We start from the raw sequence: 124,498 nt of genomic DNA, 5'->3' as shown, positions 1-124,498 counted from the left end.
CTCCTGGCTGTTCCTGTGCCTGGAAATGAGTCCCTTGGCTGCCGGGGCTGGTGGGGTTCCCCGTGCAGGTTTAGAGGTTCTCTGGGCCCATGGCACGACCTTAACCAGAGCAGCGCTTACTCCTGATGGGAGCAACTCATGTTGCTGCCCAGGCTGTCACAGAAGGAACCAAAGCCATTGATGTGCCCCACAGCGCTGCCAGGTGCCCGTGAAGCATGGCACTGTGGCTGGGATTTCAGGTCCATTGTGGCTTCTACAATTGAGAATTCCTCAGTGGGAATCCAGGCCAGCCACGGGGAGGGCAGTTTCCAGAGGGAGTCTTGGTGTTTGACCTTCCTCCCTGCCCACTGCCAGTCCGTGGAGCGAGCTGCAGGCTGGCTGGGGGTAGGGAGGTGATGGGCACCCCGGGTGGGTCATGTGCCCACCTGACTCTGAAGCACTCTTCTGCGGCGGGCCTTCTGCTGGGCTCACGTGCGCCTGCCCATGCTCAGCCTCCAGGTACAGCCCAAACGCCTGCTCGTCCTCCTCTTCCTCGAACTCCCCCGACCCCTGTCTGCCATTTGTTCATTCCAAGTCCCTCATGTTTGGCCAGATGGCCAGGCGCTGCCCAGGACTCTGTGTAGGCCTTGGCCTTGAACATGGAGACGTCTGCTGGGTGTGCTGCACCTTGGGCGGGCTGCCTGCAGGGTGGGGCTGTGAGGGTGCGGCCATCCACTCGGGGCGGGGCTGGCATCCTAGAGCGATGTCTGTACACTGAGGCTGCTGCCTCCTCCATCAGCAGGTGGTGGGCTTTGCAGAGGCCATGGCTTTGAGGCGAGGGGGTGTCAGTGTAGCAGGACTGGGCTCCAGCAACTTCCTGGGCCTTCAGGGCCTGCATAGTCTCTTTCTGCCCCATGATGGCTGGCTGGGTGCAGCTGCTTTCAGCCAGGTGGGCTGGGAAGACCCACTTTATGTTGGACAGCTAGGTTTCAAGGTCAACCACCACTGTGTAGGCGGGCTGCCAGATTTAATAAAATACAGAAGTGGGGTGCGGGGCTCACACCTGTAATCCCAAGACTTTGGGAGGCCGAACAGGGAGTTCGAGGCAAGCCTGGGCAATATAGCTAGACACCCCCGAACTCTACAAAAACTATAAATTAAGAAATTAGCCGGGCTGGCGGCACGTTCCTGTAATCCCAACTACTTGGGAGGCTGAGGTGGGAGGACAGCTTGCGCCCAGAAGTGGAGGCTGCAGTGAGTTGAGATCCCACCACTGCACCCCAGCCTGGGCAACAGAGCGAGAGCCTCATGTCACCAAATAAATAAATAAAACAGAGGACGTCAGGTTAAGTTTCAGATAAAGAATGAATGGTTCTTAGTGTTTAAGTACACGCCCGATACTGCATGGAGCATGCTTTTGTGACAAATGCCTTGTTCTTCACCAACAACGTGAGTGACACCGCGGGCTCTGCAATCCCATTCTGGACTCCGAGGTTCGGCCACGGTCAGAGCCCAGCTCCGGGAGAAGAGAACGTGGCGCGTCCACCGCAGGAGGCCACGAGAGCCACGAGCCCACCGGGTCCGGGTGGTGGGTCCTGATGGGAATCTGCTTAGGTCACGTGCCCGGCCTACAGCCAATCACGGTGGCAAAGGAAGCAGAGCTGCTGTGATTGGCCTGTCCTGGGTCATGTGACTGGAGAGGGGCATGGCCGCCCTAGGGCCACGTGCGTGCAGGGCGCGTCTCTGCCCGGGAGGAGGCTCTTCCCACAGCTTCCGGGACCTGGACAGTGGCCTCGGACACCGTGTGAGGGCTTTGGCTTTTCGGAGTCCCGCATGTGTGGGGACAGCGCGGTTTGCCTGCCGATCCTTCACAATCCTCCGCTGCCCCACAGAGCTTGCAGCCCTGAGCAGAGGCTGCCTGGGCTCTGGCTGCGCAAACCTGCCTTATCAGTGGGCGTTCGTCCCCTTCCTGTCCGGGCCCCCGCGACATCACCTCTGGCCCTCTGCACCCTCGCTCTAGATTGGTTTTCCAACCCTGCCCCCCAAAAAGGCGCACCATAGTGGGGGCTTCTGAGAGCACCAGGCCAGGAGTGCTTCGCCTAGGACCAGAGTGGGGACTAACGGGTCCAGGGGTGACAAATATAATTAGCCTGTCAGTGTGGAGTCTCCCCTCACTGGTCTGACCGCCGGCCCCTGGGCCAGCGTGTTTCTTATAAGTGAAAACAGATTTCCTGACAAGGGGCAAGATCATAAACTTGTTCAAAGGCTCCCAAATAAGAAGGGTGGTTTTAACTTTCCCCTCTCAGCAAACCAGATTGCGAGGAGGCCTCTAGACCATTCCACCACTGCAGGAAGGGTTTGAGAGCCTGAGGTTCCTCGCTGCTGGAAACCTTCAGTCAGAGGGGCTATGGGAGGCCTCTGGCTTAGCCCACCCCACTGCCATCTGGAACACTTTTTCTCAGTGAAGCCCCAGCCCCCCAGCCCGAGGCTCGGTGAGACCAGCATTCCCACTGGCCTAGCCGGTCTGCCCCAGGCTGAGGGCCCAGGCCTAGAGGCTGTTCTCCAAGTTGCTGTTTTCTGAGGTGATGCCCATGGAAGACAATTCCTACCTAGGCAAGGCCCTTCTCCTGCCTTTCTCTGCAGGCTGCCTTAGCTCAACTTTTGTCTTCAGATTCAATTAAAGGAAGCAACTCAGATGCCCCCGGAAGTGCATTCTGCTAGGGGCTGAGCTTCCTGGAAGGGCAACAAGACTGCTCCCCTCCCTGGGGGCCTGGAGCTGGATTCCTTGGCTGCTCCATACTGGGGAAGGGACCCCGTCCTGTGCCCTTCGATGTAGCTTCTCCCTCGGAGGTGCCAGGGCTTCGGTACTGTCCTTCTTTCCTCCTGGGCTCTGAGTTTCTGGGGGGTGGGGTCTTTGTGTCATCTTCTCAACACTGCATCGTGGTGCCTGGCACAGGACCTGGCACACAGGAGGTCTTGAGTTTATATCAAACGTTGACATGACAGACAGATATGGATGGGCAGATGGACAGAAGAGTGGATGACTAGAAGGAAAAAGCTGTGGCCATGCCAAGAACAGATCACATCGTCAGGGCTGAGAACCAACATGCACTGAGTCTGCTCTGATGGGACAGGGACATCACAGGCCTCTGCTGGCAGGATGGCAGACTCTAGGATACCTGGGATAGGGTGGACGTGTTGAGTTTCCCCACCAGCCCTGGGTATCATGAGGGACGCTGCTGTCCTCTGTCCAGGGAGACAGGCCTGATTTCCCCTGGGTAGTAGGTGTTGGCCCAGGAGGCCTAGGGTGCCCTGTCTACCCCTTGCCTTTTCTTTCTGCAAATGGGTGTAGTCGGCCTTGGGAGCCTCCAAAAAACAGACAGGAGATACCCATCGGAGTGGCCCCAGTGACTTAAAACACAGGATACAGCCTGCCTGAAACTCAATCTAAACAAAGGAAAGGGGCAAAAGACGCCAGGGGGACGTGGGATGTAAGAAAACGCTTTTCCCAGTGCTGCGGCGACATCGGGCCAAGACCACGGGTCGTGCTCACGGAAGACCTTGCTCTGAGCCCCACATGGCTACTGTCGGTGTCTGCTCTTGGTCTGCCGCTTCTTCCTGCTTTGGGGAGGCCTCTGCCCAGGCCCTCAGGAGTCCTGAGGACTGAATGGAAGCGGAAGCGTGTCTGGCCTTTGCAAGTGAGGCAAGCGTTGCCAGAGCCGTGAGCGCGGCGCTGATCCCTGTGGCAGGCGCGGACACCCGGGAGGTCTGGAGGCGGGCCCTGCTCCTCTTTCTGCCCAAACTGGCCTCTCAAGCCTCCCTTGGGTGTGCGTGGGGACACAGGCCTGGGGGCTGAGCCTGTGAGCCAAGGGAAAGGGACCCCCATGCCGACGGGGCCCTGCCCATGTATCCATCCAGAAATCCCTTGGGCTGCCTGTGAGCCCATCCTGGTCTCATGGGTGGGGGAGAGACTCAAGGTCTGTATTTCACAGAGAAGGACCCTGGGGTCCAGGCTGTTGGAAAGGCAGGCTGCCCCTGCAGGCCTGGCCCCAGGCTGCACTCCTACCCCACCCACCAGGGCCTGGCCCAGCTCCCCAACTGAGGCAGGGGCAGGCCTGGGGCCTGGGTCACTCAGGCTCCTGGTCCCCCTGGCCAGCTGTGCTGTGGTCCCAGGCTGGCACTGAGTGGGGGCCGGGCCTTGAGCAACCCACCCACCTGTTCTCAGGAATCTCGCTCTCCTAGATGTGTCCTCATTCCCGTCACGACCCCAGGTGGCCTGAGGTGGGTTACAAAGGCTCTGGTGTTAGGGAGGGTCCTCTGGCTTAGAGGAGGGAGGTGCTGGCTTCTCACTGGGACTCCTAGGGAGCGGGACAGGGTGGCTGTGGGGGGAGAGTGGAGGCTGAGGGGCCCAGGTTCCTGGTAGGGGCTTGGCAGGAGGCAGGGATCTATTCAGAGTCATTGCCCTGGGGTTCTGCCTCTGCTTGTTTGCTTAGCTGGCACCCAGGGGCCTCCTCATCCTGCCTGCTATAGACTCAGGAGACTGTATCAGAGGCCACAGGCATGGGCGTCTGGCCAGCTCCAGTGCCCGGTGACCCATCGATGGCTGAGCTATGCGGCTGCCTCTCCCCTAGTCCCCGCCAACCCCCAGCAACCTCGCCAGGCCGGGGACGGACAATTAAAGCCCCCTGGTCCCCAGTTGGTTTGTGGTATTAAAAACGAATTGCGATCAGCCGGGTTGTCATTTCTCCCTGATAAAACATCACTTTTATTGATCTCGCTCACCCAGTGCCAGCATTTATCTTGCTCCAGCATTTCACATAATGGCTCGTTTGTCTTGATCAAAGTGTAGTCTTGCATGTTTAACCCTTGGGGCTCCGCAGCTGTGCACGCCCGGCCCCCCGCCATCCTTCCCACGACGCCCCACCCTTTGCCGAAGCCCTGTTCTGGGGGCAGGACGTGCTGGAAGGCAGGGATGGCCCTATCTGAGCTAAGGGGGGAGGACGCTGGGGGGAGGAGAGACGGTGGAACCAAGGGCAGGACCGTGGGGTCTGGGGCCAGGCCCAGGCGCAAGTCCGGCCCTGGGACTCACCAGTGCGCCCTGCAGGGCTCCTGGGAAGGTCAGACCCTCAAGGTCGGGGGCTCACCTAAGCCTGCTGTAGACCCTACTCGCTGCGCCCAAGGCACCTGCCTACTGGGCTCACCCCAACCATTCCTGGGCTCACTGGCGTCACCCCCTTCAGCAGGCTGCCTCCCCTCTGGCCATTTCTGGCCCTCAGCCCCACCTGGACTCTAGCCTGGCCCTGTGCCACCCAGGCCCTTTAAGTCTATCTCTTGGTGCCAGCCCCTCCCCCCAGGTACCTGTGCTGGCCTCGGCCCTCTAACCTTGACTCCCAGGCGCCTGGCTGGGCTGGCCCCGCTAACCCTGAACCCTTTCTAACTCTGACTCCCAGGCACCTGTACCAGCCTGGCCCCTCTAACCCTGACCCCTCTCTAACCAACCCTGGCTGCAGAGCGAATGCCCCAATTTGACTGCAGACTCTGCTTAGAGCCTGTGGAGCAGCCATTGTCCAGGAGAGAACAGGCTCAACTGCTCTCAGGGGCTTGAGATCCGGCCTCTGCCACCCTCTAGCTCCAGCAGCCCCCACTCCCCAATGACCACCTCCTGACCACCCAGCTCTTGACTGTCTTCTGCCAGCCCTGCCCTGGCTCTTCTAAGACAGCCCAAGCATGACTTCCTCCATTGAGCCCACCCGGCTGCCCCGGGGACTCAGTGGTCTGCTTTGCTGTATGAGGATGTCTCCGATGCCACATGCGGCGGGGGCAGGGAGCCACAGCGCAGCCCCACCAGGCCTGGCTCAGCCCTGAAACCTCACTTTTGGCTGAGACAGGGGTGGCCGACCTTGGGGTTCCATGTGTGGCCCCGTGGGTGGCTGCTGGACCCCACTGCTCTATTCTCTCCCATCTGCCTGTCGTGAAGGTGAACCCATGGGCCACTCACTCCCCACTGTGGCTCACTGCCTGGCACACTGCTGGCACCAGGCAGTGCTGGGTGAATGGAGGATTTGAACCCGAGACCTGCTGGCAGAGGAGGTGCCTTGTGGGGTTCCCAGGCAGATGTGACCCCACCAGCCTGGGCTGCACCCGCTCTCTTGCCCCAGAGTCCCTGTCGGCCACCCTTCAGCCTCTCTGTGTGACTGCTCCGTCGGGCAAGCTCGTGGGGTGGGCAGGAGGCGGCAGTGCCCACACAAGCCCTGGTTCAGGGGTCCGGGAGCCGGGGCAGCGGCCACAGCCCTTCCTCCCCGCTCTGGCCTCGATTCTGCCCCAAAAAAGGAACTGAAATTACGGAAGTCAGGGTCTCCTGAGCCCATAGGGAGTGTCTGGCCCCACCCCAGTCCTTCCTTTCTGACCACAGAGGACCCCTGACCCGGAAACCTGGTCCAGCAAGCCCTCCCTCCTCAGCGCTTGGCCGGCCAAGGCCCCCATCTGCCCCTGCCCTCGAGGCAGCCCGGGCACCTCCCTCTGCACTCTGGGGCGGGGGCTGGGACGGCGCTGCTGACTCAGGAGTCATCCTCCTGGACCGTGTTTCCTGGCCTTGGGCACAGCTGCAACCAGACACTCAGGGCCACGGGGGCGGATGTGCCCTGACCTCACGAAGCTTTTCCAGAGACCCCGGAGGTGGAGGGGGCAAGGCCTGTCCTCCGCCCCTCACCAGCATGAGGCTTCCTCGGGGTCTGCAGCCTCCTGAGCAGGGCTCTCTCCAGCGGGGCTGCACTGCTCCGTCCGCGCACCTGGGCCTGGCGGTCCCTCACACCTGAGGCCCTGCCCAACGTGGCGGCTCAGGGACTGCTCTGACCCCTTGTGCCCTCCAGCGGAACCTACTCTGTCTCCAGACTGGTCAGGCTAGACAGGGACTGACCAGCAGTCTGTGAGACCAACCAGGGAAGAGGCCTCCTCCTGGAGGGGCCCCACACCTGAGCCCACCCTGACCGGCTCCAGTCACATGTCCCATTCCTGGCTGAGGCTCAGTGCCCTGAGGGGCTTCACTTCGGCCACAGCGGGGGTGGAGGGGAGGCCTGGGCCCGAAGCCCCAGCTCTGGGAATGGGAGGCTTCTGCTGGGCCCTGGAGCCCTGGGGACCCAGGAGTAGCCGTGGGACACAGGACCCGGGACCACCGAGAACCTGTCCAATAGTCCATATATTTATTCTTAAGCAAGTTATCAATAAAAAATTTAATACTAAAATGCCTTTACATAGAGTCTGCTGTTCATAAAACCTTTGTGTGTTTTTTGTCTGTTTTTAGTGTTTACATTGAAAAAAAAAAATCCAACCATCCCCTTAGTTTACACATTTACAGGAATCGTGCCTTCGCCACGGTCACCACGGAGGGGGCAGGGGTCACACCATTCACGCACACACAGAAAGGAAAAGACAGAAAAACCGGGGACAAATCGCAGCCCAGCAGAAGCAGGACAGGAACGCAGCGGCGGAGCCAAGGGTCGGACCTCCGTGGTCGCGCTCTGCTCGGGTACAGAACGCCTGCCCTCCAGCTCCCGCGGCTCAGTGTGTCCCCGGCCGCACGCGCTTCCTCACGGGACGCTGTTCTGATCCCCGAGCCTCAAGCAGGACCTCATCTAACCACCTCCCCAGACGACCGCCGGGAATGAAATATTGCACTCGTGTGAGACAAAGGGTAGGCTCGTGGGTGGGAGTGGGGATCCCCAACCACAACATGACCCCCCAGCCTTCAGCTTCCTAGGGAGCCTCCAGAAATGGCCCTTCAAGGAGGCCAGCCAGCAGGTGAGAAACAGTCCCTAACAGACCCAAGAAAAAACAGGGGGGTCAAGGGGACCGGGGATTTGGGGGTAGGGCACCCGCCAGCACCCCTGCTTCTGAGGCCCATGGTGTGGGTGACAGAGCTGGTCCTAGAGCATCAGCTAACTTGGGGGGCTTTCCTGAAGCTCCTGTGGGGTCAGGGGAGCCTTGGGGTGGAAGGACACGGTGAGTGTGTGCCCCTACCAGGTGTTTGTGAGGTGGAGGGCTGTCGGGCTCAGTTCCAGGCAGCCCTGTCTGTCCTTGGCTGTGGGAGAAGGAGGGGTGTGAGTTCTCCTGGGTTACTGGGGCAGAGCCCCCGAAAGGTGCTCCTTGCACCTGGGGCCAGGATGTGGGCTCAGGTGGTCAGGGGGACCCTTATTCTATGCCCCAAGCATTAGCCCATCAGGCCCTCTGATCTACCAAGTGTCCACAGAAAAGGCCCAGAAACCCTCTTAAGGGGTAGGGGCAGGCAGAGGGGTCTGAGGGCCAGGCAGATGTGGCTGGTGGAAAAGGGGGCCCATGAAGGGGCCTTCCCCTGCGTGTGGTGGGCCGAGGGGGCAGAGCCTGCCCTGGCCGCAGCGCTTCTGGCCCAGCCCCACCACCATCCGTGTCTTGAGCAGGCCGGCAAGCTTGGCCAGGGCTTTGGGGGCAGCGATAAAGGTGTCTGGGGGAGGAAAAGGGACGTCGCTTCCATGCACTCTGCTCTGGGGTGAGGAGAGAACCCGCCCTCGTGGGCCCTGAGCCCTGCCCAGTTCAGGGCCCTGGCCAAGCTGCCCCTCCACGAAGCATCTGCTCCTTTCAGGAAAGTTAGGGCCCTGGGGGTGAGGAGGGGCTCAGAGCTGGGCCCTGCTTCCCGAGTGTGCCAGGGGGGTGAGGGGCCAGCTCCTCCCTGCTCTGGGTGGAGGCCAGACTCCGTGGCCTTAAACCCACTGGCCATGGAAACGGAAATCAGATACAAGTTGGAATATGTATTTGGGAAATACGATCAAAGTATCACTTTTTCTTATCAGTACTTTAAAATATTTGTTCGTCTTTGTGTTGTTTTGAGCAGAGGTGAGAGGCACACGTCCACTGTCGCACTCCCTGGTCTGGGCTTTGCCTCTTGAATCCCTTTTCCCCCATGGCCCCTCATCACCACCCCCGGCTGCAACACGTCTTTTCTAGGAGACGTACTGAAAAGAAATAAACCGGACTGGCTTTCATCTTGCCCGAGCATCCCCCCCGCGAGAGATGAGAGGGTGCCGCCAAGGCTCCCACCTGCCCCTCCCGTGGCCTCTGCCTCCTGCCCCTGCCCAGAGCTGCCTCTGTCATCCCAGATGCCCTGCTGAAACCCAGCCGGGCTGAGAACATTGCATTTCCAAAGGAAACCCCAGGACGAAAATCGTTACCCACACGCACACACACACACACACCTCGACACGCAAATAGGGAAAAATCCTTTTCCACATTTTTCCGTAAAACTTCCCCACAGAAATACAATATTTACATAGAGAAATAAATAGACAACACACCTGATTTCTGCTTTCCCTGGTGGGAGACAGTCGGAGGTACTAGGGAATATGGCTTGGATTAGAATCTCCCGTGAACTGCCGGTGCAGGAAACGGAGGGCGCCGTGGGCGGGGCGGGCCGGGGACCCATCGGGGCCACCGCCCGACCCTCCGCAGCGGACGGGACGGGACGGGACTGGGTTCCAACGCCTAGAGCGCTCTTTCCAGGGAAACCGGAGGAAAGCCTGGGCTGCCCATGGGCTTGCATATTTGCTCAGACTCGCCCCTGGGAGGCCGGGGCCGTCTCCCACCCGGCGGCTCGGCCCACGCCAGGCTGCGCGCACAGGGTCCCCGGCGAGGGTGGGAGGCATCTGCGGTGGGCGGCTCAGCACAGGATGGGCACGCCGTCGGCTGTCACCAGGCGCCCGGTGGTGGGGTCGTAGGTGCCCGCCAGGTAGTAGAGGTCCTGCCGGTCCTGGCACTTGCGGCTGCGGGCCATCTGCTCGTACTGCTCGCGTGCCACCACCTGGCACTTGTGGGAGATGGTCTGCACGTCGTTCTCATCCTCGTGGCAGGACTGGTACAGCGCGTTCTGGGGACAAGGAGTGCGGGGTGTCGGTGGCCGGCCTCAGCCTCAAAGACCCCCCAACCCCAGCGCTGTCAGGGTCCCTGGAGGGACCTCTAACTGTGGCTGGAGGACGGCAACCAGTCCAGAGGCCGAGGAGCCTGCCGGGGACCCTCTGTGGGCTGCCAGAGAAATGCTCATTTCCCCAGAGATGGATGCGTCACGTGGCCTGGGAAGGGGCTTCTTCTCAAGGAGGAGCAGAGGACGTGTGGACGGCAATTTCTGTCTCTGGCTGGCATCGGTGGCAGGGAGGGCCCACAGGGTGGGGGCTGCCACACGTCCCAGGAGTGAACTGGGCCGGACACTGAGCACTGCTGTGGCCACACCCCCCCACCAGGTGACACTGTCAAAGTAGGGAGGGACCCGGGGGCCCCGCTCCAGAACACGCCCACGGGCCATGGCACCTGCTGATCAGGGCTGTGATGGGGCCGGGTGCTCTGTGTTGGGGCACAGCACTGCTGCTGTCCTACCCCTCCCCGGGTCCTCCCTGGGGACCTCACCCTGCTGTCAGCCCCTGAACTTGCCCGACCGCATGGACCTCACGGGCCTCACCTTGCCGTCAGCCCCGCACCAGCCCGGCCCCACGGGCCTCACCTTGCCGTCACACTGTCTCTTGCCCAGCTTGGTCTCCTCGGGGTGGTAGAACCACTTGACCTTGACCACCATGTTGCTGCCCCACGACTCCCACATGCTTTCGATGCGGCCGATGTACGGCAGGTTGGGGCGCCCGGCCGACAGGAAGACGGCACAGTCCCCGACACGCAGCGTCTCCTTGCCCCGCACGATGGCCTTGTAGAACAGCTTCCGCGCCTTCCCCTTCATGCCGCGCCGCTGTGGGGGACACGGGCGGGCACTCTGAGAGGCTGGGTCGTGGCGTGAGGCGGCGGCCAGGAGGCTTGGAGGGTGTGGGCATGGGTAACGGTGGGGGTGAGTGTGGGTGTATGAGTGAAGGTTTGAGTGTGGGTGTGAGTGGGTGTGTGTGGCTGCGGGTGAAGGTTTGAGTGGGGGTGTGTGGGTGAGGGTGTGAGGGAGTGTGTCGGTGTGTGGGTGAGGGTGTATGGGTGTGCGGAGTGGGTGTGAGCGTGCGGGTGTGGCATCCGTGTGTGTGTGAGGATGAGTGTTGGTGAGGGTGTATGGGTGGGTGTGCGTGTGAATGGGTGTGTCTGTGAGGGTGTTGGTGAGGGGGTGTGAGGATGTAAGTGGGTGTGTCGGTGTGTGTGAGGGGGTGTTGGTGTTGGTGAGGGTGTGTGTGGGGTGTGCATGTCTGAGTGTGCGTGTGTGTGTGGGTGTGAGTGGTGGGGGGCCTACAACAGCAGGAATGGCAGCGCCGTGGCTGGAGGCCCTGGGACCATGATCGGAGCAGGGGGTGTGCCTCCACAGACAGTCGTGGCATCCGGACTAACTCTAAAGGGACAATGACCTGGGATGTGTGAACGGGATGGTCACTACGGCAGTGTTATTCACAAGGGCAAAAGACCCATGAGCGGCCCCACAAGCACCCCCAGAACCGTGCCCTGCTGAGGACAGAGGCGGCGTCCGAGCACCGGGGATGGGACCCTCCACCTCTGGCCGAGCCACTTATCGATGTGGGAAGGTGATACCCCGACGTGTGAGCAGCTCAGCTGGCCCCGACACGAAGCCATTTCCACTGTCGCATGAGCCGTGGGCTCCAGCGCCGTGGCCAGCAGCAGTGGCTGTCGGCCTTACTGGGCCGTGGGCGGGTTTTTGTTTTTCCCTGTTTTCCAATTTCGTAACTTGAAATCAAGTAGGAAGATGAAAACAGGAGGGAGGGAGGGAAGGGCAGAGGGGGCACGGCACGCCCACGTGGGCTTCCCTGGGAGCTGGGAGTTTGGAGCCCTACCTGTGTGGGGTTCCCCGACCACTTCCAGAGCTGCCGGGCGGGCAGGAAGGCGGAGATCTTTGGCCGGTTTTCCACGGAGGGCAGCCGCTGCCTCCGGGAGAGCTCTTTGGCTTTGGAGAAGCTCAGAGCCTCTTTGCGCTTGAGCCTGGCTTTGCTGCTGCTGGGGCCAGAGCCTACGCCGGTGCCGGCCACGGAGGCCCTGGCCAGGAAGCAGCGCTGGGCGTGTGCGTGGGGGCTGCCGCCCTTGGAGCGCAGGGCCTCGGGCTGGGCCAGGAGGGTGGGCACAGGGTGGGTGAGGCAGGTCTGCAGCAGCAGGGCCGGGTCCTCGTCGTCGGAGCTATAGGACGAGTCCTCGTTGTCCGAGGAGCAGAGGCTGGAGGTGGACACGGAGCCCGAGGAGGAGGAGGTGGATGAGCCGGAGGAGGAGGAGGAGACGGACAGGCGGGCCAGGAAGCGGGATGGTACCCCGGCCGCCAGCCCCGGCCCGTCCTCGTCCTCGTCCGAGTAGGAGCTGTGGCAGTCGCTGTCACAGGGCAGCGGGAACTCGGCCTGGCCCGCGTATTTGCGTAGCGCCAGCCCCATGGGCAGCGGGGGTATGGGCGCCCGACCCTTCTTGTCCTTGCCCACGAGGGCCGGGTGCGCGTAGCTGGGGCTGGGCAGGGGCCGTGCCAGCTTGGGGCCGAAGTCCTTGTCCCCCATGAGCAGCGCCTTGCAGGTCTTGTTCTTGGGAGAGGTCACGCCCTCGTGGTCCAGCTTGACCAGGAACTCGCCGCCCGCCCGCCGCCGCCCGCCCTTCTCGGCCTCCACCCTCTCGGCCTTCTTGGCCCGCAGCAGCTTGTGGGATCCCCCAGGCAGGCCTGGCCCGGCCCCGCCGACGAAGGGCGCGTAGGAGCTGGCCAGGCTGCTGAAGGAGTCGGCGCGGAAGCCGTTGCCGAACACGGGCGCGGCCACGCTGTGCATGGGGAACAGCGCCTCGCGGGCGCGCAGCTTCCTGCTGCTGCCGTTGAGCTGGAAGAGGTTCTGCAGCACCGCCGGGCCCTTCCCGGACGCGGCCGCCGCCTTCCGCTTGGTCTGCGCCACTGCGGACCAGCTCAGCAAGGGGCTGCCCCGGCGGCCCAGGAAATGGTCGGAGGCCCCCGTGGGGGATTTGGCACCTGAGGTTAGCAGTTCGGCTTTACCTGAGGACAAAGACCCAGCAGAGTCAGCCTGGGTCCATGCAGCGGCCTCCACCTGCTCCTCCCCGGACCCTGCCTGCCCCAAGGGCCTCCCGGTGCCCCCAGTCCCCAGAGGGTGCCTGCCGTGATCCGGGTTCTGGGAAGTCCAGCAAAATACCAGCTCTGTCTTTGCTGATGGATTTCTTCCCGGGTGTCTTCAAAGCTTCGGGGCCATCCTGCGCTTTGGGGGACAGGCTGGGGGTGGCGGCCTCACTGGGTAGGGGGGCCTCACTGGACACTTTTTTGCTCCTCCGGCAGCTGCTAGACACTAGCAGGGCTGGAGAGGGCTCTGTGCCTGCAGAGAGCATGGGCCAAGGGCTTCAGTGCCATGGCCGTGGGGTGACTGCCACCCCAACCCTTTCTTGGGAGCCTTTGGACTCAGGACAGCCCAGGCAGGGCCCCGCCCCACCCAGGGCCCCGCCCCCACAGCCCCACCCCACCCAGGGCCCTGCCACGCAGGGTCCCGGGGCTCACACTGGATCTTGAAGTCTGGGGGCAGCAGCCTAACGTTGGAGACGGCAATGTGACCGGTGTCCCCATCGTCGAATTCCACCACTACTGAGTCCAGGCCCTCATCTTCATCACCAGAGGCCCCTGTGGACAGCACGCCTAAGCCCGCATCTCCTGGAACACGCCTCAGGCACCCGAGACTGGGAGGCGGGCTGCCGAGGCCGGTGGGGAGGGCGAGGGGGGGGCTCCTGGTTCTGCTTCCTGACCACACAGACCATGAAGCTGCCCTGCGGCCCGGGAGCCAGAGCTTCCTCTCCACCTCCTGCAGCGTCTCCCGTGAGATGTCATTGTCACCCCCACCCAGCCCGGGCCCAGACCTCCCCGCACATGCTGATGGTCACGCGGCCACCTCTGAGCCGAGTCCTGCCTGGAGGCACCTCCTGCCCACCTGGCCACTTGCCTATGGGACCCCTGAGCCTTCTGCCCCGGGGACCTATATGCCCTGCCTGTGGTCAGGAGGTTTTGCCCAGGGGAGCTGGTACCCCCATTGTACTCTGTGACCCCCCAGCAGCAGGGCTCTGGGTCTCTTCCTGCTGGACCCCTCTGCTTGGCTGGAGGGAAGAGCCCCCCCATCCCCCCCCATCCCTCCCCACACACCCACTGCGTTTTCATGGCGTCTGGGGAACTGACTCCACTATTACGCTCTGTCTGAGAGAGCTGGTTCTGCCCTCACCAGCCTCGGAAGCAGGGGGCCTGGGGGCAGATGGAGCCTGTGGGCCTCAGAGGGGCCTGCCCCAGCCCCTGCCTGCACTGTGGCTCACCCCGGACCACGTTGCCTGGGTACAGACATCGAGACTTCTGGCTCCAGTAGGCGCAGACGCGCGTGCCGGGTGGGAGGTACCGGCTGGATTGTGGCCGCACGTCCAGAACCTGCAGGAGCGTGGGCAGCGGCTCATGAGCAGGCAGCCCGGCCCAGGGCTGCCCGAGAGCCCGGTCCCTGGGCCTGGTGGTGGCTGCAGGCTGGGCCAAGGCCCTCCTGTGTCCTGGGGCAAGCCAGCCAGGCCCCTCCCCAGGACAGGCCGGCCGGTCCTCACCGCCTCCTGCAGCAGCTGCTCCAGCGAGTAGATCCTCTGCCGGTTGCCCCTCTCCCCCTCGATGACGATGCTATAGCTGGGGGCATTGGGGAGTGTGAGGGGCCTTGGGTCTCGGCTGCCCGCCCGGCCCCCACCCTGCCCCACCGTGCCCTGGCCTCACATGTCGGGTGGCTGCAGGGTCCTGACGCTGCCCGCGTACAGCAGGCTGTCCTCCTTGGGAATCAGCACAGGCAGCCCGTCCCGAAGGTCCTCTTTGTGGATGGCACACGAGCGTGCTGTGGGCACAGGGCGTCAGCGGCTGGCACGGGCCACCCACCGCTCCTCCCCAGGCGGCCGGTGCCCTTCCTGGCCCTGCTCACCCAGGGCAGCGCTCTGCTCCGCGCTCAGGGGGCCGCTGGCCTCCTCCTCTTCCTCCTCCTCCTCCTCCTCTTCCGAGAAGCTGCTGTTGTCGTCGAACTCAAAGTCATCCTCCACCGCAAAGCTCTCCAGCAGGCGGCTCACTGCCCGGCCCTTGCCCTAGGGGCCAGAGGGGTCAGGCTTGGCCGGGGCTTGGGCGGGGCGTGGGTGCCAGGCAGGCTCCCGGGGTGGGGCCGCTACCTGCTTGCTGGCCTTGCGCTTCGCCTTGCTCAGCTTCCGGCCTTTCCCCAGGATGGCCTTGGCGTTGCGTGCGGCCAGTGTGATGGACAGGGCCCCGTTCTTCCGCTGTGTGTGGGTGGGCGAAGGGGCGAAGCTGAGGGTGGGACAGCCTCGGGCTGACCCAGGGCTCAGGGGCCAGCGTACGTGGAGGGTGGGGAAGGCCTTTTCCAAGGGCATCCACCCGCTAGGCCCGACGCCCGGAGTCCAGCCTCACCCGCAGCACAGGCTGCAGCACTGTGCTCTTGCGCGTGGCTCTCTTGAGGCGCTCGCTGGCCAGCTGGCTGCCCTCCTCACGGCAGGCGAAGGCCCGGGAGGGGTTAAAGAGGACGTCCCTGCTGGGGGGAGGCCCTGGCTCTGCCCGCAGTCCACCCTTGGCCTTGCCCTTAGCTTTCTTCTTGCCCGGCGCACCTGGCCTCTGCCCTGGGGACCGCTCCAGGGTGCTGCCCACCTTGGCCTTCACTGACCGCCTCTTGATCTTCACCTCGCTCTCGGGGCTGGACAGGCGGCAGGCCCCTGGAGGAGGGAGGCAAGGCTGTCTCGGGGGTCCCCGTTCTGGAGAACCTGCTGGTTGCGCTGACCCCGCCTGCCCTCCCTCCTGGTTACCTAGCAAGCCCTGCCTCTCCTTCTTCTGCTTGGCCTTCTGGTTGGCTTCCATCTTGACCACAGAGGAGGGCGAGGGCCCCAGCACAGCCACGCTGGCCCCGGCATGCAGCACCAGCCCCGCCTCCCTGGGTGGCGCCTCTGTCCCCAAGAGACCCTCGCAGTCCTCACTGTCATAGCCGCTGCCTGGGAGAGAGGCAGAGGGGTCCGGATGACTTGATGTTAAGCTATGCCACTGTGGGTGGGGGAGGTGGCCATCTGGACATGCAGTTACGTTGGGCTGTGAGTGGGGCCACTGTACCCTCTGGGCTGCTTTGTGGGGGTGCTTTTGGGAGCAGGCACCTGGGGTCCTGGCCTCCAGCCTGAGGGATTTATATGGGTGTGGGGACAGGCGTTTTTCCCTCCCATACCCTGGGCAATGGGGCACCACTGGCGTAGCTGGGGACCCTCCCCAGGAAGTCCCTTCCCCTCCTTCTGCTGTCCCCAGACGGCCCCTGCCCCTCCCACCGCCCTTTGTCGTTTCTCAGGCGTCTGAAGGGGAAGGAGCTGCCGGGAGAAAGGAAGCATCTTATTTTTCTAGGCTCCTGTCTCTGGACATGTGTGTCTGCTGGGGGGGCCAGATAATGCCTCGGGGTCAGCCCAGCCAGATGCTACAGGAGCAGGGGCGGGGGCCATCGGGAGGGCTATTTTTAAACTGGCTTTCCTGGATGGTTCCAGAGGCGTCCTTCCTTCCCCTTCGCGCCGACACGGGGGTGAGGCATGCCAAGGGCCGCTGAGCTTTCGCAGGGACGGGGGTCTCCTTCCGTGAGACCCCCTCCTGCTCCCCCAGCCTGCCTTGTGAGGAGGTCTCCTTGGACCCGTCACACTCCACGAGCCCTGACCCAGCCCCTCCCACCCCCCCAGTGACCATGATCCGGGTTCCTGGCAGTGGTCACTCACACCAGCAACTTGCCTGCCTCCCGGGATGCAGCCACCGAGGGCTGGGATGGGCACCTGGCTGTCTCCCGGCTGCCGTGGCCCTTGGGCTGTGGGTGCCGCGTGGCCCTGGATGCCTTGGCGCTCTTGGCTCGGGACAGCTTCTCCCGGATGCGTCCCCCGGGGGTGGCCTCCTTCCGCTGGAAAGAGCTGAGGCCTGTGGGTAGGCCTCTGCTCTTGAGCTTGGGTTTCAGCTGGGCCACCCTGTGGGCCACGGAGGGCGCCAGCCCGCCCTGACAGCTGCTCTTCTTACACTGCACCTTCTCCTGTAACAGGGAGGGGCAGCTGCACACTCAGGGTGCCCTGTGCAAACCACGGCCCCTGGGCCGCAGGTGCCCCTGTTGATGCCTGGCTCAGAACTGGCACCTCCCAGGCCTCTGCTCTCAAGACACAGGGCCCACCCCAGAGCCCATGCTTGGCTTTTCCACCCACTCCACTGCCCACCAACTGCCCACCCCACGTGGGGGGCACAGAGGAGAGCGAGGACCCAGCAGCTGTGGGGCTGTGGGGCCAGGACATGAGCTTTTCTAAAGGGAGGGATCTGGGCAGAAGGATCAGCCCCCTGAGCTGGGGGGCAGACAGGTGCAGTGTGCTGGGCCCACCTCTCATCGGCACCCCCAGGCCACGGGGAGGGAAGGGGCCCACCTCTCATCGGCACCCCCAGGCCACAGGGAGGGAAGGGGCAGGAGGCATCTGCTGTACCAAGAAGGAAGGGGTGTGGGCACCGAGGAGCCCCCGCCACACCAAGTGTGTCCCAGGCACTATGGGCAGAGCCACCTGCAGAAAGGCAGGGCTTCGCTCCAGGGAGCCTCCGTTAGCAGAGTGCAGTGCGTTCCCACTGGAGTGAGACAGGAGGGTGGAGTGACGCAGGGCGAGTGGCTGCTGGGCCACCGGTCAGACCTGACCCCACGACACCGACGGTCGGCCCAGCCTCCTTCCTCATCGGCACTCAGAGCTCCGCGTCCTGGTGTGCTCATCTGAGCAGTCGGTGTTGGCATGGGGCTGGGGAGGCTGCTACCTGCTACCTGCCCAGGACGGGGCCGCAGGGCCCTGAGGCAAGGCGGGGCCTCGACACTCACCATGGTGGCGGTCTGCAGGCCCGCGTAGACGCTCCTCTCCAGCTTGTTCCGCTTCTTGGCAGGCTCACTCCCGACACCTCCTCGAAGCTCCGTGCACAGCAGACCCAGGCTTGTCTGCACTGCCCTGGAAGCAGTGGGGTCAGGTGGGTGCGGGGCAGATACAGGCCTGGCCACTCCAACCTCATCTCCCCACTGTCCCTGTGGCAGGTCACCCTGTGGGTCACACCCTTCTGAGGGCCCTACATCTTGGGCAGACAGAGCCAGGGGCACGGGGCTGGGGGCTCAGCCAGCTCTGAGCTCTCCCGTGCACCTGCCTCTAGCTAGCCCCATTGCCTGCCAACCACCGGCCCTCAGCGGTCCCTACGTCCCCAAATCTGCCCCATCCCCCACTTTGCTATACTGGAAGTGGGTACGCTTCTATTAAACAAACCCCATCCTTCCAGCCTGCTAGGAAGGGACGCCCTGGGTGCTGTCTGGTCCTAGCCACGGTGACCCAGAGGCTAGGAGGCTGGGGTCAGTCGGGGGCTGGGGTCAGTCGGGGCTTTGAGGGGCCACCCAGTGCTCAGGTGCCAGGGCTCTGCTGCCACCAGGGCCCAAGTGGGGCTGCAGCCTCAGCCTTGGCACCCTGAATGTGGGACAGCCGCACACGTGCCCGCCTGTGAGTCTATGGTGGGGATTATGCAGGCTGGGCCTGGCCCCTGGCAGGTGTTTGGGTCCTGATGCCACCACCACTAGGGACAGAGCGGGCACCAGGCAGGTTCATGAGAACTGTCCGCTGCCAGCGCTTCTTCCACAGCTGGAAGCAGACTCGCAAAGCGGAGCCCCACCGGGACAGGGCGGGGCGGGGGTGCCGTCCAGAGAAGCCTGGGATCTTCCCCAAGTCCCCAACTGCCGGCTCAGACCCTCTCGAGAGTCCGTCTTGCCCTCCACGAAGGTCATGAGAAGGGAATCCTGCAACCCCTGCCCCTCCCAGACGAAGCCCTGGAAACTGCTGGAGCCGAGGCTCGGTGTCCCCAAGACCCGTGGCTGTGCTGCCCCCCAGGCTGGGGCTGGGGCGGAGTCAACTCCAGCCTCCAAGGGCCCAGCCGCGCCTCCAGATGCCCCAAAAAGGGTCCCTCCTGATCCCCCCACCTCCTGGGCGGGTGACCCGCCCTCCCCAGAACCTCCCATTGCCCCATTTCACATGGGGAAACTGAGGCTTAGGGAGTCTCTCAGCCTGTTCTTGGGTAAACAGGGGCTGTGGACTTGGCCCCTCACCTTTCAACACCCTCCACAGGTGCAAAGGGAGCCCTGGCTGCTGACAAAAATGAATCACAGATGGAGACAAAGAACCCTGCCCCGCCCTGGCGTGGTGCGGCCGGATGTCCCTTTCCACCTCCCTGCTCACAGACGAGGCTGGGCCTCTGAGGGCCGAGCCTTGCTGCTGCTCCTTCCTTGCCGCTGGGCAGGAAGCCCTAGGCCAGGAGATACCCATGAGCCCCTGGCTCCCCGACTTCTGCCAAGGTGAGAGGCCAGCCCTGAGGCGACTGCCTCTGGGTGAGTGGCGACGAGGGGGTGGAAGGGTGAGGTGGGGTCCTGACCTCAGGGACAGGAGTCCTGGACTCAGTTTCCCTCCCTGTCCTGAGGCTGCGTTCTTCTAGCCAGACCCTGGCTTCCAGGGACCCTGTCCTGCCCGGCAGCCCTCACAGTGCTGGCTGGTTCTCCACAGGAGACCCCCACCAGGAGACCTGGGTAGGGCAGGGCAGGGGGCAGCTCTGGGGGGGCAGCCATACAGTGACCCCTCCACTGCCCACGACCACACAGCCCCTCCCTCTTACCTCCTCTGCATTTGCTAATGTTTTGTGACATAAAGCCCTGAGATTAATTTTTTGCCTCTGTCTTAATTGAAGGAACCATTTAGTGCCGATTTAACTATTATTACCAAATCATCAGGATTGATGCAGTGCGCACACACGTGCGCCAATCGTGTTTGGAGGAGCTCGGAGGATTTATGCAAATGGGCCTGCCGGGAGAGGCAATTTGTAGCCGAGAAGGACAATTATACCAGGCCCGGGAGTGCGCCGATGACGGCGCCGGGCGGGTAATGGGTAATAGCATCGCGCTGCCGCCGTGAGCAGCGCGCAGCGTGACCAACGACTTTATACAGTGCAGATAAAGAGGCTTGCATGCAACGCCGCCTCAGATGAGGGGGGGCCGGGCGCGGACCAGGCCACAGCCAGGTGTGCGGAGCTGGTGTGGCTGGGTCTTGCCCTCCGGCGGGGGCCTGGGCCGAGGTGGTGCCGGGAGCTGCCGGCTGGGCAAAGTAAAGCCTGTCTGGAGCAGGGCTCTGTCCGCTGGTCACTCTTGACGGTCTAGGAGGGGCAGGGCCAGGCCTTTGGAGCAGGTGTGAAGGGGCCCCCCAGCAGCCCCGGGAGACTCCGAGGAGCCCAGACCCCACTGCCCCAGCCTCAAGGGCCCCAGGCTGGCCAGACACACGCAGCCTGCGACACCAAAGCGCGGGACTCACTTGACTTTCTTGCTATCGCTTCTGGGGAGCGGCCCCGTGAGACGTGGGGTGGGCAGCGAGCTGGAGTGTTTGCGCTTCCTCGGCCGGCCAGGTCCCCGCCGTGCAGGGCTCCGCGAGCTCTCGTCTCTCCTGGGGGCCGCAAGGGGGATGGTCAGAGGTTCATGCCCAACCCAGCTCCCTGACAAGTTCCCGCCGAGGGCACTGCCCTTAGAGGGTTACTGCGTGCGGCGAAAGGTGCGTCCCAGACCTGGCCTGGGGAGCCTGACCCTGCAAGCGGAGGGCAAGGCCAGCCAGGGCCCCTGCCCACTGGTTGGGGGTGCCTCTCCCCCAACTTCTGCCCTGGCCCCAGCCCTCCCTACTCCCTCACCCGCCACCCTGTGGTTGGCCTCCTGCTGTGCCAGCCTCTGCCGAGAGGCTCTTCCACCAACCCCGGCCCCTGCCACTTGGTCTCGCTGCTGGCCGCGTGCCTCACACTCCTCAGGTCCCCCTGCCTGTGGGGGGGGGTCTCCCCGACAGGCCCCAGCGCCTGCCCGCAGGCAGGGGGCAGAGCCCAGTCCGGGCCTGTTCCCACGTCGGCCCTAGCATGGCAGGTGTTCCCAGGAGTGGGCACTGCGACTCTCCCAGGCCCCCATCGCCGCCGGGCTGCGCGTACTCATGGTCGTGTCTGCGCTGCAGACGGGCCAGCTCCCGTTGCTTCTCCTTGTAGCGTCGCTGCAGCTCCGCCAGCCGCACGCGCATCCCCACCTCCTGCGTGTCCAGCCGGTCGATGGCAGCCTTCAGGGGGCATACCTGGGAGGCAGGGGCACAGGGGCCTGTGAGCTGGGCCAGGGCCCAGGCAGGGGCTGTGTGGACAGCCCGGGCACTTGGGGCTCCCAGCCATGCCACGTGCTGGGTGACGTGGGCAGTGGGACCCCCACTCACAGGCTTGGTCTTGGGGGTCCAGGTGTCCTTGCGCCGCAGGATCTGCATGCGGGGGGTGAGCCTGGGGCTGCTGCAGGGGGCGGCTGTCGGGGGCTGTGCTGGGGCGGGGGAGCTGTCCAGGCCGGCAGCCTCTACCAGGGACCAGGCTGTGGCCAGCGTGGCCAGGTGCTGCAGGTTGAAGGCCAGCACGTCCTCTTCCTCCTCTGTGGGGCATGGGAAGGTCAGCATGGGAGTGGCTGGGCACACACTGCCCCTCACAGTCTCCTGATGTCATCAGCCCTGCCTCTGGAAGCCATCCGGCCGTGAGAACCAGGATGAGGGTCAGGCGGCCGGGAAGAGTGAGGCAGGCACCAGGGCTGGCACCCGGCACCCCTGTTTGGCTCCAGGCTGGGGAGACACTCCCTTGGTGGTAGGGCAGCGCCTGCTGGGAGGGCCCATGGGACGGGGTCCTCTGCGTCACAGGGCAAGACAGGGCCCAAACCATGGAAGTATAAAGCAAGCTACTTGTTACAGCTTCTAACGGAAACACCTGTGCACCCCCCACCAGGGAGGCCCCACTTCAAACAGCTGCTGTGGGACCCTCAGAGACACCGGCAGGGCTGTGAGGCCATGTAGCTTCCACCCTGGAAACTGCTCAAGTTCAACCACACTGCATTCAGCTGCTCAAGCCCGTGGTTCCAACAGCTGTCTGTCAACCAGTTCAAAGTCACGTGGACAGATGGCTTTGGACCGTGGGCTTCAGCAACCGAGCATCACTTAATCCAGGTGGTGGAGGCTGGTGCCCCCCCGCAGCGAAGGCCTGCCGCTGCCTGTCCCTCTGCCCATCGGTCCTTCTGACTACTTGCCTGTGTGGACCCCCAAGAAGCCTCGATGGCTGCAGGGAGCCCAGTGGTCACTGCACAGGGAGGGACAAGTCCCCTCCACACCTTTAGGTTCTAGACAGGGTCTTGCTCTGTTGCCCAGGCTGGAGTGCAGTGGTGCTATCATGGCTCACTGCAACCTCGGACTCCTGGGCTCAAGCACCCTCCCACCGCAGCCTCCTGAGTAGCTGGGACCCCAGGTGGACACCACGCCAGGCCCTGGATTCCTTGTGAGGAGGACAGCGCTCGGGTTTCTGGATGTAGCCTTACGCACTGTGGCCCTTCTCAGAGGGGCAGCCGCCATTCCGCCATCTCCCACAGAGCAGTGAACTGCTGCCCCTACTTCTCTGCACAGCGCTGGGCTCTGCCAGGCCCTTTGAGCACACCCTAGCCCTGGGGCAGGCAGAAGGGCCATGACCGAGCACAGGTCAGGAGGGGGTGCCGGCAGGGCGGCATCCTCTGGGAGCGGGGATGGGGGAGCTGCCCTCGCAGCGACCACAGAGAGCAACAGCGCAGCAGCCCAGGCAGTGGCCCAGGGGAGGCACAGCCCATCTTGGAGTCAGAGCTTGAGCCAGCAGAGAGGCTGGTCTCTACGCAGGGGAGGGCCCGGGGTGAGGACTCAGGGCCCAAGTGGGGGAGCCAACCCTGGGGCTGCACAGCAACAAGGAGTGGGGCCCACGTGGCCTGATCCCACAAGGGCTGACCCCACAAGGGCATCCATCAGGAGACGGCCAGACACCGTGCGTGGGGGAGGGTGGGTATAGCTAGGAAGGCAGGCGAGCTGGGGACTCCTGTGGGGTCAGAGTAGAGGTGCTGGCACCCCCTGGGAGCACCTAGGAATAATGATAACCTCACAGCAACGAGCATCCCAAACCTGGTCTCTGCCTCTGAACCCCATGCTCCATTTAACTGGGGCTCCCCAGAGACACGGCTGTTCTCAGCTAGAGGTGGGAGTTCAGGATGACCAGAGTGAACCCATCCATCATGTGGCAACTCAGCGCCTGACAGCCACGGGGATGCACCCGACATGCCACAGGCACTCCATGGCACGTGGCTGGTTCCCTCCTCAGGGACAGGGGAGGGCCAGAAGGCCACAAGCCCGGACTAAGGGTTGATCCATCCCTCAAGGTCACTACTAAGAAGCTGGGAGGTGCCCAGAGGGCAGATGCTGGGGTGCAAAGCTCTGAACCGAAGTTCTGAGTTGAGACCACAGATCCCCACCATGGGGACGCTCAGGCTTCGGGTCGAGGGTCCCCAGAGAACACGAGGAGAGAGATGACCAAGAGGGGCAGGCTGAGCAGCTGCTGCCATGGGCAGCCGGGATGTGCTTCCGCCGGCCCTTTCTGCCGAAGGCCCCAGGTCTCCTGGTCTCCTGGAGTCGCTGCCGTTGGCCAGAAGCTGCTCTGGGCCTCCCTTGACCTTGCAGGCTACGGACATGTGGCCCCCACTTGGCCTCACCCAGACAGCTCTGCCAGGCCTAGAGGCTCTCCACCGGCCCGGCCCTGATCCCGGGGACTTCTTCCCCTTTCCCCCTCTGCAGTCCTGCTGTCGGGCACAGGACAAAACCAACCTCCTGATTAATTTCAGCTGGAGTGGCTGCCACACTTGCAGGGATCAGCTCTGCGCCCCAAAGCCGCACAGTCCTACCCACTAGCTGGGACGAGGGGACGGCAGGGTCCAGGAGGGGTCGTGCGGCGGGGACACGGAGGGCAGAGCTGGCTCCAACTCCACCTCTGCATACCCCGTGCACCCTGGGGGCTGGGACACTGGGCCTGGCTGGAGGGTGGCCACGTCCGTGCAGGGTCACGGCGCACAGCCCCCAACCCTGTGTACATCTTCATGCCGCGAATGGCTTCTGTCCAGCAGGCACTGCTGTGGCAGACGGGCCACCCTGGCCGGACACACAGCACCTGGCATCTGCTGATGCCTTCTCACGCTGCTGGGTGACGGTCCCTGTGACCCATCCATGGTGGGTCCCCGGCAGCTCAGGCCCTGTCCCAAGGCGCCCGTACCTCGATGTCTACCTTCTCATACGTAGCCTGTTAGAAGCCCAAGTGAGGGCCTGTGGGGGGTCCAGCTGGAGCCCACGGGGCAGGGTCTCAGAGCTTCCTCCCTCTGCACAGCGTCACCCAGAAGCAGGGCCTCTGGGCCAGATACCCGGGAGGGCAGGCGGCCCCCAGCACTGTGGAACCACCCCTGCGGGTGTAGACCAGCAGCCTTGTCCAGCAGAGAGTGACCAGAGGCCCCTGGGGAAAAGCACTGTTCTGGCTGCGGTGACTTTATGCATCCAGAAAGCGGTGGCCGAGCCCCGAGGACTGTCAGGTTTGTGCCTTGAATGACCAGGGCACCGTGCCCAGCTGGGGGATGCCCTTGACCCTGGGGCTTTCACAGAGAAGATGGCAGGAAGTGGGGCTTTCACAGGAGCACTGGGCCGCAGGGGGTGCCCAGGCCAAGGGCCAGGGCGGGCTAAGCAGACCTGACTCTTGGGTGTCCCAGGGGCTCCAGACCTGCCCATTGTCCTTGTGGCCCTGGGTGGGTAGGAGAGCCCAGGAGCTCCAGGTCCCACAGGCCTCCCTGGAGAAGGAGCCCCAACCTCCTGCCCCCTCCCCTGGGCCTGCCTGGGCAGCCACCAGTTCCTGAACTGGACCCCCCAGGGCCGCAGCCACAGAGCCTGAAGAGGTGTAGGCCTGGCAGAGCAGGGGGCAGGCTCTCCTCTCCCCCCGCCAGAACCCAGGTCTCTCTTTAGCAACTTCACCCCTGTGGGCTGGGACATGCCCATGTGTGAGACGGGGGTGGGGACAGCCCCTGAGCCTCCATCGTTCACAGTGACAGCAGGTGCTACCCAAGAGGCCCTTCCTCTGAAACCACCATGGAGGCGAGTCCCGGTCCCAGGGACCTACGTGGGACAGGTTGATTTGGAGATGGCACACCTGCCTCGGACTCCACGAACGAGGGCCAGCAAGGGGAGGTGGACACTCTCCAGGGGACCCACCACACTTCAGGGACAACGTAGCAGAGCCCAAGGTTGCTATCTGGCCAGCTGACCCCGAGCCAAGCCCGCAGGACCCACGGCTGGGGCTCCGGGGGGTGGCGGCAGTCACCGGGCTTACCTGGCATGGCCCTCTCACTCCTCTGCCGCTGGATTGCCAGGTCAGCCAGCTCGCTGAGCAGAGCGATCCCATGATTCCCTGAGCTATGGGGCAGCGGGGCTGTGCGGGGACATGCAGAGGCCGCCGGGGGCTGAGGGTCCAGTGGGCTGCCGCTGGGCAGGTCTCCCAGGTCGATGGTGGCGGCCACCAAGGCATCCAGGCCTGGCAGTGCCCTGGGTGGGTGGCTGCTGTCGGGGGCTGCCCCGCAGTCCTCCTCTGAGTCCTCCACGCTCTGCTCCCCTAGCTCATCTTCCTCCAGCTCGTCCTCCTCAGGGGCTTGCCGCTCCCCCTCGTCCTCAAGGGCACTGGGGCTCCCTGCTTGCTGCTCCAGGCCTTGGGGAGAGGCCCCCGACGGAGGCCCCTGCTCCCCCTCCTCCCTGCTCCTCTCTTCTCTCGCCCCTCCCTGAGTAGAATGAGCCTGGCCGGAGCCCTCGGAGCCTCCTGCCTCGAGGAGGGCCCCACATTGCAGTTCTTGTAGCCCCTCAAGTGGGCTGACGTCCGCTGCCTTCCCCTGGGGTCCCCGCTCGGCAGGGTTGGGGCTGGCAGCAAGGTCCTGGGTGGCCTCCCTGGGCCCTGAGAGCAGCCCGGGCTCCTCCAGGCTCCTGGGGCTGCAGGGAGGCGGCTCCCCAGGCAGGAATGTCCTTGTGGGCTCCGGCTGGGCCCCTGGGGCGGCGGTTTGCATAGTTTCAGGGTCCTCGAGGTCAGAAGAGTGCACGTCTGAGGGGAGGGAGAAGCCCATGCTGGCCACGGGGCGCAGGTATCCGGGAGGCAGGTCTGCAAAGGAGGGGACAGGTGAGCAGGGAGCCAGGAGCGGTGGGGAGGGAGTGTCCTAGAATGGGACGAGGAACGGTGGCCTCGAACCCTCAGACCCAAGCCCATGCGGGAGAGTCCGGGGCCAGCTGCAGGCCTGCAAGGCTGATGGAAAGTGTTAGTGTTAGGTTAATCAAGGCGGGGACCTGGCGGGGTGCGTGGCTCATGCCCACAATCCCAATACTTTCGGAGGCTGAGGGAGGAGAATCATTTAAGGCCAGGAGTTCAAGACCAGCCTGGGCAACAGAGTGAGCACCCCCACTATAGAAACATTAAAAAACGATGAGCTGGGCATGGCGGGGAGCGCCTGTGGTCCCGGCGACACGGGAGGCGGTGGTGGGCGGATGGCGTGAGCCCAGGAAGACAGGCTGCAGTGACGCACGTTTGTGCCACTGCACTTCAGCCTGGGCGACAAAGGGAGACCCTGTCTCAAAAAAAAAAAAAGTGTGAGCAGCTTGAGGCCACGCCCTCCTTCCCCACCAGAGTGGCCTTAAAGCTCCCCCAACAACCCTGGCCACCTGGGGGAGCTATGTCTGGGACCCTGTGGTGTGGGCAGCCGGAACGGGGGCATTTGTACAGCATGATGCTTGGGTCAGGGTTTTCCCTGAGCCGGCAGCATGTCAGAGGCATCACGTCCCATTAGCTGCAAAGAAAAAAAAAAAAAAAAAAACCTAAGGGGAAAAAACTAAAAAACCCTCTGTGGGCTCCGTCTCCTGACTGTGAAACTGGGACGAGTTTTATGTTGGCCCACGGTTTCCAATGTGAACTCTCAGCCTCATTCAGAGAGAATCAAACAGGCTGGCAGGGGTGGGCAGGCGGGCAGCAGGGACCGAGACCACCCCCGCCCCACCCCCGGCAACCCTCCTTGCTGCCCCTCCCTCACCCAGCTTTACTGAGACCCTGACCTGCAGCCTGGTCAGGTCCCATGGCTGGTGCCCCCAGGGCGCCAGCACCACCACCAGCCGGCCCCGCCTGCATCACTGGGGAAGGTCCCCAACATGGCCGGCGGGGCTTCACGGTGCCTTTGTCAGCCCAGGGCCAGGAAGGAGGCGGCTAGGGCACGGTGTGGTTGTCGGCGGACTGGGAGGAGGGAAGAGGACGGAAGGGAAAAGCCAGGATGCCCTAGGCCTGGGCAGGCACAGGAGGGCTGGGCACACAGCACGGGGATCAGTCTGGGCCAGGCGGCTGCTCTCACCTGGTTTGGGTGTGACGATGTCGGCCTCTGGCTGCTGGCCCTCCCCATTCTTTTGCTCGGCACTGGGCACCCTGGAGCCAGGCCCGGGGCTGCCGGCAGGGCAGACATTTAAAGTGCACGGGGCGCTGGGCCGAGGTGGTGGGGTGGGGCAGCTGGGCAGGGGCTTCGGGGCGGGTGGGTGGCAGCAGGGTGGCAGCTTGGTGGGGCCTGCAGCGGGTGAGGGGGCGCCCGGGACCGTGGGGGTTAAGGCAACTGGCTTGTGGGTGGACTTCGGGGCAGGCTCTTCCAGCTCCAGGTGCTGGTCTTCAGGCTTCCGCTGTCAGGGAAGGGGAGAGGCTCAACCAGGGCCCCTGCTAGGGTTCATCCTGCTGCAGGGCAGGCGTGCAGGGGGCTCCTGGCGCCAGGGCCGGCCGGGCAGGGTGGGGGCTGGGGGAAGGCGGGGGCGTGCGGCCCAGGTGGGTTAGGTACCTGGAACTGGGCGGCCCTCTGCTGCTGCTGCTGCAAGGCATAGAGCTCCGGCTGGCGGAGGAGCTGCGGCCGCGCGTACACGGGGAGCTGGCCCGGGCGCTGCATGTGGGGGGCGGGGCCGCGGCCCCCATACACGGGGGGCCACAGCGAGGCCTGGTCCATGACATCTGCTGCGGGCAGGGCCGGGAGGGTCAGCCCAGCCTGGGAGGGGGCAGCTCTGGGCCGCTTCCCTGTATCCCCACCACCCTTTCCTCAGCCCAGGACGCCCGCTGCTCCCTCCAGAGCCCTGCCGAGCCCACTTTCACTGCCCCTCCTTAACGCCGGGCAGCGGCCTGGGCCAGGGGTCCTTACCAAGAGTGTGGGGGGCGCTGTGGGGTGTGGGCTCCGAGGGCAGGATGACCAGCTGCGTGGGGGCATCCTGGGGGAGGGGGAAGACCGAGGGCACAGGGCCGGCCACGGAGGCAGGGAAGCCGGGGGGCAGGTTCTGGTGCAGGGCAGGGTGCCCCAGGCCTGGAAAGCAGAGGCCGCAGTGGTGAGGCCTGCCTCCCTCGGGGGCCAGGAGAGAGCCCGTCAGCCCCAGGCCAGCCCCCGCCCCACCCTCGGAGCACTGACCGTAGGAGTGCCCCCCCATCCACAGGGAGGGGCTTCGGGTGCGGGGCAGCCAAGGTGCATGGGGGTGAGTGTGGGGGGCCGGGTCCCCCCCCAGCTGGCCACTCTGCATCATGAGGTGGGGGGCCAGGTCCCCAGGGCAGCTGCTTGGAGGGTGGATCCGGGTGAACTCTACGCGGTCTTTGCTGTCCCTGTAAGACGTGGAGCTCAGCCTGCCACCAGCAGCCAATGCCCGGCTCCCCATCCCACCCCCGCCACCAACCTGGGAGGGAGAACGGGGCCTGGAGGCTCGGGGAAAACCCCAGGCTCCAGCCTCAGCACTCTGCAGGGCTGACTGGGGGCCCTCTCCTGGCCCGGGTGGCTGACCTTACTGCTGCGGCGGGTTAGCCGAGATCCTCAACCCAGGGTGAGACCCCAGAAAGGCTCTAGGGGTGGGAACCACCTCACCCACGGCGGACCACACAGTCTGCTGCCCCAGTCACGACCACCCTTCTCTTTCTCCCTGTGGCTCTGAGCGGGGACCTCCACGCCCAGGCCCGGCCCTACTCCCCAGGGCCACAGGCCCGGCTCTCACTGCAGCAGCAGCTCACGGCTGGCCAGTCCCAGGCGGTCATCACACAGCCGGGTCCTCTCCTCCTCGGCCTCCAGGTCCAGCGCGTGTGTGGAACGGGGCACACCGCCGGCTGCACAGGGTGGAGATGGCAGAAGGCGGAGGGCTGGGGTGGCTGGGGGGCCCGAGGCCCTGAGGAGGGTCCCCTGGTCCTGGGGCCTTGGAGGGTCGGCCGAGGGCAGGGGTGGGAGCTGTGGGGAGGGGGGTGGGGCACGGGGCAGGGCCCGCTGGGCACCCTCGATGGGCCCGGTCTCCTCTCCGCAGGGCCCGTACCTTTGAAGGCGGGGGCGGCCCGGCCCTGCCGCACGCCGTTGGTGCCGTAGGCCGCCTCGGTGCGGCTCGCCGTGTCCTTCTGCCGGGCCAGGGCCACCGCGATGCCCACGGGGGGCTGCCGCACCTCCCCGTCACCGTGCGCAGCGTCGTGCTCCCGGCTGCGGGCACAGTCCGGCCTTTCTGCCTGGCCCGGGCCCTTGGAGGACGCGAACTTCGCTTCCTGCTGGACGCAGCTGGCCTTGAGGCCGCCCAGGCCCACCAAGGGCGCCTTCTGGCCCACCACCAGGGCCTGACGGCTGTACTTCAGCAGGTTCTTCATGGCGGAGACCTCATCTGGCGGCGCGGGCAGCTCCTGGGGCAGGAGGGGCGCCTGCTGCAGGCCGCCGCCGAAGGGGTCCAGGTAGGCGCCGGCCTTACGTTCCTCACCGACGGCCATGGTGGTGCCCTGGCCGGCCTGGACACCCCACGGAGGCAGGTGGGGCCCGCTGTAGCCCAGGGATGCCAGCTCCAGGGACTTGCGCTTGGCCTCGGCCCCAACGCCCCCCGTATCCACCTCGGGCGCCACCAAGTGCTGCTGATGCCGGATCCTTGCCACCTTCTGCGCCCCAGGGGGGCCGGCTGGGGCTTCCTTGCCAGCTGTCTTCTCTAAAGTGCAGCAGGCCTGGGGGGCCTTCCCGCCCAGCGGGTCCTGGTGACCAGGCCGGGCGCAGTCTTGGGAAGGGGTGGGTAACTCGAAGTAGCCGCTTTTGTCCAGACTGCCCTTAGGGAGTGCGGGGAAGGGGGCCTCAGGGCCCGCGCTGCCGAGATAGTCCAGACCCTTCAGCCGGGGGTTGAGGGCCGCCTCGAAGCCCCCCGGCCGCCGCTCGGCCTTGCCCTCCGCCTTCAGGTGGGCATAGGAGATTCCGTAGGGTGCGGCGTGCTCAGGGGCCATGGCTCCCTCTGGGTGCCGCTCCTTGCCCTCGCCCGCTATGGCGCAGGCCTCAGCGGCCTGGAACGGGCGGCTCTTGTCGGCCAGGTGTCCCACAGAAGGCACGAAGGTGGGCCCGCTGGCCTTTAGGTCCCGGGGGACTTTGTCCTGCAGTGGGCAGAGCCCGTCGGGGCCCCCATGCAGCTGCAGGCAGGGGAAGGAGCCGGCGGCCGTGCTGAGGGGTGGGGGCGGCCCGGCGGGCAGGCCGGACTGGACGGGGTAGGACGCGGCGTGGTGCAGCATCTGCCGCCGCTCCAGGCACTCGCTGAAGGCTGGCCCAGGCTCTGAGGGGCCCGCTGCCTCCTTGGCACAGCGCCCAGCGGTCGCCACCCCGGCACCAGGCCGCCCCAGCACGCCCCCTGCACAGCTGGCTAGCGAGGCCCTGCCCATGTCACCGTTGAGCACCTTGGTGTTGAGGAGGCAGGAGGGGAGGTGCTTAGGGCGGCCCTCGCAGGCTCCTCGGGCGGCGGGGCCCCCCTCCCTGCAGTGCCCGTCTGCTGGCACAGGTAGCACCAGCTTGTGCCGCTCCTTGCCACTGTCCTCCTCTGCTGCCGGCCGCTCCTTGCCCTCAGCCGCCTTGCCCACCTTCTCTCTGCCCAGCTCTTTGCCCATGAGGAAGCGGTCAAAGTCCTTGGGGCCTTTCTGCAGGGAGCCAGCCTCACCCCGGTCTCGATCCCGGCTACAGGAGCCCATGGGGTGGGTGGGAGCGGCCCGGGCCACGCTAGGGAAGTTGTGGTTGGCTGGCAGCAGCGTGGGCTGGGGCGGCAGGTTGCGCAGGTAGAAGTTATCTGCAGGGAAAGAGCCAAGGTTGACGGGAGGCCTTGAGGGTGAGGCTGGAGAGACTCCCTGAGACAGTGCTCCCAGAGCCTCCCGGACACCAGCTGGCACCGACCCCAGGTTACAGCCTGGGGAAGGGTTTTGCTTTTTTTTTTTTTTTTTTTTTTTAAATAAAATTGTGTGAAATATGGGCAGCATAAAATTTCCCATTTTGGTGCACCATTCAGGGGCGCTCGTCACATCCCCCCGGCCATGTCGCCGTCACCACCATCCATGGCTGGAGTCTCTCACCCTCCCAAACGGCAGCTCTGTCCCTAAGACATACTCACCGTCTGCCCCAGAGCTAACTTCCACCCAGCCCCCACACCTCAGAGACGGGAGACGTAAACCTGAGGCCAGTGTCCCCTGCCTGGCCAGTGCCTGTGGGGATTTTGGGGGGCAGCGGGGCAGGCCGGCAGTGTCACGGAGCGGCCCAGCAGGGTCTTTACCAGCAGGCGCCGGGACCTCAGGGACAGGTGGCAAGCGAGCTCCCGGCACCCCCAGAGGAGGGGCGTGGAAGGACAGGTGGGCGAGGAGGATGGGCTCACCAACCTCCTGGACACCCTGGGATCTCCCAGCCCCGACACCCCCAGCCTCTCATCTGGATGCCTCAGGCTGGTGGGTTGAAATGGAGAAAGGCCAGTGGCTTCGGGAGCAGAGAACGGGAGCTGTGCTCACCCAGAGGAAGTCTGGGGACTCCCTCTGCAGTCCCTGGAATGGCTGCCCAGCCTGGGCCGCGGCCTGGGCCCACCCTTCCTGGCTAGGGTCTGCCCCAAGCTCTCCACACTCCAGCTGCTCTGGGGGTACCCATCTCCCCACAGAGGGGGCCAGGTCACCGCCTCTGGGGACCCCAGGGAACCTGCCCCTCCCCATGCCCAGCTGGGTGGGTGGGCAGCAGGGTGGTGCCAAACTCGGAGGGAGCAGACAAGGGGGGAAACAAAAGAAACATTTGGAACTTGTAAAATTGTCCTCAGGCATGTAAATTCCTTGTCAATTTCCTGCTAATTAGAAACAAGGAGGAAGGGGAGCGGGAAGGGGCTAGCCCCAGCGAAACCTAATTAGCTCCATTTCCAAAACCAAATACTGTTCTTGGACGCAGCTCCACCACAATATTGTGAAAGCCGAGAGGCCTGGCCGGCCCACTGCCCAGAGGGAGTCCCCTGCGCTGGTGGAGGGGTTGGGTTTCGGGGGCTGGGACCAGCCACCTGCCCGACCCTGACAAACGCTGTCAAAAGAGCTGCGTGCGTGCTGGGCTGACGGGGGGTCTGGGGGAACGTGGCCCGCTGGGCTATCCTTGGACTGCAGAGCCCCTCAGCCTCCAGGTGCAGGAGCTGGGGTGTGGGGTGAGGAGACGAGGTGCCTGTCCTGGGTCGGACCTGAGTCTGCTGGGTGGGGCTGGTGGTGAGTTCCTGGCCCCCATGCCCACGGCCCTGCAGCTGGCCGGCCTGGGCAAGGCCAGGCCCTCCTGAGTCTCAGCTATCTTGGGCTCCTGCAGGCCAGCAGGTGCAGGCCACAGGAAGGTCTTGGAGTGTGAGTGTGGGGTGCGGAGGGGGGGCTGAGGGCCTCAGGTCCCCACCCCCCAGCTCACATTCAGAATTGGGGGTCATCATGGCCACTCGTGGGCACAGGCTCACTGGGGTCCCTCCCTCCATTCCCTGCAGGGTGTCCAGTCCACCTCCCAGCCCCTTCGGGGGGCTTTTTGGGCCTCTCCTCTGCCCCCACCCTGAGCTCCAGCCCTAAACGCCAGGGCTCCCGTGCTCCCAGGGGCTGTGCGGAAGGAAGCCATCTGTCCCAGCCTCCCTCCTCACCCGCCGCAGCCTGGGCATCCCCCTCCACAGTTAGGACAACCTCCCGGTCCACCCTCCATACCACTACCCCGTGTGTCCAAACACCTCTCAGATCCTCTTGGGGAGATGCCCAAGCCTCTTTGCACTGGAGTGGAACTCACCCCTCCCTCCAACTGCTCCTCCCAGGTGTGCCCTCCCATAGCCCAGGCCAGACACTGGGGGTCACCTAGACCCCTCTGTCCCTCCCTGCTCCCAATCCCCCTCCTAGCTCTCACCGAGGCCGGCCCCTGTGGAACCCCACACCGATACTGCTTTTCATCGGAGCACCGTAACCAACCTGGTAAGTGACAGACAGCTTCCTGCTCCAGCCTCCTGGTGCCACCCCAAGGAGGACTTTTAAAAATGCAAATGAGGCCAGGTGCGGTGGCTCACGCCTGTAATCCCAGCACTTTGGGAGGCTGAAGTGGGCAGATCATGAGGTCAAGAGATCGAGACCATGGTGAAACCCTGTCTCTACTAAAAAATACAAAAATTAGCTGGGCGTGGTGGCGCGCGCCTGTTGTCCCAGCTGCTTGAGTCTGAGGAAGGAGAATTGCTTGAACCCGGGAGGCGGAGGTTGCAGTGAGCTGAGATCGTGCCACTGCACTCCAGCCTGGTGCCGGACAACAGAGCAAGACTCTGTCTCAAAAATTAAAAAAAAAAAAAAAAAAAGCAAATGAAATGTCACCCCACCAGAAGAAACCCACCTTGGAGATAAGGACCCATACCTGTCCACCTCCAGCCAGGCCCTCTCGGGGACTTGCTGGCACCAGGACTTGGCCAGTGTGGTCCTGCGATTCCCCTTCCCCAAGGCCCCGCTGGCTCTGCCTTCTCAGCCAAGACTCAGAAACTCTGTGTCCCTTTTTCGGGGATGCCTGCGGCCAGTGCGGTGAGCAACACCTCTGTCCACTAGGGCACCGGGAGGCGGGAGCTGAGGGGCTGGGCCCAGGCCAGCAACTGTGTGAGCCAGGAAGCGCAGGCTTCTGTGGGATGCCTCCTCCTCCGAAGCCACCCCAGGATCCCCGGGCTGCCAGGGGCTGCAGGCAAGGCCAGATCCCGCGGAAGCTGGTGGGGCTAGGGTGATGAGGAAGCCGGGCACCAGCTCAGCTGCTCCCGCCTGAGCACTGAGAGGTCGTGAGACAGTGTGGCTAGAGCTAGACCTGGGAACTGAACCTGCGTCTGGCGGCAGTCCTGGGTCCCTAGGTTTAAATCCCAAGGGGCATGCCCACCCTCTCCTCCAGCCCCTACCCTGGCTTCAGTGACACCCGGTGGGCGGGCTCACCAAGGAGGCCTTGACGCTCCTGTGCCCCCTCCCCGCCTCCCGCACGCCCTGCTCCCCGAGCTGGCCCGTGCCACACTTGCCTTTTTGGGTTCCATAGAAACGGTGCTGCCCGTAGAGAACGTTGCTGTTTCCATGGTGATCCAAGTGGCTCACGGGTAGGAAGGTGGATGCCAGACTCCCCGAAAATCTGGGGTACCCAGGAGCTAGAGGAGCAAGGAGACCCGGTTGCAGAGGCACCTCCCAGCCTCCCGGCCGCCATCGCCCTGACCGCAGAGAGGCGAGAAGCCGTCGGTCGGCCCAGGAGCGGTGCCCCTCGGAGCCCAGCACACAGCCGCCGGGGGAAATCAGCCCGTCAATACATCATATTAACTCTGACTCGACTAATGCCATCCCTCCGGTGCAGCACAAATTGAATTGCTGATGGGATGGGGCGGGGGGGGGGACGGACGAGGGGCCTCGGTTCCCTCCCAGCGGCGCTCAGCATCGCGGAAGCTCCCAGGCCGGGCCACAAAAGGGATTCTGGGAAGGCTGCGCGGGAAGAGGGGCACCGTGGACAGATGCTGCTGCACCAAGGGCCACAGGCAGGAGAGCGGGGCCCGGGCGTGGCCTCCCCGACAGGCCCCAGGGCCCAGTGGACAGCCATGCCAGGGGCCAGTGCGCGGCCGCCCGCCCCCTGCTGGGGGCACAGGTGTGCATCTGAGGCCAAGTTCCCACCATGGCAGGGCCTCTTCTAGCGCTGAGATCTGCACAGGGTGGAGGGGCCCCCAAAGAGTTCCCTGCACAGGCCCCAGCCCCAAAATCCCAAGCGGGAACTCCAAGTCATGCCAGCCAGGCCACTCTCTGGACAAAGGGGTCTGTCCCTCAAGTCAGCCAAATTTCTGAGCAGCCTGCCCCTGCCCAGCACAGGAAAGCCAGCCACACTCAGCCACCCTCTTGCTGGCCCTGGGCCTTGGGACAGCTCTGGCTGTGTGGGGGCACGCCTGACCCCACCCCAGGGATGAAGGCCCAGCCAGTGGGTTGGGACAGGGCCGAGCATGGCCTGGGAGGCTTGTGGGCACCTGCTCCCGGTCCAGGCACTGCAGGGGGCAGTTCTGCTGGACCAGGGACACCAGCCACAAGGAGTGTGACTTCTGGTTCCCCAGCAGGCCCTGGGCCCCAGGCAGAGCACTCAGACAGACCCACCCAGTCCCAGCCCACCACGGTGCTGCCTGAAGGTGAGGGCCGAGGGGCTGGCTGTGGCTGGGGGTCCGGCAGCCCTCTGTAGGCCTGAGAAGATGTTTGAAGGAGCAATCCAGAGCTTCAAGCTGCCAGAATGAACCAGAACGAATGCAGCTGGGCTGGGGCACCCACTAAAACTCCTGCTCTGAATCTTCCCTGGAAATTCGGCCCCCAAGTCCAAAAGGGGCACCCCAGACCCCAATCCCAGCAGGTCCCCAGCAGCAGCAGGCACAACCAGCCATCAATCTTCTCTGGCTCCTGGATCCCAGAGCCAGAGATCCAGAAGTGGGAAATCTGTGGCGCTGGGGCCCCAGGAGATGCTCCAGGAAACCTGAGCTCTGTTGCCGGCTCCAAGGATGCACCCCACACCCGCCCCATTTGGAGTCTCTCGCAGGGCATGAGCACAGGGAGGGCTGAGAAGTCCTGCGATGTGGAGCCTGGCAGGACCCAGTCCCGTCTCCCTGTGAGGCAGCACGGCCCAAGCCAAGTCTGGGGACCTGGGGAAGGCACCCTGGCCCCGCCACAGCCCTGCAGCTGCCCTCCAGCTGAGGACACGCGGCTGAGGCTCGAGCCTGGTCTGCGTGGGAGCTGCATCTGGAGCAGATGTTTACCAGATTAAACTCTGCTCCTGGAAGACTCCACAAAGGCTGAGAGCGATGGGGTGGGAGTGACCTGGGACGGGGGAGTCGGGGAGCAGCAGGCAGGGGGCAGGGCCCGGGGGGCACTGGTTAAACCTCCCAAGCTGTCCCCTTTTAATTGGCTGCTGTTTAACGTTTTAGAGGCCTCGTTTTGGTAAACAGAAGTCTGTAAATTCCTCCTTCCCAGACACTGTTTCCCGGGCATTGAGCCCCTGTTCCCTCTCCAGAGACCCGGGCCTCCAGCACACCCACTCTCTGGGGGAGCAGGCGCTCAGCTGCCTGAGGAGTGGGCTCCTTCTTGCTGGTCCCCTCTGGGGCCAGCTGAAGGTGGGCGGCTGTGTGTGTCCCTCCACTGCTGGGCCTTGGCTGGTGGCCCCTGGGCTGGGGAGCAGGGCGGCATCCACCAGGGCCCTGAGACCAAAGCCCTGGCTGGCGCCTCGTCCCGTCCTTGCCTGCTTGACTCCCCACCACTGAGGCCCCAGAGGGGAAATTAGGGAGCCGGGGGAGGAGGAGGAGGGAGTAGGGAGATGGGGTGCAGGGGCAGGGAGCAGAGAGGAAGGGGCTGGGGTGCCAGGGAGGCCCAGCCAGCAGGATGGGGTCATCTTTGGGCAGGGGGCAGAGAGAGGAAGGGAAGAAGAGGCCCCACAAGAGGCAGAAAGCCCCTTTCTTTTTCCCAAGCCTGTAGTCTCTGAATTGAAAAAGGAAATAAAAAAATGATTTTTATGAATCAGAACAGCTGTTCTGAGACCAGAAGGCAGAAGGCAGAAGGCAGGGCTGCTGTGGCCGGGCCAGGGACACGCAGGCGTCCTGGAAGGGGCTGCCACTGAGGAGTGGGGTGGTGGTTCTGGGTACGGCTCCAGGGGGATAGTGGAGACCGCAGATGGCAGGAAGGGGACACTCAGGGGCCAGAGACCAAGAGGGCCCAGCCAGCAGGGCCTGGGAGCACACGGATCCACAAGCCAAAGCTCCCGCTAGAATGTAGGGACCGCGGAACCTCCCCTTCCCAGACCCCTGTGAGACAGGAACTTTTATGATCACCCCAACAAACAAGGACAAGCCTGGGCTAAGCAAACCGCCCAGAGAGGTGAGCAGGACTCAAGCCTGCTGACGTCTGGGCTCCTGGTGCCCTCGGAGCCTGGTGGACTATGGGAAAGAGCCCTGGGGGCAGTGGGGTCACACCGAGGTCCCCACATCCTGCCCCTGTGGCTGTGGTAGGCAGGAGACTCCAAACTCAGTCCTACGATGGGGCAGACCACAGGGGCCAGAGGCTCAAGGCACAAGCACCTGATGGGTGAATAAAGCCAGGAGGCCACATGTGGGCTGGAAGCCGGGGGATGCAATGACCACACACCCAGACCCCTCCCAGCCGACCCCAGGCCTGAGCTCACCGTATCTGGAGGGGTCACAGGTTGAAGGTGGGAGGATGCCTGTGGTGTGGGCAGGAGGAGGGGAGACAGTGGGCCCCAGTGGGAGTGGGGGCTGCCCATGGGCAGGGTTAAAGGACAGAAAGGTGCAAGGGCCTCGGTGGACTGTGACGCCTGCCCTGGGCACAGGAGGGGCCTCAGCGGTGGCCTCGGCTACAGACACTTCCCATTCCTGCTCTAGGACCTGAAGGGAATCACCTTGCAGCGGTCCCTTCCCTTGTCCTACCTGCTCTCTGCTGAACACCCCTGCTGCCCCCGCAGGCCGCTCACCCAGGTGGGCAGAACCCTGGGTGTCCAGGCTGTTTTAAAGTGCTGCTTCCAGGACACAAGTGGTTGGTGGGGGGATGGCAGATTCCTTCTCGGGGCTGGAGTGCCCAATCCCCGGGGCCTCCTGAGGCTTCCCCATCCACAGGCCTGCGGGGCACTGGCCTCAGGTGCAGGTCTGGCCAGCTCTGTCTGCTCCCAGGCTGAGCAAGGTGGCAAAGAGCGGGGGCAGGGGCCAGGTTCCCAGGGGAGCCTCTAGAATGCATGCAGTGGGCAGCCTGCCCATGATCCAGGAGCCAATCCCACAGGGAGGAGTGCGGCCTCCCTCGGGATGGGGGTGGGGGTGGGTCCAGGGCTGGGGCCCATCCTCAAGCCAGGGGAGAAAACAGCCAATCCTCAGAGCATGGAGCTAGAAGCCACCGCATGACCTGAAAGCCTTCGCTGGCACCCTGGACAGCAGCTCTGGCTGCCAGGGAACTCCCTCCTGCCTGCCCACCAGAAGCCTCCTCACGTTCTGCAGGCAGCATCCTTGACACGCCTGTCATTGCACCTGGGGCCACGGGCACACAACCAGCCCGCCCCACACACAGGCATGCAGGAGACGGTGTCCCTGCCAGGACAGCTGCACCCCCTCCAGTCAGGTGCAGGGATGTCAGCCCAGGAAGGCCGAATCCCAGCCCTGCTGACCAAGGCCTCTGGTCCCAGCACTGGACAACCACCGCAGGACACAGCGGGGAGAAGGTGCTTTCTGTGCCTGTATCCCATGGCATCTGAACAGCTATTCTCACTGGTGTGGCTGGCAGATGGGGAAACTGAGGCTGGGCATGTGACATCGAGGCTAAGGCAACTCTGGGTCTGTGAAGACCTCTCCCCTGCCCGCTGCTCTGTCCCGCCCTGTTCTGCAGCGCCTGGGTGTGGGCAAGGGCTCAGGTGCAGCCTCCTGGATCCCAGAGCAGCCTCTACCCCAAGCCCCTGGCTGAGTCCCTGGCTCTGGGAGAGCAAAGGGGACGCCACTCCAAAGCCCGGCAGCCCAGAGCGCAGGGAGGGGATGAGGGGACAGGCTCTCAGTCACACCCAGTCCTCAGCCTCAGCTTCCTCCCCTGTAAAATGGGAGCAAGTGCCACTGTGCAGTGCAACGTTGCCAGGAGGAGGCAGGGGCAGTCCCCGGGCAGGTCATGACACAAGGGCCGTCATCCTGCCCCACCTGGAGCCAGGGCTGGCCCTGGGAGCCCTGCAGGTGCAGGAACCTGGCTGGCCCTTTACCCAAACCAGGGCTGGGCATCTCCCCAGCCTCCCCGGGGCTCAGGTTCTGCCACCTGGGATGCCCCTACCCCCAGCCACCCTGTGCAGCCCTCTGCCAAGTGTGGACCTGGATGCTGGCCACCACCCTGCCCTCAACAGTGATGGGCAGCACTTAGCCAGGCTGTCAACACTGGGCTCTTAGTCTTGGCGGGCTGGGGGTTGGGAACTTCCGAGGGCTCAAGGGCAGACTCCAGTGGGGATAGGAGGCTGGGACCCTGGCAGGGCGGGCCATGGTGAGGTGCGGAAGGGCTGGCTCTGGAAAGCCACAGGACGCCTCTGGAAGGGTCACAGGCCTGGATGGAGCAGCCTCCCTCTGGCTCCGAGAAGCTGGCGGGAGATGGCCTGCCTGGTAGGGCCCCTCCATCCCCACGTGGGACCACCACGCTGGGATGCCCACGCTGTCCCTCACATCCCAGGGAGTCAGCTTGTCCCCACTGGCTCAGCTCTCCGTCGTACATGGAAGGGGATGGCAGGTCTGGACAGGGCAAGGGAACCGCCACCTGGATGTGAGACCAGGTAGAAATGTCAGTGCTGGGGTGGTCAGTGGGCCTGTGGGGAACAGATCAAGAGGCCGTTTTGGCCACCAAGGAAACCGTGGCCAGGAGAGGAAGGATTTGCCAACAGTCTGGGAGGAAGTGGCAGGTCCCGGGCTGGCATCACGAGAAGGACAGAGCTGGGGCCCCAGCACCTGAGGGCACTCGGGGCGGGTGGACCTGTGCCCTCAGAGGTGTGTCCCTCAAACAGATGTGGTCCTGGCTCCTGCTCACCCCCAGAAGCCCCCAAGAGTCCTGAGACCTCAGAGGTGATGGCGAGGACAGGGAGTGGCTGGCAGGACGCAGGAAGCTGTGGGGCTCCGACAGCAGGGCACACTCAGCGTGTGCAGCCCAGCCCCCCAGCCCCCCAAGCTGGCCGGGCCCGGGGAGAAGTGCCTCTGCCGGAGCTGGCCAGGTCCAGTGAGAAGCGCCCCCCGACCCCCACCAAAGCTGGCCAGGCCCGGTGAGAAGTGAACCCCCCCGAGCTGGCTAGGCCTGGTAAAAAGTGGCCTCCCTGGAAGTGGCCATACCCTGTGAGAAGTGGCTGCTGAGGGGGGCGTGGTTCTGAATAAGAGCTGGCCAGGTGGATAGCCAGTGCCTGTGTGTGTGCCCACCACTGCCAAGGCCCCTCCAGGTGGCACAAGAGACCATGAGTAGCCCCAGCAGGCAGCTCAGCAGCCCCCACCCCCACCCCTTCCCAGCTGAGCCCCCCAAGAACAGAATCCCCTTTCACTGGTCCTGTGGGTGGTCCCCGCCAGGCAGCTGGGGGGCGCGGTGGGGAGGGAGGGGGCCGGACCTGCCGACAATAGGACCAGCTGTGCCTGTCCCCACCCCCACTCTCACCCACCCAGGAGTGGCTGGCCAGCAGGAGCTTACCTCTGCCCTGGCCAGTTCCGTTGCCCGCCCCCAGCCCAAGCCCCAGGGAGGCCCACTGCTGGCGGGAACCCGAGCCTTGGGTGAGCCTGCGGGCCAGGAGGCGCAGAGCTGAACAGACGGGCTCTGCCCGGGCCAGATGTTCTGGGGCGGCTCCTCCAGCTCCAGGCTGCCTCTGCAGCACCCCCGGCTTCCCCCCCAGGGCCCTGCAGATGGGGAGAGAGGAGGCCCCGCCTGGTGTGGGGGGTTCCTGGGGCTACCCCAACCTGGGTTCCTACTGGCCTGCCCCTTCTGGCCTCCCTGGGCTGGGCACCTGCCTCCCGCCCATCCTGGGCCACTGGAAGGAAACGTGGGCGAAGCAGACCGCCCAGGCAGCCCGCTGTGCCTGCCCGGGGTGGGGGGGGCCACGCTCCGGCCGAGCCGCGTGCCCCCCGCCCACCTCACTCCCCTTCCCCTGAACACACATGGCAGAGAAACAGGCCCGGTGTATGGGGAGCCAGCTGGCACCCCGTCAAACTAGCAGCCAGGCACGCTGCCCGGGCAGCCAGCCAGCATCTCACCCCGGCCCGCCCGCCCTGGCCTCTGCCGCTCAACTCACAGTGCCGCAGCTCCATGCGGCCTGTCCGCCTGTCAGGGAGCATGGCTGAGTGGCGGGGAACCCCCGAGGGGAGGGGATCCCAGGGGGCGGGGCCGCAGAACTGAAGGCGGTACAGGCGCAGGGAGCGGAGGCACGGCCTCACAGGTGTGTGGCCTTGGAGGCTCTGCCACCCTCAGGGCACTCTCCTACCCACGCCCCTTCTCAGCCCTGGCGGGGACCTGCATTCTGGGGCCCAGGCGGCTCAGAGGCCATGCCCCAGTCCCCTTGTCCTGCCTCCATCTGTGCTTGTCCACCTGGTCCCTGCCCCGCATTCGTGCCCACCCCACCTGACAAGGACGGGGGGAGATGCAGCTCGCTCAGCTGGGCGCCAGGTGCCCAGCCTGGTGGACAGATTAACCTCCTTGGCGTGGCACAGCCGGGGCACTGCAGGCACTGTCCTCTGCTCAGGCCACCCCTGCCCGGAGGAGCTGCTTCCCTGGGACGCAGACGGAAGAGGCTCAGAAGCCCCGATGCCAGGCGCTCCTGCTGACGCTTGTGGCTGGACACTGGCCTCCCACTCAGCCGGGGAACTCAGGGCTCAGGGGCAGATGGAACCGGCTGATGCCGGGTGGTGTGAGGGGCTGAGGGTTGGTAGGGGTCCCGGGGTGGGATGTGGCAAGTCCGCCCAGGCAGCCGTTGGCGAGAAGGGAAGTGAGTGTCTGGAGGCCGTTATGGGTGCTGCCTGCCCGCGGGCCGCCGCACACTCACCCTCGGAGCAGCTCCCAGAAGGGCAGCCGGGGGCGCCAAGGCAGGTGGCGCTACCCACAAACGGCCCTCCTTGCTGGTGGGGTCCCCCGGGGTGGGCAGAGGGGGCGGGGTAGGGACTCTCTTCTGGCGCCGAGTGTGGGAGATGGGCTAGTGCCACTCTGGCCCTGACTAGGGGCCACCACTGCCAGGAGGGAAAGCAAGTCCGCCGGGCGGGTGGGTCTGGGCACCTGCAGCTGGGCCGTTGCGTCGGTTGCAGGGTGTTTGCTGCGGCTGCCGCAGGTCTCCCGTTCCTGCTCCCCACTTGCCAGGCCACCCTCCCCCGTCCTGCAGACATCCTGGGACACAGATGCCACGGCTGGCCTGGGCGTTCGCCCACAGACACAAAAGGCTGAGGCGGGGTGGGGGGGGGTAGGAGCCGGGAAGGCGGGTTCCCCACGGCTGGCCCAGGAGCCACGGCCAGCCTGGTCTCCCTCCAGGAGACCACTAGGAGCACAGTGGCGGGAGGAAGGGGCAGGGGAGCCTGGGCCCAGGACCCCATGCTGCCCACCTCGTCCCGAGGCAGGGGCGTCCCCTGCACCCGGGAAGAGGCTGTGCCTCACTGCCTGCCCAACGTGTGCGCCCTGCGCCGAGAGCCCAGATTATTTCAGCAACTGTCCCTCACTCGTCACCTGTTCTGTTTGGAAAACAGCCCCTTTCCTGTTGCACAAAGAGAGGTTTCTCTGCTTCCAGCAGTGCCGGGTGCTAATCTCCCTGCCTGGAACAGGGCGGCGGCGCGGTGTGTGGGTCCGCGGCGCTCTGTAAACACGGCGCCCGCCGCTCAGCAGTCATTGAGTTACGGCGGTGCCGGGTGCCAGGAGCGGAGAGTCCTGTGTGCCTGCTGCCAACTGCAATTACCTCTCTGCGTGCCAGCCGCGGGGGGCTTAACCCTTCCCACGCCACGGGGTTGGGGTGGCCTAGGGAATACCAGCAACTGTGGGGCCAGGGGCATGGGGGCCAGGGCCGCTGCCTACGCCGCAGGACAAGGGGTCTGAGCAACACGGGGAGCCAAGCAGGGGTGCCCTGCCAGGGAAAGGCCATGGGGGCTTCTAGGGGCCTCCTGCCGGCCAGGCAGTCTGAGAATAGCCAGGATTGGTGAGGTGCCTACTTCGTGCCTTCATGCCCAGGGCTGTGTCCCATGGGGAGGCAGGTGGCCTAGGAGGAACTCTTTGTCCTGGGCCAGGCCCTAGGGTGGCAGCCTATGCGTTGACAGCTCTCCCTGCCTGGCCCCCTCCCCCGCCGCTGGCACATCTGGAACCCTCCTCCCAGAGTCTGGGGAGGTGGGGCGCGGCCACGGTGAGGAGGCGGCCAGCCCAGCTGGGCTCCACATTTTCTCAGTCCCCCAGAGCCCCTCCTGGCCCCCACTTTCCCCCTCGTTGCCCATATGGAGCACACATCTGGCCAGGACCCCGGCCCAACAGGCCGCCCCTGTTTCCAACCGATCGCTGCCTCCTCAAGGGCTTCCTCAGCAGGGAGGGGGCTCAGCAGAGAGTGCTTGGCAACGCCCACCGGCCAGGCTCCCACTGTCCTGGGGGGAGCCCCTCACCTGCCCCTGGCCTGGGCACCAGGGTCAGTCTCTTGGCCACTAGGGCACCACTGGGAGCCCAGTCCACCAACTTACCTTCATGGGAGTGGGAGAACCAGATGTGGGAGGTGGCGGGGTGGGAGCCGCGGTAGGCCTGCTCAGGCGGGGACGAGCCGGGGCCGCTGGGGTGTGTGGACGCTGCCGAGCCCAGGCTGCTGGTGAGGAGGCTGCCCATGAAAGAGGAGGCCGGAGAACTTCCCATCAGGCGGCTGCTGGCTGTGGACACAGGGCAAGAGTGAGTCTGGGGGCAGCTCCGAGGGTGTGCTCAAGGCAGGGGCAACACCTCAGCCCTTCTCCAGGGGGGACTCTCAGCCCCAAACTCCCCCCGAGCCTTTGTCTTTAAACATTCAAGAAGCTGATGGTGGGAAAGGCTACCCACATACTCCTTTGACAGCCACACTCAGGTGGCTCAGGTGCTCTGGTACTGACACCCTCCTGCTGTTGCAAAACCCAAGAATGCCATCTTTGTCACAACGTCACCACCAACCACCACCACCACCACATCATCCACCATTATCACCACCAACTACATCACCCATTACCAACCACATCACCTACCACTATCACCACCAACCACATCACTCCCATTACCACCACCACCACCAGCCACATCACCACCAGTTCCACAAACCACCATCATAATCAACCACATCACCACCCTCAGCACCAACCACCATTTCACCAATCCTCAATAACCACAATACCCAACACCATCACCACCACCATCGCCACCACCACCACCACCATCACCACCATCAGCGCAATCACCAGCACCATTACCATTACCACCGTCACCATCGTTATCAACACAATCGCCAGGACCAGCACCATCACCATCATCACACCACCGCCACCATCACCACCAACTAGGTGCTGGGTACTCTGCCAAACCCACTTTCAGGGTCTTGGGGAACACACTGCCCTGTGTATGGGCCTCCTCTTCACAGGGGGAGCACCCTGACTCTCTCAGCCCACAGTGGTGGGCAGCTCCATGGCCTCTTAGACACTGGCAAACGGCCAGCATGCTTGCCAAGAAGGCCGAGGTGACACGCCGCACCAGGGTGGGCAGGGCCCCAGCCACAGGCCCCAGGTCAGCTCCACGCAGTCTCGGCTCCTCCAGGCAGCACTGAGAGGAGCCGTCCTTTCTCCCGAGTGGGGTCTTCATCCCTCTCCCCAGGCCTGACGTGTCAGACAGGAGTGCCCCAGTCCCAGCCGAGGGAGAAACAGAACCGGGGGAAGGCTGAGGACAGCAGACAGAGGAAGGAGGGGTGGCGCTGAGGACCGATCTACTCCTAAAATCTCTTCAGAGTCCTTGGGGCTGGGCCCCGACCGGGCAAGATGGCGCTCACAGAGCGTTCACCTCTGGGTCAGGTAGGGGCGGCGAGAGGCTCCTTCCTGGGCATGGCCGGGACACCCAGCACTTTTCCTGGCACCTGAGTGCGGGAAATGGCCAGGCCAAAGGGCCCCTTCCAGCCCGGCTCTCCCGGCTCACTGGCCCGCCTGTAACCTCGCTCGTGGCCCATCAGCTGTGCCTCCACTCTGCCGAAGTCCAGCAGCCAAGGCCAGGCTGAGGGAGCTTCCCTGGGTTGCCATGGCTACCAACTCCTGCACACGGAAGACACAGCACACGGAGACTTCTGCACTGGCAGCCCCGCTGCTCCGTGGGTGGTCTGGGGCTGCCACGGATCGGCCCCCACCCTGCCAGGCGCCCTGGGACCTTGTCAGCTACATCCCATGGGCAGCAAGCCTGGCCTGGGACCATGCCAGGGACCAGGGGAGCCACTGCTGCCTCAGGTCACAGGGACGTGAGGCTGAGCCCGGGACTGGTGGGGGTCTGCAGGGGCCCAGCCCGAGGTGAGTCAGGACAACCATTCCCTGGCCCAGGAGGCAGGGGGAATTTGTGAATTTCTGATGCCTCATCCAGCCTGGCTTGGCCCTGGGAACTTCCCAGACATGAGGTGACTCAGCAGAGGCGGTGGGGCCTGGGGGGCTGGGGGGGGCTACCCTGCAGGGCTCTGACGAGGTCCTGCTGTGCTGTGCCAGTTCCCAGGCCCCTTCCCCTCCTGTGTGTGAACCTGGCCGTGGGGACTCAAGGGGCCCCTCCCAGTCACAGCAGCAGAGTGCCGGTGGGGGCGTGGGCTGAGCTGGTCTCTGTGGCGGGTGGGCGGGTGGAGAGGAAAAGCCGGCTAAGGAACCCAGGCTCAGGGCAGGGGGTGAGGGTGCCCCGGAGCCAGGGGCTTCCCGGACCACAGGACTGGGACTGCCATGGGACGGGGCCAGACCACAGGCCCGGCGGCCAGGGAGGGGACTCTGGGTTGGGAAGGGAAGCGTTGGCTTCCCCTGCTTGGGGACCCTGGGGCATGCCTGTGGGGTGAGTGTCGGCTCCCCTCGGAGCTGGAAGCTAGCCGCTGCCTCCGCCCGGGCCGCCTCAAGTCCCTCAGGCCTTCCCGCCCCCACACCGTCCCGGGGAAGTCCCTCCCACGGCTCCCTCCCAGGGACGGTGGGAAGCAACTGAGTCCAAAAGCTGGGTCTGGAGAAGGGATTTCTCCAAGATCCCGGCCTGAGAACCCCGTCCGTGAGCTCTCCCACGCCACGTCAGGCAGGGGCAGGACACACCCTCCTGTCCCACAGGGCCCTCAGTGGGCCACCAGCCTGTCTCTGGACTCGGGGGCCCCTGCCGTGGTGCCCTATCTGAGCCCCCATTAAGGAAGGGTCCGTGGCCCCAGAGTCTGGGAAGTTAAGAGAGAACGGGATGGGGCTCCCAGGCCAGCTCCTCCCTGATGCCTGACCAGCCCTGTCCAAGCTGGGCGCCCCAAAGTGCTGTCTGTGCCCAGTCAGCCAGGGCCGCTGACACAATGGGGGTCTTTTTCACTCCTTTTCCCCCTTTCATTCTGAGAATGGGCCATTGGATTGCTGTCTCCCTGGCATACAAACGCCACAGCTTTGCATTTTCACCATAATAAGCTCAGGTAATACAGCACAAGAGAGGCCAGACACGGTGGCTCACATCTGTAATCCCAGCACTTTGAGAGGCCAAGGTGGTGGATCACGAGGTCAGGAGTTCAAGACCAGCCTGGCCAACATGGTAAAACCCTGTCTCCGCAAAAAATACAGAACTTATCCAGGCGTGGCGGTGCACACCTATGATCCCAGCTATTCAGGATGCTGAGGTGGGAGAATCGCTTGAACCCAGCAGGCGGGGGTTGCAGTGAGCCGAGATCGTTCCACTGTACTCTAGCCTTGGTGACAGTGAGACTCCAGCCCCAAAAAGAAACAGCACAAGAGAGGAAGTGAGACCCCCTCTGAGACCCCCAAGAGCATCGAACGAGCGTCCTGGGATCCCTTCTGGGCGCAGGTGCACAGACGCTTCTCGTGTCACAGGGCACGCTGTACTCAACTCCATGCAGGTGTCCTGGGCACAGAGCCTACCATGAGACCCTACCAACCCCCACAAGGGGACTGGGGTGGCCTCTGGCAACCCTGGCTCAGGGCGGCAGCTGCGGCCAGGGCTTCTGACTCGCCACTGAGCAGGCCAGCACCTTGGAGGTAGAACCAGGTAGGCACGAGTGTCTCTGCCCTACACCCCTGTCCAGGCCGGGCCTGCAAATGGCTGGGGCCTCTCAGAGGCTGAAAGGGGTGAATTTCTCCCCTGATGTCCTGGCCTTACCTTGAAACTCAAAAGCAGATTCTGCAGACCCTGGCAGGTGGTCACTACTGTGGGGACCCCTGCCAGTGACGGGGAGGGGACTGCTGGCCACCTGAGGCCTTCCCTACCCCATCAAGAGCTCCTCAGGAGCCCAGGAAACCCCAGGACAGAGCCTCACGCCTCTACTGCCACCTCTGCGAGTTTGGGGATGGCAATGTCACTGGCCAGCAGAGCCATGGGCAGACCTGGCTGCTACCTCCCCAGCCCCCGCCTGCCGACCAGCACTCAGCCCCAGACAGAGCTTGTGCCTCGGCTGTCTGGGCTCTGACCAGGGCCAGACCACGTAGCCAAGGCCAGCCGGGAACCGGGCTGAGGGCTCTTTCCTGTTGGCAAAGTCCCTGTTTACCAAGTGCTGTGGTTACCAGCCCAGACGGAGGCAGCTGGGGGTCCAGAGAGTGGGTCTTGGCCTGGGCCTCCTCAAGCCAAGCGTCCCATCCTGGCACTGCCTGCAGTGGCACCTCTCCTGCCTGGGGCTTCAGACTCACGTGACCTAGTGCCACCATGCTCCAGGGTCACAGGCCCGCCACGGGGCTGGTACGAGAGGGGGCATGACGAAGGTCGCTGGTCCAGGCCCGCAGCCCCAAGTGCTTTGCTGGGGCTGAACAAGGCCTGTCCCTACCAAGGCTGTCCCATCCCTGCCCGTGAGCATGGTCAGGGCACCCTGGCCCGGCACAAAGCCTTCCTGGGGCCACTCTGCCAGGCTTCCATCAGCCCTCATCACAGGGAGGGAGGCAGCACGGGTTTAGGATTTTCCTGGGGAAAGGACCACTAAGCTGCATGTGGTATCAGTGGGGTCCACGGGGCACTGCACACTGGCCTCTGGCCGGCGCCCTTCCCCCAACTCCAGATCCATGGCAGGCTCGGGGCCCCAGCCCTAGGGCCACCCCAGCTCTACCCAGACGCCGCAGAGGCCTGGCTCGGGCGCCCGGCTAGCTGAGGAGACCGCCTCGGGAGACGGAAATGCCAGGAGGGCTGTGGCCACCCCCCAGGTGGCTCAGGGCCTCGGGCATGGCCCCATCCCTGGGGGGCCAGTGTGACCCGGCGCCCAAGATCCAGCCAACTAGACCAGGCGGCAGCTGCTGTCCCAGGGCGGCCCAGCAGCGGGAGGGCTGGGGAACAGCTGCACGACAGCTGGGCTGGGATCCTGATGCCCACTGAGCCCGGCCCGGGGCTGCTGGGTGGGGAGGCTGGCACACAGCCATTGGGAGCAGGCCACATGGGCTGCGGCTCAGGTGGCCCTAAGTGGCCAGGACGGCCGATGGGAGCTGGCCTCCTGCCAACCTGCCTGCCAGGCCCCCGGCCGTGGCCGAGAAGGTCAACACGTGCTGGGCAGCTTGGGGTACAGAGCACGCTGGAGCCCAGGGCCCCGAGGAGAGCTGCTGCCCCCACACGGGTCTGTGCCACCCGCCGTTCCGTCGGCCCCCCCTGGGGTCCTCAGGACACACACACCCGAAGCTGGGCCTGGGCGACCAGGGGGCCAGGTGCCCATGGTTCCCCACCCCACTCTCCTGCCAGACTGACCCTGCGCCCGCCCGGTGGGGCCAGCCTGAAGGCAGAGGGGACAAGAGGCTGGCAGGGCCTGGGAGCCGGGAGAAGCGGGCGCAGAGCCGACAGAGCGAGCATTTGTTTTGAGTTAAGTGAGCTGCCGAGACGGCATCCTCCTTTTCTGGAAACTGTGAAATGGGTTGTAAAAAAAAAAAAAAAAAAAAAAAAAGCCTCGCTGAGATGGCGGCCGCTCCAGAGAAACAGCGAGGCCCTTCCCAGGCTCCCGGCTCCCGCTGCTTCCGGAAGCCCAGCTGCCGGGCTGCTGGCATGGGTCTCCCCTCCGAGGCTGGCGGCTGCGCCCGCCGCCCGAGCCAGCTCCCACCCCCACCCACGCCCGCTCAGGCGCCCCTCTTCCCTCGGCAGGGCTTCCGCTCCACGCCTTCCCCGCCCCCCACAGGGCCCGCCCAGCCGGGGGACACCAGGCTCCCCTGGGGCTGTCCCTTGGTCTCCCCCAACACACTGGGAGTGGCTGGGAACGGAGCGCTGGGCGGTCGCAAGCACCCTTCCCACGAGCCAGGCCCCCAAGGGAGCAGCGCAGGAGCAGGAGGAAGGAGCCGCCCCGCTGGCCCTGCCCCGCATTCCTCATTCCGGGAACTGGGGGGAGGACGCCGCCCTCACAGGTTCCCGCCTGGATCAGGAAGGAGGGCCGGCCTGCGTGGGGGCAGGGGTGCGGCAACTGACCGTCTGACTGCAGGCAAAAGAGCGAGCAGCCGGGTAGGGGGCCCGGGTCCTGCGGTGAGAGGCCGCTCTGGGACCACCGCCCCCAGCAGCAGAGCTGCCCCACCCCCCAGGTGTGCAGACGCTGGTGTGCAGGTGACTGCAGGCTCAACCCCCCCGAGAACCCAGCGACACTTCCCCCGCCCCAGCCACAGTCACTAGCGGCCCAGGCTCAGGACGATGCGGGGTGCGACTCACACTTGCGTGCACTCACACGAACGCACATTCGCACACACATTCACACTCACTCGCGCACACTCACTCGCTCGTGCACACACACTAGCCCACGCTCACACTTGCGCGCACACACGTGTGTGCAGGCAGAGGCGGGGAGGGGGAGGGGCTGCGTGTGAGACTTGTGGGTCGTGTCTTGAGTGTGCCCACAGAGCTGACTGCGCTCGCGTGTCCTGCCCTGAGAGGCCGCACACACGCACACGTCTGGGTGTGCACCCCGGCAGACTCCGTTGTCGGGCACGGCAGCCACACAGCTGGGCACGTGCTAAAGATGCTGCTTCCCAGGGCTCAGGCCTCCACCAGGCTTACCCCCTTACTGGCTTGAACCCTGGCAAAGGCTCCTGGTCTCTGCTATGCCCAAGGTGGCATGGAAGGGGCACCGGGACGAATAGCTGCCCTGGGTCAGGTCACGCCCGGGCCCATTCGTGGTGGAGGGGAACCTGAGCCTCTGGCCTCGGCTCCAGCACCCCCAGCCCCCTGCTGCCTGGGAACCAGTCCCCCACCCCGCACGGCTGCTCAGTTCTGACCTGCCTCTCCCGGGGCAGTAAGATCCTAGACCTGAAAGCGGCCCTGGGGGCAGCCAGCAGGCCACGTGGCGGGGCCCAGCTCCCCTCTACTGAGGAGGAGCAGGCGCCGGCGTCCCTCAGGCTGCCCTGCAGCCTTCTCCAGGACCCGCAAACCGTCCAGATCTGGGACGGCCCCCCCCGACCGCACACCTGCTGCCAGCAGAGGCCCGTCTGTCCAGCACGCTCCCTCCACCTCTGGCGGGACGTGGGGTCTGAGCCCTGGGAAGCAGCCTAGCCTCGCCTCTTCTGCCCCCACAGCCTGGAAGCGTTGGAGCGCCTGGGCCTCACAGGGCCACCAAGCCACCCCACCCTCTACAGCTCCATGAAGGAGGCTGGACAGGAAGCAGAGGCTGAGGCAGGCACAGCAGAGAGGAGCCACAGAGAAGAAACGGCGCGAAAGGACAGAACCAGGGGGCGGCGAGGGAGGGGCTGGAGGAAGGCCAAGATCACACGCCCAGGCCGGGCCGGGCCGGGGCAGCCTGCGGGGGGAGGCGGACAGCCGCCCAGGAAAGCAGCATGCCACCCGGGAAGCCCCTTGGCTGGCTCAGGAGAACCTTCCAGAAGCCTGCGCTGGCCCAGAGGCAGCACCGCTCAGGCCTTAATAGGAAAACTCTGTGGTCGCCGTGTCCCGGCCCAGCCAGTGTGGAAATGGCTGGGAGGTGACGATGGCAGGGGATGGGCTCAGCCACCGACAGTCCAGAACTAATAAAAGAAAAGGAAAATCGGATGTACGTCTGGTTCTTATTAAAAGGGTAAATTTAGCCCTTTGGCTAGGGCAGGGGGCGGGGAGGCCAACGCTCCCCACGGGCTGCCCTCGGTCTCCCTCCGCAGAGAGCTCTGTGCTTGGTGACTCAGAGAGGCCACGGCGGGGGCCGTGGGCGGTACACGCTGGCTCCTCTCTGCTTCTCTGGTTCTTCACACCTTCTCCCATGCCTCTCACCGGCTCTCCTGGGCGGGCAGGTAGCCAGGACCTCCCCTTGCCCCCAAGACACTCCTGAGGGCCATGGGGCGGTCGGCCAGGGGCGTGGGAAGGCGACCGGGGTGGTCAGAGCCACTCCCCTGGCGCCGCCGCAACCTCCAGCTGCATGAGTCTCCTCCGACAAACCGAACGCTTCCCATGCCGCTCTCAGGAGAGCCAGCTGCCGGGAGACTGAGCCCCTTGAAAGTGTCAGGGGCACACGCATGCCCACGCCAGCCCAGGCATCCACCACGGCCCACGGGTCGCCAGAGGGCAGAGGACACCACGTGGACACCCTCCCTCCCCTCCTGTACTCTATCCTCTAGACTGGGGCCCCGCCCCTGCCCTGACCCTGGGCATGTCCGGTCTCAGCTGTGAACAGGGAGGGGACACCGCAGGGCCCGCCTGAGGACACCGGCCACGGGATGAGCCCCAGCTGAGCTGGCTATGGGGAGACTCCAGTGTTCTGGGCAGCCCTGTGTCCCAATCCATGTGGTCCTGCTGAGCGGCCCCAGCGTCCTCCAAGTGGACCAGCCACAGTGCTGGCTACGAGCCTCTCCTCCTCCTGCCACCTGGCCCACACAGGCAGCATCAATGACGCCGCCTCCACGCCAGAGCGGCTGGACAAGGGCGGGCAGAGGCAGGTGCAGGCGTGGGGTGGCCAGGGGGCAGGTTCTGACCCTCCTGTGTGCTCCCCCAGCCTTGTGGACATGCACACACACAGACACACGCACACACCGCTCCTCGTGGACACACACATACCTCCCCAGCATAAACACACACACACATCCCCCAGCCTCATGGACACACACACACAAACCCCCGTTGCACACACTTCCGCTTTTTACACACACACTCTCTCCGTTTCCCAGCCTGGCCTGCCTGGAGGTGTGAGGCCTGCCATCTCCTTGGCACGGTGGGGTGCTCTGCCCACAGCCAGCCTGGGCCATCCATGATGCTTCTGTGGGCAGTCGCAGCCCCTATAACTGGGGTCCCTGCTCCCAGGGAAGAGAGACGCTGGTCTGTGTGGGCTTCAGCGGGGCTGGGGGCAGGTCAGGGAGCAGAAGCAGCCGCACACACCGTGGCCACCATGCCCAGTGTGGTGGCTACTGTGTTGGCCAGGAGAGCTCCACCCGCCACCCAGAGGGTTCAGATCACTCCCACCCCAGTGCGAAGGGCCTGACTTCCAAAATGAGATTGGCCCAAGCTGCGACATCCCAGGAAGAGCTGGGTGGGGCCTGGGGCTAGCACAGGTCCCTGCAGGCTGAAAGGGCACGGGCCAGCCCCACCAACGTGGCACTTTGTTACTTCCCAGCCTACTGCTGTTGGCACAGCTGGCTCCAGCCTCTCGGGGCCTCATATCCCTGCCCCCCTCCAGGGGGATGGCTGGCCCTGGCCAAGCTGTTTCTCAGGGCTTGCCTCACACAGCCACCTCCGGAAAGCACAGCCTGGTGTCCTTCGCACCAACGTCTCCCACCACCGCTGCACCCCCGAGGGGCTGAGCACACCTGTCCCTGCTGTGTGGCACAGAGCTGGGCATGGGCTCCTGGTGCGCCCAGGGTCCAATGAGATGGGTGGAGAGAAAGGAACCAGGTAGCTGCCACTGGACACGTCTTAGAGGGCGGGGTCACCCGGCTGGGCACCCTCCCCCAGCCCCCTTGCCCTGGCCAGTCACCAGCCCCCTGCGTAGCATTGGGGTGGTTCTGGAAGCGGGCCTAGGACGGGAAGGGCTCTGATGGGAATCCAGAGCAAACGCGCAGAGCACAGTGCCGCTGCTGAGGACGGGGCGCCGCGGTGGGTGACGGCTGGCCGGGTGGGAATGCGACAGGTCAGGGCGGGGAGATGAGGCCACCCCGGGATGCAGGGGATGCAGGGGACGCAGGGGCGGCGGCATATCACTGCGTGGCAGCAACAGGAGCTAGCAGGGCGGAGCCCGGGTGCCTCCCCCCAACCCCCTGGCCTGAGAGGGGCGGCGGCAGCCACACCACGACCTCCAGACGGCCCCGCGTCCTCACGACACACATGGTCATCTTGTGAGTCTTCACCTCACCCCAAGAGGTGAAAACTTGGTGTTTCCAGGAATTCTGAGGTGAGCGGGTTGCTCGGGCAGGGATCCCGCACCGGCCAGCCTAGCAGAGGGCTCCAGGACTGGGGGCACAGGGCTGGCCAAGGGGCATTGGGGCCCGGGCAGGAGGCCCAAGGGAGAGAAGGCCCCAGTGAGGTCCGGCAACTCCCGGCACCCTCGACACACAGCCCTGCAGCCTGAGCTCTGCCTCTGTGGGGTCTGGGCTGCAGTGCTGGCCACCTGCAGGCCCCCGCTGGCCTCACGGACCACTGGGAGAACCAGCCCCTTCTGAGCCTCTGCCACCTGGATGGGACTTGCCCCAGGGTCAGGGCGCCAGGCACTGGCCTTCACCAAAGGTGGTGCCCCCACATCGTTGCCCCTGCCCACAATAGGTCCTGCCTCAGGAGGAGCAGCTCTGCCACCAAGGGGGGCTGTGAGGGGGCCATGGCTGGTCCTGGGCAGGTAGCCTGGGGTGCTATGCTGGGGCTCCCCAGAGTGGGTCAAGGCCCAAAGAGTACCCACAGCTTCAGAGGAGAGTCTGGAGACCTACTCCAACCATGCGGGTTCAGCCGGCCAGGGCCATGGCCTGCTCCCCACCCCAAGGGCACCCCGGTGGGCTGGGGGAGTGCCTGGTGAGCCTGATGCCCTCGCTGATCCCACCCAGGCAGGCAGCTGGCACAGAAACAGAAGGAGAAAGTGCTGCCCAGACCAGAGGGCACACCCCAGCACCCCACAGCAAGCCCTGCACCCATGCAGATGACACCCTCACCCACTTGTTCATGAACACTGCTGAGTGCCCACAACATGTCAGGGTCGCCCACTGTCACCCTGAGCCCAGCCTGGAGCCCAGGGAAGCCAGGTGGTCCCAGCAGCCCACCCCCTGCAGGGCCTGGGGTCCTCGCTGCAGCGCTCTGAGGCCTCGTGGCTGCTGTAGGATCAGCCCGTCCCGCCGGTGGGCAGGACGTCTGGGAATGGACCTCCCACGTGCTGAGACGACACTGCGCCTGCAAGGACCGCACTGCCCTGGCCTGGGGTGGGGACGACCCATGGGCGTGCAGAGGCCTCTGCGGCGGACAGGACAGCTCAGAGGGGACACAGCGGTGCCGTGAGGCAGAACGGAGGATGAGGAAAGGGGCCGAGGGATGAACAAGGCCAGCCTCACCTCGGATGTCCGGGGCCAGACTGGACAGGGGGGTAACAGACTGACAGGGAGAGGCTTCCAGCGAGCCCGGGGCTGGCACTGGCCAAGTCACAGGGAAGGAGGCCGCGGGCACGGGGCACAGGAAAGGCACAGACCCCCGAGGGCAGGCCTCCCCCTCGAGCCGCCAGAGCAGGGAAGGCTCGGTTCCCACAGGGGAGGCAGCTGCGGCCATGGGCAGGTCCTGACGGTCCACGCGGCGGTAGGGGAGGCCGTGACTGCTGGGGGTGGCCTCAGGAAAGGCCCCAAGGACCCTGTATCCTGTTGTGCACCTTTACGTAACCGCCCAGGGCTGTGGGGGGGCCTGGGCTCGTTTCTAGGAATAGGATGTGGTGGAAGTGACAGCCACCCACTGCCCCTCGAAGGTGAGGCTGCACCCGCTGAGCTGAGCTTCCGTCCCGTCCTCCTCCTCGTCGGCAGAACGGGGGGCTCGGAAGGGGGCCTCCACAGTTGGGTCTGGAGATGTCCGAGCCCCAGCTAACTCCTGGCCATGAGTCAGACTCCTGGCTCACAGAGGCCGTGAATTGGTCAATGTTTGCTGTTTTTTTTTTTTTGAGACGGAGTTTTCACTCTTGTTACCCAGGCTGGAGTGCAATGGTGCGATCTCGGCTCACCGCAACCTCCGCCTCCTGGGTTCAGGCAATTCTCCTGCCTCGGCCTCCTGAGTAGCTGGGATTACAGGCACGCACCACCATGCCCAGCTAATGTTTTGTGTTTTTAGTAGAGATGGGGTTTCACCATGTTGACCAGGATGGTCTCGATCTCTTGACCTCGTGATCCGCCCACCTCGGCCTCCCAAAGTGCTGGGATTACAGGCGTGAGCCACCGCGCCCGGCCCAATGTTTGCTGTTTTAAGCTGCTGAGTTTTGAGACAATGTGAGACAGGGCACCACTACTCAAACACTGAGAAGAGACAGAGCCACAGGTGGGGTGGGGGCCAGGACGGAGAAGAAGCCCTCCTCGCAAAAGGCCGGGAAGGGCCGGGAGGGAGAGTCGCTAACTCTGGACAGGCCTGCCCCGTGGGCAAGTCAGCAACGCAGGCTGCAGAGGGGCAGGCTGAGGTTGGTGGCTGCTCCCTGCCCTGGCCGGCGGCCCCACGGGTCTCTGACCGAGGTGTGGGCAGGCCCCGAGGCCTCTGTGGCCACAGGTCTCCCTCTGGCATTCAGCATTTCCGGGGGTGTTCCCCCAGCCACCTCCCAGCTGAGGTCCTCCAGACTTAGGCACTTTGGATTTCTGTTAAGAAGTTACCCCCTCACTCAGCGAGTTAAGAGGGCTGGATGGCCTCACGTGGGGTTTCCAGCTCTGATGATATCTGCATTTACACACACTGAGAGCTTCTCAAGGGTTTGCCCCAAAAGGCATTCCCATTTAATTTATTTTGGTATTAAAATAAATTAAAACTTTACTTTAGAATACCCAAAGGGATGCGAAAACTCTCAAAGAGGGGACTGGCCTCCAGGAAAACTGTCCACAGCGTGACCTGCTGGCCGGGGGAGACCAGGGCCCATGGCTGGGCTGGCTGGACGGGGCAGCTGTCCGACCGTGAGACCCAGTGTGTCCAGGGGACCACAGAGCTGGGCTCCTTCCAGCCACCCCAGCGCCAGCTCACCAGCCGGGGATGGCGGCTCTGCCACCAGGCCTCCTGAGGTCACCAGGTGCAGCCAGCAACCACGCGGCCTGGGGCCTGGTCCTGCCCTCATCGTGCCCACACTCGGGCCCGTGTCACACGGAGCGCAAATGCCCCCTGTGGCCGGGCTCCCCTTGCAGGCAGGGACACGGCGACGAGCGCAGAGCTGGAGGGAGAGTGACCAGGGTGTGGAGGGGCAGGGGCCGGGGGCAAGGGGCTTGTCCAGAAGGACCTGGCTGAGGGGTGCAGGTTGTGGGTAGAGGCAAAGGCCCGGAGACCAGGGAGGCGGGCATGGGGCTCCAGAGCTCGGGGACGGCGGACAGGGGATCACACGCCCCGAACGTACACCCTGGGACACCCCACACCCTCTCCGGGTGGCCAGCAGCCCACCCATCTTCGTGGGTGCTGGGTGGAGAGGCCTCTCGAAGGAGGGAAGGGAAGGAGGGAGGGAGGGAGGGAGGGAGGGAGGGAAGGCGGGTGAAGCTGGCTGCCAGCCTCAAGGAGCCGGCTCCCCCCGACTCCTCCCACTGGGAGTGTGGCGGCCGATGGAGCCAGCCACCCTGCCACCCACGGGCACCGGTGCCTCCTGTCTCCCCAGCCTGACTCTCAGGGCCTCGACTGAGGCAGGTCCAGCTCCTGCTGCCTGTCTGGGCTCAGGGTTTGGAGGCTGCCAAATGGGGAGCAGGCCAGGTGCCGGCGGGGGGCTGCCCAACGGCAGGGTGGGGGGAGGTGGCGAGTCCTCCAGGGGCCCCGCTGGGCACCCCCAGGTGATGCAGACCCTCGGCCTCTGCCCGGGGCAGACACGGGACATGGGCATCTTCGGGCACGCAATGAATGGGGTCACGCAGAGGAGGGCTGCAGGGCTGAGGAGGAGAGAGTGTGACCCCAGAGAGCGGGGCAGCCGCTCGGGCCTGCGGGGAGGGGCAGGGGAGCCCCAGGCCTTCACACGGACAAGGGAGAGCAGGGCCCCAGGCATGGCACCACAGCCCTCCTGCCCTGGGAGCAACCCAGAGGGCTCCGAGGCCCGCCCCGGGGGCAGAATGCGTGATGAGAGGCCACTCCCGCCATGTGGGGGGAGCACAGCCTGCTTTACGGTCCTCCCCATAGGCAGAGAGCCCCTGCCCCCACCCCCTGCTCACTGGCACACCCGACCTGACCAGCACCACGGACATGAGTGGCCTGGTGACACAAGTCCCGGTGCCGCGGCGCCCCCCTCACTGGCACAGCCCAGGCTGCTGGGGAGGTGCTCACAGGGCCAGCCTGTGGACAGAGAGGCCGCAGACAGTCCGGCCTTCTCCCCGGACCCTGACTTCCCTCTGGGGGTGGGAAGGGGAGCAGGCCCACGGGCGGCCCTCCCCAGGTGTCCGTCCTCACCCACTGCCCTGTGACCCAGACAAAGCCACTGCTGTTGCTCCCAATCCCAGATGCACCCCCGCGACCCCACGTAGACAATCAAGCAGTCGCCTCAGCCCCAGCCCGGGCCACGAGATGAACGGGACCTGGCCCCCAGCCTGTGCCTGTGCCTGGCCCTCCAGGACCCTCCTCCTCCGCTCACACACACGTCTCAGGCCACTCAGACGGGACCGCTCCAACCAGCCTTCCACCAGCCTTGGGGGACAGGAGCCCCACCCCGACTCCTGTCTCCCACCGTGTCTCGTGGCGCTAATCAGGACAGGACAGCTCCATCTGCCAATCCCCTGGGCTCTGACGCCCTTTATGGTGTGGCCCACGCAGCCTCAGGAGCTGCCATGGCAGCTGAAGATACTCCAGGAGGCCAGGGATGCTGCCACGGTCCCCAGGCAGGTGGCCACGCAGCCAGTGTCCCCACGCCATGGGCCAGTCCGGAGGGACATCTTGATCTTTAATAAAGAGACCAGAGACCCTGGCTGGGTGTCTCGCCACCGCCACCTCCTTAGTTTTCCCAGAGTCGACTGTTCATCTTTCCCAGGGCACAGGTGAAATCCTAGGGAAAAGACCACAGCTCTTCACACCACCCATGAGTGCCTGTACGCCACCCGAGCATGGACGGGCACTATGCAGCACGGCAGGAGAGGGAGGCCAGCATGGCTCAGCCCAGCTCCAGGGATAGGAAGGGACAGAAGGACACGACCCTCAGACTCAGGACCCTCCAGCCCCCTAGAAGGTGTCTGCTGTCTGGAGAAAGACGCTGGCCCTGAGCAAGCCAGCCAGGGGGTTGGGCAGGGGCTTCCCCAGGCTTTGTGGGACAGACCCCAGCGCGTGGTCAGGGCTGGGAGGTCACAGAAGGGGACGACAAGGGCTACAGGCCCAGGGGTGCTGCTGCCAAGGACAGCTCAGCTGGCATGGAGGAGGGGAGAGGTGGCCAAGGAGCAGTCAGGGACCCCGCTCCACCTAGGTGCACAGCAGGGCCACATGGGGGCTCTGAGAGGACGGGATGCTGGCATCAGACCTCCAGGGTGGCAGGGGCAGGGACTGGGGATTGTAGAAGCTGCCCAAGCAAAGGGCTGGGCAGGGGTAGGCCCCAGGAGGGCAGGGCACAGTGGGCAGACATGGTAATGGGGCAGCTGAGAGATGGGGGTGTAGGGCGGGGACCCAGAGGTGGCAGGCTCTGGGAACCTCTAGGACCCCAGGCGCAGAGGGCTGGGGTGGAGGTGGCCGCAAGGCCCAGGAAGCAGCGCTCCTACAGGCAGTGGCTTCCAGAGTGACCAGACAGGCTCAGGGCAGGCCCCAGGCCAGGGCTGGGGAAGCAGACTCGGCCCCGGGGCACTCGCCATGCGGAATTGATCTTGACAGGAACACCCTCGTGCCAAGCATGAGCTCAGGAAAGGGCAAGGCCAAGTTCAGCTGGAGCCCGAAGAAGGCTCCGGGTCCACGCAGGGGTACAGCAGCAAGAAGTGAGCCGAGGAAGGCGCTGAGCCACAGACAGTCAAGTGGATCTGGGGCTCTGCTCCCTCCCGCAGGTGGCCAGGAGCCAGGAGCCAGGAGCCGGGAGACGGAGGATGGAGCTGGTGGGAAGGACGGAGACGGGGACAGATGCCTGTGCTGGTTCCCAGGGGCCACTGGAGCGTGCATCCTCGAGGCCCACCTGTGAACAGTGTGAGTGCGTGTGAGCATGAGTGTATGAGCTTGAGTGTGCGTGTGTACGAGCATGTGTATGAACGTGTGTGTGTGCATGCATGAGTGCGTGCGCTTGAGTGTGCATATGAGCATGTGTGAGTGCATGAGCATGTATGAACATGAGTGCGTGAATGTGCATGTGCGTGCACGCGTGTGCCAGTGCATGAGCGTGTATGAGCATGCGTGTGTGAGTGCATGAGCGTGTGTATGAACACGTGTGAGTGTGCATGTGTGTGTGTGAGTTTGCATGAGTGTACATGGCCACACCTGTGTGAGCAGCTGTGCGTTTGATCAGTGCACCCAGGACCGGACTCCACTGGGATAGCCTTACTGGGATCTGCAGAGTATGCCTCGCCCAAGATGGGGTGGGAACTCAACCATCCGCAGGGCCAGGAAGCCCCTCCAGATGGCAATGTCTGTTCATGCCCGAGAGGGCACCTGCCCCTTCCACACCCACCACGGCGCCCCCATCCCAGGCTCGGGTCCCCTGGGTCTCAGGTCTGTGCATCCTCCATTTCTCCTTTCCTGGGTCTGCTCGCCTGCACCCAGGCCATGCGTAAGAACCGGGGAGGCCCCTGCTCGCAGGAGTCTCAGGGGAAGTCGGCAAGCTTCAGCTGTGCCCAGGACGGGAGGGAGAGGGAGTCACACCAAGACCCGACTTCCCTCGAAGACGATGCGTCGCAGGCTGGTTTCTTTATGTGGCTAAGGCTTCTCTTTTTTGGTGGGGTGCCCCAAGAACGCACTGCCCCCCAGTGTCATCCTCTGCTTGGGGAGCCCACCCTGCTGCTCAGAGGGCCCTATCAGCAGCACACGTATTCCCCATTTCTGGAAATTTCCATTGGAAAGCTGCATCCCTGCACTGAGCCAGGGGAAGGGGCTGCTCTGTGGCTCCTCACAGTTCCAGGCGGCAGGGGGTCTCCCGCAGACCCCAGAGAAGGGGCAGCACTTCCGGCCAGCCTCAGAGTCCCCTCGTCTCAAGACGCGGGACTTTTTGTTGTGGGATCCTAGAGGAGAGTAGGGGAGGCAGGACCCCAACCCACCTGTTTGTCCCTCCCTTCCTCCCCACGGCAGGTCAGAAGAAAAAAAACCCACTTCCTGGCTGGTCCGAGCTGGAACCTAATCGTGTGGACAGCTGCAGCACGATAGCCCAGCCGGCTCCCAGCTTGGGGGCTGGACACCTCCCCTCCAGGCCTGAGGCTCACTGCAAACTCCACACCCACCTCATAACCAGGTCCTGGGCACTGCCTGCCCCTGGCACCTTCCCCCAGGTCCCCCGAGCCCACACCCAGCGCCCCTGGATTCTCCGGCGGCAGCTGTTCCGGGGCCACAGGAGGCAGTAATATTATAGATTACAACAAACTGGGGCAGCCCACTGACAAATAGGCCTGCGTGAGCGAAACGGTATATTATCCCATAAAAACGTCAGCGGGCAGAGCGGTGGAGCTGGAGCGGAGTGCGGCCCCACGCCCGAGGCCCTTCCAGCCCCATCCTTTGCAGATGGGCCTGGGCTGGGAGTGATTTTCCAGACACTGCGCGCTGGCTGTGATTTTGTTTTTTGCTTGTTATATTGTGTCTTCGGTGAGGGGAAATAAGGTCCCAGAGGTTAATGGGGACCGGAGAACCCCAGGGCAGCCATTCCCTGGTGAGTGGGGAGGGGGCCGACGGTGGGGGGGCCCTGCAGAGCAAGTCACCCACCTGCCAAACAGACAGGGGCGTACCCAGAGTCCAAGCCTATTCACAGCACATCAGCGAGGCAGGAAACGCCCAGGGAGGCCACCCCGCCTCAAGGAGGCCGCCCAGGAGCTGAGGGTTTTGGACCTTCCCCTGGACAGGCCAGGACGAGCCTGCGTTCCTCCTAAGGGGAACGGGGCAGTGCCTGTCTTGAGGGAGGGCTTCTGTTTGGAAACCTGTCATTCAAGATGCACCTATCAAGAAGGCAGGCACCTTCTGTTGTTTGAGGGTGTCAGGAGGGCAATGGGGTACTCCAAAGGCTGGAAGGTATTCTCTAGAGGGACCCCTAGGCAGAGGCCGGCCCCACTGCCCTCCAGGAGGAGCCCAGGCATCGCTTCCACCCCAGCCACTGGGCAACCAGGCCCCTCTGAGAAGGCCACTCCAAAAGAAGGCATGTGCCCGGCAGTGAGCTCAAGGGGTCAGGAGAAATTCCAGTGGGGCTTTGGCCATGACAATCACAGTAGCTGCCTCACAGAATCCAGAGGGCAGAGGACAGAGGACAGCTCCCATTTGTTATGGCCCTATATTCAGATATTTATGGTAGGGAGGAAGGGGGGTGCCAGAAGTCTCTTCCAGAAGGAAGGGCAATGGGGCACAACAGGGCAAGGCTTCCTTCCACCCGGAAAGTACTTATGCCCAGTGGCACCGGCTGAACTCTTATCTGTGCTTGGGAATTCCCAGCCCAGGGACGAGGACAGTCCCAGGCTCAGACCCCGGAGACAGAACAGGGTATTCTGGGAAATGTAGTCCTTTGGGAGTTGGGAGGGCCTGCCAGGATTTCTGGGGGGCATTGAGTTAAGAACAGCCAGGAAAGAAGAGAGAGCAAAGGGAGTTGTCCTTACTCCAACCCCAGGGTTGGTGTTTAAAACTACTGGGAGGCAGCTATATATGCCTCAAAAGACACCAGAGGCCAGGTGGGTGGACTGCCTGAGCTCAGGAGTTCAATACCAGCCTGGGCAACATGGTGAAACTCCATCTCTACTAAAACTACAAAAGATCAGCCGGGCCTGGTGGCGCGCGCCTGTAATCCCAGCTACTCGGGAGACTGAGGAAGAAGAATCGCCTGAATCTAGGAGGTGGAGGTTGCAGTGAGCTGAGATGGCACCACCGTACTCCAACCAAAGTGAGACTGTCTCAAAAATGAAAGAAAGAAAGAAAGAAAGAAAGAAAGGGAAAAAAAAAGATACCACATAATGCTACCATTCTAGCCTCAGATCATATCCACAGTGGCTTTTCTGATCAAGTAGTTCCGGGGACTCTTATTTTAGTGGGGAGACCTAGAAAGTCCCCAGAGAGGAGGGACCCCAACCAAACCACCCAGGATGAAAGCAGCATTCAGCGATTCCCACTACTGCTCTCCTCTGGCCCCTGCCTCCAGACACACAGAGAAGGAGGCCGAAGGTGCCCGCCAGGGGACAGGGGCGCTACCTGCTACGCCTCGGCCTCCAGCTGTCCCAAGTGCTCGCATGTTATTTATGCTCACAGCCAGCTCTGATGACATATGTAAGTTGACAGCGGACATCCTATCAACTTGCTGGAGTGTATCTTGATTGTTAAAATACTCTTAAAGGTGTACAATCATTTATCAAATTAAAATAGCCGTGTCTTGCCAGTTTCTTTCCCACCTGCCTGGATGGAACACCCCGTCTCCATCCTTCGCTAGCCTCCTGGGTAATCTGCCCGTGCACCCAGGCCCTGCTCCTCAGGCGACAGTGTCCCTGCTGCCAGGAGCCCCGGCCTCGGCATCCCCTCCCCACCCTGGCCCAGGCCAGGGCAAGCCCACTAATCGCCAAGAAATGACAAACGCCAGAAGCCCCACCAATTAAATTTAAACTCATGCAAAGCTCAGTGGCTAGTAAATTATTATTTTTATTAGCTTGAACCAAGTTCCCGTAAGAGAGAAAGTCAACTTGCTCCCATGAATGGGTCTTGTATAATTTATTTAACTCTGTGCTCTTTGCCAAAGCCTGGAATATTTTTAGCTCGTTCTGTTGTTGGATTTGGCTTTTTTATGTGTGTTTCTGAGGGTATTTTTAGCCCCATCTATGTTATTCTAACAGCCTCCTATGCATTTTGTCCTGTCTGTGGGGGCTGTTGAACCCTGTCTCACAGGGAGATGAGGGAGATTTCTAAGAATAACCAGGGAGCGTTTGGGGTGCACGCGTTTTCCAGGGGAGATGTGCTATTTGCACAACGCCGCTCCCTGCCTGCCTCACTAATTTGCCTTATTACTCACGTGACCTGGATATTCCTACAGAAAGCGCGGCAGCTCCGCACAGGGATAATCAGACGTGGTGGCAGCACCAGCCCCACTGGAGGAAACCCACATTCCAAACAGGGCTTGGGCAGGGCGGGCGTGGCAGGCCACGGCTGCCGGTCCACGCAGCCCCAGATTCCCATAGCTCCTCTGGGCTCGCGGCAACTTTGATGTCTAGCTCTGTCACTTACGGAGCAGGACGGGTGACGTCTTTGGAAAGTAACTCTTTTCACACCTACTTAATGTTGGTAACTGTTGCAGAAACACTCCATCGTGTCATGGAGTTAATGAGGTATTTAAGAAAATGTATTTTTTCCTCTACAAAAAAGAATCACATGATGAGGGGGAACCTTTGATGGGTCTTTTCACACAAGGAAATTCTTTTTTTTTTTCTCTACGGAGTTGGGGGGCATTTTTTGGTTTTGTTATTTGGTGTTTTGTTTTTCTTTTTTGGAGATTGGTGGTAGGAAGCACTTTTTTTTTTTTTTTGCAAGAAAGAAGTCTGCAGTTCTCCCACCAGAAGGAGCCTCGGCTCTCCCACACCACCTCAGGCTCACAGCACCTGGTTTCCCAGGCCCCGGCAATTTATACCCCAAAGAAAACAAGAGAAGGGGGCGGAAGGGGAATCTGAGCAGATTACTGAAACCAAGATGAGAAATAGCGCCTTGGTGGAAGCCTGGCCCCCGGAGAGGGGAGGCGCACCGACCAAGACAGACAGGACCTGCCAGCCAGTAGCTGGGAGGGCGGTGGCTGCCCACGACGTGGGCGCCCAGGCCAGGGCTGCCTCGGTCACACACACACTCCCAGCATGGGCGCCAGCCCCAGTGGCTCCAGGCAGTAGGCACTGATGAAAAATCTTGGGTTGGTTCTTGTTGATTTCTCTTTTTTCCCCCCTAGATTTCACAGCTTTGCCTCCCGACCATCTGTATTAGAGACAAAATCTCACACTGAACTAAAAATAAAGATTCCAAACATTTTAATTGCACCTTTTGGTGACAAGGTTACTGGAACAGCACTTTACCATAGAGCCCTACAGCCTGAGTCTAAAGCGCCCACCACTTTCATTTTTAGAAGAACAATGGAGGAAGCCCGGGAGCCCTTGTCCCCACCCATCCCATCAGGGCTCCTTGGGCTGACATTTTCAAAGCGCTGGGTGGGGTCGGGGAAGGGCAGCCCAGGCAGCCAGCAGAGACACCCTTGGTCCAGCTGCGGTGGCGAATGCCAGGCCAGAAAGGCACAGAAGAGCAGCCCAGCAAAAAGCGGCAGCCTCAAGGACGCCAGAGCCTCCGTCCACGATGGCTGGATCCGACTCCCAGACAGGCGGGAAGAATCCGGGGCAATTTTCCTTTCTGAGGGGCAGTCGGCGGAGGGAGGGGCGCGCTGGCTGCAGCTGTGGCCATCCGGGAAAACGGGAATCCAGTCGGCCCAACCGGCCATTTGGACGCTCGCACACGAGATGCAAAAAAAATTGTTTAACTTCATTATGCTTTTTTTCTCTCTCAACTAAATCATACATAGACACAGACCAAAGCAAAGTGATCTGGGGTATAATTCCTTCTAAAAAAAAATCCATGCAGCTAAATTTTAAAAACCAATACAATATTCTGGCTCTAAGGAAATTTCAAAAGGCTTTCTTCCAGCTCCACATGCCTCTATCTGGATGCCCGCGTGGCCAAGTTTCCCATCACGAACGGGCTGAACATCTCCCAGAGCAAGAGGTCTCATCGGTCCGCAGGAGGGCGGAAATGGGGCCCTCCAGGGACAGGGGACACACGGCCCTTCAGACCCTGAACCAAGCGGCCCTGAGGGGCCTCCAGCGCCCTCTAGAGCACCCTGCGCTTGGGGAGGCTGGCAGTGCCTGGGGTCCAGAAAGTCGGGAGGACACAGGCCAGGCCAGAGCCCAGAGCCGTTTCTCACAGCCCTCCCGGGCCTACAGGCCAAGAACCACGTGGCCAAACTTAGAATGAGCAAGACAAAGGGCCAGGCCACCCGACCAGGCGCCCACCTACCCGGGTGCTGCCTGGACCTGGAAGCAAAGGGCAGAAAGGGGAGAATTCGGCTGGCCCAGGCCTGGCCAGGATGTGAGTTCGGGCATGGGGTCAGGGAGGCAGCACTGACCTGACCTGATGGGGAATCCGGCCTGGCCTCCCAGGAGGGGACAGCCCTAGCCGGCCCTGCACCAACAGGCAAGTCTTGGTGTCAGGGGCCCCTGTCTCTGTCGTGCTGTGACTTGCCAGGCTGGAGGCCACAGCACAGTGGAGGTAGAGTGACTGCCTGCAGCCAGAACAGGGACTGGGGGAGGCTGGCCAGTTGGCCCTCCCCAGGGCCGCCTGCGCCTCCACGGCCATGCACCTGAGCTGGGTGGGCAGCAGCTCCGGGGCAGGGGCAGGATGAGAAGCCTGCTAACCACAGGGACAGCGGGAGAGATATTTTTAAATCGCCCATCGTGCAGGCAAGTGCTTTTTCTCCTTCTTTCCAGTTATAAATCTAGAGGAGAAAAAGGAGGAAGAGCCGCAGAGAGAAATGGGCAGCGCTGCCAAAGCACCGGGCAGGGAGTTGAAGCGGGGCGACCCGGAGTTGCTGGGGAGACCCCTCCGCTGGGCGGCTCCTCGTTCCAATCTCCTGGCAGTGTAAATGCTGGAAGCCCGTCAGCAAGTAAGCAATTTCGAGTTTGTTTTTTTCTAGGAAACGTAGGTTTTTCTGCCTGCCTTCCCTTCTTCCGACGTTTTCCCTTCTCGTCCCGTCTTTGCCATCCGTTTTAATCCACACACTAATTGTAATCCCATTAAAGCAGATATAATTTTATTAGTATTCACAGTTCATCAAGCTACCAATAATAACTGTTACTGCCGTTTTTTTTTTTTTTTTTTTTTCCTAAAGCGGCAAACATTTCTGATGTTCAGAACAAACTGTAAACAACAGCCACCCATGTGCGAGGGTGACCCGGCGGGTCCCTAGCGCAGCCCTACGCCTCACCGCGAACCGCCCCGGTGACCTCCGGGGCTTCAGGCGCGGTAGCTGCCCCTTCCCTGACCTCCCTCGACACTCGTATCAATGCCACCAGGAAGAGGACGGCCCTGGAGGTCTGGGTGCCTCCACCAAGGACCGACCCTCTGGAGCAGGGAGGGAGTCCGAGGGAGCAGCCACCGGGCCTCCCGGTGAGGCCCAGCACGGGGCGGGCGCCCGCGCTCTCCTGTTGGAGCAAATGCACCGCACTCTCGCCTGCACCGAAATCCCGAGCACGGCCCCGCGCCAGCCCCCGGGCCCCGGCCCCCAGCCCCGGCCCGCACGTCCCTCCTGGGGCCGCAGGCTGCACGACTGGGCCGCACTCTGGCCACGCTTTGTCCGGCTTCAGCGGGATACCAGAGGCGCTAGCTAAGGCAAATGCATCCCTGCAAACCCATTCTCGCCCTGACACTTCAAGGCTTTATATAGCAACAGGATTTGCTCGTCTTACACCGGCAGTCCCTATTAACGCCCGCCCGGCGCGCACACCACCCTAATCCGCGAGGCCGCGGCGTGCCCGGCCCCCTCCCCCCGCCACAACGGCCGTTTTGTTCCCGCAGAAAGCGCCTCGTTGTCCCAGCCCCGGAACGCCTTAAGGAGGTGAATACAGAATGCAGAAAAGAGGTTTCCGTGGAATTTAGATCCGCAGGAGGGGGCGGGGGAGGGCGGCGAGGCGCGGAAAGGCTTTAATTTCACCGGCTCCGGCTCCGGGGCTGCCCCTCCGAGACCCCCGGGGGAGGGTGGCCGGGGAACGGCCGCTCTCCACCGCGGCGACGCAGCGCGGGGAGCTGGCAGGACGCGCGGCCCCACTCGGTGCCCAGGCGGCCACCGCGGCCAGGCCGGGAAATGAAACCAAAGCTCCTCCGCTCCTCGCTCCGCCGCTCCCGTCCTGCGCCCGCCCCGGCTGGGCACTGACCTGTGTGCGAAGCCATGGGCAGCGGCGACGGGAAGTACTTTCCTGGCTGGAAGTGCGCGGGGGGCTGCGCGGCGGGCCCGGCCGGGGCGAGGCGCGCGGCAGCGGCGGCGCTGCGGTGGCTCAGGCTCCCGCGTTCCGACAGCAGATGCGGCGGCGGCGCGAAGTCGCGGCCATCCATGCCGGGCCCCGGCCCCGGTCCGCCGCTGCTTCCTCGGAGCAGCGCGGCCGGGGCCCGGGGGCGGCTGGGCGTGCGGGCGGCGCAGAGGCGGCGGCGTCCGGGGTCACTGGCGGCGGCGGCGGCGGGGCTGGTCAGCACGCGGGAGGGCTGGGCTTCTTGGCGGGCGGCCGCGCTCCGAGCCGGCGGCCGCTCTGCGGATCCATGGCCTGCGGAGGGAAGCAGACGAGACTCGGTGACGGGGGACTCGGCTCGCCCGGGGGTCCCCGCCCCGCGCGCTCGCCCGCTGTCCCTTGCCCCCCACCCGCGCTGGCCCGAGCGGGCGGCGGCCGGGCCGGGTGGCGGGGCCAGGGCACTCGGCCTCTCCCCGCCGCACGCGCGCGCAGCCCAGAACCCGGGGCCCCGCGCGCGCACGCACCGTCCCGGCCACGCTGGGCCCGGGGCGGCCGGGGGAACCCAGCCGCGCTGCTCGCCGCCTCCCCTTCTCGTCCCCGCGGGTCCCTGCAGCGAGGGCACCGCGGTGAAGAGACTGCTGGCTCTGCTGGGTGATAAAAACCCAAATCTGCGAAGCCATCACGCACGCACACACACACACACACACACACACTCACGCGCACACCCTCTCCCCTCCCCCGCTGCCCAAAGGTGTCTCCGACGAAGGGGCCTGGGGTCCCCGCTCACTCCTCCTCCCCACCTCATGCCAAGGTCCAGCTTTTACTGCATTCCGCTTAACCGAATAACCATGCTAATTAAGCGAGTAATTTTATTGATTGTAACTCAAGAGTTTTTTTTTTTTAAATAACCTGCCTTTTCTCCCCACTCCCATCCCCCCCCATGCATCTTTCGGCCCATTCTTTTGAATCCACCGTCGTCTATCGCCTCCCCCGCCCCCAGCCCCACTGGGACCAGCTCCTGCCCCCAGCAACCGCGCTAGGACCCCAGGCCAGCTCCCCAGAGTCCCGGGCGCCCCGCAACCGCCACCGGCATCACCTGGGCCGCCACGCCGCAGTGCCCGGCCTGCTGTCCCGGAGCCGGGAGCTTCCTGTTGAGGCTGTAACAATCACCCCGCCCCCCAATCAAATTCGCCCAGGATCTTCCTCAGCGGATTGGGGGCTTGGGGGTGGGGGGGGGGCGCTTTCAGAGTCAGAATGCTGCTCTCTCAACGGCCCAAATCGGCCCTGGGATTTCTTCCTTCCGCGCCTGCCGGGGACCTGGAGCAGAGGCCGGTCTCTGCACGGCGGGGTGGCCTGGGTACGCGGGGTCTGCGGAGCCCAGCTCGGCCTTCTAGCCGGAGAAGGTGGGCCCGGCCCAGCACAACCTTCGGCCAGCAGACCCCGCCCGGACCTCCGGCAGGGCCACCGAAAATGACCCTCACCTCCATTTTCCTCCACCCCCACACAACGCGGAGCATCCACTCAGGCGAAATTGAGGACAATTTCCGAGTCTTGGGCGCGGAGGGTTGGGGCCAGTGATAGAAGCTGCGGGCACCCCCGTGCGCCCGGGGTCCCTCCGAAAAGGCTCCCCGGCCGCACTTAGCAAATTCCTCAAGTCCTAAATGCGCATTGTTTTAATGTTTATCACCTCAACAAAAGGGAGACGATGGGCTTGGTATTCTTAATTAAGAACTTTGCAGAGGACCTGGTGTTTCGGTAGCCACCCCACCATGACAACAAAGCGATTGAGATGTTTTCCATCTCCTGAATACCTTTTAAAATTGCTATATTTGATGCTCCGGGTTCTACAACATCTTATTTGCAGACTATTTTGTGTCTGATTTAATCTATAACCGAAAACATAATGTATTAAGTGAATACATATTTGCTCAGCTGATGATAAGCTTTTTTAATATTTATTCGGAGAGCTTTTGCATTGTAAATAAACGGGTCTACACAAAGAGTTCTCTTTGTCTGGCAACCACATACAAAGGCGTTTGGGGCTCCCTTCCCTCTGGGGATCGCGAACTCTCTCCCCCGGTCTAACAAATAACTCGGCTCTCAAGCCCGGAGCCCGGCCTGCAGAGCGAGCGCCCGACCGCCAGGGCCCGGAGAGTGCTGGAGCGAGGGGGCTGCGAGCGCCGGGGTCAGGGGAGGGGCTGCCTGGGTAGGACGAGGGGCGTGGGGGCCCCCCAGCCCCGGCTGGCGTCTCCAGAGCCCCGGAGGGCGCCGGGCAGGACAAAGGCAAAGAAGGAAAGGGAGGGAGGTCAGAAACCTGCAGCTTCAAAGGCACCGAGGGCCGGAGAGGGGCCGGGGGCTGCGCGCGTGGGGGTGCCAGGCTTCCCGGCGGCCTCCGGGGAGTCGTGTGTGCTGTGGTTTTGTTTTGTGTGCGTGTGTGCGTGTGTGTGTGTGTGTGCGCGCGCGTGTGTGTGTGTTTTCCAATGAGAATTTTCAAAGTAGAGAAAGCGAGAGCTGCCGGCGATTCTCGGGACGCGGGCTCAGCCCCGAAGCTGCAGTTTTAATCTCCCACCCCCTGCGGGCGGCTCGCGGGCCCAATTGTTCCTCTCTCACCAGCCCCCTCGACTTTTTAAGCAAACAGGAGGTGGACTGCTGTCGCCCGCCTGCGCCGCCGCGGCTCCGACCGGATTGGAAGGGGTTTTCTTTGTGTTCTCGCTTCCCGGGGAGAGGCCGCGCCGCGCCTCCGCGTCCTCCGCGTCCGCCCGCGCGGGGCTGCCGGGGCCTGAGGAGCCTGGGGCAGCCACACGGCCCGGGCCGGGATCCCCACACTCCGGCAGCGGCGACGCCGCCACCCCCGAGGGCCCAGGCTCGGGGCCCACCCAGCCCCACGCCGGGAGACGCCGCGGCGGACCAGCGGGAGGACGGCGCCAGGTCGGGTTGGGCTAAGGGAGGAAACGGAGCGAAAAGTGGCGGCGGGCGGAGGGCGCCGCGCGGGCATTTCGGGAGGAACCGAACCTCGGAACCCAGGCTTCTCCCTCGGAAGGCCGGGCGTCACCCGCAGCCCCCGGTCCCTCTCCCGCCGCCACAAGCGTGGCCGGCGCGCTCGGGGATCTGGTGCTTCTACAGGTTTGCTTTGTTTTCTGCTTTTGCATTTAAAAACCTGCTCTCGCTTCGGCTGCCCGCCGGAGACCAGAACTCCGACCCGCCTGCCTTCTCCGGAGCCGGCTCCGGGCGTGCGGGGGCCGTGGGGCCTGCAGGCCGGGCCAGGGCCGGGCGCGCCCCGGGGCGAGTGGCTCCGCCGCCGCCGCCGAACCCGCTCCCTGCGAAACGGCCGCACCCGCTCCCCAGGAGACGAATGAGAACTGGGGCCGCGCCTGACCCCCGCGCCCGAGGAAAAGCAGCCCGCGGACCCCGCCGCGTGGGCCGTGACCCGAGCCCCGCGCGCTGTCCCGAACGCGCACGGTGAAAACGCCCCGCTGCGCCGGCCTCGCTCGGCCCCCCTCCTCCACCGCCACTTCTCCCGGAAAAAAAAAAAAATCCTGAACTGGGAAGCAAGACCCGAAAACACTCGCGCTCACCGTTCCCCTCCCCGGCCCCCAGCCTCGGCCCGGAAGGCCCCTCTGGGCAGCGGCGCGGACACAGCGAGCCGACCAGTTCCCCGCGCCGCGGACCGACCAGGCGGGGCCGACCCAGGACTTCTCCATGGAGGGGAGCAGGGGAGGGAAGCTAAGAGTTGGGGTTCGTTCGTGGGTCCCCCAGAGCTGGGCGCACGCTGGCGGCGCCCGGACTTCGCCGACTGTCCCCCCGGTGCCACCCGCGCGGCTCGCGCCAGACGCAGCCTCGCGGTCCCTGTCCTGTCTCGAGTCTTTATTTTCAATGCAGGGTGTCGATCAAGACAACGAGCGCTCAGAGCAAAGCAAGGACGCAGTACGGGGGGAATTTAAAACCGATCGATAAGATTTTTCAGAGGAAAAAAAAAAAATCGCTCATATATAGTCCATCTTTTTTTAAGAAAAAAAAAAAAAAAAAGCCTTCTCGATATTTTAACAGATTTTGTCAAAAGGGTAGATATCTATTTCTTAACATCACAACCCTGAATTTCTTTTGCCAAAAAAAAAAATTGTAAAACCCCAAAGCCACAATAAAAAATAAAATAATAATAAAAATACAAAAACCAAAAAAAATGAAAGCAATTTCAGTTACTTACTGGAGGCTGTTTCCTGGATACAACTGAAAGCAATACAATTAAATCAGTAAATGTGACTTTGTTTTGTATTCCTATTGGTATTTTCAATGTGCTGACTGTTGCACTGTAAATGCACCGCTTCCACAACAACGACTCTAGCGAGCCCATCCAGAGCGGCTCTCAAACCTGCAGCCTGGCGCGGCGAGCCGCCGGCCCTGCATACTAATAAGCTCGTGCCACTCAGCCCGGAGCAGCCCGCGCGCTGATTGGCCGCGCAGCCCTCCGCGGCCGGGAGCTCGTGCCACTCATTCGGCGTCAACAGGCCTCCCAATAGGCTGGCGCCGGGCCAGGGAGCTGCCAATCAGGAAGCAGCGGGGCTACTACCAAGCCCGATGGCGCCTAATTCAAGCCCGGCGACTGCGCAGCTCCTCTGCGCAGCTCGTTGCTGCTGAATGGGAATGTGGTGGCGCAGGGCGGGAGAGGGAGCAGGAGCGAGCGAGTGCGCCTGTCCCGGCGGAGGGGGAGGCGTACACAGACACACACACATATATGTTTAATCCAGCAGGTCTAACGTTTGGCTTCCGCCGCACAGAAGGCCAGGGGAAGAAACGCCACCACCCCTTAAAGTCGTTGCTGCTTTTTTTTTTTTTTTTTTTTTTTAATTCCTGGGATCTGTCTGGCAGGTGGCAGGTAGGCCAGACCTCCAAGCCCAGAGGCCTCCTCTGGTCGCCTGGTCCAACTACCGACCTTAGGCTACCGCCTGCCAGGACCCAAGCTCACGAAGGCACGCCCGCCCGCTGCTTGGACAGCGCAAGCCTTGAACAGCCCGCCCGGCGCTCTCCTCCCCCTGACCTGGGGCTCAGACCCTGGGAAGTGAGTTCTGAGTCTCCAGACGTCTACATTACTGGCTCTCAATTTTACCTCCCTCTGCCTCACTTTGCAACAGAGCAACTACTAACATAAAAAATCAGGGATTTATTGCGAAGACAAGGATTGCCCTTTCTTCATCTGCACCTGGATTCAAAAACTATTTTCAGTTTGATAACGGGAGGAGGGGGTATGGTGTGGCAAGCCCTGCATAGTATTTCTCAAGGCCGCTCACTGCATAGCTGCTAAATCCTCACTCCAGCTAAAGCAAGCCACTGAACAATTTTTATCGTAATCAGATGCAAACCACTTCTAAAATATTCTGCAAACAAATATTTCTGTTAGAATTTGGTTTCCCACCCAAATGCTATTTATTCTCAGGGAGTCGAGGTGATGTCTTAGTGGCGATGGATACATTTATTTTTGCTCCTCTTTCTCTATGTGAATCTCTGCCTCCCCCTCTGGGGGGAAAAAGGATATTTAAACTAGAAGCCAACTGACAGATTCGCACGCATTCGAAATTCTTCACCGTCTCATCCGGCAGGGACACGAAAGAGTTAAACTCAAAGCCTGTTTTCTCCCGGTTTCCCCGCCCCCGCTCCCGCTCCCACGGGACCGCTGGGATTGGTTGGCACTCCGCCAGAGGACTGTCAATCACCGAGTGTAAACAAGGCGCTGATTGGCTGTTGTCCAGTCCGCACCGGGCCTCCTGAAAAAAGCAATTACGGGCTCCGCGGTTTCAAGGCGGCCCAAGGCCGCTTGATGAAAGGAGATAAGCTGGGGACCGTTTCCAGGATCCCCGCGGGCCGACCCGGGCAGCCCGGGAGCCGAGGTGCGGCGGAGAGCCCGCGGATCAAAGGAATCTGGAGAGAAAGGGGAAGCGGGCCGCCGGCCCCGGCCGGCCTTCCCCCCCGCGGGCCGCGCCGCGCCGGGGTGGGGGGCTGCGGGCGGGGGCTCCGGGATTTCCCGCCCGCGGGAGTCGGGGCCTGCGCCGGCGCCCGCTTCGGGCGGCGCGGCCGGGAGGGGAGCTCCGGAGACGCCCGGGGCCGGCAGGTAAGCGCCGGGGCTCCGCGGGCCGGGCCGGGGGCGCGGGGCGGGCGCGGGGTCCGCCCGGGCTGGCTCGGGAGCGGCGGCCGCGCGGGCCCGGGTCCCGGTTCCGGCGTCTCCCGGCTCCTGCGGCCGGAACCCCCCGCGGCGGAGCCCCCGGGCCGGCGCCTTCGGAAGCGGCGTCTGGCGCGGCGCGGGGCCGGGGGCAGCCAGGCGGCGTGAGCCCCGGAGCGCGCGGAGATGCGATGAGCGCGCGGCCGTTCTTTCGGCCCCGCGCGGCTGCACGAGGTCCCCGGGCGCGGGCGGCGGCGAGGGGCGTGTGCGGCGCCGACCGCGGGGCTCTCGCCGCGGCGACCGGAGGCTGGAGCGGCGAGCGGCGGCCCGGGCCAGTGTGTCGGGGAACCGGGCGCCTCGGTCGGCGGCCCCGCGGGTGCAGGCGGAGGCTGCCCGCTTCCCGCGTACCCGGAGGACGCCGACCCCGGCTCCGGAGAAAGGGAGAGGGGCGGCTTCCCGGACCCTGCGCAGGGACGGGCCGCGGGGACCCACGCGTCCGGGGCTGCGCGGAGCCCTCCGCGGGGGGTGGGGAGGACAGCGGCTCGCGGGGCTCACGCCGTGCGGCCCACACGGTCCCCCTGGCTCGAGTCCCAGGCCGGGGTCCACGCAGGCCGCCCCTCGCCGACTGCGCGCTTCCTGCTCTCGTAAGAAACCGAGTTCCCCGATGAGCTTGTTTCCGGGTCAGGAACCTTTTTCTTTTTAAGTGAATTTTTAAATCGTCATTTGAATGTTATAAGACAGGAAAATACTTATATGGGAAAAACCTTGTATTCGACAAAGAGAACACCTTAGCCACCGTGGTGACCTGGGAGTTGCTCTGAGCTCTGGGCGCGGCTGCCTGGGTTCAGGGCAGGGGCTCCACCTCCAACCCCCCTTACCTTCGGGGAAAGGGAGGCTGCCAGTCCCTCGGTGCCCTAGTCTCCTCGGCAGGAGAGCCGCTGGAAAGGCTCCTCAGGGTCCCATAAACCAGCCTCCCCTCTCCCGTGGGCAGATTGTGCGAGGGTCCTGAACGATGGGCCCTCTGCTCTCCCAGCCCCCAGCCCCAGTTATCCATGCCCGCTGCCAGGGAAGTGCCAGAGCAGAGGGGAGCTCCAGGGTGTGGGGCCTCTTTCTCCTCTTGAAGCAGGTTTAGTCCCTGCTACCTCAGCCTCACCGGATTCCTAGGGTGAGCAGTGGCTTCAAGCCCCCCAAGTGCTGCCCCTTCCTGTCTTGACTCATGTCCTGGAGAGAGGCTGCTGGCTGGGCAAAGGCCCCAGGCGTTGAATGCGCCTTCCCGGGCATTGCGGAACCCCCGCCCTCCCCCTTCCTCCCCACTTCTGCCTCCTCCTCCCCCAGTGTTCACTTAAAACAAATTCTAGTTGGCTTTCTTTTTTTTTTTTTTCAATACTGTTTCAAAACAGTTGTTACAGCAAATAGCTGCAGACGGGTCTGCTGGACGAGGCGGAGAGGGGCTGGCAGCTGCCCAGCACGGGCGCCTGGCCGCTGGGCAGCTCCCGCAATACCAAAATAAGCTCCCGACTTCCCCTGGAAGACTCGGGCCGCCGGGAGCTCAGGCTGGCGATCTGCTCGGAGGAAACCTCCCTGGCTTCCTTTTTTACTCTTCCTGCTGTCCAGAGCTAACAAATGTTTTTAATTTGAGAGGAACATGGTGTGGGGATCTGCAGCCTCGCCTTCCACTGGGAAGAGGACCAGGCAGGGGACAGAGGAGGAGAGGAGAGGAGATAATAAACCTGAGGTCAGTGTTGATGCTGGAGTGCCCACATCCCCGAACTTCCCGCAGCTCTACAGATGCGTGGGCTGCCCCTGAGGCTGCGCCTGTGCACACACACCGGCGCCTGAAACAGTGCCAGGAGTGGCCTTGAATCCCACCTGATCCCTCTCCAGCAGGATCTGGGGTCACTTCCATGGGCCTGGCAGATACCAGTCCAGGTTTGCCCTCTGGTCTGGGGAGAAGATAAACCCCCACCCCACATAAGCAGCTGCGCTCCTATACCTGGCAGGGGCTCACACATCACACTTGAATGCACACTGTATTCACACATATAGACTTGTGCACAGTCTTGACTGTGTGCACACACTCTTGTGCTCACATGTGAATCACTTGTGTGTGTACACATACCCAAACCCACAGCACAGATGGGCACACAGGTGAGCCTCATCCAGCATGCCACACTCCCACACAGACAAACACACATGCAGAGGTAGTCACGCACGCGGAAGCTCTCCAGAGAACCGCCTTCTCCGTCCAGAACCAGGCCCAGCCCCAAACCCCCTCCAGCACTCCTCTCCCACCCCTATGCTCCCCAAGAACCACATCACATGTCGGGCTTCCAGCTCCCAAACCACTGAGATCCTGCTCTGTCTGAAATCATCATGTAAATAATCATTTTTTAATACGAGAGGGTGGGGGTGTCAGGCAAGTTACATGCAATGTTGAATTAGCCGCTGCTCCAAATAAATGCCTGCTCTGGCCAGAGAGCAGCAGCACTGGCCCCAGTAATCATGTGTGGGGTGTCTCTCCATTGTTCCCTGGGCCATTAGTCAAAGGGCAAATTAGAAACAATTTCTTGACGACAAAAATTGACTCTTAATTCTTTCCGCGCAGGGGGACGAGTCCAGAGGCCAGGCCTGAGGCTCGGGCTGGCTCAGGAGGGTGAGGCGGGTGCAGGTAGGGGGTAAGATGGCTCACAGCGCAGAGACTTCCCCCAGCCGGAGGGCAGTAGAAGCCCACCCCTACCCCAGAATCAGTGTTCCTAGAGGATAGCCGGAGGGGGGCTGTTAGGAACAATCGCACTCCGACCCTGGAGAGGTCCTGACCCCACCCCCACCCCACCCATCTGCCTGATGACACCCCTCTGCTATCAGATTGCGGGGAGTTCTTTTCTTCAGGGCCTTGGCTGGTGCCTGGGGGAACTGGGAGTGGGGAAAGGTCCCTGTGTTCCTGCCTGACCTTCCCTGCTCAGTAGTGTGGCCTCTGGCTCTGGCTCTGGGGAGGACCGCGAAGCCCCAGGTCTTTGCCTTGGGGTAGCGGGAGCCTTTTCTCTGTCACAGATCTGCCTTTAGGAGCTTACCGTCCGGAGAAGTGGACCTCTTGTCGAGGGCAGAGGACGGTGAAGATGCCCCAGGTTTCGAAGGGACGGAGGCTGCCCCCACTGAAAACGAAGCTTCCAGTCACAGCCCCTTCATTATTTATCAGGACCCAGAGAATGAAGTGGCATGGGAGGGGCTGCGCTGAGGGAGTGTCCCCACCCTTGTCCCCAGAGCCTGCCCCTCAGACCAGGCCTGGGCTGAGGCCGGGGTACCGGGGCCAGACCTTGGGGGGAGCCTCTCCCCCAGGCACTCCCAGAGGGTCCTCAGCTCCAGCCCAAGCAGGGAGCCAGGTTGGGAATGTGGCAGGAGTCCCAGGAACCTTGGGGGCAGCCAGTCTCCTGAGAGACCGCAGGCTGTGGTGGTAAGGTTTTTTGTTTTGTTTTGGTTTTGGTTTTTTTGAGACAGAGTCTTGCTCTGTCGCCAGGCTGGAGTGCAGTGGCGCAATCTTGGCTCACTGCAACCTCCGCCTCCTGGGTTCAAGCGATTCTTCTTCCTCAGCCTCCCGAGTAGCTGAGACCACAGGTGCGTGCCACCATACCCGGCAAATTTCTGCATTTTTAGTAGAGATGGGGTTTCACCATGTTGGCCAGGATGGTCTGGCTCTCTTGACCTCACGATCCACCTGCCTCGGCCTCCCAAAGTGCTGGGATTACAGGCGTGAGCCACTGCCCCCGTGGCCGTGGTTGTAAGTTTTTAAAAGAAGCCAGAGCCGCAGAGGAGAGAGACTCAAGCCTGCGGCTCGGTATTCTGGGCGCCTCCCCTGCATCCCCCAGCGAGGGGGCTCCATGGCTGCTCTTGTGAGTTTTGTCCAACCAGGTCAGGAGGCTGCCCAGCCCCGCCTCGAAGGTGCTTGTTAAACACAGACTCGTAATTTGTGGCTAAATATAACCAGTGTGTTCACACAGAAAGTATAATTCAGGGTGCTCGTTGTATGAGGTTATCGAGACCCATCTGGGTTAAATTAAAGTGATTTTTATAAAGGGCAGAAGCATCCCTTTGCCTGGTTTCCCCTGCCTTTTTATTAGTGACAGTGTGATTGTTGCAATTAGTAGAGGGGAGTTGCCCGGGAACCCCTCACCATTGTCCTACCCGCTCCAGCCTCCTGCTCACGCTCCCCACCTCTGCAGCTGGAGGGCTGGAGGAAGGCCAGGAGCCTGGGAATCTCCAGCATGCCAGGCTGCCTTCCCTAAAGGTCAGCTGCCTCTCCATGGCAGCCAGTCTGGGGTGGACCTGCAGGGCAGTTGGAGGGAAGGTTCTCTGGGAATCTCTGGGTCAAGGGATGCGATTTGGAGATCAGCTGGAATCGTCATCGGTTTTCCTGCAGGCGGTTGACTCCTAACAGCCCTCAGCCTTCCTGCCCACGAGGACCGGACGGGAAGCCAGACCCAGGAGAGAAGGCCCAGATCAGACAAGTGGGGGTGGGGTGGGGGTGGGGCCTACTGGCCCGAAGCTGCCCTGGCTGGGGACAGTGCTCAGGCAGGATCAGTCCAAGTGAGGCACTGCTTACGTGGTCCTTCGAGGCCTGCCTGGGGCCCTCCCTGCAGGGACACCTGCTTCCACTCCCCACCAGACCAGGCCTGGCTGCAGAAGCAGAGGGGCGGCAGTGGCCCGTCTCCACAGTTGGGCTGTGTTTACACGTGTCGCTGTCAAGGTATCTGGACAGTGGAGGTCAGGGGGTCTCCAGGGCCCAGACTTCCCCAGGCCTGCCGTGACCCTGGTGGGTGGGCCCTAGGGGAGGGGCGCTAGCTGGGTGGCAGGGCCAGGCAAGCAGAGACCTACAGGACCTTGCACCATTCAGGTCCCCCACCTGACCCCGGCAGGTCCTCTCTGTCAATTACAGAGCCCTGGCCCTTCTCACCCATCCTGAACGCAGGCAGGAACCCTGAAGTCAGCTTCCACCGGGGGTTCCCGCAGGCCCCACCCGCCAAAAGCCTCAGACTCTGCCAGGCCACACCCTGCCAGCTTCCGACCCTAGCTGAGGGTTGCCAAGGGCGGGTGCTGCCACCACAAGCAGGAGGCCTCGGGGCACACACCAGGATGCCCTGGGCTCCCAGTCACCTCCCAGCCCCAGCCCTCCGGTGGGTCCTGGCCCACAAACCCCCACTTCCCGCCCACCACCACCCACCTGCCCTCCAGCCCTGGGGACTTTTTTCTCCTTGGCCATGGCTCCTGTGGGGAGGCCAAAGGCCCTCCCTGGGCTGGACCAGAGGGGACAGATTCTCTCTCCTCCCGACTTCTGGGGGCACCGGGGTCCTGGGCCTGTTTACCTTCTTTATAGCCCCCCAGTAAGTCATTCCTTGGGTTCTCACAGAGCACCGAGCGCCTGCGGCAAAGCGCTCGGCTGCAGCCCCTGGACCACCGGTGGCGCCTGGCGACCTGGCTGCAAACACGGCCACCTCCTCCTTTGTTAACAGGACAGCTGATCCATTAAATTAAAAATCATTCCATAGATTCATCCTTTTTCTGGCCTGCCAAATATGCATTCCACCCCAATCCATGATGCATCAGTCCCCGCCGCTGAGTCCTCTCCCAGCCGGGAGACGGGGAATCCGTCTCCCAACAGCCAAGGCGGGAAGGCCAGTGCCCAGACCCGCGCAGCCGCGCCCTCTCCCGCCACTTCCGCCGGGGCCTTATCGAACGCAGCCGCTCGGGCCGGGTCTCTGCGCCTCCGCGGGTTCAGGGCCGGACGCAGCGCCCGGCAGAGGCGCACACAAACTGGGGACGTTTTCTTCCCTCCGGAAGGGATTGGTTTTTGTTTCAATAGCAGGACTTTTCTGAGCAAAAAGTCTCCTGAGGCGGGCGGTGAAAACTCAAAGCCTCTCCGTCCGCGCCCGGAACAAAAGCCCTTTGGAAGTCCCGCGTGGGGAGAAGCCGCGCGACGCCCACCCGGGTCCGGTCCCGGCGGCCCCACCTGCTCTCCGGAGTCCGCCCTGCCCCTCAGTCTGGGGAGGCGGCCGGAGGCGCCATCACCGCGGATTTACGGCCCGGGTGACGCGCTTCCTACTCCCACAGCGGGGCCGGCGACGTTAAACGACACTGACGGGAGCGGAGCGAAATCGAATCCTTTTCCGTCCACGCCGCCCCTCGCTTTTCGGGCAGGGGCCGGGCCGCCCGGGCGCGCGCGTGGGGCCCGGGCCGGAGGCTTCTCCCCGGTTCCGGAGCCCAGGCCACGTGCTGCGGGCGCGCGCCCCCCTCCCGGACGCCACCCCTTCCCCGGCCCCGGGCGGAACCTCGGCGGCCGCGCGAGTGGGGCCCAGCGCCCGGGTCTCTCCCGCTCCGAGAGCCCAGCCCGGTGGCGGCTCCGCGCGCCCCTCCGCATCCAGCACAGCGGGGAGGGAGGAACCGGCGTCCCCGCGCCCCCCAGACGGCGCAAGTGGGAGAAGAGAGAGCAAGGGACGACGCGGGGCGCGCCTGGGTGGCTCCGCTGGCCACGAGCACCCGCTCCCTCCGCCCCCCGGCGCCTCCTGGCACCGAACCCGCCGCGCCGCTTCCTTAAAGGCGTCGCCTGCTCTGCTGGCCTTTGTCTGTGTGGCCGGGAAGGTCATGCCGGGGGGTGGTGCGGGGGCAGCGACACTGGCAGGCCCCGGCGCAGCCCCCACCCCCTCTTCCGACCCTAGGGCACTTGGCGGCGGCCCTCCAGGCTTTGGTCTTGTCTTGCTTGTCCTGTTGTGCTTGGGTGATGCCTGAGCCAGGACTGGAGCCAGGGAGACCTGTGGGGGCTGCTTGGGGGAATGAGGCGGCCCTCCCCATGCCCCAGGTGCCCCACAGGGAGAATAAAGGCGCCCTGGCCTGTGAGAGGCGGCCGGGGGGATGGAGAGAACCCTGGTTGAGAGCCCAGAGAGGGCACGGGAGGGGCAGGCCTTAGCCAACTCCATGCCTCCCGTCTCTGGCCCGCGTGACAGCATGGGCATCAGGATGCCAGGTCCTGCCCTGCCTGCCCACTCAACCTTCAGACAGTCTGGGACACGGGACATGGTGGCCATGCCCATTTTACAGATGAGCAGACGGAGACGGAGAGCAAATAACGTGCCCTTGTTCACACCCAGGGCCTCGGTGCATAGGCCTCGGGTTCTTCTAGTACTAGGGTTGGCTGGCTGGTGGACCTTGACAGCCCTAAGACTCATGGCTGGGGCAGACGTGATGCGTCCCGGCTTCGACCTTGTAGACCAGGAGCGGAACAGTGTGGCCTCATGACCAGCCATTGGGTATCCTGGCCCCAGCGCCCACAGACAGCTGTGTCGGGGCCAGCGCTCCCGGGGCAGCCTCTCCGCAGGCTCCCGGCAGGCCTGTTTCTCTGTCCCTGGGATGAGGGCCCGCCCGGCAGTTGGCAGCCAGTGGCAGGGAGGAACTGCCAATATATGGTAAGAGTCTGGAAACCAAGTTCCAAAAGGTCACCTTGGACTGAAACTAGCAAGATTACGTTGAGCAGGCTGGATGTGAACCTCTACTTCCAGGTTCAAAAATCTGCTGTAGAAACACAGGCGGCTTCCCGCTGAAGACCAGCCGGGCCACGGGGCAGCGTCGGCACCACGAAGGCCTATTGTCCACTCCGCTCCCGGCGCAGGCCCCCTTGTGAATTTCCCTGAGCCCTAGCAGCTGAGCCTGCGCCCTGGGGTGGGAATGGGGGCTCCCGGGATGTCTGACCCGCTGCCTCTGATGTCAGGCTTGCTGGGGGAGGGGATGCAGCTGGGGACAGCAGAGAATGGGGTCCTTGTGCCACTGTCATCAGGCCCAGGGCTTCCATGAACACGGCTTTGTCTGCACCCATACCCCGTGGTGAGCACGGGACCAGGGGATCAGTGGGCCTCTGAACAAGAAGGGCCTGCAGAGCTGATTTTTGGCCTCGGTTAACCCTTACTTGGGTGTCAGAGGCACTGTCTTCCCTCAGCTACCCGCCGGGTTCCCGGGGCCTTAGGGGAAAGGCAGAATCAGTTTCAGGTCCTATCGTCTGAAACGGCTTTGTTAAACCCAATTTTTTTTTCCTTTGAAAATGGCTGCAGCCCCTGGGGGAGGGAGAGGGCGGCCTGGGTGACTCTGAAACATACTTGGCCTACCCCACAGATTCCTGCCTCCAGCCCAGGCCCAGCTGGCAACAGAAGCTGCTGGTGAGCACTCCTCGGTCCTGGGCCGGCTCCCTCGAGCACCGCACTGCTGGGGAGGTCTTGCTGGTACAGAGGAAGCGGCCCCCACGCTGGGCATCCATCCACTCAGGCCCAGGTCTCAGCCGCCACAGGGAGACCCAGCTGTAGAAGGGAGAACGGGGAGATTCTTGGCTGAGGCTGGAGTCCTGGAAGCTGGAGGTGGTGACCCGGGTGTTAGTATGATGGGTTGATTGATGGGTTTGATTCTCTTCTTTAGGATTTTCTTGATTTTTCAAATTTCCTCTTTGAAATGTATTCATTTTATAATCAGAAAACAAAACAGTCTGGGCATGGCGGTGCACACCTGTAATCCCAGCACTCTGGGAGGCTGAGGTGGGTGGATCACCGGGGCCAGAAGTCCAGGGCAGCCTGGCCAACATGGTGAAACCCCGTCTCTGCTGAAAATACAAAAGTTAGCCAAGCATGGTGGCGGGTGCCTGTAGTCCCAGCTATTTGGGAGGCTAAGGCATGAGAATTACTTGACCCCAGCAAGTGGAGGTTGCAGTAAGCGAGATTGTGTCACTGCACTCCAGCCTGGGTGACAGAGTGAGACTCCATCTCAAAAAAAACAAAACAAAACCAACCGCTGAAAATCCTGCTTCAAACAGATCTCCAGGACCAGAAATCGGAAGCTTCCAGGTGGGCTCCGTCTCAACAGCCACACTGCTGGGGGAGCCACGGCGCCCTGGCCCTGCCCCACAGGCCCCTGGAGTCATTGTAGGCTCTGGGCTGCCTCAGTTTGCCCACAGCCACCCCTAGGTGCCTGGGGAGCCATCGGCCAGCCTCCGGTTGCACCCCACTCAGGGCTTTAAGGGGAAACAGAAACCAGCCTCAGACTCCCCACTCCAAACGCCAGGGTGCACAGTGAAGGGAGCCCCGGCCAGACAGCACAGGTGGCATTCCTGCTTGAGAGAGGCCCAGGGAGCCAGAGGGGCAGGGTGCCCGGCAGTAGCCAGGCACATGGGCCCAGGCCCCCTACCCCTGGCGGATGCCAGCCTCCCACAGGGCAGTTTGGAGCCCTGCCCTGGATGGGGAGCAGCTCACCCAGTGTGGGGGTGGTGAGGCTGCTGGGCAGAGCTGGACTCCCTTTTGTACCCGTGTTCCTAATTCTGCACCCCTGAGTCTTACCCACGCCACAGTCATCCTGCCAAGGTCACGGGGCAGCGGGGCAGCAAGGCCCTCACTGAGCTTGCCGTGGGGCAGCACCTCACTCGGGGGAAGCTGGCTTTTGTGGAATTTTCTCCCGTGGTGTGGCTCCTGGGCTGGGGACCAATTCGCCTCCCTGTGCCTGTCCCAGGACCCCGGGCTACAGGCTGGAAAGCCCGTGGGGCGAGGGGAGTTGGAGGCTTCCAGGAGAGGCCCGTGTGTGATCGTGGCTCCAGGGGAGACGGGCTTGCAAACACAGGGGCCAGGGTTGGGGTTAAGGTATGAACATCAAGGGCCTGGAAGCGTCAGACTCCAGAGGGCAGGGAACAGTCCCCAGCACAGAATCAGAGAAGGAGCGGGGGTGGGGGAAGAAGAGACTGGCGGGTGGCGGTGGCCGCTGCTGCTGCTCCTCAGGGTGGACTGCCCCCCCCCCCCCCGGCCCCGATCAACGGGAAGGGACCCTCCTGCCTCCAGAAGGGACTTCTCCAAGCCCAGAATACACGAGGAAACCAAGGCTCTGTCACCAGAAAGCCCTCACTGCCGGTCAAGGCCAGCAGACAGGAAGAAGGGGAGCCGGGATTTGAACCCAGGCTTCCCTCCCTGCCGGCGTGCTGCTGCATGACCCAACTCCGAGAACCCCAAGAGCCTCCAAGAATGGGACAGATGGGGCAGGCAGATGGCCCTCCTGGCTGGCCCTGATTGCCCCGTCTTCCTGACTTCCCCTGTTGGGTGATCTGCATGATTACAGACCTGAGGTCCCGCTGGGTATGGTGGCACATGCCTGTAATCCCAGCACTTTGGGAGGCCAAAGCAGGTGGATACTTGAGGCAAGAATTTCAAGACCAGCCTGGCCAACATCGTGAAACCCCATCTCTATTAAAAATATAAAAATTGCCAGGCGCGGTGGCTCAAGCCTGTAATCCCAGCACTTTGGGAGGCCGAGGCGGGTGGATCACGAGGTCGAGAGATCGAGACCATCCTGGTCAACATGGTGAAACCCCGTCTCTACTAAAAATACAAAAAATTAGCTGGGCGTGGTGGCGCGTGCCTGTAATCCCGGCTACTCAGGAGGCTGAGGCAGGAGAATTGCCTGAACCCAGGAGGCGGAGGCTGCGGTGAGCCGAGATCGCACCATTGCACTCCAGCCTGGGTAACAAGAGCGAAACTCCGTCTCAAAAAAAAAAAAAAACAGAAACAAAAATTAGCCAGATATGGTGGCGTGCGCCTGTAGTCCCAGCAACTTGAGAGGCTGAAGCAGGAAAATCGATTGAACCCGGGAGGCAGAGGTTGCAGTGAGCCGAGATGGCGCCACTGCACTGCAGCCTGGCGACGGAGTGAGACTCTGTCTCAAAAAATAAAAATAATAAAAATAAGCAAATAACCCTGAGGTATAGAGGTGTAAAGGTTTGGGTGGCACATCAGAGGCAGGCTGGGGAGGAGGCATCCATCCCGCCTCCCAGACCGTGTCCTCTCAGGGCTTGGGCCCCGGGGATGCTGGATGTCCCGTTGGAATTGTGAGGAGCTGACACACGGGTGGGGACCAGAGAGGAGCCATGGAGAGCCCTGGGGAGGGTGTGGGCACTGGTGGGGCCACCTGGTGTGTGACGGGGCAGGCACAGGCGTGTGGGTGGCTTACACCCAGACGGTGGGCTCCTGGGGCCACCTCTCCAAGCAGCGGCAGCAGGTGTGCCTTGGGCCTCACACCTCAGCCGTCCCCTGAGAGCCAGCGCAGAGGGTACAGCAGCTGCCTCCTCCAGGGCCTGCCAGGAGCACAGCGCGGCCCCAGCCAGGGAGCTCCCGTGTCCCCCACCAGAGAGGGAAATGCTCCTTGGCCTCGGGAGGTGGGGGGGCCCAAGACCTGGGCCCAAACCCCAAGTCTGCCGGTTCCAGTTGGGCACACCGGGCAGGCCACCCACCTGAGCCCACCACCTCCAGCCCATTGTGGGAAAGCTCTCTCCACCAAGGGCGTGCAGGAGCAGGCCGGACGGGGCAGGCCCCGAGGGGCGGGGAGAAGCCAGAGACCACGAGTGAGGCCCTGCCACGTTCCCCGTCCAGTCACCTTTCCTGGCTCCCCGGCAGCCCGTGCTGGGCTCATCCGTCTGGTGCTTGGTGGCCCACACTCGTTTGTGGCTTCGTGGTTGTGAGTGGCCCCATCCCCGACTCTGAAGTAATGTGGAGCCCCCATGATCGGTCCACCCGGGGCCTGTGCACACGACAGAAAAGCGTCTTTGTCCAGAGTCAAAGGCCCTTAGAAGACAGAGTTCGGGGGAGATTGAGAGGGAGGCCTGAGAGGCTACGTGAAGACGAGGCCGAGACAGGAATGACACGGCCACAGGGCGCCTGCGGCCACCAACCTCCAAAAGAGGCAGGAAGGGCCTCCCCTGCAGCCGCCGACAGCTCGTTCTGCTTCTGGCCGCCGGGACTGGGAGAGAAGAAACGACTGCTTTGCGGCCACCCTGTTTTTGGTCCTTTTTTGGGTGGCCCCGGACACAATCCCAGCACCGGCCTGGCCCGGCCCGTGGGCAGCTGTCCCCAGCCCGGTGAGGGATGTGGCTGTGGCTTCCCCCCGAGCAGGTCCAGAACCCCAGTCTCCATTCAAGCTGCCATCAGCCTGTGGTGGAAGGAGAAGGACCCCACGTCCTGGGATTCGGACGTCACCAGGGTGGAGTCTGCGGCCATTCAGACTGGCTTTGGGCGGAAACGTCTTTTTCTCTCTGGAAAGGGTGGCGGGTAGGCTGCGTGCAGGGGAGCATGGGCCGGGGACTGGGGGAGCCCTGGGGGACCATGTCCCCTCACCGAGGGGTTCCTGCCACTTTGACTGAGGGTGGCCCGGCACCAGCACCTTCAAAGCTTCACCCAGCACCTTGGCGCAGGGCCGGGGTGGGGGGGTGGTCTCCTGTGGGGCCTGGGTAGTGGGGGGTGGTCTCCTGCTTTACAGAGCAGGGAACTGAAGCACAGAGAGGTGACGGCACTCGCCAGTGAGTGCCCACTGTGGACTCAGCCGTGCAGCCCTGGATCGCACGTGGCAGGCTCCTTCGCCCTGGCTGCCCCCAGCCCCACTCCCACCGCCCTGGCCGAAGAAGGGAGACCGTGCTGTTCTCTAACTTTCTGGAAGGAAGGGCAGACTCCAGACATGCTCCTAGAGATGGGAGGTCCAAATGACCAGCTTCCAGGGTCCCTTCCTCTCAGAGGGTCTCCAGTCACCTCATTTAAAGGTGAGAAACAGGATCCTGGAGCTTCCCGTTCCCCCCAAGATGCTTCTGGGGCCCTGGAGAGCTTGCCCAGAGCGCTCATCTGGCCTACACTCCCAGCCACTTTGAGGGCACAGAGAAACTGCCCCTACTCCGAAAATGTGAAGACTGGGGCCCAGAGCGGTCCCCCTCACAGCCTGTGAGGTCGGCCAGGTGTGGTCATCGCCGGCTGTTCTGACTCTGCTCCTGCAGTCACAGCCGTCACCCTGCGGCTCTCCCGGGGTGGGGTGGGGCACAGCCAGATGCCTGCTATGAGCTTTAGGGCAGCGTCCCAGTCCGTTCATCCTTCTCAAAGTGTGGCCTGGGACACCTCCCATCCAGCCACAGGCTGCCCAGGACTCCCAAACACCTGGCTCGACACCGCCCACCCGCCACCGCTGGCTCACCTGTGATACATCACCTCCTATCTGACACCACTGGCTCACCCATGACAAGACACCTCCCACCCACCACCGCTGGCTCACCCGTGACATCCGGGCAGCTCCGATGCCCAGCAGGTCCAGCTGGTGAGAGGGAGGCGGTGTCCCATCCTGTCTGGGACCCAGGCATTGCCGGGCGCCGGAGGGACCTGGGACCTCATCCACACTGGGAGCCGGCCTCTCGCCTGGCAGAGGTGGATGGGCTCTGAAGGCTCCTGGCAGCCCACCCCTGCCTTCTCGCCCTCCCTCCTGGAAGTCCCCTGGCCAAGGAGGACTCGAGGCCTATCGGATCTGTGCCCAGGGCTCACTGTGGTCCCTCAAGCTCTGCTCTCCCCCCACCTGCCTCCCTTCCAGCTCCCAGGCTCTGTCCGAGCACCCCCTGCCCAGCCTCTCCAGTTCCTGGCCCCAGCCTGGCCAGGGATCCCAGGGGGTACCTTCGCCAGCCAGCCCTTGCCTGGTATATCGCCACTCCTGGCCTGGGAAACCTGGGAGGACCCTCAGGGAGTGCCAGGGATGTGAAGCCGCCAGTAGGCCGACAAGTTCCCTGGCAGGAGGCACGCGGGAGGGAGCCGCCCGCCACACTGCCGTCCCCATGCACCAGCCAGGCCACAGGGAGTGATGCCCAGGGCAGGACGGGCACAGTGGTTGCGGTGGTGGAGGTGCTCTGGACAGTGCTGTGCCTGGAGAAACTGCAGCCCCAGGGGGCCTGGGCAGGGCCTGGCCTGGCTGAGCGGGGTTGCAATGGGAGGTAAAGTGGGGGCACCCCCGACCTCGGGCCTGCTGCACCCTGGGGAGTACCCTCAGTGCAGTGGTGCCCAAGCTCCAGCCTTCAGACTGCCCGGGAGACCCGAGGCTCCTGACCAAGCAGGACACCCCATCCTGGGTGGAGGCGAGAGTGGGGAGGGCCAGAAGGCCACCCAGACAACTGAGGCCCCTCCTTACCTGCTACCCCATCTGCTTGGGCCCAGGAAGGGAGGGGCTGAGGCAGACCCCTCAACGTACGTGCTGACCCCTGATGCACAGCTGTCCACACACCACGAGCCAGATTCTGGCACTCGCTATGTTTTCTGACATCAAAAGAGTCTCAGTCGGGCGCAGTGGCCCCCACCTGTAATCCCAGCACTTCGGGAGGCGGAGGCAGGTGGATCACCTCAAGTCAGGAGTTCGAGACCAGGCTGGCCAACATGGTGAAACCCCGTCTGGAGAAAGTAAAACGTTTCTCTTCAAAGTGTCCCTTCTTGTTAAGGAATAATAAAAATTAATATTAGAAATAATAGTTTATTGGCTGGGCGCAGTGGCTCAAGCCTGTAATCCCAGCACTTTGGGAGGCCGAGGCGGGTGGATCACGAGGTCGAGAGATCAAGACCATCCTGGTCAACAAGGTGAAACCCCGTCTCTACTAAAAATACAAAAAATTAGCTGGGCATGGTGGTGCGTGCCTGTAATCCCAGCTACTCAGGAGGCTGAGGCAGGAGAATTGCCTGAACCCAGGAGGCGGAGGTTGCGGTGAGCCGAGATCGCACCATTGCACTCCAGCCTGGGTAACAAGAGCGAAACTCCGTCTCAAAAAAAAAAAAAAAAAAAAAAAGAAATAATAGTTTCTTTTAAAGACTTTCTTCACAGCCTTCTTGCTTTTTGCTAGTAACTCTTTGTTAAACCCTATCCTATGCAGCTGTTAGACTTAAGGGAATAAGCACATTCTGTGTCCTTCTACTTTAACCAAGGTATTTGTGCCGGACATGCTCACAGGCACAAAGTACATTCTTTGTCCTTGTACTTTAACCAAGATATTTATGCTGTTACTTTTCTAAGTCCTTTCACAAGCAACTTCCTCTCCCTTCCTTATTTAGACTTCCTCTTTTCGTTTGTTCTCCATTTACCTATTTTTAAAATTTTCAAGTTGTTAGCCAATCAAGTTCAGCTTTAATTTACAGAGTGCAGCTCCAACCCACGGAGATCAGACACAGCAATAAAGACCCAATATGTAAAGAATAAATAGATGCCTGCCTTTTCTTTGTTCATTGCACTCTTTCACCAAGATGGCTGATGGGCAATACCCTTTCTGCAGAAAGTAAAATTGCCTTGCTAAGAAAACTTTTTGTCTGAATGCTTTCTTTTCCTTGCAGTCCCTAGAAACAAGCATTCTGTCTCTAACACCATCTCTACTAAAAATACAAAACACTTAGCCAGCTGTGGTGGTGGGTGCCTATAATCCCAGCTATTTGGATGGCTGAGGCAGGAGAATCACTTGAACCTGGGAGGTGGAGGTTGCAGAGAGCTGAGACCATGTCATTGTACTCCAGCCTGGACAAGAACAAAACTCCATCTCAAAACAACAAAAACGAAATCAAATACTGAGCCAGCCCACGTGTGTCATTTCAACGTTTCTGGTGGACTCTCCCCAGTGTTACTTTCCCCTGAGATATTGATGCATGTGCTCATGTGAACTCACACATGCACCAGCACACACGTGCCTGCACAAACACACACAGCTACAAGTGCTGCTTCCAGCCTCCTGCCTCGGGGCCAGCCCGGGTCCCTCCTTGTGGAGGGGGCTCTTCCCATGGGGCAGATGGATTAAGACAGATGCTTGTTCAGCCCCCTAGAAGTTGCCTGGCTTGGCACTCTCTGCAGTCTCTGAAGCTGGGCTCACACACCCATTTGACAGATAAAGAAACTGATGCTCAGAGATGTGGAGTGGGTGCCTGAGGCCAAGTTGCAAAAGGTGGCGTCACCGACTCCCTCAGCCCCACCAGCACCTGCTCACCACCCCCTCCAATCTCAAATCACACCTACCCCAGCCTCACAGGCTTCCCCAAGCCTCCGGGCTTGGTTGGGATTCCCTTTTCAGTTTAAGTACAACGTCCACGCAGTAAAATGCTCTCACTGGCTGGGTGGGGTGGCTCATGCCTTTAATCCCTGCACTTTGGGAGGCTGAGGCAGGTGGGTCACGAGGTCAGGAGTTTGAGACCAGCCTGGCCAACATAGTGAAACCCCATCTCTACTAAAAATACAAAAATTAGCCGGGTGTGGTGGTGTGTGCCTGTAACCTGAGCTACTCGTGGGGCTGAGGGAGGAGAATCACTTCTTATTATTATTTTATTTATTTATTTATTTATTTTTGAGACGGAGTTTCGCTCTTGTTGCCCAGGCTGGAGTGCAATGGCGCGATCTCGGCTCACCGCAACCTCCGCCTCCTGGGTTCAGGCAATTTTCCTGCCTCAGCCTCCCGAGTAGCTCGGATTTCAGGCACGTGCCACCATGCCCAGCTACTTTTTTGTATTTTTTAGTAGAGACGGGGTTTCACCATGTTGACCAGGATGGTCTCGATCTCCTGACCTCGTGATCCACCTGCCTCGGCCTCCCAAAGTGCTGGGATTACAGGCTTGAGCCACCGCGCCCGGCCTGGGAGGAGAATCACTTCAACCTAGGAGGCAGAGGTTGCAGTGAGCCAAGATCATTCCGCTGCACTCCAGCCTGGGCGACAGCACGAGACTCTATCTTCAAAAAAAAAAAAAAAAAAAGAAAAAGAAACCTCCCATCTTTGGGCCACAGCTCAACGCATTCTCACCTATGAGGTTCTCCTGCAGCCCTCAGGTCTTTAACCAGCACCCCAAGTCCTGACCAGGGTCCAGGCCCACCTGGTAGCTTCATCTTCCACAAGCCTCAGTCCTGTCTTGCTGCCTGAGTCCAGCGTCATGCCTGGGCGATTCAGCTGAGTCAATGCAAGCATCAGTGGCTCCTCTTTGCCACTGAATTATATTCCCTCATAGGAATAAACCATGGCACGCTGACCCAGCCTCTCACTGATGGACATCTGGGTTGTTTCTGGTTTGGGGCGTGTTGAATGGTAGCACCCAGAAGATGTGTCCATCTAGATCCTTGGAAAGAAAACTTGTTTGGGAAAATAATCTTTGTAAATGTCATTAATTAATGACATTGAGCTGAGATTATCTTGGATTTGGGTGGGTCCTAAATCCAATAACAGGCGTCCTTGGAAGAGCAAGGCAGAGGGAAACTAGACACAGATACGTGGGGTGTGGGGGCACGGGGGCACGGGGGCTGCGGGAAGACACACGTGAGGGTTGGACCGGGCAACTGCAAGCCAGTGGGCACCCGGGGTTGCTGCAGCCCCCAGAAGCTGGGAGAGGCACCAGAAGGAGCTTCCCTTGGCGCTGGCCGAAGGAGCCGATCCTGCCCACCTCAGTTTCAGCCCTTGGCTTCCTAGACTGTGAGAGGGTGTGCTGGTGTTGGTTTAAGCCACCCAATTTGGGGAACTTTGTAATGGCACCCCTAAAGAAATGCACAAGAGCTACGATGAGGAGCTCTGTTGGGCACGCTCCCATTCACGTCCCTGGTGACAGAAGGCCTGCATCTCGGCTGGGCATTAACCGGGGTTCTCCAGAGAACCAGAGGCAGTAGGAGACACACCTGTCTCTATACATGGAGAAAGACTGATGAGACGGAATCATCTCCTGTGATGATGGAGGCTCACAAGTCCCGAGAGCCGCAGTTGGCACCCTGGAGACCCAGGAGGGCCATGCCTCCGCTCCAGGCTGAGAGTCTGCGGGCTTGAGACCCAGGGAGAGCTGACGTTTCCGTGCGAGCCAGAGGCTGCCCGCAGTTTCAGCCCAGGCAGGTGGGAAAGGCCCTGCGACTCCCGGGACTTCTCATTCTACCGTGTTTCCTCAGCCCAATGCATGGGGCCGGCCCACACTGGAGGGCAGTCGGCTTCACTCTGAGCGAGCACCGGGTCATCTCATCCAGAAACACCCTTGCCGAACAGCCCCAAAGGTGCTGACCAAGTATCTGGGCACCCTGTGCCCCAGTCGAGTTGACAAGGAAAATTAACCATCACAGGTTCACTCCACCTAGGAGTGGAATTACTGGGTCATAGGGAAGGCAGAGGAATTCACACAAGTCACCAAATGGTTTTCAGAAAGTGGTTGTGCCACATTAAACTCTCACTGGAAGGAGAGGAGAGCTGTGGTGTTCCACATCCTCACCAACGTTTAGAATAGTCAGTCTTGAGCCCGGCGCGGTGGCTCAAGCCTGTAATCCCAGCACTTTGGGAGGCCGAGGCGGGTGGATCACGAGGTCGAGAGTTCGAGACCATCCTGGTCGACATGGTGAAACCCCGTCTCTACTAAAAATACAAAAAAATCAGCTGGGCATGGTGGCGTGTGCCTGTAATCCCAGCTACTCAGGAGGCTGAGGCAGGAGAATTGCCTGAACTCAGGAGGCGGAGGTTGCAGTGAGCCGAGATCGCGCCATTGCACTCCAGCCTGGGTAACGAGCGAAACTCCGTCTCCAAAAAAAAAAAAAAAAAAAAAAAAGAATAGTCAGTCTTTGTCCTGGCACAGTGGCTCACGCCTGTAACCCCATTTCTTTGGGAGGCCAAGGCGAGTGGATCACTTGAGGTCAGGAGTTCGAGACCAGCCTGACCAACATGGAGAAACCCTGTCTCTACTAAAAATACAAAAATTAGCCAGGTGTGGTGGCAGGTGCCTGTAATCCCGGCTACTTGAGAGGCTGAGGCAGGAGAATGACTTGAACCTGGGAGGTGGAGGTTGCAGTGAGCCGAGATGCCACCACTGCACGCCAGCCTGGGGGACAGAGCGAGACTCCGTCTCCAAAAAGAAAAAAGAATAAAGAATAGTCGGTCTTTAATTTCAGCCTTTCTGACGGTATAAAGTGGCATCTCACTGTGGTGTAAATACTGATTTCCCCAGTGACTGACCAGGCAGACCAGTTTTTTGCTGCATTTGGCCCTTTCAATGTGCTTCAGGTCTGTGTAGTGCCTGTTGAAGTGTGTTGCCCATTTTAAACATTGATTTGTCAGCCGGGCGCGGTGGCTCAAGCCTGTAATCCCAGCACTTTGGGAGGCTGAGGCGGGTGGATCACGAGGTCGAGAGATCGAGACCATCCTGGTCAACATGGTGAAACCCCGTCTCTACTAAAGATACAAAAAAAAAATTAGCTGGGCATGGTGGCACGTGCCTGTAATCCCAGCTACTCAGGAGGCTGAGGCAGGAGAATTGCTTGAACCCAGGAGGCGGAGGTTGCGGTGAGCCGAGATCGCGCCATTGCACTCCAGCCTGGGTAACAAGAGCGAAACTCCGTCTCAAAAAAAAAAACAAAAAAACAAAAAAACAAAAAAAACAAAACAAACAAACAAAAAAAACATTGATTTGTCTTTTCCTCATTGATTTGTACAGGTTCTTGATAGATTCTGGGCAGATGACCTTGGTCTAGAATATATTAAGACACACAGAGGCAGGCAGCATGTTCGTCTGCAACTTACCTTTCCACCCTCCTGATGGCGTCTCAAAGTTCTTGATTTTAAGGAAGTCCAGTCTTTTCTCTTCTGGAGAGTCCCTTTCTGGCCTGTGTTAGAAAACTTTACTGACCACAGTGTCTTCTTTTTTTTTTTTTTGAGACAAAGTCTCTCTTTGTCACCCAGGCTGCAGGGGAGTGGTGCGATCTTGGCTCACTGCAACCTCTGTTTCCTGGGTTTAAGTGATTGTCCTGCCTGAGCCTCCCAAGTATCTGGGATTACAGGCACTTGCCACCACACCTGGCAAATGTTTGTATTTTTAGTAGAGATGTGTTCACCATGTTGGCCAGGCTGGTCTCAAAATCCTGACTTCAGGTGATTCACCTGCCTCAGCCTCCAGAAGTTCTTGGGATTACAGGTGTGAGCCACTTCGCCCAGCTTGCTCTATGACTCACTTTAAACTGATGTTTGTAGATGGTGTGATGTGGGAATGGGGTCATTTTTTTTCTGTCAATATCCAGCTGATATTAGACACGTAGCAGGGAAAGGCCACCTCTTCCCCCTGCTCTGCAGGAGGCTTTGTTATACATCAGCGTAGGGAAGGGGCTGCTTTCTGGACCTACCCTTGGGTCCAGGGTCTGTTTGCTTATTCCTGTGCCAATCATCCAGGCCCACCCGCTGGCTTCAGCAGCAGAGGCCTCAGGGCCGGACTGTGGGGCTGGAGAGCTCATCTCGGTCTCCTGGGCCCCTGAGTCAGCTTGCTTGTCCAGGCCATGTGATCTGCGAAGCACAGCTGCCTGGACAGCGGTCTCTGCCATCATCCCAGACCGACCGGCAGGACATGGCTCCAGACGGGGGCCCAGCCCGGGGCCAGTCTCCAAGGACCCTGTGGATGAGGAAGGGAGCAGCTGTCAGGGGTGGGGGTGGGTCAGCTGGCTGTCTGGTTCAGCCACCACATGGGCACATAGGACCAGTGTGGGTGAACAGGAGCTGGGACACGGCATGGAGCCAGGCGCTGCCGCCCACATTGTTGGGGGTATGCATAGCAGCTCAAGGCGCTGCGGGGGCTGCAGTGTGAAGCCGGGCAGCCAAGGTGACCTTGAGCACAGCACTGCGGGAGAGGACACACAGCTGAAGGCATTTCTGGCTGGAGGACTGGCAGGCCCCAAGGCCCTGGGGCTTCCAGGAAGGAAAGGAGGCTGCTGGGCCTTCAGTGGGGACAGGAAATGGGGAGGGGAGCGGATGGGGTCAGAGGGCTGGAGCCGGTGGCCGGATTCCAGAGGCCCCGGAAGGCCACAGGGAAGGCTTTGGCTCTGGGACTGTGCTGTGGGGGGCCCATAGGGGGCCCGTGGAGGGCTTGGAACCTGGGCTGCCTGCAGGGAGGGAAGCAGAGGGAGTCCCAGTGGAGGGGATGCAGGCCAGGGAGGAGGTGACAGTGCTGGGGCAGGAGGGAGCTGCCCGGCTGCAAGGCCTGAGCTGGACATGGCCTGAACTTTGAAGACCCCAGGATCTGCTGTGGGTGTTCGTGTGGGTTTTAGGGGCAGAGTCACAGGGACGTAGCCACAGGCCTTCACTGAGATGGGTGCCAGAAGGCCAGCAGGTTCCAAGGCAACTCGGGGCTCTGCGTGGCCACCTGCTGCGCTTGAGGAGGTCGTAGGTGGCCGGTCTGAGCAGGAGCATGTGACGGACGCCCCGCTTGCAGACGTGGACTCCGGAGCCTGCCTCAGAGCAGGGTTGGGAAAGAGTGCTATGGATGAGGTCATCGCAGGACGCTGGGGACAGGACGGCGCTTCATGAGGGAGGAGGGGCCTGGGAGTGGAGACCAGAGACCCAGGAGTGGGTCCTGGAAGCCTCAGGAAGGGAGGTCCCACCAGAAAGGAGTCCTCCCCCCGTTTACTAAGAGGATGCCGAGCTGGGTTCTTGGAGCTGACACCGGGAGGTCATCAGACCCCCACAGGCGCTGCTCCCCCCACACTCAGGCTAAGTGCCCAGGCACGTGTGGCCGCTGTTCCAGGGCCCCTCCCTAGAGCAGCCTGTTCCCCAGCGCTGACCTGCGGAGCTTGCAGGGAGCCCTGACCCTGCGCTGCCTGAGCCCATGGGCATCCCTGGCAGGTGGAGCTCCCCGAGGCCTCCCAGCCTGCACTGGAGGAGGGAAGAGCCCTGCCCTTCCTGCTCCTGGGATACCCCCCAGCACCGATCCCCGGAGCAGAGTCCCCCCACCCTCTGCCTCCCCAGGGCGTACACGTAGCTGAGTCCACGCGTTGGTGTCCTGGGCTGGGAAACAGACGGCCGCAGACCGGCGCTGTGATGGCAGGAAGGGCTTTCCATGCAGACTGCGAGGCCAGAATGGGAAGCCAGCGTGTGGTGTGGATCCTTCTGGGGACTGCGAGGGGAGGGCCTGTCCCGGCCTCTGTCCCAGCTTCAGACGGTCTCCAATCTCTCCCTGCCGCTCTCTTTCTTTGTATACACGTTCTTTCTAAAATTCTGTGTTGTCAGATGGTGAAACTGAATCACGTATTTCAGTAACTAGGCCCAGGTTTGATGTGTCCGTTTGACTTCAGACACTCAAATGCCCTGCAAGGAAAACACCGCTTACCCTCAAAATCAGAAAGATTTGCCATTTTTCCTTTTTCGTTTTAGGCAGAATCTTGCTCTGTCACCCAGGCTGGAGTGCAGTGGTGCGATCTCGGCTCACTGAAACCTCCACCTTCCAGGTTCAGGCGATTCTCCGGCCTCAGCCTCTCAAGTAGCTGGGAGTGCAGCCACGCGCCCCTACACCTGGCTAATTTTTGTATTTTTAGTAAGGACAGGTGTTCTCCATGTTGGCCAGGCAGGTCTTGAACTCCCGACCTCAGGTGATCCGCCCGCCGCGGCTTCCCAAAGTGCCAGGATTAGAGGTGTGAGCCCCGCGCCCAGCCAACCCTGAGGATCTTTGCTCTGGGGCCCAGCCTTGAGAGGGTTTGTTTCCAAGGAGAAGGTTGAGAAAACAACAGAGGACCCTTGAGGAAAAGGGAAAGGCAAGAGGTTGACAGTCGGCAGGAAGGAGGCCGGGGAGGCTCCGGGGTGCCAGGACCCGGGGGCCAAGGCCCGAGGCTCAGTGACCTCTCGGGTATCTAGGGTGAGGCCCTTGACCCCAGGAGCGCGGCTAGGGCTTCTGTCTGCCCCAGGTCCCAGGACCCCACAGGAAACTACCTTCTCCCAGTTAGTTCTACCTGCGCCTGTGGGTGACCAGGTAGTTCCAGGCCCTGCAGAGCCTCACCTGAAAATCAGACTAAGCCAGGCGCAGTGGCCCATGCTTGTAATCCCCGCATTTGGGGAGGGCTGCTTGAGGTTAGGAGTTCAAGACTAGCCTGGGCAACATAATGGCCATCTCTACAAAATAAAAACAAAAAATCATCTGGGTGTAGTGGCATATACTGTAGTTCCAGCTATTCAAAAGGCCGAGGCGAGCGGACCGCTGGAGCCCAGGAGGCCGGGGCTGCAGGGAGCCCTGACCGCAGCACAGCAGTCCGGCCTGGAGAGCCGAGTGAGACCCTACCATAAAAAAGGAAAGAAAGAGAAAAAAATCGGACTCACACGAGCCTCCCTCAGGGGGCGCCTGGGAGGAGACCGGGTCCCTGGCACCCAGCAGTGACCAAGAGCAGGGCCAGCCTGAGGGGGCACCGGCGGCCCCCACGCCTGGGTCAAAGAAAGGCCAGATCCACCAGGCCCGGGCTGGGGCCGCCGGACACACCCTCCGGGCGTCCCTCTCGCCTTTCCCACGTCCTCCCCAGGTCTGCCGAGGGCCGCTGCTCCGGAGCCTTCTTGTCTGCCCCCCAGGGCTCCCGTGAAGGCAGACCATGGCCAAGAGCTGCAGGCACATCTGTGCACATGAAGAGCCGGACCAGAAAGGGCCCTTAGCTGCCCCAGGACCCCCAAGCCTACCGGTCATCCCAGAGAAGACCTGGGGGCACTGAGGGGCCAGGCCCTGCCGAGGGTCCTCTGCCACCCCTCTGTACCCTCTCTCCCCGATAAAGTTGCCGTGGGCCCACTGGGCAGAGAGGGCAGAGCCGCCCCTGTGCCCTGGGGCCCTGTGCGGGGCGTTGGTACACCGCAGAGCACCGGCCACAGCCTGCGTCCAACATGCAGAAGGAAGCCAAAGCCTTGGTTGCTGGGACCCGGGCCCTCCCCTCCCGCACCACCTGGGTCTGCAGACTTACACGACACGGGCGCCTTCGTGAGCCCTGAACTCCAGGGCAGACCCTGCAGGGCTGGGAGCTCAGAGCCTCCAGGGCGCCGCCGAGAAGGCAGCACCTTCACCAGCAGCAGCAGCAGCAGTCCCGCCAGGGCCCACCAAGGGACGCCTACACCTGGGGAGAGGGGTGCTTGGGGGCAGTGCAGGTGCCCCGGCTTCCAGGTGCCCAGGCTCCAAGTGTCCAGACACCCAGGACCCAGGTCCTGCTTGGACTGCCGCCTCCTCCCAGGACACAGAGCCTGCATTCATCGACAGGCGCCTATGAACCTCCAGCTTCTGATTGACATCCCGTTTCCAGAAGGGCATCCTGGACTCAGGATGGAACCTAAATCCAATGACACTTAGGCGTGGAGGAAGAAAGTCAGAGGATGATTGAGACCCAAACGTGTGGCGGCGGTGGCGGATGGAGGCTGGAGCCACACGGGCTGCAAGCGCAGGAGCGCCTGGGGCCCCCGGAAGCTGGAAGAGACCAGGAAGGATTCCTGACCCTGTGTACCTCCCTGGCGCCTCCAGAGGGACAGCGGCCCTCAGGCACCTTAAGTCTGGACTGGCGGCCTCCAGACCTGTGAGAGAATGGAATCTGGGTTTCACGTGAACAAGCTTGTGGAGGTTTGTTACAGCACACACTGCTTTTAAACCTCAAAGGCAAAGAAGGCCACACAGTGCAGGGTCTCCAGGCACCGTTCCCCTCCCACCTGGTTTTAGCAAAGTCCCTCCCGAGGCACAGGCTGGCGCCACACCTTTGTCCAGAGCAGCACCGTGGAGCGTTTGACCACTCGTCCCCAGAATCGCCTCCTCCTCCGTGGCTTCCAGCGTCCTCGGCTCTCCTCTCGCTTACCCAGCCTTCGCTCAGCCGGCTCCCAACCCAGGCGCCTCAGGTGTTCCCACAAACGTCCTCCCTCTACGTCGTGGCGCCCCAGTGGGACTCGGTGGTGGGAGAGATCCCTGGAGGTGGAATTGCTGCGTTAAGAGCGTCTGCATGTCTGGGTCGAGTCTCTCCAGCAGGCACCCCTCTTCCCACCCCCAGCTGGCTACTTCACAGGACGGACTCAATGATACGGGGGAGGGGCCCTGCAACCCAGGGCAGGCCTGGCTGTGGCGCCTGGCACGGGGGGCTTCCTGTGGGACCAGCGCCAGCCACAGCCCCTGCCCACAGGCTGGAGCGCTCCAGCTGCCGGCATCCGCAGCCACGAAGGCGGGAGGCGGACTTGGCTGGCTCCCTGGGCGTGCCGATGGACACACCACGAACCTGCCTGTGGTTATGTTGGCACTGAACTGGAACAGGAAGTTAGCATGTAAGCCAGAGCCCTTCAAGTTATGACAGACTCATCAAACAAATGAACCCCTGAGCGCCCAGCCTCCTCGAGCCGTGGTGGAGACAGGCGGCCGCTCAGCTGGGAGGACCGAGGCCTTTCCAGCCTCTTCCCCGAGCTCCAGGACCGTGGCTTCCTGGTCCCAAACAGAACCCCCCACCCTGGGGCAAAGACAGGGGCTGGGCCGGGACAGACGCAGGCAGGTGGCCGTGTCCCACCAGCGACTCCACGCATCTCTCCGGGCCTCAATTTCCCCAGCTCTCTGGGGAGGGGCTGCTTCCATGATAGGCTTCGCAACGTCTGATTTCCCTCCCAAGTTCCAGACACCAACTTCAGCCCACGGCAGCCACAACCCGACAGCATCCCTGCTGACCCTGCCTGTGACGGCAGCTTCCAGAGCAGTTCCCTCGGGGGTGGCAAGCTTGGCTACACCCAAGGGGCAGCCCTCCCGGCCTCCACGCCCAGCCTGCGCTCAGCGACCACACTTACCAGTCCGGGGTGTCCTTTAGGTCACTGGTCCCCAACCCCAGGGCCAGGGACCTGTCCATGTCACGTGAGGGACCGGCTGTGCAGCAGCAAGTGAGCTGCGGTGAGCGAGCGTTCCACCTCCCGTCAGAGCAGCAGTGGCGTTGGATTCTCACAGGCGCAGGAGCCCTGGAACCTCCCGTGAGCTGCACCCTCCTTAGGAGGACCTACAGCCGATGACCTGAGGCGGAACAGTTTCATCCCCACATCACCACCACCGTCCTCACTGTCCGTGGAAGAACTGCCTTTCATGAAATCCATCCTGGGTGCCGCAGAGGCTGGGGACTGCTGCTATAAGCTATGGGCCAGGACAGGTTTCCAAAGGGCCCGATGCCACGGCAGAGCTGGAACGGCGGCCTGCGGGCACCAATTCAGGTGGGGGCCTCTGGTCAGTCCCCTCGCTGAACACGAAGGAACTGAGCCTGGGAGGTCTTCGCTCTCACTCAGAGTCACTCAGCTCTCACACTGCGGGCCGCGCTGGGACCGGCAGAAGCCCCCTAGAAGACCCCCTGGGCAGCCCAGGAAGAGCTGCTCCGGCCTTCCCAGCCTGTCAGGCCTGAGATCTCAGGCCACTGCAGTGCTGGGGCCAGAAGAAGCAAGACGGGCATTCGGCTCGGGACTGAGGCTTGTGGCTGGTGGTGTCACGGGAGCGTCCCCAAGGAGTGCCCCCTGGCTGTCACAAGGTGAGGAGGCATCACCCCTGGGCAGGGCCCCTGCACCCCTGCCCTGTCCCATGTCTGTGGCGCTGCCAGCAGCCGTCCCCAACACAGCCCCTGCCCTGGCTGCCCCATGCCAGTCCAAGTCCCTCTGTGGCTGTTGAACTCAGACACCCACCCAGGTGTCCGGGATGATTGTGCAGCAGGCAGCCCCTTGGGCCTGTTACGGAGTGGTTCCACTGCCGTGGGTTGCACTGTGTCCCCCAAGAGGCACGGTGAAGCCCCAATCCTCCAGGCCTGGGACTGCGGCCTTATTTGGAACTAGGGTCTTTGCAGTTGTGATGAGTGAAGCTGAGAGAACCTGCCTGCAGCTGTGTTGGCAGCTGAACTGGAAGGGAAGTTTGTTTTATTACCAAGGCCCTGATCTGGTGACTCTCATCCTTATGGAAAGAGGGACATTTTCGCCAGGTGCAGTGACTCACATCCTGTCATCCCAGCACTTTGGGAGGCTGAGGCCGGCAGATCATGAGGTCAGGAGTTAGACACCAGCCTGACCAAAATGATGAAACTCTGTCTTTACTAAAAAAATAAAAATTAGGTGTGGTGGCGCATGCCTGTAATCCCAGCTACTCGGGAGGCTGAGGCAGGAGAATCACTTGAATCCAGGAGGCGGAGGTTGCAGTGAGCCGAGATCGCGCCATTGCACTCTAACCTGGGCGACAGAGCGAGACTTCGTCTCAAAAAAAAAAAGAAAAAGGGACATTTTCACGCAGGGACACGTGGAGGGGAGAGAAGGCTGTGTGAAGACAGAGTCAGGGATGGGAGTGGCATCTACAAGGGCCACCGGGAACCGCCGGGGGTGGGGGGGGCGACAGGTCTGGGCCAGGTTCCCCCACAGAGCCTCAAGGGACCAGCCCTGCGGACACCTTGCTCTCAGACTTCAGGCCTCCAGAGTCGCAAGAAAATGAATTTCTGTTGTTTGAAGCCCTCAGTTTGTGGCTGTTTGGTACGGTAGCCCCAGGACGTGCGTCTGACCCCCTCTGGTTTCCCTTCCCTGTAGACGGAGCCAAGGAACCAAGCAGTGCATTGTATGGTGGGAGAGAGGAGACAGGAGCTCAGAGAGCGTGGAGAGCGTGGGATCTGGAGGAGGCGCCCTGAGGAGGTGGAGCCCGCTTCTGCCCACGGGCCAGGGAGCCACAAATGCGCAAAGGAGGAGGCGCCCGGCTGGCTTGGTCAGTGGAGATGAGAGTCTTAAACATGGAAAGGGGCTGGTCGCGGTGGCTGACGCCTGTAATCCCAGCACTTTGGGAAGCTCAGGTGGGTAGATCACCTGAGGTCAGGAGTTTGAGACCAGCCTGGCCAACATAGTGAAACCCCGTTTCAACTAAAAATATAAAAACTAGCTGGGCATGGTGGCAGGCGCCTGTAATCCCAGCTACTCAGGAGGCCGAGGCAGGAGAATCGCTTGATCCCAGGAGGCGGAGGTTGCGGTGAGCCGAGATCGCGCCATTGCACTCCAGCCTGGGCAAGAAGAGCAAAACTCTGTCTCAAAAAAACAAAAACAAAAATACAAAACAATGAAGTCTCAGTAGTCATGTGCACACCCAGTGCCCTGCCCAGATCTAAATTCTGTTTCCCACGAACAGGAACAGGGGTCCTTTGGAGAACAGGCTACATCCAGGGCTGGGGCAGGAATGTTTGGGACGAGCCTGCGATATCCTGCAGTGCCAGAAAGTCAGGAACTGCGCAAGGAAACAGGCTGGCCATGGTGGTCACGCCTGTAATCCCAGCATGCACCACCCCGCGCAGCTGCCGCACCCCTGGGAGGCCAAGGTGGGAGGATTGCTTGAGCCCAGGAATTTGAGAACAGCCTAGCCAACACCGCAAAACCCTGTCTCTACAAACAAACAAACAAAAAGTTTCCAGGCAGGGTCTGTATTAGTCCATTATTACGCTGCTAATAAAGACATATCTGAGACAGGGTAATTTATAAAGGAAAGAGGGTTCATGGACTCACAGCTCCACATGGCTGCGGAGGCCTCACAATCCCCGCGGAAGGTGAATGAGGAGCAGAGTTGCCTCTTACGTGGTGGCAGGCAGAGAGCATGCGCAGGGGAACGCCCCTTTATAAAACCTCCAGATCTCGCGAGACTTACTCACTATCACGAGACCAGCACAGGAGAGATTCATCTCTACGATTCAATTACCTCCCACCAGGTCCCTCCCATGACACATGGAAATTATGGGAGCTACAATTCAAGATGAGCTTTGTGTAGGGACAGAGCCAAATCATGTCAGGATCACATGCCTGTGGTCCCAAGTATTCAGGAAGCAGAAGCAAGATCGCTTGAGCCGGGACAGTCAAGCCGCGGTGAGCCAAGATCGCACCACTGCTCTCCGGCCTGGGCAACAGAGTGCGACCTCATCTCAAAATAAATACATAAAAGATGGACGTGTGTCAAAAGGCAAGAGACGGCTCAAGGGGCTTCCCTCTGGCCAAATCTAGGACAATTTATACGTAATAGGGGGTGCAGCGGACCCTTAAATGCAGAAGGAATAATGGAATTAGAAAACTTCCATCTGGCATGGCTGGGTGCGGTGGCTCATGTCTGTAATCTCAGCACTTTGGGAGGCCGAGGCAGATGGATTGCTTAAATTCAGGAGTTTGAGACCATCCTGGCCAACATGATGAAACCCCGTCTCTACTAAAAATATAAAAATCAGCTGGGCAGCCGGGCGCGGTGGCTCACGCCTGTAAGCCCAGCACTTTGGGAGGCCGAGGCAGGTGGATCACGAGGTCAAGAGATCGGGACCATCCTGGTCAACATGGTGAAACCCCGTCTCTACTAAAAATACAAAATATTAGGTGGGCGTGGTGGCGCGTGCCTGTAATCCCAGCTACTCAGGAGGCTGAGTCAGGAGAATCGCCTGAACCCAGGAGGCGGAGGTTGCGGTGAGCCGAGATCGCGCCATTGCACTCCAGCGTGGGTGACAAGAGCGAAACTCCGTCTCAAAAAAAAAAAAAAAAAAAAAAAAAATCAGCTGGGCATGGTGGCAGGTGCCTGTAATCCCAGCCTACTTGGGAGGCTGGGGCAGGAGAATTGCTTGAACCCAGGAGGCAGCGGTTGCAGTGAGCTGAGATGGTACCACTGTACTCCAGCCTGGGCAACAAAAGTGAAACTTGGTCTAAAAAAAAAAAAAAAGTGGGCCGGGCACAGTGGCTCACACCTGTAATCCCAGCATTTCGGAAGGCCAAGGCGGGCGGATCATGAGGTCAGGAGTTTGAGACCAGCCTGGCCAGCATGGTGAAACGCCATCTCTATTAAAAATATAAAAAAATTAGTTGGGCATGGTGGCAAGCATTTGCAGTCCCAGCTTGTCAGGAGGCTGAGGCAGGAGAATTGCTGAAACCCAGCAGGCGGAGGGTGCGGTGAGCTGAGATTGTGCCATCGCACTCTACCCTGGAAGACAGAGAGACTCCACCTAAGAAAGAGAGAGAGAGAGAGAGAGAGAGAGAAAGATAAAGAAGAGAGAGAGCAAGCAAGCCAGCTAGCTTCCATTCGGCAACCAGCATACTGATTGATTCAGGCATGAACCCCGGTGCTCAAACTGCTGGTGAAAGGCTGGTGGAAGCAGGCAATCCCCCAGCCTCAAATCTCCTCACATGCATTAACTCATTACTACTTGTTAGTAAGTACAAAGCAAATCCATTAACTGTACAGTGAAGGAAGCTGGCAGATATCAGCTTAGCCAGATAATAAACTGTACTATTATCACCGGGGTGGGACAAGTCCTGGCATATCCCCGCGTGCCCCGTGACGCGCTGCAGTGGAGAAAACACACCATCGCTTCTGAGCTGGGCCCAAACTGCAGAAGCAGAATCCAGTCAGGAGGAAACATCAGACAAACCCAGACTCAGAGATACCTTACAAAGTAACCAGCCTGTACTCTTCAAAAATACCACGGCCATGAAATACAAAGAAAGATGAATTCAAAAAATAAAAATGGATCAGGTTTTAAATTAGATTTTCAAAGAGTGTTCCTCTTGCTCTCCGACCACGGTGAGCTGCCTTATCAGTCAACAGTGACACCAAGAGTCCCTGATTCAGGCCGGGTGCAGTGGCTCAGGCCTTCCCAGCACTTTGGGAAGCCGAGGTGGGTGGATCACCCGAGGTCAGGAGTTCGAGACCAGCCTGGCCAACATGGTGAAACCCTGTCTCTACTAAAAATACAAAAATTAGCCAGGCGTGGTGGTGCGTGCCTGTAATCCCAGCACTTTGAGAGGCCAAGGCAGGCGAATCACTGGATCCCAGGAGTTCAAGACCAGCCCGGGCAACATGGTGAAACCTCATCTCTACTAAAAATACAGATTAAATATAAAAATACAAATTATAGGTGACAAGTGCCTGTAATCCCAGCTACTTGGGAGGCAGAGGCAGGAGAATTGTTTGAACCAGGAGGCGGAGGTTGCAATGAGCCAAGATGGTGCCACTGCACTCCAGCCTGGGCAATAGAGCAAGACCCTGTCTTAAAAAAAAAAAGCTGGGCGCGGTGGCTCAAGCCTGTAGTCCCAGCACTTTGGGAGGCCGAGGCGGGTGGATCACCAGGTCAAGAGATCGAGACCATCCTGGTCAACATGGTGAAACCCCGTCTCTACTAAAAATACAAAAAAATTAGCTGGGCATGGTGGCTCGTGCCTGTAATCCCAGCTACTCAGGAGGCTGAGGCAGGAGAATTGCTTGAACCCAGGAGGCGGAGGTTGCGGTGAGCCGAGATCGCGCCATTGCACTCCAGCCTGGGTAACAAGAGCGAAACTCCGTCTCAGAAAAAAAAAAAAAAAAAAAAAAAAAGAGTCCCTGCTTCAGGCCTCAGTGGTCTTAGGGAAGGGCCAGTGAGCCTCCAAACCCGTCACCTGTGTCACCTTGCAGTGAGAGCTTGAATAGGCCTCTGAGCTTCCTGGCCTCAGTTTACCTATCGGCGAGACATATTCCCCTCACCCTCCCTTCCCCACCGGACTCCAAGCAGCCGACTCCAACTGTCAGACTCAAGTGTGGGAGAAAATGCTGGAAGGACAACGCCACAGAGAGAGCTGTGAATTCCAGACTGAAGGAGGCCAAAGAAACGTGACAGTAAAGGGACCCGGGTTGGAGCTGGGCCTGTGAAGGATGTCACCGGGGCCGCCTGCGAACGTCTCCTGGGGTCTGTGGTTCCTGATGGTGTCATGTCACCCTCTTGTCCTGGTCGTGATGGTCTCCTGTGGTCACATGGACGCCCCCCCTGTTTGAGGAAACAGCCCCTCCGGTGAGGAAGAATAAAGAGCACCATGATCGCAACTTACTCTCAAATGGCTCAAAAAACAGAAAAGAGAATTTTAAAAGGTGGCAAAATGTGAACGCTTGGCGGTTCTGGGGGACCAGGGTCTAGAAGCTCTTTGTACGGTTCTAACAACTTTCTTGTAAGTTAGAAGTCATTTAAAAGCACGAAGTTACAGATAGCAAACCCTGCTTAGGTGTGAAAAGACAAAGCACAGACTGGAAGAAGATGTCTGTAAACTACAGATGTCAGACTGAGGGCCAGTAGTAGCTAAACTAGCTAAAGAATGCCTGACGCTCAAAGGTGAGAAAGCAAACAACTGAATTGGGAAGTGAGCAAAAGACAGGAGGAGACATTCCACTAGAGAGGCCACACAGACGGCGACACACACGTGGAAAGCTCTTCAGCAGCATCAGTGCTCAGGAGAACGCAAACCGGAACCGCAGTGAGATGCCAGCACACACCTATCAGAAAGGTTAAGGCAAAAAACAGACAGGAAACCAAATGCTGCCGAGGATGTGCAGACACTGAATTACTGGCGTGTTGCTGGTGGGTGTGTAAAATGACACAATCTCTCCAGAAGAAAGCTTGGCAGTTTCTTTTTTTTTTTTTTTTGAGACAGAGTTTTGCTCTTGTTACCCAGGCTGGAGTGCAATGGCGCCATCTCGGCTCACCGCAGCCTCCGCCTCCTGGGTTCAGGCAGTTCTCCTGCCTCAGCCTCCTGAGTAGCTGGGATTACAGGCACGTGCCACCATGCCCAGCTAGTTTTTTTGTATTTTTAGTAGAGACGGGGTTTCACCATGTTGACCAGGTTGGTCTCGATCTCTCGACCTCGTGATCCACCCGCCTCAGCCTCCCAAAGTGCTGGGATTACAGGCTTGAGCCACCGCGCCCGGCGGCAGTTTCTTTAAAAATTAAATGGCCGGGCGTGATGGCTCACACCTGTAATCCCAGCACTTTGGGAGGCTGATGGGGGAGGATCACAAAGTCAGGAGTTTGAGACCAGCCTGGTCAACATGGTGAAGTCCCAATATGCCTGTAATCCCAGCTACTTGGAACGCTGAGACAGGAGAACCGCTTGAACCCAAGAGGGAGAGGTTACAGTGAGCTGAGATGGTGCCATTGCACTCCAGCCTGGGCAACAGGGTGAGACTCTGTCTCAAAAAAAAAAAAAAAAAGCCGGGTGCGGTGGCTCAAGCCTGTAATCCCAGCACTTTGGGAGGCCGAGGCGGGTGGATCACGAGGTCAAGAGATCGAGACCATACTGGTCAACATAGTGAAACCCCGTCTCTACCAAAAATACAAAAAAATTAGCTGGGCATGGTGGCACGTGCCTGTAATCCCAGCTACTCAGGAGGCTGAGGCAGGAGAATTGCCTGAACCCAGGAGGCGGAGGTTGCGGTGAGCCGAGATCGCGCCATTGCACTCCAGCCTGGGTAACGAGTGAAACTCTGTCTCAAAAAAAAAAAAAAAAAAAAATTAAACGTGATTACTAGGCAACCCCATCAGTGCACTCCTGGGCATCTGTCCCAGAGAAATGAAGATTTATTCACACAAAATTCTGAACACCAATATACACAGCAGCTTTATTCGTAGGAACTGAAAGCAGAAAGAACCCAGATGCCTTTCAGTGGGTGAATGGTCAAACACACCGTGGCATTTCCAGACCCTGGAATACAACGTAACAAAGAAATGAATGAGCTCGTGACTGGGGGCAGCGCCTTACACCTGTAACCCCAACACTGGGAGGCCACGGTGGGTGGATCATCTAAGGTCAGGAGTTTGAGACCAGCCTGGCCAACATGGCAAAACCTTGTCTCTACTAAAATTACAAAAACTAGCTGGGCGTGGTGGCGCGCACCTGTAGTCCCAGCTACTCGGGAGACTGAGATGGGAGAATCGCTTGAGCCTGGGAGGTGAAGGCTGCAGTGAGCCAAGATCGCATCACGGCACTCCAGCCTGGGCAACAGAAGGAGACTGTTTCAAAAAGAAAGAAGGAGGGAGGGAGGGAGGGAGAGGGAGAGAGAGAGAGAGAGACAGAGAGAGAGACAGAGAGAGACAGAGAGAGAGAAAGAGAGAGAGAGAATAAACGAAAAGAAAAAAAGAAAATAAATGAGCCTGGATGGATTTCCAGAGAACTACGCTGAGAGAAGACAGCCCATCCCACCACCAGGCTCAGGACAGGATGGAAGGCTGCTGGGTGTGGCCATAAACAGGTGAACCCAAGACCCCTGTGGACCCTCGTGGTGATGGAAAGTGTTGGAAATAGATGCTCAGTGCCACAAAGAAGAATTAGCACTTGAGACAAAGGATCCTTCAGCAATGCAATTTTTACTTCCTGGGCTGCAGGAAGGGCACTCTGGCTAGCCATCATGCCACAAAAGTACAGTGACCAAAGGAAAACACACAATTTATCCCTCACGCATTTGGGGTCGTCCTTACTGCTGTGTCTGATCTCTGTTGGCTGGAGCCAGACCTCACCAGCTAAACTAAAACCCGATGGCTAGTGACTTAAACCTTTCTAAACAGGTGAAAGCACTGGGGAGCTGGGACATGCCTGTGAGCACGTCCAGCAGATACCTTGGTTAAAGTACGAGGACACAGAAGGTACTACGTTCCTGTAAGCGCGGCGAGTCTAACAGCTACATGGGATAGGGCTTCACAACGCTATTCGTATACTTACCTTTTTTTTTTTTTTTTTTTTATGAGACGGAGTTTCACTCGTAACCCAGGCTGGAGTGCAATCGCGCGATCTCGGCTCACCGCAACCTCCGCCTCCTGGGTTCAGGCAATTCTCCTGCCTCAGCCTCCTGAGTAGCTGGGATTACAGGCACGCGCCACCATGCCCAGCTAATGTTTTGTATTTTTAGTAGAGACGGGGTTTCACCATGTTGACCAGGATGGTCTCGATCTCTTGACCTTGTGATCCACCCACCTCAGCCTCCCAAAGTGCTGGGATTACAGGCTTGAGCCACCGTGCCCGGCTGCATACTTACTCTTTAACAAGAAAGGAAACTTGAAAAAGGAACTATTCTACTTCCCACAGAAAGCCATGGTGTCTTTTGTAAGATGTTGTCATTGGGGGAAGTGGGGAAAAGAGTATGTGGGGTCACCATGTTATTTCCTTTTCTTTCTTTTTTTTTTTTTTTTTTTTTGAGACGGAGTTTCACTCTTGTTGCCCAGGCTGGAGTGCAATGGTGTGATCTCAGCTCACCGCAACCTCCGCCTCTCCCGGGTTCAAGCAATTCTCCTGCCTCAGCCTCCTGAGTAGCTGGAATTACAGGCATGCGCCGCTATGTCTGGCTAATTTTGGATATTCAGGAGAGACGGGTTTTTTCCATGTTGGTGAGGCTGGTCTTGAACTTCTGACCTTAGGTGATCCACCCGCCTCAGCCTCCTTAAGTGCTGGGATTACAGGCGTGAGCCACCACGCCGAGCCTACTGTGTTACTTTTCACAACTGCATGTGACATTACAACTATTCTGAAGAAAAAGCTCACCAAAAAATCCTGGTGTTTGTGTACGTATGTGCGCGTGTGTGGATGTGTGTGCATGTGTGTGCTGTGTTCGTGTGCTCATGTGCATGTGTGTACATGTGTGCGTGTGTGATTTTACATAATTGTTCCATATCACTGGCCAAGGCTCTACATATTGGCAAATTCCCAAGTCAATTCTGATATTAAGGCTCAGGAGACCTCCAGGGTCTGCAGAGAAGACACATCTTCCCCAGTCCCCCACTCCAGCAGGCCACGCCCTCCCACTGCAACTCGCTTCTGTCATTTGAGAATGTGCTGGGAGCCAGACACTGGGCTGGAGTCCGAATACACGGCAGGCGGGACTCGCTGTCATGTGCAGCTTCCAGCCTGGGAGGGGACGCAGACGAGGTTGGCACACAGAGACAGCCTAGGAAGCAAGACCAGTTCCCAGGGGCCACAGCCCCTGACATCCCCAGCTCCCAATCCCCCAGAGCCCCAGCTCCCAATCCCCCACAGCCCCATCTCCCACCACCCCCACAGCCCCAGCTCCCATCCCCCACAGCCCCAGCTCCCATCCCCCACAGCCCCAGCTCCCACCACCCCCACAGCCCCAGCTCCCATCCCCCACAGCCCCATCTCCCACCACCCCCACAGCCCCAGCTCCCACCACCCCACAGCCCCAGCTCCCATCCCCCACAGCCCCAGCTCCCATCCCCCACAGCCCCAGCTCCCACCCCCCACAGCCCCAGCTCCCATCCCCCACAGCCCCAGCTCCCATCCCCCACAGCCCCAGCTCCCATCCCCCACAGCCCCAGCTCCCACCACCCCCACAGCCCCAGCTCCCATCCCCCACAGCCCCAGCTCCCACCACCCCCACAGCCCCAGCTCCCATCCCCCACAGCCCCAGCTCCCATCACCCCCACAGCCCCAGCTCCCACCACCCCACAGCCCCAGCTCCCATCCCCCACAGCCCCAGCTCCCATCCCCCACAGCCCCAGCTCCCATCCCCCACAGCCCCAGCTCCCATCCCCCACAGCCCCAGCTCCCACCACCCCACAGCCCCAGCTCCCACCACCCCACAGCCCCAGCTCCCATCCCCCACAGCCCCAGCTCCCATCCCCCACAGCCCCAGCTCCCATCCCCCACAGCCCCAGCTCCCACCACCCCCACAGCCCCAGCTCCCATCCCCCACAGCCCCAGCTCCCACCACCCCCACAGCCCCAGCTCCCATCCCCCACAGCCCCAGCTCCCACCACCCCCACAGCCCCAGCTCCCACCACCCCCACAGCCCCAGCTCCCATCCCCCACAGCCCCAGCTCCCACCACCCCCACAGCCCCAGCTCCCACCACCCCCACAGCCCCAGCTCCCATCCCCCACAGCCCCAGCTCCCATCCCCCACAGCCCCAGCTCCCATCCCCCACAGCCCCAGCTCCCACCACCCCCACAGCCCCAGCTCCCACCACCCCCACAGCCCCAGCTCCCATCCCCCACAGCCCCAGCTCCCATCCCCCACAGCCCCAGCTCCCACCACCCCCACAGCCCCAGCTCCCATCCCCCACAGCCCCAGCTCCCACCACCCCCACAGCCCCAGCTCCCATCCCCCACAGCCCCAGCTCCCACCACCCCCACAGCCCCAGCTCCCACCACCCCCACAGCCCCAGCTCCCATCCCCCACAGCCCCAGCTCCCACCACCCCCACAGCCCCAGCTCCCACCACCCCCACAGCCCCAGCTCCCATCCCCCACAGCCCCAGCTCCCATCCCCCACAGCCCCAGCTCCCATCCCCCACAGCCCCAGCTCCCACCACCCCCACAGCCCCAGCTCCCATCCCCCAGCCTCACAACACCCCCAGCCACATGGGGCTGACTTTTACTCTCATGGGATCCCTGCTCAGACCAAGTTCATCAGCCGCCAACCCTGCCAGGTCCTGGAACCTAATTTTCAATCACTCGTTCACCCCTGGCCGACCAAGGCTTGGTGTGAGGACCTCCAGGAAGAACTCAAGTGCACATTAGGTGAGCAGTGGCCCCTCGTGGAGCAGAGTGTGCAGCAGGGGCCCTGCATGGAGCTGAGCATGGAACGGTGGCTCGTCATCCAGCGTTGTCCCCACCTCGCCCCCGATGCCCTTTAGCCCACACTGCCTTGACCAGGCACACACTGGGAAAAGTAGGAGCAAGTTACACTGATGCCCCTGAGTGAGGGTTCCCCAGGAACCTGCATCGGAGTCATTTAGGGAACCTTTTCTGCCAGCTTCCTGGGCCCCGCCCCAAGTGAACCTGTTCTCACCATTTCCTGGCTGGGAACCGGAATTCAATGTGTGCTCTCCGGGGAGAATCCCACCTGTGGACCGGAGTCTGTGCAGCATGACCCTCGTCCCTGGTGCTTTGGACTCTGGAGCAGAGGGATTCAGAAAATGTCTCCTTCATGAAGTATTTGACAACAAAACATGTTCACCAGTTACTTGGTGGAACTCCCACTGCGGCAGGTCTCCGCCCTCCCCTGGAATCGGGCTGGACTCCGCAACTGGCCTGGCTGGCTCAGAGAAGCCCTGTAGCTTCCCCCGCCGCCGGTTCTCTTTGGGTATTTGCCTGCAGAGCCCAAGTCACCGTGTGAGAAGCCCCAGCCCCCTGAGGCCGCCATGTTGTGAGGAAGCTCAGGCAGTGTGGAGGCGTCAGGGGCAGGTCCTTCAGCTGCTGGGCACACAGCCCAGCCAAGGGCCCCACTGATTGCCAGTAGCAACTGCCAGACATGTGAGGGAAGAGGTTTCCTCATGATCCCAGTCCCCAGGCAGTTCAAGTCACCCACAGCTGTGGAGTCTTCCCAGCTGAGGCTTCAGACATCACGGAGCAAAGACAGGGCAGCCCCGGGGCCCAGTCCAAACTCCTGGGCCACAGAACGTGAGCACCATGACACAGGCGTTTTAGCCACTACCCTTTGGGATTGTTCCTGATGCTTCGTTAGTACCTGGAACACAGAAGGTGCATCCCACAGTGCAGCCCAAGCAGGTGCCCCTGGGCTCCCCACCTCCGGTCTTGGGTGCCAGGATGTGCAGCTCTCCCCTCAGATCTGTGAGTCCACCTACATCCTCTCAAGTTAACTTCAAGAATTCTAACCGATGCAGCCATGCTGGCCTCCAGGTGCCATGGCTGTGCAAGGAGAGGCCCCAAAGGACAGGAAGAGGCTAGGACTGGGAGTGTGGACTTACAGGATTTCAGCACGTGGATGTGGCTGGAAATCCAGCCTGGATGACGTGGTCATCCCGGGAGGGCTGCAGAGAGAGGAGCCTTGGCCCCAGGGCACCACTTTGCAAGGGCCTCGCAGAGAAAGAAGGGCCCATCAAGGAGACTGGAAAGAAAGAGAGAGGTGTGTGGGGCAGGGGTTGAACAACGCCAGCAAAGAAAGCAGCGGAAGCCTCGTGGTGGCTCATGCCGGTAATCCCAGCACTTTGGGAGGCTGAGGCAGGAGCATCGGTTGAGTCCAGGAGTTTGAAACCAGCCTGGGCGACGTAGGAAGACCTCATCTCTACAAAAAATACAAAAATTGCCAGCATGGTGGCATGCACCTGTGGTCCCAGCTACTCAGGAGGTTGAGGTGGGAGGATCCCTTGAACCCAGGAGGTCGAGGCTGCAGGGGGCTGAGGATAGTACCGCTGCCCTCCAGCCTGGGTGGTAAAGTGAGATCCTGTCTTAAAAAAATATGTAAAATGAATCAGCCAGGTGTGGTGGCTCATGCCTGTAATCCCAACACTTTGGGAGGCGGAGGCAGGCAGATCACGCAGTCAGGAGTTTGAGACCAGCCTGATCAACATGGTGAAACTAAAAATACAAAAATTAGCCAGGCGTGGTGGCGGGCGCCTGTAATCCCAGCTACTCAGGAGGCTGAGGCAAGAGGATTGCTTGAACCCAGGAGGCGGAGGTTGCTGTGAGCCGAGATTGTGCCACTGTACTCCAGCCTGGGCGACAGAGCAAGACTCTGTCTCAAAAAAAAAAATTACAAAATATATTTTATATATAAATGTTTTATATAAATATATATAATATATAACATATATAATATGTTTACATTTTATATAAATGTTATATATTTATTACATATTATGTTTATATATGTTATATATAAAATATGAACATATTATATATGTTTATACAGAAAAAAAATAGAAAAGAGGAGGAGCAAGAGCAGGGAAGGAGGTGCCTGGACATGAAGCGGAGAAGTCCCGGAAGCCTGGACGGACTTTTGCCAAAGCAAAGTGGGAAGAGCCGATGGCAGGAGGCTGCGAAGTCAGGAGGGTACGGGGGCGCGGAAGTGGACGGGGGCCCGGAAGTGGGCGGGGGGCCGGAAGTGGACGGGGGCCCGGAAGTGGACGGGGTGCCTTGAAGTGGACGGGGTGCACGGAAGTGGACGGGGGCCCGGAAGTGGACGGGGGCCCGGAAGTGGACGGGGTGCACGGAAGTGGACGGGGGCCCGGAAGTGGACGGGGGCCCGGAAGTGGACGGGGTGCACGGAAGTGGACGGGGGTCCGGAAGTGGACGGGGTGCCCGGAAGTGGACGGGGGCCCGGAAGTGGACGGGGGCCCGGAAGTGGACGGGGTGCACGGAAGTGGACGGGGTGCCCGGAAGTGGACAGGGGGCCCGGAAGTGGACGAGGGCCCGGAAGTGGACGGGGGCCCGGAAGTGGACAGGGGCCCGGAAGCGGACGGGGTGCACGGAGCGCTGCCCGCCCCACGTGTGGCCCCGGAACAGGCCGGTCCTCACTGGTGTTTCTAGTCCACGTCAGGATGAGCCCAGGGACGGAGGGCGAGCTCCGCAACTCGGGTCGCAGGCGGACGCGGGGATCCACGTCTGCCGACCCGGACCCCGTAGAAGGAGGGCCTGCATTTTGGGAATCTTCGGGGTTAGTTCGCTTTTCCAGTAATTCATTCTGTTATCTTTTACAAAAGTATTAGTCTGCAATGGCTTGGGAAAAAGACAAAACAAAACGGAAGCGCTAGTGTGGACTGTTCTTTCCAGATGTTCTGCTGAGGAGAGAGGGAGAAGGGACAGGGAGCAGATGGGGGGACAGGGAGAGAGTGAGGGGGGACGGGAGAGGGTGAGGGGGGACGGGAGAGGGTGAGGGGGGACAGGGAGCAGATGGGGGGACAGGGAGAGGGTGAGGGGGGACGGGAGAGGGTGGGGGGGGACGGGAGAGGGTGAGGGGGGACGGGAGAGGGTGGGGGGGAAGGGTGAGGGTGAGGGGGGACGGGAGAGGGTGAGGGGGGACGGGAGAGGGTGGGGGGACGGGAGAGGGTGAGGGGGGACGGGAGAGGGTGAGGGGGGACGGGAGAGGGTGAGGGGGGACGGGAGAGGGTGGGGGGACACGGGTGAGGGTGGGGGGACACGGGTGAGGGTGGGGGGACACGGGTGAGGGTGGGGGGACACGGGTGAGGGTGAGGGGGGACGGGAGGGGGTTGGGGACAGGGAGGGGGTTGGGGCTGGGGAGAGGCGGGGACAGAGAGACGGGGACGGGGACGGACTAAGGCATTTAGTGTGAAGGGAGGAGGTATTTTTCTTTAGTTGATTTATTGTTGTTGCTGATGTTCTTTACTTTTAGGATGAGAGAAACGTGAGCGTGTTATACGTTGAAGAGAAAAAGCAAGTGGAGAAAGAAAGCCATGGGCGGTAGAGAGGAGAGAGAGCTGGGGGGGCGCGGGAGGAAGGGGGCGTGTGCGCAGCACGTGCTGCGTGAGAAAGGAGCCCACAGATACAAAGGTAAAGGTTTTTTTAATTATGGGAACTCTAGGTACAACTCTGCATCCAAAAAAAAAAAAAACGCAGGCCGCTTTCTAGAAAAAAAAATACTAAATTTGACTCAAGAAGAAGTAGAAATAACTCTGGAAGAAGTTGGAAATGTGATCAAGATCCACCCGTAAAAACGTCACCAGGCCCAGATGGTCTTAAAGCAACTTCTACCAAATTTTCAAGGAATAGATAATTACCATTTTATGTAAACTCCTCCAAAGCATGGAAGAAGATAGGGCTCTTCCCAACTCTTCTATGAAACCGAAAGTGGAAAAGATAGAAAAACAATCTATGTTCCAGCCCGTTTTATGAACGCAGATGCAGAAACCCTACCAAAATCTTGGGGTTTCTTTTTGCTTCTTAAATAGCATTTCTAGTTGAAAGCTCAATTTATTCCTTTTCAATCTTTGTTGTTTTCAATAAATGTACTTAAGGCTATACATTTTCAACTTTTCCTTTGGGATATTACACAGCTTTGAAATATAATATTCTCACTTTTTGGACATTAATAAATAGTTTGCAATTTCTGTTTTCTTTCTTTATCCAAGAGTTACTTAGAAGAGTATTCCTAAATGTGCAGGTGACTCATTTTTTTTGTTATCTTCTTGAGAGTGAGTCTAACTCACCCTGTTGCCCAGGCTGGAGTGCAGTGGCACAACTTCTGCCTCCTGGATTCAAGCAATTCTCGTGCCACAACCTTCCAAGTAGGTGAGACTACAGGCACACACCACCTGGCTAATTTTTTTTTTTTTTTTTTTTTTTTTTTTTTTGTAGAGACAGATTTCTGCCATGTTGACCAGGCTGGTCTCGAACTCCCGGCCTCAAGCAATCCTCTCCTCCCAAAGTACTGGGAAGAATTACAGGCCACTGCACCTGGCTCTTATTCTTAATTTCCAAGTGATTTCATTATAGTCAGAGAATGTGAACTGTATGATTTCTGCTTGTAACCTATTGAGATTTCTTTTATGGTCCAATAAATGATCGATTCTGGGGACTGATCCATGTGTGAAAATAATATAGTCTCTGTTCATTGATTATAAAGTTCCATTATATAGAGTTGTTAGGTCAAGCTTGTTATTTGAGCTTTTCAAATCTATTATATCCCTAATTGCTTTGGGTCCACTTGCTGTCTCAATTTCTGAGACTGGTATGTTAAAATTTCCCACTAAATGTGGATTTATTAATATGCGTAGTTCTATAATTTTTTGTTCTCTCTGTTTTGAAGATATGTTGCTTGGTCCCTAATAGTTCACAATTGGTGTGGCCGACTCTGTAGAAAGAGGCTCATCACCTACTCCCACCCTTCTCTCTGCCTTCCTCTCCTCTACCCAGATTCCTGGTCCCCTCACAGATAGGGGTGTCTACCTGGTTCTGGCCAAGGAGATGGGGCCAGAAAGGGAGAAGCTTTGTGGGGGTGAGGCTGCTGCCTCCGTTCTTCCTCCTCCTTCTGGAACAGGACATCATAACTGGAGGGCAGCAACCATCCTCAAACCACAAGGACAGAAGCCAAAAGCCACCAAGAGACAGAACCCGTATCCGAGATGATTTCACAGGTGCTGCCTTCACCTGGGACTTCTACCTGCTTCCATTGCGTGAGACAAGCCCGAGAGTCGGGAAGTTTCCGTTCGTGTGCAGTTGGCCGGTTACAGAAGCAGCCGGTACAGCTGGCACGTCTCTGTGAGGGTTGTAACAACAAGAATATGCTTTTCTACCTGTCCCGTGTTTTTGGTCTTTATTTATTTTGCTCTTTTACTGATATTACTATATCTGCTCTTTTTTTCACTAGTATTTGTGTTTTTTATTGAAGAATAATAAACATATATCAAAGTGCACCTATTTTCAATGTACTGCCCTATGAATTCTCATATCATGAACACACCCATGTAGCCCACCCCCAGGTCGAAAAACAGAACCTTCGCCTGGGGTCACTTTTCCCCTCTTACCATTTTCGGTGTTTCTTCTGTTTCTTTTTCCGGGAGGTGTGTGCGGGTCACAGAGCCTCTGCATCAAGTGGGCCTCTATGATCAAGAAGCAGAACGTTTCACATGACTGAGGTGGGCAGGCGCGGGGGCCGTAGCCAGAGGCCTGAGCGCCTCCTGGTCCCGAGTCTTTCCACCTCCCGGCTCCAACTCAGGATGGGAGCAAGTCAGCTGCCAGGCACTGAGACCCAGGGGACCCAGAGGAAGGGAAGAGCGTCTCCCCAGCAGCCGCCCAGGTCCCAGGGCCCTGGGACACATGACTCTGGTGTCCAGCATGCAGCTCTCACCCCACGTCCACCCAGCCCAGCTGTGACCATGCTCACCATGATTGGCCTGGGCCCCTCTAGGCACCGGCAAAGTATGTGGACCCTCTCAAAAGTGTTTTTAAACTCAGGAGTGGTGGCTCATGCCTACAATCCAGCACTTTGGGAGGCCCAGGCGGGCAGATCACGAGGTCAGGGGTTCAAGACCAGCCTGGCCAACATAGTGAAACCTCGTCTCTACTAAAAATACAAAAATTAGCCAGGTGTGGTTCTGTGTGCCTGTAATCCCAGCTCCTCTGGAGGCTGAGGCAGGAGAATCACTGGAACCGGGAGGCGGAGGTTGCAGCGAACTGAGATTGTGCCACTGTACTCCAGCCTGGCGACAGAGCAAGACTCTGTCTCAAAAAAATCAATCAATCAATCAATCAATAATAGATCTCGTCGGGCGCGGTGGCTCAAGCCTGTAATCCCAGCACTTTGGGAGGCCGAGGCGGGTGGATCACGAGGTCGAGAGATCGAGACCATCCTGGTCAACATGGTGAAACCCCGGCTCTACTAAAAATACAAAAATTAGCTGGGCATGGTGGCACGTGCCTGTAATCCCAGCTACTCGGGAGGCTGAGGCAGGAGAATTGCCTGAACCCAGGAGGCGGAGGTTGCGGTGAGCCGAGATGGCGCCATTGCACTCCAGCCTGGGTAATAAGAGCGAAACTCCGTTTCAAAATAAATAAATAAATAAATAAATAATAATAATAATAATAAATAATAGATCTCAGCTCACTGAAACCTCCACCTCCCTGGTTCAAGTGATTCTCCTGCCTCAGCCTCCCGAGTAGCTGGGATTACAGGCACATGCCACCACGCCTGGCCAATTTTTTTATATTTTTAATAGAGACAGGGTTTCACTATGTTGGCCTGGATGGTCTTGATCTCTTAACCTGATGATCTGCCCTCCTCGGCCTCCCAAAGTGCTGGGATTATAGGCGTGAGCCACCGTGACCAGCTGCACGTATCTTAAAATACTGTTTCTGTTCGTCACAAGCACATGTATTGCACGTACCAGAACTTTTGTGATACATTAATATGTATACTTAATATGCATTAATGTATACAAGTATAAAAATATATGCAGGAGCAAGGTGTGGTGGCTCACGTTGTAATCCCGGTGCTTTGGGAGGCTGCAGAAGTAGGATTGCTTGAGTTCAGGAATTTGAGACCAGCGTGGGCAACATGGGAAGTCCCCATGTCTCTACAAAAAATCTAAAAATTAGCTAAGCACGGTGCTGTGTGCCTGTAGTCTCAGCTACTTAGGAGGCTGAGGCAGGAGGATCGCTTGAGGCCAGGAGTTTGAGGCTGCAGTGAGCCATGATTGCACCAGTGCACTCCAGTGGTACAGTACCCTCTGACTCTCCATGAACTTCCTGCCTGTGGTCTTTCTGTGGCACGGCTAGAGACACCGGGCCTAGGGCCAGCATCTGGGGTGGCGGTGGTTGGGGTTGGCCTCAGTGACACTGGGCATCTGCATTGTTAATTTCTATCTAACCCGTGCATGTATATCTGTTGTTTCATGCATGACTTGGATTTGCTCACATACGTTGTGATGCTACATATGGGGTTTCCTCCTGGCTTTTAGCTCTGGAGTTTCAGTTGCCACATTTTCTTGCTGTTCCTGTCCCCGTGACTGCCCCCATTTCCTGCTTTTGTTAGATCATCAAGTCTTCCTTGCTCCAATTTTTTTTGAGACAGAGTCTCTCTCTTGTTGCCCAGTCTGGAGTGCAGTGGTGCGATCGCAGGTCACCACAACCTCTGCCTCCTCGGTTCAAATGCTTCTCTTGCCTCAGCCTCCTGAGTAGCTGGGATTACAAGCATGCACCAGCAGGCCTGGCTAATTTTTGCATTTTTAGTAGAGATGGGGTTTCACTATGTTGGTCAGGCTGGTCTTGAACTCCTGACCTCAGGTGATCCGCCCACCTCGGCCTCCCACAGTGCTGGGATTACGGGGGTGAGCCACCGCGCCTGGCCAGTTTGTTTGCATGTTTAACGTGTGCACTTGAACCTGCCTCCTCCTGCCCCACCCAGAGTTCATCGGTTGTACGTGATCTCTTCTGACAAGCCGTGCCCTGGGCAGTTTCACTCCCTCCTCCTCCCCTCCCGAGGCCCACCCAGAGCCTCCTCGAAGACAGTTTCAAGTCTTTCCAACAGGAAGCCTCTGGCGCCCGTGGAGCCCTGATCTCCCTCTTGGGTTTGTGTTTTGTTTTGCTAGGGTACCTCATCTAGCAGAGATTTCAGATAGTACTTGTTGGAAATAAAGTCTCAGCACTTGGCAGGACCAGAGACGGTGCCTGCTTCTCCTCCCCACTGAATGGCCGTGGGGCCTGGCATCCAGTCAGAGCCCCCAGATCTTCCCTCCGAACAGGGAAGCTGCCCCTCCACAGTGTCGGAATCCCAAGGTGCCGACGTGTGATGGCAGGTGCAGGCTCTTCCCTCTCCTTCCTCTTCCACCTCCTCCTCCTCCCGCCTAGTTCTTCTTCGATTTTTTTAAGTCAGAGGTTTTTCCCCACTGGGCCCTTTTCTCTTATTTTCCCTGTGTTCTAAAACGTCAAGTGTTGTTTTGGCCCTGACAGTTTTCTTTCTTTGCCCACTTTAGCATTCCCTCCCTCCCGTTCCCTCTCCTCTGGAATCCCCTGTAAGCGGAGGGAGACAGCTCTGGGCCTGTTTTCCATGTTTCTTCAGTTTTCCTTCACACATTACACCCTTTCTGCACTTGGAGCCTGTGTTCCACTGAATTCTCTGGCCGGGCCTCCCAGCTCACTCACACCAGCTCAGCCAAGGCCCATCTATTTGAGGATTTCCTGTTTCAATGCCCCAAGGTTTAATTTTCCAAGATATCTAGTTGAGTTTTTGAAAGCATCTTCCTAAGCTTATTTTTATTTAATGTCATATTTTTTGAGACAGAGTCTCGCTTTGTCACCTAGGCTGGAGTGCAGTGGCATAATCTTAGCTCATTGCAACTTCCGCCTTCTGGATTCAAGCAATTCTCCTGCCTCAGCCTCCCAAGAAGCTGGGATTACAGGCACCCACCAGCATGCCAAGCTAATTTCTGTATTTTTAGTAGAGACAGTGTTTCACCTTGTTAGTCAGGCTGGTCCCAAACTCCTGACCTCAAGCAATCCACCTGCCTCAGCCTCCTAAAGTGCTGGGATTACAGGCACGAGCCACTGTGCCCAGCCCCTAAGTTTATTTTTATTTGTTCACATTAATATGATTTTGTTGGTTATTATTTCTCTTCTTATAAATATAATACATAAAATTATAAAGAAGAAAGCAAAAATCGAAGTTCATTTCCCAGATTCCTTTGTTTTTTGTTTTGCTTTGTTTTTGAGACAGAGTTTCGCTCTGTCACCAGGCGCCAGGCTGGAGTGCAGTGGCGCGATCTCGGCTCACTGCGACCTCTGCTTCCCAGGTTCAGGCAATTCTCCTGCCTCAGCCTCCCAAGGAACTGGGACTACAGGCACGCGCCACCATGGCCAGCCAATTTTTGTATTTTTAGTAGAGACGGGGTTTCTCCATGTTGTCCAGGATGGTCTCGATCTCTTGATCTTGTGATCCACCCGCCTCGGCCTCCCAAAGCGGTGGGAATACAGGCGTGAGCCACCGCGCCCGGCCCCAGATTCTTTTTTTAAAGAACAAAATCTCCCTTGTCGTCTCTCTAAAGCTATCGCTGGTGGTGTTTTTGAACACGGTGCGTTACACGGCTGTAGCCTGCAGCCCCCAAACGTGGCTGCCCACGTCAGTCAGCGCTCATTTATCCCCGACCTGCCCCAGCACGCGCTCCTGTGGGGCAGGGCTGGGCTGCACTCCCTCAGCCTGGCTGGGCCCCAGGCCGAAAGCTGCCCTGACATCTTCCACATGTGCCTTCCACAATCTCTCTGCTGGTCCCCATTCCGGCCATCAGAAGGGGAACCCCGAAAGACTCCTGGAAGGTTCACGTGCTCCTGAAAACTCCAGAATGCGCACGTTGCTTCTGCCACATTCTGCTGGACACAGTGACCTAGCCACATCTACTGCAAGGCAGCCTGGGGACGTAGAGCAGCCAGGGGCCCCGTGAGATGGGGTAACGGCTGTTGTCAGACAGCTGTACAGCCAGCCTGCCCTTGGCCTCGACATCTGTGAGACCCACCCTTCCGCCCACACCTCACGTTAGAGAAAAAGTCACACCAATCGTCTCAAAGGAGAAGATCCAGCCCAAAGCCCCCCCGCCCCCCGCCTGCCCGGGATGGGTGGAGCCTTTCTGTGGGTCCCGATGAGTGTCTTCCGGGTCCAACTGACAGATGATTCATGAAGCCGTCTGCTCCCCGCCCCCCACACGCTGAGCCTTGATCGGATCTTTGCCGTGGGCTGCCCACTGCTGCTGGGCTGAGCCGCCTGGTGGTACGCCTTGAACACCCATCCTCTTCTGCTGTCTGAGACATAAACAGTGGCTCTCCCAACCTGGGAGTCCCACATTCCTGGGGTAACTCGAAATGCAAACCAGCCCTCACTTTCTGGAAACTGGTCAAGCTGCAGGGAATGGCTGCCTCTGCCTCACATGGACCCGCTGGCTCTTCCCTCCCCGCTTCCAAGTGTTCCCAAGTGCCGGGGCACTGCGGTCTCTCCAGTTCACTGCGCCCATTTACCCACCTCCCCACTCCAAGCACTGAGCCTTCGACACATATTTGAGGGCTCTGTCACGCCAGCGCCCCGTGTGACTCAGGGCAGGGTATCAGTCGGTTGTGGCCACAGCAGTGCTGCACAACCCCGACGTCAAAGCCCGGCGGCAGGAAACAGCACTTCGGATTCTCGCGCTCACGGGCCACGGCCCACCGCCACCCCGCCGAGCCCCCCGGACTCTGGGTTCTGGGGTGCGGCCTGGGCTGAGGTCTGCTCGGGTTTCCGCTCCTCCTTGGGGCACCCATCAGCCTCTGTTCTCCATTGCTCTCTGGGGCATGGCCTGCTCGCGGTGGGTCCCTGGCAAGCAGGAAGCCCAGCCTTTGCCCACTTCAAATCTGCTAAGGTCCCACTGGCCGGAGTGCATCACTCACCAAGCCCAAAGTCAAGGGAGAGGGAGAGCCCACCCCCCACCCAGAGGCCACAGCAAGAAGACGGATGTAAAATCCTGCTACAGGGGAGTGAAAAACCAATGATTAAACTGCTAATTGAATTGTAAGTTAAATTGCTCTAAGGTATAGACCCTGTAAACGCCTAAACAAAAGAGAAGTGGGTTTCTCTCTTGACAACCATGGCAGTGTTCCCGTCACTCAAGGCCCCGGGCTGAGGGGGACTCTGCTGTCCTCAAGCGAAGCTCCCTGTGTCACCCTGGTTGTTGCCAGTTCCTGGAAAGGGGAAAGTGATTGGAGGGCCTTTTGGGCCAGGCACAGGAGGCACATGTCACTGCTGTCACCTCCACTGGAGAGAGGGTGGCCACTCGGCCACACCCATGCAAGGGACCTGTCGAAGCGAGTCTAGCCCAGGCCCGGGGGAGGGCACCCAGTCTCGATGGACAGCATTGGCCCTGCGATACTTTGCTCGCTTGTGTTAGTGCTTTGGTTTGTGGTGCGTCCTCAGGGTTGGTGACCCCAGCTTTGTGAGATCCCTGCTCGTCTGTCAGCACCTGGTCAGGCACCTCAACTGTGGCTGACGGCTCAGGCCACGACTCCCCACTCCCTCCAGGCTTTACTCTGCAGTGGGCTCTATTCTCCGTCAACGGGTGGGGCTGCCCTCCCAGATGCCCCCAGCCACACACCCCCCCAACTGTCCCGGGGTCCCTCGGCTCCCTGGAAGCTGCCATCACATGCCAGCAGGTTTCACTTCTGGATCCCAAGGCTTCCCTCCAGCCACAGCAATGTCCGCCAAACCCATCTCCCCAGGAGTCCTTGAGACTTCTGGGCCACAGAGGGCATCCTTCTTGTCCCTCCTGGTTACAATGGACTTCCAGGTTGTTTTTTTTTTTTTTTTTTTTTTTTTTAATGTCATCTCTAGGGACTGGAAGCAGGAGAGGAGGGTGTCAGGAAGAAACGCAAGGAGTGTGCTACCTTGCTTCAATCCCTTCTGGGCCTTAAAACCCATTCAGGTCTCTGGCCTTGGCAGCTTGGCCCTGGGAGCCACACCATTAAGGCCATATTGATCTTCTCTGTGGGCTGCAGCCAGGGCTGGCGGAGGTCAGGATGCTAGGAGGAGCTGCCTGTGTCCCCCAGACCCCAGGATCGCTGTGGGCCTCAGGATTCTGGTGGCCCTGGAGTGGGGAACCCCAGGGTGGAGGCTTAGAAGTTGCTGTCTAGTGGCTCTGGCAACAGGAGTTGAGCTGGATGGTGGCTTTGGTGACCACAGTGCCAGGGACATAGAGACTGAGAAGGCCCCAGCAGGTCCTCGGGTGTCTGTGGCAAGACGGTTCCCTGGTGCTGGCTCCTCTGCCCTGCTGCGCCTTTAACTTACACTGCTGGGATGTATGGAGCTTGCAGGGAGAGGCCCTTTGAAACCTCACGGCCGGGGACTGCTTCGCTTCTGCTTTTATTCTGGTTTGTGATTTCACTTGGACAAGGTTTGGAAATCTAGGAACATGTGAAAGGCACGTTCCCTGAGGCCTGGGACCACTGACACCCAGGTGTGTCTCCTTCTCAGGGAATTAAGACCGTCTGTTACTTTTAAGGAAGATGAGGGACCAGCGGACCGAAGTCCTCCACCTAGAAACAGACCACCCCACTGCACATGTTGGTTACAGAGAAGGCCGCACTCACCAACTCTTTGGCATCCCAAAGACAGTCTTGTCATTTTTTTTCCCTGCCGTGGCCGAAAGCAATGGGAATAAGACAAGGTGGTCCAGGCATTCTCCACCCCCGCTGCCCTACAGGACTTGGCTGAGGGAACAGGAGTCCCTTCCCTCACCCCCTGCTCCACGGGAGATGTGCGCTCCAGCCTGTAAGACCCCCTATGGGGAGGGCGCGGGGCTCAGGTCACACTGCCTGGCTGTGCTCCGCATCTCAGTCCCTGGGCCCTGGTGCCGGTGTCCTGGCATTTCCCCTCAATGCGACCCAGCTCAGGGGACAAGGGTCACTTCCCATTCGGGGTGAGCCTGAGGCACAGGACACCAATCCCACCAACCCTGCCCGGGTTCGGGGCCTGGGACGCACTCCTAGGACTCCAGGACCCCATTGTTCGGAGTCACAGAACGGCGCAGCATCGCTCGTCCGAGCTCAGGCACCCTCCTTCCCTCCGGGGGCCTGCGCTGCTGCACGGCTCTCTGCAGATCCTCGCGGAAACCTGCACAGCAGGGCGCCCCCCAGGCTGCTCGAACCGAACCTCCTCCGGTCCGGGGCTGACCGTGACCGTCCAAGCCGCTGTCCCGCTCCCCGCAGCCCCGACGCGGGGTCACTCCTCCCACCTCCCTCCCGACCCTGGAGCGCTTCTCCCGACTGCGGAGGGAGGGTCGGACACCCAGCACGCTGCAGCGCGCCGGCTCTAGCTGGGCGCACGGGGCGCGCGCGAGGACGCGGCCGGCTCAGGTCTCCGCGGGCGGACCCCGGCCCGCGGCAGCGCCTCCCGCCAGCCACGCCCCGCGGCCGCCCATTGGCCAAGCCGCCCGCGCCTCCGCGCAATCCCATTGGCCTGCGCCGGCGGCTCAGACAAAGGGAGCGGCAGCGGCGCGCAGTGATTGGGCGGGGTTGGGGACGGGGCGGTCGGGAGCTGCGCGCCGGGGAGGCGGGGAGCGCGGCGCGGGGGAGGGGCGCAGCGTTTCGCGCCCGGGACCGCCAGACACGGCCGTGCGGCGGGGCGCGGGCGCCTTCCCTCGCGGGGGCGGGGCGACTCCACGTGGGTGGGGCTGGGCGCCCCGGAGGGCGGCGGGCGCGGGGAGCGGGGAGGCCGCCCGCCCCTCCGCCCGCCTTCTCCGCCCTGTGCCCCTCCCGCCCCGGGGCTCCTGCCCGGACGGCGGCCGCCTCCGCCTCGTCTTCCCCGAGGGCTCCGCGTCCGTCTCCGCAGCTCAGCCGGGAACCTGGGAAGGCGGAGCCCGGACCCGCCGCGGGACCCTCCAGAGGGCCGGGCCCTGGCCGGGGAGGGGACGCGGGCTCTGGCGGTCGAGGACGGACGCGGCGCCCGGAAAGGCGAGCCAGGCCTCCGGCTCCCTGCGCTTCCTGGAGCGCCGGCTCGGCGGGGTGCGCCGCCGGGGAGGGAGGGACTGGCCGCGGGGCGAGCAGCCGGGCGGGGAGTGGCGTCTGGGGGCCTTCGCCAGCGGAGGGCCCGCGAGGCCGCCCTCGGAGCGCCGCCAGGTACGTGCGTTTTCCTTGTTTCCCGCGCTCCCGGAGCGCACTCTCGGTAGGGAACGAATAAAATCCCGGCTGGTGTGTAAGAGCCTTTCGCTGCAAACGTGTCTTTCTGCGGGGTCCGGGGGGCCGCCGAACGCGGGGTAGACCCCGGCCCAAGGTGTCCCGCAGCCCCCGCC

General features: G+C 61.2%; 2 protein-coding genes, 2 long non-coding RNA genes and 2 pseudogenes across 10 annotated transcripts; 2 read left to right on the top strand and 4 right to left on the bottom strand.

Moving 5' to 3' along the window:
• Positions 1–7,156: 7,156 nt before the first annotated feature.
• On the bottom strand, positions 7,157–9,239 carry LOC104652001 (uncharacterized; annotated as a pseudogene).
• Positions 8,937–71,405, bottom strand: BAHCC1 (BAH domain and coiled-coil containing 1). Of its 4 annotated transcripts, none has more exons than XM_074389051.1 (28): positions 71,219–71,405; positions 66,946–67,329; positions 43,360–43,539; positions 34,186–34,308; positions 29,215–30,969; positions 28,906–29,014; positions 28,335–28,522; positions 28,074–28,232; positions 27,723–27,892; positions 27,255–27,570; positions 25,211–26,023; positions 21,241–21,443; positions 20,972–21,108; positions 20,320–20,448; positions 17,814–17,937; positions 16,708–17,000; positions 15,763–15,941; positions 15,374–15,672; positions 15,121–15,225; positions 14,883–15,039; positions 14,684–14,798; positions 14,524–14,599; positions 14,251–14,359; positions 13,454–13,573; positions 13,098–13,274; positions 11,766–12,943; positions 10,499–10,735; positions 8,937–9,871 (listed from the first exon to the last, which is right to left on the bottom strand). In XM_074389051.1, exons 2-28 carry the CDS (start codon positions 67,121–67,123, stop codon positions 9,665–9,667), a joined length of 7,836 nt encoding a protein of 2,611 aa, XP_074245152.1. In that variant the 5' UTR covers positions 67,124–67,329; positions 71,219–71,405; the 3' UTR covers positions 8,937–9,664. The 4 variants fall into 4 exon arrangements, with proteins under 4 accessions (XP_074245152.1, XP_074245155.1, XP_074245153.1 ...); XM_074389054.1 differs by having other exon boundaries at positions 27,723–27,889; XM_074389052.1 differs by lacking the exon at positions 71,219–71,405 and adding an exon at positions 68,111–68,787.
• A 1,391-nt stretch (positions 71,406–72,796) lies between these two features.
• On the top strand, positions 72,797–83,494 carry LOC141581917 (uncharacterized). 4 transcript variants are annotated; one of them, XM_074389047.1, is made up of 2 exons: positions 72,797–73,117; positions 74,805–83,494. In XM_074389047.1, the coding sequence occupies exon 2, from the start codon at positions 78,733–78,735 to the stop codon at positions 79,870–79,872; it is 1,140 nt and encodes a 379-aa protein (XP_074245148.1). In that variant the 5' UTR covers positions 72,797–73,117; positions 74,805–78,732; the 3' UTR covers positions 79,873–83,494. The 4 variants fall into 4 exon arrangements, with proteins under 4 accessions (XP_074245148.1, XP_074245150.1, XP_074245151.1 ...); XM_074389049.1 differs by lacking the exon at positions 72,797–73,117 and having other exon boundaries at positions 73,128–74,900; positions 75,771–83,494; XM_074389050.1 differs by lacking the exon at positions 72,797–73,117 and having other exon boundaries at positions 73,128–75,833; positions 76,217–83,494.
• A 2,769-nt stretch (positions 83,495–86,263) lies between these two features.
• Positions 86,264–86,972, top strand: LOC101050566 (uncharacterized; annotated as a pseudogene).
• A 2,393-nt stretch (positions 86,973–89,365) lies between these two features.
• LOC141581737 (uncharacterized) lies at positions 89,366–93,362 on the bottom strand. Its single transcript, XR_012514482.1, has 3 exons — positions 93,113–93,362; positions 92,517–92,599; positions 89,366–90,093 (listed from the first exon to the last, which is right to left on the bottom strand). It is a non-coding gene; the product is annotated as an uncharacterized LOC141581737 (long non-coding RNA).
• Positions 93,363–94,058: 696 nt separating this feature from the next.
• On the bottom strand, positions 94,059–95,262 carry LOC141581736 (uncharacterized). Its single transcript, XR_012514481.1, has 3 exons — positions 95,086–95,262; positions 94,732–94,973; positions 94,059–94,298 (listed from the first exon to the last, which is right to left on the bottom strand). It is a non-coding gene; the product is annotated as an uncharacterized LOC141581736 (long non-coding RNA).
• Positions 95,263–124,498: the final 29,236 nt, after the last annotated feature.

The sequence above is a fragment of the Saimiri boliviensis genome, chromosome 17, assembly GCF_048565385.1.
Source record: "Saimiri boliviensis isolate mSaiBol1 chromosome 17, mSaiBol1.pri, whole genome shotgun sequence".
Taxonomy (NCBI): domain Eukaryota; kingdom Metazoa; phylum Chordata; class Mammalia; order Primates; family Cebidae; genus Saimiri; species Saimiri boliviensis.
The sequence above is the reverse complement of the archived record's forward strand: the minus strand, read 5'-3'. Positions and strand labels throughout refer to the sequence as shown.

Bases quoted from the DNA above. Each gene is read 5' to 3' on its own strand.
- BAHCC1 (XM_074389051.1), bottom strand. From the start codon at position 67,123: ATGGATGGCCGCGACTTCGCGCCGCCGCCGCATCTGCTGTCGGAACGC. The intron at 20,449-20,971 runs GTACGCGCAGCC...TGCGGCCCCCAG, and splicing joins CAGCGCAGACACGACCATGA to GAGAGACGAGAGCTCGCGGA. The intron at 14,600-14,683 runs GTGAGGCCAGGG...CAATGCCCCCAG, and splicing joins ACCCTGCAGCCACCCGACAT to CTATAGCATCGTCATCGAGG.
- LOC141581917 (XM_074389047.1), top strand. From the start codon at position 78,733: ATGCATTCCACCCCAATCCATGATGCATCAGTCCCCGCCGCTGAGTCC.